This window comes from Periplaneta americana, chromosome 1, assembly GCF_040183065.1.
Source record: "Periplaneta americana isolate PAMFEO1 chromosome 1, P.americana_PAMFEO1_priV1, whole genome shotgun sequence".
Taxonomy (NCBI): Eukaryota; Metazoa; Arthropoda; class Insecta; order Blattodea; family Blattidae; genus Periplaneta; species Periplaneta americana.
The window spans coordinates 143,812,284-143,956,462 of record NC_091117.1 but is presented as its reverse complement, the minus strand read 5'-3'; the positions used below and the strand labels follow the sequence as shown (position 1 = coordinate 143,956,462).

Genomic DNA, 144,179 nt, shown 5'->3' with positions numbered 1-144,179 from the left:
TACTGTCAACTTATACTCCCATTTTTTCTCCAATATCTGTCGAATACAAAAAACCTGATCAATAGTCGATCTATTACGCCTAAAACCGCACTGATGATTCCCAATAAGTTCATCTACGTACGGAGTTAATCTTTTCAAAAGAATGTTGGACAAAATTTTGTACGATATCAACAAAAGTGATATTCCTCGAAAGTTACCGCAGTTATATTATACAATATTTTCGATTCTACAATAGCTCTATGAATATTAAACAGATTTTATCTCTGTATTCTGCCATTTGTTCAAGCACTTGTCTATCGCTCTAAGTGCACCATTACCTTTATTAAATACCACTTCATTTTGAGTCATCCATCTAATATTACACCTAAATATGTGAATCTAGAAACGCAAAGAATTGGGTCATTGTCCAGAAAACATTTCTCTTTCTTACTCATTACTCCGTTTTTACAAATTAGGATTTTCGTTTTTTTTCCGTTATTTTCAGGTCTCAAAATATGCACCTATAAATTTTGTAGTGCTCGGGAAAAGAGATACAAGTCAAAAATGTTAATTTTAGAAAAGAAAAAAAAACTGTCTTCACACTGGTTTACGTCGATTTGATTTTATTCTGTATGAATTATTGTAATGAGAGAAATACTTATGTCTCTTTTCCCAAGCGAGCAGATGTTCCGTAAGTTTTCAATAAATTAAAAAAAAATGTTTGTGGAAACTGACTTGTGCCACTTTTCCCAAGCACTGCAGATTTGTACTCTACAAAGTGAAATAAATGCAGTTTCCTCTGTTTTAACACAAAAAATAACACGTAAAATAATTTATACATTAACAACATAAATCAACGAACAAAAAATATTGATACAGTCCCATATTATGGCTGATTTTTTGTGTGTACATTCGGAGTTCAATACTTGGTTGAGAGTCCTTTGGATTTCAAGATGGCTTCCAAACGGCGTGGCATCGACTCGACTAACTTGGAGTTACTGAAGCAGAGATATGTCTCCATTCTCCTTCCAAAGCGTATTTCAGGTCTTGCTTGTTGGAAATTTGCCTTGAACGAATTCTTCTTTTCAGATGTTCCCATAAATTCGCAATGGGGTTAATGTCCGGAGACTGTGGGGACGTTTCCATGTACTTTGGTGTGTTCTTATTTTTTAAATCACGCTCGTAACTGCCGAGGTCATATCAGCGTCGCCGGTGTGCAGACATTTTGTCCCGCAGGAGTTCTTTTACATGCCAGTAAATGTACTGACATGAGCCTGTCACGTTTAAGCACACTTAAATGCCATCGACTTGGGCCGGGGTCGAACCCGCAACTTCGAGCACAGAAGGCCAGCGCAATACCGACTGCCCTACCCAGGCCGACTTGGTGTGTTATACAGAATCCATAAGTGCGTATTGAAAGCGGTATGCTTGTGGTCATTATCTTGCATAAATACAACATCTTGTCTAATCTCCATTTTCTCTGCAGATGTATGAATATTGGTCTTTAGTATGTTCATATACTGTTGGTGATCCATGACGCAGTCGATAAAATGCAAGGTCCCTACCCTAGAGGCACTCATGCACCCCCTTACCACTACAGAAGCACCACCATGTTTCACAGTGGGTTGGAGATTTTTGTATTGTAGCTTTGTATTCGTCCTCCAGACTTTTATTCTTCCATCTGGAGAAAAAACATTGACTTTAGATTCGTCAGTAAAAATGTCTTTGTTCCAAAATTCTTGGGTGGTGTTGATATATGTTTTAGCGAAGTGTAATCTCTTTCTGTTTTCTTCGCTTACAAAGCATTTTCTGCGGGCTGTTCTTCCACGCAGTTCATTAGCTCTTAGTTACGAATACTGCTAGCAGAAATACTAATATTCAAGTCCTTCTTCTTCTTCTTCTTCTTCTTCTTCTTCTTCTTATTATTATTATTATTATTATTATTATTATTATTATTATTGACACCACCTGCTAATTTCGGTGCACTGATTTCGGGATTTTGCTTTATTCTTCTCGTTAATACTCTCTCAATATATATATATATATATATATATATATATATATATATATATATATATATATGTGTGTGTGTGTGTGTGTGTGTGTGTGTGTGTGTGTGTGTGTGTGTGTATCCCGTTATGTAGGATGTCCTGATCTGTGGCTATTTTCCAACGATTTTCGTTCGCCGACTCTATCAATTATATGCTGAATGGTTGCTCTTGGTCTTCCAATTATTTTACTAATTTCATTTAGCGATTTACACTCATTATGCAAGCGAATAATTATCCCTCTCCCTTCTACTGTAGTCTCTCTTCCTTTGAGCCCTTTACACTGCACAGTAACGTACTCAAAGCCAGGCAGAATAACAACGCTATCAGAACCACCCACTCGACTGCACGTACACTTTCTATTGACTGAAACTTAAGTACTGTATCAATACATTTTGTTTCTGTGTTTCTGCCGATTCGGATTTTTATATTCTAAAACAAAATTTCTTTCAAGATTCCCTCGTTCCTATTTGAAGATTGAATCAAATGAAGAGTAATAGATTAGGCTTATATCCGTTTCATATTTTCACCAAATATCACGTACGTAGGTAATTAGTACACAATTTTTGTAACTTGCGTTAGGTGTATCAATACTTTCTACACTCACTGTAACTATTTGAGAATTACTTTTGGTACGGTAGTTAAGTAAAACACTTTGCGAAGTTTAAGTCATATTTCCTTCAATCTTCTTCTTCTTCTTCTTCTTCTTCTTCTTCTTGCATTGGACATCAGTCCGTTGCGACTCCAGATTGTGTTCATATTAGGTGTAATTCCTTTTTTTTTTTTGCCATTTTTTATCTATTGACAGTAGCTGTTAATTGCTAATTGTCTCGTTATTTCCTCTTTTACATTTATACAATATACACTAAAATAATCGGCAATTTTCAAGATTCGTCTTACGGAAGTGTCGGAATACTTGTGATGTCAAGTTGACTTTTGACTAGCGTAGTTATTTGTATCGGTGTTTGAGTTTCGTGGTTATTATTATAAGTGGGGTAGTGAGGTTTCATTCGACTTTATGGATGGGAATATAATAGTTGAGCCACCGGCGTGGCTCAGTCGGTTAAGGCGCTTGCCTGCCGATCTGAAGTTGTGCTCGGGAGCGGGTTCGATCCCCGCTTGGGCTAATTACCTGGTTGGTTTTTTCCGAGGTTTTCCCCATTCGTAAAGTGGAATGCCAGGTAATCTATGGCGAATCCTCGGCCTCATTTCGCCAAATACCATATCGCTATCACCAATCTCATCGACGCTAAATATCCTCGTAGTTGATACAGCGTCGTTAAATAACCAACTAAATATATATATAAAATAGTTGTTTTTTAATTAGCGTAGTTGTTTAGTCGGCCTTTTGACTTCGGTGGTTTTGTGTCGTGCGTATGGTTAGTGAAGGCGGCGAGGGATGTTTTCAGTTGATAGGTGACAGCGATTTTGAGTGTGTTTAACTTATGACTGCGCATATGTTAACGTAATTTCAGCTGGGATGGGTTCTATGCAATGTCGAGAACGAAATTGCTTTTTGTCGGGAATATAATTTATTACCCGTAGATATAAGTTACGACTGCGTTGAATGTGGAAATGTAAAAGTTGTGAAGTACAGTAATAAATTTAATTACCCTTTCCAGTTGCATTGTGTGCCTGCAGGAAAAAAATGTATAGTGTTTATACTAGTAATATAGTACGTGGTTTGAATGATGTAAGTTACCTGTTCATCAAAGTCTGTATTGATATACGTAGGCCTACTATTGGTTACATGGTTTCACGTTAGAAGTTGTTAGTTCAGAGATTGGTATTAGTGTGATTACTGTGTGTGATTATTATGGATTTTGTAGAGAAGTATGCTACGCTAATAATTCGAGAAGACGATCCGGAAATGCATACGCAAAACGTCGAACGTCTTTGAAATCTTTAAAAAGTGTGATAAGAGGGAAGGTCGTTCTGGCTCTCGGGACGAAATGTATTTTTTTTTCAATATATATATTTCCATTATTTGAAAGCACGTGGGTAAAAGACTCCCTCTGAAATGTTGCCAGTATTTTTGTCTGATATTTGAAGAATATATTCTGGTTACGGAAAAAATGGAATGGGTCCTATTGCTTACACTGGGTGTGAAAAGGTGTAAAAACAAATGCAGGTATAGGTTGCATTAAAACATTAAAAATACATTTAAGAAAAATTAATATGCAAATGTAACTAAGTATAATGTCGCCTAATTAATAATTGTACAGTAGTATCCTAACTAAAACTTTACATTTTTTTTTATAGAAGCTCTTGAGAAGTAGGCTATTCAGTTTTAATCCTTCAATAGCACCTTTTTTATGTTCTTAATATGAAAATATATGATATACAGTGAAATGTAAAAGTGCTTTGGATGTGTCAAAATCAGTGGCGGCTCGTGAACTTGTGGATTGGGAGAGCTGCAGTAGATTTCGGTACATACAAATTTCACTTCTTGATACCATCACTAATAAGTATAGGACAAAAATAAATGCACTACATATCGAAAAACCAAAACTTCCTGACTTAGTTGGGAGAAAAAATAAGGACAAATACTGAATCCCACAAAAATTCCCCAGTTTTCCAAATGTTACGGTTATACAATAAATTACATCCTCATCCTAATGTTGATATTTTCAATATGAATTTCTCTAGATACAGAATTATTTGTTATCATATTTTACAGAATATTGTTGTTAGTTAATTTGAAGCTACTTTCACACCTTATTTCAATTTATCTTTTTTTCTTTCTCTTATTTCTATATTGTTTCAGTTTTTAATAAGTGTATGTTTCCTCTTCCTTGTTTATGTTTTATAAATTAATTTGTTAGTCTTGAACATTGTAATTTGGCTTTGCCTATTATGTTCCTGACTTAGTTGGGAGAAAAAATACTGAATCCCACAAGAATTCGGCAGACACTCAACTTACAATCTACCAGTTCATTCTGAATTGTCTTAGAATAACCTTAAACATTGGCATGTTTGAGAGGCTCGTTTAGATTACTCACGAACTATAGCAACCCACGAAACACATCAGGGTTCTTCGAATCGTTTTTTCATCATGTCTCCTAAGGGGAAGTTCATATTGGCCACAAAATTTGATACAATATCTTTTTAAAAATAATTTAACGATTTTTTCTCACTTCTTCATTATGTTTGACAATGTTTGTTCTGTTCGTTTCACTTAATTGCACAGCAGTATGAGTTGCGTAACATAGCCAATGAAACAACATTTTTCAGGTGAGACTGCGAAGATTCGTGCATTTTATTTTTAGGGGCAAATGTCCTAAATCTGTCACACCACTTCTAGTCCATGCAGCATCACCACCGAAGAGGAGGCAAGGAAAACAAAATACAGATTTTTTTTTTGTTCACATCCACGTAACCACAAATGCTTAGCGTAAATTTCATTGTTATAGTTCCTTACACATATATGCACTACTGGGTGTTCATTTCAAAGTGTGTCATGACGTCACTGTTGTGAGTCAGCAATTTGAAGCGAGTTTCAGCTTTTATGTCAGAGAAGTTGCCTATATTCAAGGTGTTCAATCTGAACTTGAGAACGTGTACGGTATAACTTGAACGTCGTAGCAACAGATGGCGGTCTGTACGGTCTGTGTGCTACCATAACCTCTTTCGAACTGTGTTTTGCGTGGGTAAGTCGTACGCAGGGTATTTGTTATCATCGGTTGTGTACGGCAACATTCCATCAATATTCTCCGCAAGGCAAGTTGAGAAAAATAAAATTAATATTCTGTAATTCACACACACTCATGCTTGAAAATTTTCACTGGTTAAGTTACATAATGTGATATTTCCGTGCGTTACCATATCATGAAGGACGAATGGAACAGAGGAAAATTCTCTCCGGCACCAGGACTCGAACCCGGGTTTTCAGCTCTAAGTGTTGATGCCACACCTGATTCCAGTTCTGATGCCGGATCGAATCCCCTCACTTTAAGTTCTATCTCTCAGTTTTCCCTTTATGGCCTACCCTCATGTACTGTGTCACATAATAATTCACACGTTCACTAGACGGCAGTTCGGAAGGTGGGTGGCTGCTATTACATATGCGCCATAGCATTTCTGGCATGTGACGTCATAAGCTTGTACAGTAGATCCAATCGGAATCAGTCTATAACAAGTGCTTCCCTAGTTCGTTTGTTCACGTGTGAGTGTTTCAATACATTGAATAAGTAAAAATAATATTTACTGTGTGTAAGATAAATAAATGGAAGAAGAGACTGTAAGAAGACATGTATTGCACAGGCAGATGCGAAAAATATTGTTTAAGGTGTATAATTATTTTAAAAACTTTGACGAGCAGAACGCTGCCGGCCATCTTGATGCTGGCTGCAACGTTGCCAATGTGCCAGAAATGACTGCAGAAGCATGTGGTGTGGGATTGCGAACCGTGCAAAGAATATTGTTAGTGAATGAAGGAGGGTTTGTTTGGTGTCATGCGTACAGTAATCAACGGCTAAGTTCATTATTGTCTTTTGATAAATTAAATTCCCTCTGCGCTATTTGCATCGGACGTGCGTGTGAAGTACGATGTGGCAATGTTGTATGGTGCCTTCTACACTCTGTCTCTCTCGACGCAAACGCCAGCAGACTACCGCCTTCCAAATTGCCGTTGACTCTAGCTTGAGTTCTGACTTTATTGTGAAACGTTCGTTTAACGTTTTGTGCATTTGACAGTTCATATTTTTAATAGTAATAATAATAATAATAATAATAATAATAATAATAATAATACTCAAAATTTAAAACAACTATAATGTAAATTGTAAACAATTTTAATAATAACCTACCGTGACAAAATTATGCTTACATCACTGATCAGATAAATCCTTTTTTACTGTAGAATAGAACCATTATTGGAGATAATGGATACTGTATTTTTATATTTTATGCCAGGATTATAAGTCAGAGAAATTAATCTGTTATTTTAATGACAGCAGTAATCAATGCTAGGGTAGTGTTGTTGCACTCTTAAACTAACAGTAGACACGGATATCAAAGCTTTTTGAAGAGCATAGTGCATTAACATCTTGGAATAAAATGGGATGAAAATAAGAGGAGGAAAAACAACAAACCCTGTTTTAACTTCTCGAGCTTCTTGAGGATTTCCATTAGTTTTGTTTAAAAAGCATTTTTAAACTACATAAATTATATCAGGACAAGTGACACGATATTGCTATAATGAATGACTGAAGAAACCAAATTACTTGACAGCCTGTCCCTTACCGCAAAACGTCGAGCTTTGTGCCTATTGAAATAAATATCTGTAGCTACAAATATTGTTACTAACCTACAGCAGAAGATGATGATGATGATGATGATGATGATGATAATAATCTTTTTCCATGTTGCTCATCTCACTGTCACCCACCGTTAGTGTCTTCTCTTAAATTCATTAGGCCTATTATCCTCTACAGGATTTGATCCTCTCAAAATCCTCTTAGTGCAGAATTATTTATTATTGTTATTATTATTGTTGTTATTATTATTATTATTATTATTATTATTATTATTATTGTTATTATATCATTACCATGTCCTGTCGTACGACTAGCCTGCTGGTTTATTAACGGTCTTTTCGTATGTAACGGCTCTTTTAATATTCAGTCTTTTCATGTTAAGTCAGAAGCTGTCAAGAAAGACAAATAAATTAAAAATAATGGTTTGCTTGCGTGTTACATAGATGACGTGATGGAAGTGTGAATTTTTATTGGAAGTTTTATCGAACACACGATCATTCAATCATTAAAAAATTGTTGTATTGCGTAGTAACTTACTGTAATTTATACAGAGCGTTTAATATTTAAGAGATTAATTCAACAGTACGGTTACAACCAAATATAGGCCTATCCATTCTTAGAGCTCAATATCTTACTACAAAGGCAATTTTATTCGAGAAAAATAAAATGAGAACTTCTTGCAGTTCTTAGCACTACATTCAACTACCACGCATGTCACGGTAAAGCCACAGTCTAGTATATACAGTCACGAAGCTCAATACGTAGTAAATATGCATCCATAGATAGTTGCTAACCACTAAGATCGCTAATGTCGTCTCATTACAGGCAATGCAAAATAGTACCGTCACAGTCTATTGTTTCTAGCACCCTCAAAACTTAAGCTTCGTGACTGTATATAGTAGACTGTGGAGATATTCTGTGCTTGAACGTACATACGTTATGAAAACTTATTATACGAAAAGAAATCGTGTGGAAAAACAACTGAAAGAAGATAACATTGGTGACGCAATTAGACAAATCAGTGCAGTGGAGGTCATGAACGTGAATGATGTTTTTTTTACGGCGATGTGAACTCTATATAGCGCAAAATGGTCAACACTTTCAGCAGCTGCTGTCCTGAGGATGAGTACAAAACGCTATAATTAATATGACCTGTAATAATTAATGTTAAATACAACATATGATTAGTAAGTTTGCATGCAAGTTTTAACTCTATGAAGGGCCTTGAGTTTAAGGGCCCGGTTGCTCAAGCACCATGCCGTCCAGCAGCTGAAGAATAAACCGGTACTTATCGCTGGAACGCTCTGTAATATCGCGCGTTTAAAGAAAGTGGACCTGTTAACATGCCACTCATTGGTGCACGTAGGCGTGTTCTCCAAACCGAAGCTGTTAGCGCTGCATTGATAGCAAATCCCAAGAAGAGTCTTAAACGACAGTCCGCAGGCATGACGTGTTAACGTGATCTAAAACTCTGCCCCTACCGCATGAAACGTGTCATTGACATTTGCTCTCCATACCACAGCTGTGACAGAAAAAACACATGAACACTGTGTTCCAGCGGCATGGAGCCCCACTATCTTATTGAGTAAAAGAATTTCATGGTTGTCTGAATAAGATTTTACATGAACTTGTACAGTTGTGGTGGACGAATTATGTGACCTGCAAATTCTCAACTTTTGAAAAAAAAAAAAAAAAAAAAACAAAAAACAAAATACCGTGAGATGTAAGATCACACATGGAAGGGATTAACCTTACATTATGACTTGTGTTGCATTTACATCGGTGGGCTTGTTGAGTTTAATGTGATCAAAACATTCATCCTTCGGGAATTAATTAATAGATAGCTAAAAATAGTAACCGTTCTCATGTTACAGCGTTTTTATTTTGTATCTTACCAAACGAATCACCCGGTATTATGAACAGCATTATTTTGTACATCCTTGCAGTGTCTTCATGTCCTGACCGTCAGGTCACGAACCTGTGAAGCAAGCAGTGCGCGTTGGAGTCCCGGTCAGGACTAGGATTTAACAGTGGGGTTGACAAGGTTGCAGTCAGAGTTTTTTCTCAAAGTTCTCCTGTTTTCGTATGGTAGGCATAAGCATCATTCTGGCTGATTTCTATTTCATTATCGTAGTCATAATTTCTCTAAAACGTGTCTCAGTCAAACATACAAAAGAATCCGTATAGGCCAGTTTCTGTCAGATGCTTTTCCAATTCTCTTCGCGCTCGAGTAAGGAGATGTACTATCACCTTTATTTTTTAACTTTGCTCTAGAATATGCCATTAGGAAAGTCCAGGAAAACTAAAAGGGTTTTGTAATTGAACGGGTTACATCAACTGCTTGTCTATGCGGATGACGTGAATATGTTAGGAGAAAATCCACAAACTATTAGGGAAAACATGGGAATTTTACTTGAAGTAAGTAATGAGATAGGTTTGGAAGAAAATCCAGAAAAGAAAAAGTATATGATTATGTCTCGTGAGCAGAACATGGTAGGAAATTGAAATATATAAATTGGAAATTTGTCCTTTGAAGATGTGGCTTGGAGCAACAGTAACAAATATAAATCTCACTCGAGAAGAAATTAAATGGAGAAGAAATATGGTAAATGCCTGCTATTATTCGGTTGAGACGCTATTGTCATCTATTCTGCGTTCAAAGAAACTGAAAGTTAGAATTTACAAAACAGGTATATTACCAGTTGTTCTGTATGCTTGTGAAACTCTCATTTTGAGAAACGAACAGAGGTTAAGGACGTTCGAGAATAAGGTGCTTAGGAAAATATTTGGGGCTGATGAAGTTACACAATACAGAACTGCACGCATTGTATTCTTCACCTAACATAATTAGAAACATTAAATCTAGACGTTTAAGATGAGAGGATTATGTAGTACGTATGAGTGAATCCAGAAATGCATTTAAAGTGTTAGTTGGGAAATCAGAGAAGAAAAGACCTCTTGGGGATGTCGAGACGCAGATGGGAGAATAATATCAAAATGGATTTGAGGGAGGTGAAGTAATCTTGCTCAGGTTAGGGACTCATGTGAGGCTGGAAATGAACCTCCGGGTTTTCTAAAATCCATTTGCAAGTAAGTCATCATTACTCGGATTAGTGGATGGCGACGTGCAGAATGAACCGGTCTAGGGATATTGGGGATGCGTGTATGCAACCTGGATATGCAGTGACCCTTAGCACAGTCAACTTGTATGAGTGAAGCCGCTTTTCCACTATTGCAACTGCGCAGGAATAATGAGAGGCAAACAACAATTTGCACTTGAAACGTCGTTTCCATTTTTGCAACTGCGCAGGAATAACGAGAGGCAAACAATAGTTGCCAGTTAGGCAGATATGCGCAACTCGAGATGCAAGAATAAACTGTGTGCTCCCAATCCTTGGACAAGCATGCGCGGTTCTCCCGCTCTGGGACCGGGAGACATTGGCAACTATCTGCTTCTTCACCAGCTGATTTCAGATCTTCCGTAGGAGCTACTGTTTTCATTCCAAGCATTTGTATAGATTCGGTGCATTCGACTAGATTGTCGAGTATTTTTTCATAGGTTATCTGTGTGTGAGAGTGTGATGAACTGGTGTAATGGGAAAAGCGTAGAGTTGATGAAGAATACAGAATTATCCTGGTCTTTGGCGAGCCTCAGAATCGAATTATAATCACCGTCAGAAAAGGGGGGGATGCCCATAAATTTTTAAGCAGAAATGTATGAGCTGGGATTTACAAAAGCAGTCAACTATAAAATTAAAAGTTTAAATGCCACGTTCATAGGCTTCACGCAGGAGCGAAGAAAACCGAATTAATTAATTTATGCATCTTGATCACACAACTTTTAACACTATATCACTTGGAATATAAAGTATATATATATATATATATATATATATATATATATATATGCCTCCACGTGTTAAATAACTAAGTTACCTTGTTGATTAGTTTCAGAATGTGAGTTATCTTCAGAAGTGGGTGGTCTTTGTGCTTTCTGATTGCGTTTCCTGTAGGGGTGCGTTTGTGTAGTGTAATGTGGAGTCAAAAAGTGTGTATGTTCTGAAATTGAGTTATGTGTTCAGGATTTGATGCGGGTGTGTTTTTGTGTGTCTGTATATTTTGTATTGTTCTAGTGTGTTTAGTTTCTGTCTGGTTTTTCGGTTGGAGATGTAGAATTTCCATGTCTGTGTTTATGTTGCTGTAGGTGTGGTTGGCGTTTGTGATGTATTCTGCGTATGTGGAAGTGTTTTGTTATTTTATTATGGCTGTGATGTGTTCTTTGTAACGTGTTTGAAATGATCTGCCTGTCTGTCTATATGCACCTGCCTCATTGTTAATTTATTCACTTATTTACGTATTTATTTATTTAGTTATTCACTTAATTATTTATTCACGTATTTATTTTTTCATATAGGCCTACATATATTCCCTTATGTATTTATTTGATCACTTATTTATTTATTCACTTATTTAATCACTTAATTATTCACTAAATTATTTATTCATGCATTTATTCACTTACTCATTCGCTTGTTTATTTAGTCATTTATTTATTTAATGATTTATTTCTTTATTTATCCACTTATTCACTCAATTACTTATACACTCACTTATTCATTCACTTACATATTCACTCACTTATTCATTCACTTACATATTCACTCACTTATTAATTAATTAATTAATTCATTCATTCATTTCTAATTTCACTTGAAGCAAGTACAGAGATAGATTTGGAAGTAAATCTCGAAAACACCATTTGTATAAGATTATGTCTCGTGACCAGAACATTCTACGAAATAGAAATATAAAAATTGAAAATGTATCCTTCGAAAAGGTGAAAAAATTAAAATATCTTGGAGCAAGAGTGACAAATATAAATGACACTCGAGAGGAAATTAAACGCAGAATAAATATGGGGAATGTCAGAAATTATTCGATTGAGAAGCTTTTGTCATCCAGTCAGCTTCCAAAAAAGCTGACAGAATTAAAAAAAATAGTTATGTTACCGGTTGATCTGTATGGTTGTGAAACTTGGACCCTTACTTCGAGAGAGGAACAGAAATTAAGGGTGTTTGAATTGAATGGTTTCTCTCAGTGAATGGTTTCTTCCGAGGTTTTCCCCAGCCGTGGGACTGAAGCCGGATGGTCTATGGCGAGTCCTCGGCATCACTTCATATCACCCCTTTGATTTGATTACCTGGCTGGGATTTTCCGAGGTTTTCCCCAACCAAAAAGCAAATGCCGGGTAATCTTTTGGCTAATCCTCGGACCTCACCTCATCTCACTACATCTCGCCAAAATGTTATAAAAAATTGCACAAAATTGTAAAAATTGAGAAAATTACTAAATTGCAAAACTAAAAACTGTAAAATATTGTAAAAATTTGTAAAAAAATGTAATTGTAATATTGCAAAATTTTGACTTGTTCCACATCTTAAAGCTTCATTGCTCATGTAAGATTTATGGAATAAAATGAATGAATGAATGAATGAATGAATGAATGAATGAATGAATGAATGAATGAATGAATGAATGAATGATTGAATGAATGAATGAAATGAGAATAAGATGTGTTATGAAAATATTTGGGGCTAAGAGGGATGAAGTTACAGGAGAATGGAGGAAGTTACACAACGCAGAACTGCACGCATTGTATTCTTCGCCTGACAATTAAAAACATTAAATCCAGACGTTTGAGATGGGCAGGGCATGTGGCACGTATGGGCGAATCTAGAAATGCATGTAGAGGGAAAAAGACTTTTGGGGAGGCCGAGAATTAGATGGGAGGGTAATATTAAAATGGATTTGAGTGTGGTGAGATAAGGTTATAGAGACTGAATTAATCTTGCACAGGATAGAGATCGATGGCGGGCTTATGTGAAGGCGGTAATGAACCTACAGGTTTCTTAAATGCCATTTGGTTTATTTGCCTTCCTGTCCCTACCGTTACGTATTATACTCTGTCCCGATAATCCAATTAATCATAAATAATTTTAACCAGATAATTATTGGGCTCCTTCTGAAAAAAAAAGGAGCTTGAGTGCGGAAAAAAGACTTTTATTCTATTGTCTTATTTATTTTTGTTTATTGTTATGTTACACAATAAATTAATTTAGTAACATAATAATAATTTTAAAATCTTACTTTTACTTGAGTTTAGAGAGTCTTCACGATCGTTAGGAAAATTTCTTTTATAGCGTGAAATAGTAGTACGTGACAATTTGAAAGTGAATCTTAAATTTGGTACGCTGTCACTAGTGGCTGAATACCTTACACACATGGCCAGTGTGGTAACTGCTGAAACTTGGTAACTACTGAAACTGCTTCACGAATAAAAAAATCTTCCTGGTCCAATCAATTGTAATTTAATTTCAAAATCTGGTCTTGACATCCGCGTAATTAAAAAAAATGATATTTCGGCCAGCTCACTTTCTCAATCATGATTCTAGTTTCATCTCTTCCTTTGTGATATTTGCTTATCCAGGCGCAAATAGAGATGAGATTTGCGCAAGAAAATCTGCAGTTTTAACTGGCAACTGTTGTTTGCCTCTCATTATTCCTGCGCAGTTGCAATAGTGGAAATGTGGCTTGAAAATATGAGTTACCTTAATACTTAGTTTACAATGATATACGAGTACGTAGCGCCAGGGGTTCATGCTCCCCCTTCGCGTTGGTGAATGTTGATTATCTTGTACAATAAAATTATTAACTCCTTAACTTAGACTCCGGGGGATATTATAAGGGAATTAAATCAACGCGAATGATCTGAAGAGAATAGTCTTCAATCCCTACACACTAAACCCGAAACATTCTGTATGCGTGCTTCTGAAAATAATGTACATGGAAGGTGTGTGCTTAACGGAAGCAATTTGTCAAATTTCTCCTACGCAACTTTGCGTGTTTCTCATCGACGGAATATGTTGACCTAGATCCTGTAAGAGATAGATTGTGGTCTTCATGGTCGATGTATTTGCAGTCGTCTGTATAGAAATTGCTCCACAGCGAAACCGTTTTGTCCCATTGCATGACAACTTGACATAATGGTGGAAATATAAATGGATAAAAAAGAAGAAATAGAGGCAGATAAAAAACTGGCAGTTGTTTTAATACATCAAGTTATGTATCCATTCTCTCGATCTTTTCATATCGAACTATTCATTTCTTCTTGTGTGAAGGTTGATAAAACTCACTGTGGTGGACACACTTGAAAAATTACTTACTTTTAATTACTGACTGCTATATTTATACTTAACTTGGAATATTCTGCTGTCGGAGTCAATTACACTTTGATATTCATGTATAATTACCCATTTCCACGAACAATTCGTCCCCATAAAACTAACAGTTTAAATCTCCGAAGGAACACAACCAATGTAACAGGTACGTTAAAAAATTTGTTGCGGTGCGTCTTGTTTAATTGTAAGTTACATATTTGTTAGTAGATAAGTGGATGATTATGGCGATTATGATTTCTATTATTATCGATTTACTCTCAGATTTACTGTGAAAGTAAATAGGCATGGTGAACAACAGTCATGGTCAGTAGCTAATAGTTACTACGCGTGTTGAAAGGTACAAAGTAGTGCTGTTTATGATTAGGTTTTCTCCGGAGCGGTTGTTTGTGCGCTTTCAATCGGAGACCTCCGGTTACCTCCGATTGATGCCGCGCAGGTTGTGTGTGTGCTGTGGCACAGACATACACTTTCCGCTGAGCATTCCTTTAATCGGATCAGGTAGTGATTCGAGTCCGCTGACGTTCGCGTATCTTTTAAAATAAGTTGTAATTTGTTGTTTATTCTCTCTTTTATGTTAATCCCTCTCTCTTTCTTCGGCTCTTTTTTTCTTGTGTTGCTTAAAGTGCTACGTTAGCTGGCAGATTTTTTTCTAGTTTTGAAATTCATAGTATATGTGGAAAGGCGTATTAGTTTTATGTCATTGATCAAATTAATAACATTCAATCTAACTGCAAAACTAACGCAGAAGTAAAGCTTTTCAGTAGCTAATGTAAACATTTATACTTAAGTTCTCCTAGAAACTCTCGTTTAATCGCAAAAAGTGTTTGTCAATTATTATTATAATCGGTTTAGTTTAACGTAAAATATATTAAGGGAGCTTCAGAATGGAATAAAAGAAACTTCGGCTATCAATGGGATAAAGTTTACTGTCCAACATAATTTATTCAGATTCTTCACCGGACAGGATTGTGATTATTGTGTTAAAGGGTGTCAGTATTTGAACTGCCTCTTCTAAAACGCGCCACTCTTGCTCTGTAATAAAAATATAAGCGGATATAAACTTAAGGATAATTGTAATTATATTATTACCACATGTTTCTTTAGTTTCATTCAGAAACTCAATATTTTAAGCCAAACAGTAAAATATAACTCAAGTTGTCTAAACAGCAAAATATAGGCCTAACTCAAGTTGTCTAAACAGCAGAATATAACTCTAGTCGTCTTGTAAATATTTCATATGTTTTTTATTGCCTTGAAAGTTACGTTTTAGAGAAATTTCAAGACTTTTACCTATAGTGTGGGCCTTTGGGAACAAGAGCACTAAAACAATTTAAAAAGAAATCGTATCAAATGTTTTGCGTAATTGTTTTCATCAAGTTCGCGATTGTGCAATCGCTTCAAATGGTCTAACAAATTCGAAGTTCCACCACCCTTAGAGTAAATTCGCCCACGAAGTTTACAGTGTGCGACTTTGTTATTACCTTCAACTAAATTAAAGAATTTCCATGCGACGGATATCCGATTTCGTGCAATTTTATTCCACTCAACTACCGTCAGTCCGTACGCGCCGGTCGTCCTTGAGCTAACTGTCGCTTCGCTCCGAACCACCTCATCCCTCCGTATGTCCCCTGTTCCACCTACGGTAGTACCGGAGATCACCGGTGGAGAGCTTTATTCGTAATCTCCGATTCCTCCGCGGTAGTAGTCACTCCGATGAGCAGCACTGGTACAAAGTTGAAATGTCAAGCCAGGCCAAGATCTCTGGATCCTGAAGTAATTTCTATTGGTTATTGATTACTGCCGGACTGGACGAGATAATTTGTAAGCGATGCAGGCCAAGTAGACTTTTGTGCATCCGTTAGAATGAATTTCGTTCCGCTGGTGCCAGCGTTTTTGGCGTGTGTCCTAGAGTATAGTGCCCAGTTTGTGTGCATCTTGCTAGTGCAGCTGAGAATGGTACCACTTCCTATACACATCACATCAGCCATTTGTCAAACACAGTTGTCAAACTGACTGCTGCAAGGGTAAAACACTCGTACTTAACGTTCCCATTACTTATTTCACACGCCAAAAACGGTGACATACACTGCAAACCCAGCATTCTCAAATCTTTCCTATTTTCTCCCTTCCTTTTAGACTTCGCATATGATTCATATAGCCTATTTTAATGTCGTCTATCATCTGATATCTACTTCTGCCCCCAACTCTTCTCACGTTCACTATTCCTTCCAGTGCATCCTTCAGTAGGCAGTTTCTTCCTAGCTAGTGACCCAACAAATTCCTTTTTCTCTTCCTGATCAGTTTCAGCATCATTATTCTTCACCCACTCTTTCCACTTCTTATTGTGTCTGTCCACTTCACACGTTCAATTCTTCTCTATATCCACATTTCAAATGCTTCTAGTCGCTTCTCTTATGCTCTCGTTAAGTCGGTACCACCATCCGCCACACCACGTATTTCCCTCCAGCCAACAAATCCGAATACCATATCTGTGATGTTGATCTGCCGTACCTCAGGATAATCTGAGTCTTTTAAGTCGCTAGGGTGAGATCCGAAGCTGCGGTTCCTCTCTGCAGATTTATAAGTCGCCTAGAATTCACAACCACGGCCATCTAAAATCTTTGGGCAAACCACAAGAAACACCCGCTACGGCTATCGGACGATCCGATACCGAACAAACACAAGTAGATGCTCTTGTTTTTCGAAAAGAAGATGATAATGAAATGGAAATTGTGGATAGTGTTGATGGAATGAAGAGGTCAACCTCGAACGAGGAACGTCCGCCTCGCAATATTTACCAGAAATACAATTCCGCCATCTCCAGGATTTGAACTCGGATCCGTGCTCTATTAACTGACTGTCATGACTGCTTGCTGTCTTTAGGTGGTTACTTTTAGCATGGCTTCCCTCAAAACCAAAGTAAAGCTGTGAGTTCTGTTTCGTATGCTTACAGAACGTAAATAGACTACACTTTGTCCCAGATTACGAGACCTCTAGGCAAAATTAGTGACTAGTTACTTTTCGGACAGATGTTTCTACGTATGAATAAATTGATCTCTCGCCAGTACTTTTCAATAAGCTTATAAGTATTTGAATATGCACTTGAGAAATGGGAACAAGAAGTCAATGGAATTAAAATAAACCGAAATCATGATAAAAAAAAAACAATATTACTTGCAGATGATCAAGTAGTTATATCAAACAATGAAAATAGTTTACAATTAGCAACATAAAAACCTAATCTAATCTAATAAAATATTATGAAATGAAAATTTCAACCGAGTAATAAAAAACCATGACTTTTAAGGGACACGATCCAATAATGAGTAAAAGAGTAATGAATTGAACTAACCAGCTCATTTACATATTTATTTAGGAGGCTTACTATTCTATTAAAATAAAAATACGTACATAACAAAATGCAATACTTTTAAGAATAACAGGAATTATTAATACTAAAGCCCGGTCCAGCTTACTTGACGTTTCACTTGCACACTCTTTTAGTTGCAAGTACGAAGGAGCGTGTGAATCGTTGAACTGAGCGATTTTTAGAACTGAACGAAGACTCGACACTGAGTTGGAGACATTCAGTTCTGAAAATCGTTCAGTTTTACGGTCCACACGCCCCTTCTTACTTACAGTTTTTTGCATGTGCAAGTAAAATGTCAAGTAAACTGTTGCATCTGGACCAGGCTTTAACCAACAAAAATTTCAAAGGATATTCGAATAAAAAGGTATAGTACTTTCAGTCTTCTAGACTAGACGGCAATTCGGAAGGCGGATAGCTACTAGATGCGCCGTAGCCTGTATGGCATGTGACGTCACAAGCTTGAACAGGAGAACCAATCAAAATCAGTCAGTAACAAGTGCTTCTCGAGTTACTTTGTTCACGTGTTAGTGTTTTAAAACATCGAATAAGTAAAACTAACATATACTGTGTATGTGTAAGATAAAGAAATGGAAGGAGATACTATAAAAAGACAAGTACTGCACAGGCAGGCGCGGGAAATAATGTTTAAGGTGTATAATTATTTTAAAAACATTAACGAGCAGAATTCTGCCGGGCATAATGGTGCTGTCCGCAACGTTGCCAAGGCGCAGCAGACGACTGCAGAAGCATGTGGTGTGGGTTTGCGAACCGTGGAAAGAATTGTTAGTGAAGGAAACAAATCTTTTAATGTGAGCGGAACTGCCACGTTTCGTTCTCCTGGAAAACATCCTCGTCGTGAAAAACCAGTCTGTGAATTAGATGATTTTAATAAACGTGTGCTGCGACGTACAGTATTAGATATGTACCTTCGAGAATCCGACTCTGAAGAATCTGACGGGACTGATGGGAGAATCAGCGACTTCGATTAAAACCCGGTAGTGAATATTTATTAAATCCTACTTTATATAAAATGTGACCGAAATGTGACAATATATATATATATATATATATATATATATATATATATATATATATATATATATATATATATATATATAAAACATGGTACTCGTAGTAAGTTATTGTTTTAGGGTATTTAACTAGCTAAAACAATTTGCGCCTAGAAATAGACCTAAATAAAATTTCTACTTAAATAACGTATCATTTTTTCTAGTAATACAATGTATACATTTCGTATTAAAACTGTGTGATAACATAATAATAATAATAATAATAATAATAATAATAATAATAATAATAATAATAATATAATGATAATACCGCACAAAAAATCTTAAAATTTGGTATAAGCATTATTAATAGAACGTAAGATTTGATAATGTTCTGATAAAAGGTTTGTCATGCTTGCAGTAATCAACAGCTAAGGTCATTATTGTCTTTTTAAAATTGAAATTCTCTCCTCAGGTACTTGTATTGCGCGTGCGCGTGAAGTACGATGTGGCAATGCTGTACATTGCCTTTCTCTCACTATCTGTCTCTCTCGACGCAAACGCTAGCAGCCGACTGCCTTCCGAACTGTCGTCTAGTCTAATGTTAATGTACTCGTAAACTGTGTTAGCGAAGCATGAACAAAATCCAAGGATAAATCAAGAATTAGAATATCTGAAATGCAATTTACAAGAAAAACTGTACAATATACTTGGTCACATTGTAAGGGAAATGAAGATATTGTAAATTAATTAAAAGTCACCCTAGTTTGGTCTGCACGTGTGCAAAGGATGACACGAGAATGTCTCCCAAGAATAATGAAATATTCGTTTTATAACCTAGTGAAATAAGACGACAGAGAAGATCTCCAAAATGGCTATTAGTCATTTGAGACCGGAAAGTGTTAACTAGTGGTCCAAATCCATGTACAATGTTGATTAATCGCTTAAGACTGGATTTTTCTACAAGACATTTTGTGAAATCGAAAGGTTTTTAACGACCAAACCACGAAACAGGTTTTCAAAGATAAGAGCTGGCACAAAAGTGCAATACAATAGGCTGAAATGTATTCGGAGCCTAATAGCTGTCGAGCTCTTGGAACATAAAAGTGGTAGATAACAAATAAAGATGTAGCTATTGCAGCTGTTTTACATTGGATCTACTGCCACAATGTACAGTACGATTATTTAGTCCTGACAGTGACCGGCAATGTGCGCCTGGGTCAGGCGAGTCCATTTAGTTACGCCAAGGGTTCTTTGAACTAGTTAGTCGCTTACCTTCAGAGCGATCGGATTGCATGTGTGGGGTAGAGCGGTATGTTTAATACAGTTAAGCAGTACTGCATTCCTTTACTGACCGCTCGCCCTTATCTATACTCCGGAGCTCTCCCCGCTACTCCTAATACTTCCCTCTTTCGTGTCGTCGAGCTGCCAGGACTAAATAATCGGTCTGTACATTCATGCAAACATGCCATGTAAAAGCTGTTTGTTTCGTATCTCGAGAATGACTACTATCAATATCTAAAATTTGGAGATGAACCGGTACATGTAATAATTTTTGTAAGATACACCTCTTGTTGACGTAGGCCTAATTAATCATAAGACAGACTACGACTTTATTTACTTCATAAAAGACGTTTTACTTCTTATGATGATAATCTAGGTACTTATTAATATTTCTATGTATTCTGAGTTTCGTATAGAAATATTGCTTATACAGGTTATACGGGTTTAGTGTTATGCATTGAAGCGTGTGTTCTGTTCGTCTCTGTGTCTCTGTGGATAGCGTACGAGTTTCTAATCCAACGACCCGTGGTTGGATTCACGGCAGAGTGGATAGAAATAAATTATTATTATCCGTACCATGGAACTGAAGGTTTGTTCCTTGACTTATGATTGTTCTGTGATTTCTCCGCGGCTGTCGAGTGTTATGCCGATCCCACAGCCAGCTAGGGAGGCCCGCAATGTGAATATGTCCACTGTTAATCAAACGAAATCCCCTCTTCTATGCCGCAGTGAGTTGTAAAACGAAAGGGAGTTAAAACAAGGAAAGGAAAAAGAAAGAAGAAAAGAGAGAAAGAAAAGAAGAAAGAAAAATGTTCCGTGGCTCATTTGACGTTAGCTCGTACAGCTCAAAATACCTATATCCGAAATTGATTAGCTACAAGATTTTGCAACAAAAGGGTGATCCCGCAAGGTAATATTAACAGCTGATTTTTGGTGGTGTGCGCCAATTCCCTCCTAACATTTATATCTTTCGACATACAATTTAAACTCAAGGACAAACAAACACCCACGTCATACATACAAAGGAAAAATCCCTTGACAGAGACGGGAATCGAAGCCGAAAACCCCTGGTTAGGAGCCAGCGTCACTGACCACTAGAGTAGTAGTAGTAGACCAAGAGGCTGCTGAGACACGAAAGAGAGTGTAGCAAAAGTAAATTGTACTACTTAAATTATTAATAAAAACCAAAGAAGAAATAAAGGCAATCGTTATAAATACACAACATAAGTTATTAAAAGAAAACTTTCACCAATGAAACTCCAAACAGTGCATGAACACAAGAGAAATATCTACTAGTAAAGAGAAACACAAAAAGTATACAATATTAAAGTCTGACAATTCACAGATGTTTGTATTAACATCCTTACCTATATTGAAATCCACGTCCGATAATTTAGTGTACAACTTTACGTAAAATTACAAATTTTGACTTTAACATAAGGCAAATGTTTTATGTAATGACAATGAGGTTAACTTTTATATTAATATGGTATGTTTCAAATACAGAAAGTGGCATGCCGTCATCACAAATCAGCACGTTTTATGGAGATGATATTTCCGTCCACTGGTCCAGAGTGGTGCCCAAGTCTAAGAATAACCATCCTATCATTAAGGTAGGACATTCTTCTCCCGTCACTGGAAAGCAGAGCAATTCCTTCTACAGCGATATGAGACTTATCATGCTGACGATGAGGACGATTGGAATATTTCCGTATACCGTCAATGAAGCAGGTACTTCCTAATTTTTCATGTACATACAAGTATATTTTAACTTTTACACTTAGAGCCAAGTTTGAACTATATTTCTGTTTGAGCCTGCTTAACCGAGAGTTCGTTTAACCGAGAAGCTACTACAGTAGTGTGTTCTTAGTGAACTGCCTCGCTTTAGTTTTACTGCTCATCATTCATTCCTGTGATGTAAGCATCTCATTCATTTTTGTCCTATCCAACAAATAATTTTTGGTAGTATTCTGCCTCACTCTCCGACATTTTTGTTATTCTCTTGCTTACCTGATATTTGTCAATTTAAGTATTTCTATTACCTATTTTACAAAGGGCAGCCTGAAGATATACAAGAGGAGAAAGGTCAATATACGTTCCAACCATCCCTTATTATTAAGACAAATACCAACTTGATATCAGTGTCACAGGATTGATGTTTGATGCAAGAGGAACGATATTACTCGACCAAGGCGAGTGGATTCCTGCAAGCCGAGCCGTGGCGCTACTGCTCCTGCTTTCGTAATACTGTATCGCGATACTTCACATTACGCCAGCGGCTCCACTCTCCTTGGTCGAGTAATACCTATAGTTGCGTCGCTGTTATTTCCGGCGTGACTCGACCTCTTTGCTTACGCCTTAGGAAGTGAAGGCTCTATATAGGCCTAATGTCTAGGTTGGTAGTATCGTTCGCCATTTTTGTTCTTTCGTTGCCGAGCTACCAGACGAGGAATCTATTTGCCGCACCGTTAAACATTATCATGTCTTAGCTCCTATGATAATAAATCAAACGCACTGTACTTGAGCAAATAATTGAGCGGAAAATAACGTCCTCGTGTGCTTTCTGCGAACGCCAACGAAAGAGCCGAAATGGCTTGCGATTATATTAAATATTTATCGAGCCTTAGGAAGTGCATAACGTCATCAGCAGCGAATCACAAGACGCACACATTTTAATGTAGCCGATCTGTAACGTGATTGGCTGCCGGAAATAAGAGCGACTGGACTATAATTTCTCATATCAATTCTGTAAGAACCTAGGACTGCACAATTCTTTTCTAAATGATCTGGCTCTCCTCATAATCAAAGAGTCAGTCAAACTCTCACGGAATCACCTATATAGATTATAGATTATAACTCACTGTACTGAGAAGCCTGATGCGCTGTTATCATTTTCCTTGATTGTTTGTCACTCCTTTACTCTGTTAACTTTCATTGTCTGTCCCCTATTTTATTTTATATGCTTTATCTGGCAGCCTCTGATTAGAGGAAGCTCTGATAAATAAATGAAATAGTATCGGTCTCGTTTTAGACTCTGACGCCAGAATTAGACACACGATAAAATGATCTCGTCTATTCTACAGTGTATCTCTGAAATAAATGCAATATTTTTTGAGCGGTGTCAATGTGTTGGGACATTATCTTAACATTAGGAATATTGGGTCCCCAACGTTTCGTTATTGGTTATGGAACGCCAAAGATGGCATCGCTTCACCTGGAGATTAAGTAACTGGTGGTGCTGTGGTATATGATTTGGGAATATATATTTTTTAATTGTTTTATTGAACGATGCTCAAAACTGCCGAGGTTATATCAGCGTCACCGGTGCCGAAATTTTGTCCCGTATGAGTTCTTTTACATGCCAGTAAATCTACTGACATGAATCAGTCGCCGGGATCGAACCCGCAACCTCGGGCACAGAAGGCCAGCACTCTACCTACTGCGCCATCCAGACCGACTGGGAATAGAAAGAAACGGTAATTTCAGAGAGAAGAACTTAGGGTCCTCAGCGCGGGATGTAGTCATTCGCACAATGTCTATATAAGGGAGAAAACAATAGTGTTGAAAGTTTGCTTTTATTCTAACTGTATCACACGATAAATTTTTGAAGTCTATGCTATTGACTTTACTGCATAACGCCTGACTACGAACCGGTAAACATTGATAAGTATTTCAGTTGCTCGACCTCCGACTTCACTGTAAGTTGCAATTAGTGTCACAAGTTCTTCTCGATGTTTACGTGGTTGTGATATACAAGGGCCTTCATAATTATATCGTAGAGAAGAAAAGATTCAAATTATGACAGGTCGGGTTTCCTCGCTAGTCGAAACGGCCCACCATGGCCAATGCAGTGTGGAGGAAACCTCTTCTTACTCTGTAACTGGCGAGAGCAGGTGTCCCATCACGTTGAATTCACGTTCTTCTGCTGATATGAAGCGGAACATCAAGAAGTCCTGGCAATACCTTCCTCACAGGAAAAACGATATCAATATTGCTTTGTAGATTTCTGCGGTGAGTGCTCAAAACGTTCCAAAACCATAGCCGAGGACGCGACGCTTGTTGGTGTGCGAGGTCTCCCAGCTCTGCCCTCGTAAACATCGCACTCGTACAGTACTATGAGTCTCAAATTTGTCACAAATGCGTGCAATTGTTAATCGCGTTGGTGGTTCTGTTCTGTACTCACGTCTCCATTGCCTTTGAACTTCAACAACATTCTCGGTCAGTGGCGTCTCCTGCATATTTAAGAGGAGGAAAGAAGTTAACAGCTCAAAATGACACCGTCTTGAGAGAAACATGCTACAAATTGGCCTGCATGCATACATGTAAGACCAGGTAGTGTTAGGGTTGGTCTTCCCTTTTGTATAGCAATAATCTCTTTTTGTAAACTGAGTTTCCTAAATTGTCCAAAATATTATATGCTTTCACTTCCATTCGTTGTTGAATAATTGCACAAATTAACAATTACAAAGAAATTCACAAGTTCGCAGCATTTTTCACGCACACTACAGCATCACACGTGTTGGAAGAGACTAGCTACTAACACGTAACCGGAACCGTTTTACGGAAATGGGAATGAGAAATAATCTGTTAGGAAAGAGAGAACACTGCACCCACCCACGTGGTATGTGTTGCCACATGTACATTTTACAAGTTCAGTATTACATGCTTTTGAAGAATATCAGTTATAATAAAGTCATACTACCATTATTGTTCAAAGCTGCCAGTGGTCGATTATTTTTTATGTTAAAAATAATGTAGTTTGCAGTACTTTCAATTTCAAATATATTTGTAAAACACTGACAACTTGACTGTTGTCCTGTCTAGTAGACAATGAATAGAATTGAATTTCAGGGGCCAAAAAGATCTTCGATATTAACGTAGAACTACTTCCTCTTTGATTTATATAAATCCAACTTCAACTTTCAGATATCCTTGAAAGTTTCAAACAATGAATAGTAGCTTATATAAAGTGCAATGAATAATATATTTTGATTTATAATTTTAAGAAAGTTCATATGGTGTCTTTCATAACTTTGCGTTAAATCTGTTTTTATTGTGTCTCCTCTTAGATGTGTTATAGTCTGGTTGAATGCAGCATCGTTAGATGGCAACGGTAGCGAGCTTGCTGCAAGACCAGTCTGTTTCTATTTCCTGCCCATGCGCTGGTTCAGAGGAGGATCTCCTAACTCTGCTTCTTTCTCTGGCCGCTAGCGCGCTGTTGTCTATGTGTGTTAACTATAGTAAAGGAGGAATGGATGAATTTCTTCCACACAAACAATCTCGCATCCTTCTCACAGTTTTCTAGCAGCACATGAGTGCGCGTCGTTTAAAACTCGATCAACCGAGGTTTTCTTATAGCTGTGAACTTATCGAATCTTCCTCGAATTTCAAGGCATAAGTTATATTTCATTTGGTATTTACTTTCAAAAGAAGAAAAATGTGAGGAGGACTTTCCTTCCTTTCCTCCCGCGAGGAACTGCCACTGTTCTCGATTCTCCAATACCACTTCAGAATTTCTTTCCGCTGTTCGAACGACAATCTTGGCTCCATTTTGTTGTTGTTGATTGACCTGTCGTGCAGCAACGCTAGCATAACGTATGTGAGTCTCATCTGTTTATAGGACATCGTACTACACATTACTGTTGTTTTTCGTTCCAACTTTGAAATATAATGTATTAAATAGATATCTCCTGTCAAAGTGTGTATACATTTTTTCAGCACCCTCTGTATTTACAAGTAGGTAGGTATATGGGATCCGGGTGTTTTCGTCATAAATTTTTTGATATCCGGAATTTTCGTCATACATTACATTTTCGACACAGGCCTCGTCATACATTACATTTTCGACACAGGCCTCGTCACACATTACATTTTCGACACAGGCCTCATCGTCACACATTACATTTTCGACACAGGCCTCATCGTCACACATTACATTTTCGACACAGGCCTCATCGTCACACATTACATTTTCGACACAGGCCTCATCGTCACACATTACATTTTCAACACAGGCCTCATCGTCACACATTACATTTTCAACACAGGCCTCATCGTCACACATTACATTTTCGACACAGGCCTCATCGTCACACATTACATTTTCAACACAGGCCTCATCGTCACAAATTACATTTTCGACACAGGCCTCATCGTCACACATTACATTTTCAACACAGGCCTCATCGTCACACATTACATTTTCAACACAGGCCTCATCGTCACACATTACATTTTCGACACAGGCCTCATCGTCACACATTACATTTTCAACACAGGCCTCATCGTCACAAATTACATTTTCGACACAGGCCTCATCGTCACACATTACATTTTCAACACAGGCCTCATCGTCACAAATTACATTTTCGACACAGGCCTCATCGTCACACATTACATTTTCAACACAGGCCTCATCGTCACAAATTACATTTTCGACACAGGCCTCATCGTCACACATTACGTTTTCAACACTTACAATGTTAGTACTTCATGCATACAATTAAGACTATCTGAAGAATATCGCAGGGAAGAAAATGAACAATAGGAACACAGTTCCACTCCTTATTGACATTAGCTTTCGTTCCAGAGGACGATATTTTAGAAGCTTTTAATCTGCTGATAGAAAATGTAGATGATTTATTGTCTATAATCCTTAACTATGTTGAAGACAACTATATCAGAGGTCGTAGACGCGGTAAAGGACACCAACAATCAGTTTTCCCTCCAAATATTTGGAACTGTTATCAATGTACTCTTCACAATTTACCGAGAACAACTAATACTTACGAAGCATGGCATAGGATAATTAATATCTTGATGGGAAAACGACTTCCTTCATTTTTTTCATGTTTCTCAACAGCTACAGAATGAGGTAGCGGTAATTAATCGAGACATCGAAAGATTGCGGTCCGGTTTCTCACCCACCAAGAAGAGGAGAAACTATCAATACAGATGCCAGGATTTCTAGGATTGTGGAACGCTATGGGAATTATAAGAATAGTGAAGATATTCTCGGTTATCTGTTAGCGATTGGGCACAATACTGCTGGAAATTTTTAGTTGTAAAATTATAGGCCTACAGCCCACTCTGAAAGAATATAAATATTTATCTTTGACTATCTATATCTGTGTTGAATTTTTCCGTGACGAAAACCACTATTGTGACTATTTTGCAATGTGATTACTTGCCCAACGTGACCAAAACACATATACTATGAGTAAAACAATGTGTCTATTTATACCTGTGACGAAATGTATATAGTTTATTTAGGCTGTAGCAGATATTTAGGTGTATATTTGTCTCATATTCTTAGGATAGATCAGATTTGTTCTGATGAAAAAAGAAATCTACAAGTTTTGTGCTTACTCAGTTGTTTCATGAATTTATATCAGCATTAGTTACTATTGTGAGAATTATTACTTCAAAATTGATGAGATAATAATGATTAATATTGTGCCTAACTGGAAAACAACTACTTTTTAGGTCATTATTTAAATTATAAATATTTAGGTGTACATTTGCCGTAAATTCTTAGGAGATAAAAGAGAATAAGAATTTGTTTTTCCTAAACAGAAACGAAGACAAATGGAATTAATTTTAGCATTGCCACCTTATCTTGAAAAGAAAGCAAAATAAAAAAAAATTGAATAACTTGTGGTGGAAATATTATAAGATTTGCGACATGATTTAAGAACCTTTGTTGCATGATAGGTGTCTCTCGTCAAAATTAATGTTTGATTGTCGCCCAAAGTTGAATTTTGATGTCACAGGCAGAAAAGCATCGTTAAAGAATACAATACCAAATACCACGGATATTTATAATATACTGACTATTCTTAATGTTTTGTATTTTGTTGCACAGTGATGAATTATTGTATGTCACTAGGAGAAAAACTGATGTTAGTTATATATAAAAAATATATCGTGTACGCATACATGTAGTTGAACATCAATATAATATTCATACTACATAATTATGTACTCTTATTAAACGCTGTGTAATATACCGAGTAAGTTTATTTTCTCAAGTACTATTGATATATCTATACATATATACTAGTGGCTTGTGCAGCAAATGCTGCAAACTAAGTTCATTTGACGTTCAAATAAATTTTTTTTCAGATTTATTTTCAATGAAGAATACTAGACATTTTGAAAGATATTTGCTTCCGTAATAATGAAACATACTCCCTCTGAATGTTTTTTTTTATGCCAAATACTTTCTCTTGAACCTATACACCTTCAGGTTTTGAGTTTCAACGTGAAAACGCAAGTAACAATGTCAGGGCGATCAGTTGGGTTTTTCATGTGGGAGTAAAGCAATAGCTATTTCAGATCATTGTGGAGTCTAGGTGAAACTTAAAACAATGTCAGATTTGCTATGCTTTCGAACAATAGCATAGCATCTTGGTATAGCTGCTGCATGTAGACTTGAAATTTAGAGGGTAAAATCATTTTATCCTGCTAAGAGATCTTCCTGAAATGATCGGGAGACTACATAATTTTGTAGGGTTCTTATTTTATCAGTAAGTAATACCTTTTGGTCTTTCCTCAGGAACTCTAATTTTTGTGCTCTCTCGAGCCAATAGGCCTACTGAAGAGAATGACGCATATAAATATCTACAACACACCGCCATTAAATATATGAAAAAGACCCAACCTCACTTGATTAATAACTATAAAATATTTGATTTTTAATAATATTGTCTTACGTCAGTTTTGTAGTTATATAGTCTACTATATAGCCGCCACTCAGTAAATTATAGAAATGAAGAGCTAATTTAAGATATTCTCTATTCTCATCATCATCATCATCATCATCATCATCATCATCATCATCACCATCATCATCATCGGCGCTATAGCCCAATTTGAGCCTTGGCCTCCCTTAGAACTCTCTTCCATGCATCTCTGTCCCTGGCAACCAACCACCATCCTTTAATTCCCACTTTCTTTAGATCCTCTAACACTCCATCCATCCATCCATCGCAGTCTTGGTCGTCCTACACTCCTTTTTCCTTCAAATTTATTCCCCATAACTTACTTGGGTATCTCATGATCTGCCATCCTTTGCACATGTCCTGCCCATCTTAATCTTGTTATTTTAATGATTGTAACCACATCAGGGGACTTATATAGTTGGTAAAGTTCATTCTCTATTCTATAACCCCATAACGTTTCACTTTCATATCACCAATATAGCATTAATATGTATAATATTAATGAAAAGTAGTCACATCATGGCATTAACTATAATAATATTTCATTTCTAATGGTAATAATGTCATCAAACCACCTCAAATTTTGTAGATTTTAATATCCAATACAAATTCGGAAAATTACATACCGCAGAATCAGACCTGTAAATAATTTTAGTAAGTCTTGAAGTTTTAAATAACCAATTGAATTTGAGCTCTAAATACGTCCGCAATCCTGCAGGTCATGGCCTTCGTGTAATATCCTATTGTTCATTGTAGTGTGTGTTTTGTTTTATACTGATATCCAATTAGGCTTCAAAATGAGGGGTCATTTATTAAAATCCGTTAGCCATTTTCCCGTTATTTCCATTACCAGTTAAAAAAAAAAAAAAAAAAAAAATATATATATATATATATATACACACACACACACACACACACACACACACACACACACACACACACACACACACACACACACACACACACACACAGGATGCTTCATAAAGATTTACCGTCCCTTACGGAACTTATTTCGGAAGACATTCTAAGAAAAAAAGTCATATAAACATTTTTCCTAATCTCAGTATTTTCAGAATTACATTAATTTGAAGTTGTTTGTAAAATACAATTATTCTTGAGTTTTAAGGGTAAAAGAATATTAAAAATAAAGGATGAACTATTCAGGAGTATAATTTCTTTAATTAGCTAGTATTCTGAAGCTAAACATGTGTTGTGAATTCCATAGTTGCTTCGTACAGATTTTTTTTTTTTCGATTTTTAGCATCAAAATTACATTTTCTTACGCATTTATCACAACAATTGTTACAAATCACGCCACTCTTGTAAATTCTTTAAGACTGTACATTAGGATGCATAATTAAACTGTAAAGAATCAAGTTCCTAAAGTCGTTTGATTTTAACAATTTTTTGTGATAAGTGCGTAAGCATGGTGTCATTTTTAGTCAGAAATTGAAAAATAAAATCTGTACAAAACAATTAACAACACACTTTTAGCTTCAGAACATTAGTTAATTAAAGAAATGACATTTCTGAATAGTTCATTTTCTATTTGTAATATTTTCTTACCCGTAAAACTAGAGACAAAAAGTATTTTACTAACAACTTCAAATTAATGTAAATTTGAAAATATTGCGATTAGGACACATGTTTATGACATTTGCGCTCAGAATGTCTTCGGAAATCAGCTCCGTAAAGGACGGTAAATCCTTGTGAATCACCCTGTATATATCTAATTTGTAATCCGCCTCTGCACAGCTATTTTGCACTGGAGAGCTGACAGCAGTAATTTCGTGAGAAAGAGGCGATCTCTGCTGCTTGGCAGAAGGTTCAATTGCCCGGGGCTGGTTGACATGAAAATCAAGAGAATAGAACGCTTTATCTTTTCCACTCGTCGCCGTTTTCCTTAGCTGTTCTGTCCTGGAACCGACAGTTGAACCAATGCAGAAGAATTAAATTTTGAAGGTTTATCTTCCAAAGCACATATCTCACAAGAGGATAAACTAAATAGATTTCGCATAATGAATTGTTGAAATCGGGAACATTATTTTGATCTGTACAGTGTAATTATTATAATGACGCTTTATTTTCCTTGTGGAAGAAACGACGGTCGAATCGAGAGTTCAGCACTTGAGAGATGACAACGATAACGAACTTGAAGAGTTTAATAATAGAGAGATTACTGAGAAGTATGCAAAATATGACGAGATCTGTTGTGCACGCAGGTGAACTTCAGTTCCGGATTATGTCTGTAGCCACGGTGTATTCGTTCCTTGTACAAGCATCAATGTTTGTGATGGCGGGATGTATAGAGAAGGAAAGGATCCAGGAGGTCGCAGCATTCAGGGCTACTTACGTTGAACACCTTGTCGACACAGCAATTATCGTCGTACACCTACAGGTGTTCTTGGTTCCTGTCACTCATTGGCTGGAGATGAGAAAGATGATCAACTATGTCAACAGTTGGGGAGTTCTGCAGGTAACATAAATGTGCAAAAAAGTAATCAAACTTTGAAAGTTGAGACTTTCCATAAGTAATAATAATAATAATAATAATAATAATAATAATAATAATAATAATAATAATAAATAATATGATAAAATTAACAAGGAGCATCCTAAATTAAATGAAGCACGATCACTTACAATAACATTTAAAGTCAACTCACTCACTGCACTGGTAATACGACACATTTCACTAATACTATCCTGATTTCAATAACACTTCAAAAACATTTCGCTATTCAAATATTTTGCTCTACCACTAGAAACTATAGAACTTCACTGACACAAACACGCTTCACTGACACAACACACTTCTTCACTGATGCAGCACTTCAAATAACAAGACATCAATTATACCCTTTAAATAGTGTGCATAATATATTATCGTCTATTAGTAAAGTCCTGAAGCCTATTTTTAAATATATTTTTGGTTATTGGTAAAGCCTTTAGTAAGTCTGCAGGTAAAGCATTCCAGTCCCTGATAGTACGATTGAGATAAGAAAACTTTCCAGTGTCCGTCCTCTGTCTTCTTTCCCTCAGTTTATGTGAGTGGTCGTTCCTTAAAGAGTAATTTGGCGGCTGCAACCTATTTTTTATTTCTCTCCAGGCAGGCTCACCTCTGTATGTTTTGAATATTGCGCATAATCGAATTCGCGTTCTCCTGTCCGTGAGTGAAAGAACATCTGAACAAATGAGAAACGAAGGAGAGAAATTGGAAGTGTAATTAAGTAAATTAGATATTTAATGTGTTTCAATATTGTGGATTGGGAGTAGCATCAGGGGTACTATAATCTGTAGGAGTATTATAGATATAAATTTACAGAAAGATGCAATAAAAGATGGAATTTAGGAGTGAAGCGAAGAGAAAGAGATAAGTACTGTACGTAAATAAACAGAGGATAGAATAGTAGGGAAATAGTAAGTGATGTAAGTGTTGTAAAATAGAGAAAATGGAAATATAGAAAAATAATTTAGAAGAAAATACCTGAAAAGAATGATTAAGAGTAGGTACTTACGTAGATTTGAGAATAGCGGATAAAAATAATGGTAATTATTAAGGAAAGGAATATACAATATTTAAGAGAAAAGCGAGAAATGGAAGTCTATGTATGAGAGAGAGAGAATAAAAGCGGATAGATAGGGAAGGATATATAACAATTAAATTAAAGCAGAAGAATAGGAAGTAATCAGGAAATACTTGGCAAACGAATATATTGACATATATTAAAGGGATGATGGATCGAAAAGCAGAAAAGTAAAGGTCCGTCATAACTATGAATTGAAAGTGGGCAGACAAATAAATATCAAAATATCAAAGTGTCGTATGTCTATTAGTTTGAGCAGAAAAAATATTTAAGATAAAAAATAAGAAAATGAAATCATTATTTTAAAAGATCAATTTTTTTTCTTATAGCTTGTATTTCTTGATAAATCTGCGTCAGTTTCTTAGAAACCTTGTAACTTTATCATTTAAAAATTTAATTAAGAAAGCAAATTTAACATTGGCGGCATAGGGCATTTAATCTCCTCTTAAATAACCGAATAAGAAAACGTTCATTGATTTATTTTCAGATTGGGATCTCTGAAGGCAAATTATCGAGAATTAGACTACAGTTCGGACGACGTTTCTAGCTGCTGGAGAACGTTGCCAGTAGGTTGATCGAAGTCTAACACGCCTGTGTTGTTAATCACGGGATACATTTTTCTACTTTGTAAATTAAATGAATTCATTTTAGTGTTCCAAATTATAGAACAATAATATAGTTTTGAATACCGATAATGGAACTATTTGATAGTTTCTATTCAATATTGTGTTTGTTATAGGCAGTAGCGGCTGGTGGTCAAAATAATGAGTGTGCTACAATCTCTACATCGGCCTACTGTAGCACTAACATGTATTATCTTAATTTGAGACTCACCTAGTGACGAAATATGAAGTCCATCCGAGGTTTCTTCCTACTGCGGGACTTGTCAATTACCCTGGTGTTAAACCCCTCCATTTTGGACATCTTAATCTTTTCTATTGACAGTATTGCAAGAGCAGTGGGACGATCCTGGGACATAGTGTTCCTTAAAACGTTTTTATGCGTTTCAAGCAAGAAAAATATATTTCTGGATCAGCAGTGGTCATTGGTGTCGTAACCAAATATTTAACAACTTCCTAACCTCACAGAAATGATCCTGTACATTGTTGGAGACTATGTATTGTAACAATTGAACAGCCATCTATATTTCGGAAGTCGGGTCTTCCGTATAGGACTCCAAGTTGTGTATTTAACACACTTTTGCTCAGTAGGTCTACAGTGCAGCTGTTGACAGGAACTTCAAGTTCGCGTTCAGGAAAATTATGCGAAAAAGTTATTAAAAAATTTGCTGTTTAACAATTTTGTTGCGTCTACGTAGCTTAAAGACTGGAAACGGTGAGTAGCTTCCTGAATTATACTGTCACATACTTCCTTGGCTTCAGTTTTCTGGGATTCCATTTTCCGCCGCTTGCTGATTCAGGAGGAGGCGCAAATAAATAGGTAGATGGCAGCAGCAGTAGGACTCTTGAATTGCCAAATAGTAGATTGTAAATAGTTCCGAGTTCTTCCACAAACAAGCATTCTTTCGTGACGCTTTACTTTTACAATCTCCAAGCTGTGTCGTGCTGAAGCTGACTACAGCACTTTCTCGGGTAAAAATAGCCAATCACATCAGTGATTTCAGCTTCACACATGCGCATAATTGTCTACATTCTCATGTGGGGTTCTGAGGAGCAAAACGAGGCACCAAAGAACGAAGACTAAACACACTATAACGCGTCATGAACATAACCACGGGAAATTGTCAAATGACAGATCAAGTACTATGGTATTAGAAATACATTAATTGAGCAAAAATTATGTTTGTGCTGTAGCACTGTAGCACACAAGGACGGGCCGCCCCTGGTTATAGGCCTAGTATAAACATACTTCCATGTGCGAAAAGTGGAGGTCACTGGTCAAAAATGATCGTCCCTGCTGCATTCGCCAGTGAAGAAAGGTTGCCCTAAATGGAAAGCTGACAATGATACGAATGCTCCACTATGTACCCATTTGATGTGAGGCTGAAAAAGTAAAAAAAGAAGATATTCTAAAATAAATCTCGACAGTAATATGAAAAGTCCTTAATGAAAAGTGAGATATTTTAAAATCATTAGCGTCTTTTAGTTCTCTATAATTATTATTAGAAAAGAAAACTTTTTTGTTCCTAAAGATTGTACGATTGTTTCTGTTTTCATTTCTAGAGCGACTACAACAGACTTATCCAGAAGGAGCTGTCATTGAATCTGAAGCGCAGGGTGTTCGTGATGCTGGGGTTGATGGCACTGATGCTCATTGTGCTGGAAATTGACGGGTTTCTCGTTATACGAGGCCTTCAGAAGTGGTGGCATGGGATTCCATTTGGTTTCTCTGTCACTCTTTGCGTTATTCTGCCCTTCAATTGGACCTCTACTTGCAGGGCACTAGTGTTCACTGCGAAGGAAATCATGAACGATATGCAGACAGTAAGATGATTTTATCTATGAAGAAGACCTCTAGATTTCATTATACAGAAGCATGTTATCCTGATCTGAAAAGTCGTTTATATTCTGTTTGTAAAGTTATACTTAGATACTCCAAACAAATAGGCAACATGCATCACATCCATTCCACGTGTTGTTGTTCTGATTCAACTGGTTGAACTTACGAATAGTTCTGAAACGTCGAAAACGTAGGGTTGTCGATTGAGTACGGTGGATTTTAAAATTGTCTTGTAAGACCTTAGTTATGCGAACAAAGTGAACTGTTTGAGAAAAACAAACTTCAAAGTGTGTAATTTGATTATCTTGTTCACTCTTTTAAAGGAACCTGGGTGAAATATCTCACATTACAAGTTAAACACTTATGTAACCTTTAATGTAAGTTATGAATATCAAAATCAATGTTTCTTATTACTTTCGTATCTGTTCTTGAAGCTCTTTTATATTGCTCGGACGATTCTGGAAGACTCTGGACTTTGTAGTCCCATTCACTCAGATCTGGAGATGTTGCTGGCCAAGTGATGTCACCAAATCTTGAAATCAATCGATCAGGAAACATGGTTCTGAGGATAGTTAAGCCGTTTCTTGCAGTGCACACAGATGCACAATTCTGTTGGCAAGCAAATGGGAATATGCCGTAAATTTTTATCTTGTTTTGTCAGCAAATGAATGTAGCCATGGATTAAAAACAAGAAAGAAATGTAATCCTTGTCATTATTACAATCGGACTTCACTTAATATTTAAAAATATTTCTTTAGGGATAAATGAATGTTAACAACGAAGCAATACAAAATTATTCTTGGAAATTACTTCTACACAGGACTTTCAGTTGGAGAGCAGTATCGTTATGATGTTCATTGTGTAAATTAATTTCTGGGCAATTGGTCACAATTTCATCAACTTCCTCGATGAAACCTTCTCAGAGTTGTTAACAGGTAAATTCAGTACTATTTTCTTGGCCATGTGACAAAATATTAAGAACAAACATAGGTAATTAAAAAAAATAAATATTAAGTACGGGACTCAAACATTTGAAAGTACCACAGATTATTATTTAATCAATAAACTCGCCTGACTTTGGTTAGGCTCGGCAAATAAATCTATTACGTGTAAACACAAAAACAAGTCCTTGAAGTTCTCATTCAAAATCGAATACGGGGTAGACCTATATTCGATTTCCCCTTGTATATAGGAATGGACTCATTCATATTGTCATTTTGTTGAATATGCCATAAGTATTTCCATGGCAACCGAAGTCGAATGACGTCAGTGTTATTTCCGTTCTACAAAATCTTTTCATTTTTCTGTTAGTGTAGGTCAAATATAAACGTTACACGTAAAATAATGTTATGTGGTTATGGTTATAGCATATGGCGGAAATGCATTCTGGGGCAAGCGACAAACTGAACCAATACAGAAAACTATGGCTGAAGCTCAGTTACCAGACCCAAGGACTGGGCTACTGTTGTGGTATAACATATGGCGCACAGAATCTCGTGTTCTTCACCATACAGATCATCGGAGCCTACGCCTTTCTGTCCGAGATAGGTCACGGTCTCTTCATCACCAACACCATTTTCGCTTCGTCCACCATAGTGTTCGGCGGGCTCCTCTATTTCCAGTGCAATGCGGCCCACACGGCCACAGCAGAGGTAAGAAGTTTTAATCACCACACTTCCCGAAAGTCGACCTGGTTGTCGAGTCGGTATAGCGCTGGCCTTTTGTGCCCAAGGTTGCGGATTAGATCCCGAGCCAGGTCGATGGCTTTTAAGTGTGCTTAAATGCGACAGACTCATGTCAGTAGATTTACTGGCATATAAAAAACATCTTGCGGCGCTGGTATAACCTCTGCAGTTGCGAGCGTCGTTAAATAAAACATAACATTTAACACTTCCCGAACTCTACATTTAAGTCAAACAAATCATATTGCAATTTCATGACAATTTATTGTTTTTCAAAATATTTTAAAATCTCTCAAATTTTAACATATAAGTAACTATTTCAGTTAGTAATTATAAATGTTTCTGTTGCAGCCTTGACATAACTGTTGATGGGGATGCAATCCCCGAAACATGTATGATAAATAAAGAAGCTTCACAGACATAGTGCTCATACAACTGTTATGTATTTTCTTCAATTTTAATGTGTTTTATCAATTCATTTCATCTTGCAGCATGTTAGTATTCTCCTACACTGTCTTCCAGATCATGTTGACAATTAATAGATAGTTGACGACACTCTTCATGAAAAATTAAACAAAGAATTTTATTTGTGAAATGTGTAGTGGAATGTTTTGTTGAGAGAATTGCCAGCAACTTGAAAAAAGAATTACTTGTTTTTTTTCGATGTCATGCCTAGAATTATTCAATTGTGTTTGTAGTTGCCTTTTCGGTCCAACATAATTTGAGAATACGAAAGCTTTTAATAATCATAATTAATAATATCTATAAATTCCAGAATTAACATAATAAGACTTCAGCTAAACAAATGTAGCGCATCTAAAGCTGACGTCTTCATTCATAACAAGTGCAGCCATTGAGTTTTAATGCTAAGTATTTGTGTACAGGTTGGTGAAATTTTTCAAGAGAAGCTTGAAGAAATGGAAATGACATACCCGACAAGAAACAAGACTGCAAAAAATAACGTAAGTATATGTTTATATTTTACTTCATATTAAAATATGCTACTAAATTTTGACATGTCTTACTTTAGAATTAAAAGTTCTATACGTAGTTATTAATTTCGATTACAGATAAGACACTTCTTAGAAACAATTACATTGAACCCTCCGGTAATCAGCCTTTGTGGTTTTGTTGACGTCAACAGAAGCTTGCTTACTTCTGTAAGTACATGGTAACATAAAAATTCATGAGATTGAATTAACAGTAATAAATATAACGAGAAGATTCCTCCGAGTATTAGTTCTCTTACCTATTCGGAATATTTGAGTGTAAAGCTCTTCCATAACAACTCGGAACTCATGATGTGGAATCAGCAAGATGTTGGGTCCATACTAACATAGCACAGGATATGTATTGAAAACTGACAAACAACAATGTCCGTGTGCATGCCTGTCAAACTAGTGCACCGAAAGTGTGAGTAGTTGCTCTTTTTTATATCAACAAGCTCCATTACATGGAAGTAATACTACATGCTTTACATAAAATATTACAATAATTAGTTACATAATTTATGACATGAGAAGAAGATATTTACAATTTTAATTGAGATCTTGAAATTCTTATAGATATAGGTGCTGCCTAATTGTAGTTCTTCTATTTTAGGTTACCATCTTTGTTAGTATTATTTCTAATTTCAATTACTGTTACATTTTGCCAAATTCTATGGATTTTTGACAAATTTTCTGAAGCTTTTTAGGTATGTTTTTGTGAACTGATCAAATGGTGGAGGCCAGGTTTGGCCTGTGCGTATTACTATATATTAGCTCGTATAATTCTTCTTTCTTTTTCCAGTTGGGCACATCTTAGTATTATATGGTTGACTGTCTGTTCTTGTAGTCTGCAAGGACACGTTGGTGTTGGAATAATCTTGAACCCGTGAAGGTACGATCTTGTGAAGCCATGACCTGTCACAATAGAAGTAAATTCTGCTCCGACAGGTAAATTTATCTTCAATCTGTCTTTAATTGATGGGAAGAATGATTTCGTTATTGCGTCTTTAGTTGAGATAGTCCACTGCTCTTGCCATTTTCTTAAGGTCTTTTCTCTCTCTTCTGTTAGTATGATATCTCTCGGTATTTTATTATAAGCTATTTCCCCTTCATCTTCTATGGCGGCTTGTTTAGCAAGACGGTCAGCCATTTCGTTCCCCAGTATTCCGACATGGGCCTTCACCCACCTAAAGAGAACTGTCCATTGCTGTCTCTCCAGTTTGTTCAGTTCTTTCTTTGTATTTTCAATTATTGGATTATGTTTATTCTTGTTCTGTAAAGTGTCCAGTGTTACTTTGCTGTCTGTGTTAACTACTGCAATATTCTCTGTTTCTTCTGTTATTTCTACATTCTCAATATGTTGCAGTGCCTTCAAGATTGCTATTTGCTCTGCCTGGTTGTTAGAACATCCTTCATGCAGTTTGTATTTGGATCGGTGGATGATCATGTCGTTCTGGATTATAACCGCAGCAGTTCCAACTTTTCCTCAGATTTTACTTCCATCCGTGTATATATCTATTTTGTTAGCCATATCTTCTATAGGCGCTCTTATGAGTGGTTCTTCAGCTGGATGTGGCCAATGAATCACTTCCAGAGGTACATCATACTCGATGTTTTTGTGGGTGGCTCTATAAATTCTGACCTTTTCTTCTATGACTAGACGAATTGGAAGAACTCCTGCTAGTACGTACACATGAGGCGTCATATGAAAGTTTTGTGAATGCCTTCGCTATTTTTATGTTCATTAGTCTTTGAACACTTTGAATAGAGTTGCTTGTGTACCTGTGTGCGGTAGTGAAGGCAGTTCGTACGTCACAGCATTAGTACTCTGTGTTGTTTATTCTGGACGGCTGTGTTAACTGTGCAGCGGCGTTTAGATATTATGCAAGCCTTCCGACTGCTTTATGTACCTTGCATTGACTCAATGTAGATGTCGTTAAACAAAATAACCATATCAGCGGCTTTTCTTCAGCTGGTCAGTGATTAGATGTTGTCGTATCTATTATGTTTGAATATTAAAAACGCAGACCGTTCATGCGAACAGACTGGGTAGCAGAAGGAATGTGTTGCGAATGATTTTCAGTTTAATGTTCAACCATTATATTCATAAGCATATGTTTAACCGAAAACCATATGTGATTAAACGTGGTTAAACGTTTCCTTATACTGATCATTGTGCATTTTATTTTTGGGGAGTAATAATAATAGTAATAATAATAGTAATAATAATAATAATAATAATAATAATAGTAAATTTATTTATTTATTTAGTGATATTTATGTGCTGGACAACAGCCATTGGCCAATGAAAGTCCAGCACAGTGATAGAATTAATACATTAAAATGAACGACTATGGTACAATTAAATACTTGAGTTAACAACAAAATAAAGAACATAGATTACAATAAATAATTACAAGAATTAAAACTATAAAATATTAGAGAAAGGAATTGATTCATGCTACCATTTTGTGTATAAGGATTATGCAAATAATATTAGCAAAGACATTGCCGTATTCTAATACTTCTATACATTGAATGGATCGAAATCGCTTACATGTAAGTTAGCATGTTTAATACAACTGGAGACCGGCGAGGAAGATTTAGAATTTCTAATATAGAAGAGTTTATGATGTCTCATGTCCTTCATAGGAATACGAAGGCTGACACTGTTAAAGAAAGATTGACAATTAATGTCACCTTTAAGGACCTTACATGAGAATAAGTAATCGAGATCATGACGTCTGGCATACAGGCTTCGACATTTAAAGTGCTCGCATTTTTTATCATAATTATACCCGGAGTTATTAGGCAGGAATCTGTACGAACATAATGAAATAAATTTCCTTGGTATATTTTCCAGTTTTGCAGGATCAGAACTAGTAATAGAGTTCCAAACTACAGATGTATATTCGAGTATAATAATAATAATAATAATAATAATAATAATAATAATAATAATAATAATAACATTGTTGGTATAATGTATACCTGCAATACTGATCAAGCTGTGTAACATGAGACGTAGTTCCGATTTTTGTCACCACTGACATTCACTTACAATTTTATTAATTGTATAGGCCTACGTAACGAGTTGGAGGTCTTCTAATATATTTGTCTGTAATCTCTGCTGTGACCCTGCATCGTGCTGATAACACTGTCAGGGAGATCCATCATGTGAGAGAGTCTAGTGTTGGTTTATAGAAAGATCAACATAATATATAGATTATGATGTAGCTCCTGTAGGAAAGAAAGAGAGGAAAAAAATATACCTATTATTATGTATGTATAAGTTGTAGGTGAAGCCAGTGTTAGCAAAATAATGTATTTTTACAATAAAATTTATGCATAATGCTTTTCATTTCAGTATTTTGCTGCTACCGTGACATATTTGGTGGTTCTGTCACAATTCCAGATGAGTTCTTCCGAAGAGAAGAACGCTAGAAATGAAACTAATCGCCACTAAGTCATGAAAAAATTTACACAAATTCGTTCTAGATATTTCCGTCACACATGGGGAATGCTGTGCTTTTACATGAATGTACTTGTCAATATGTGAAACTTGTCATTTCTTGCACTGTAACATGATTATCATTCACAATATCCAACATAAACTGTCCAATATGCAAAAATGTCCAATGCAAAGAAGTGTCCACGTTTTTAAATAGTTCAGTATCACAATGGGTAAGTTATTAAAATGTCCCGAATAAGTATTACCAAAACGTCTAGGGCCCTATTCCACAAACGCATGGTATTCTGTAATACAAAGCGTTCGAGCCAAGATGTCTACTCACTACCGGTGGCTTATCTTATTGTAGTAGTTACTGGAAATGGTGACCTTCGGCATCCAAGCGTGCTTGACATCGCTTCAGCACATTCTCGGACACTTTCTGTAGTTCATTTTCACTTATGTGATGCACTACACGGGTTTTGTACGGTACTAACTTCAACAATGTAGTGGCATATTGAACTAACTTTTTGACACCCCTATTTCCTGGGCCAATTTGCTAATTTCTGAGGACTTCGTTCTAATCGAAAACCCATTTCATCTCATGTTTCCTCAGTTAAGACGACCCGTTTATTCACTCAACGCTTCTTATTTTGAACCGGATATGTCTCGTTAAATTTGTTTACAAGTCTGTATACTTTTAATATTAATTAATATTTAACATTAGAGGAGAAAAATTCGCTCCGGCGCCGGGGATCGAACCCGAGTCCTTGGTTCTACGTACCAAGCGCTCTCACCATAACAGATATATTCTGTAGGACCAAAAATAATAATCTTTAAGTAGAGTAGGTTATTTTACGACGCTTTATCAACATCTTAGGTTATTTAGCGTCTGAAAGAGATGACGGTGATCTTGCCGGTGAAATGAGTCCGGGATCCAGCACCGAAAGTTACCCAGCATTTGCTCACATTGGGTTGAGAGAAAACGCCGGAAAAAATCGCAACCAAGTAACTTGTCCCGACAGTGAATCGAACCCGGGCCACCTAGTTTCGCGGCCAGACGCGCTAACCGTTACTCCACAAGTGTGGACTCTTTAAGTAGATTCTTCTAGCAATAGTGCGTATTACTGTACAGGTTACTATGCATATTACTGTGGAATCCCGGCCACCAGTTGACTTAATATAAAATGTAAACATATTATGTCCAACTTGGAGTCAGGCCACAAAAGGAAAAACACTGGAGGAGAGGAGTTCGATCCGGTGCTGTGGATTGGACTTCGGCGTAGCTCAATGGTAAGAGCGCTTGGTACGTAGAACTAAGGACCCAGGTTCGATCCTCGGCGCCGCAGCGAATTTTTCTCTTCTAATATTAATTGTTACCATAGCAGATATATTCTGTAGGACTAATAATCTTTACGTAAAGTCTCTATACTGTTTTCTTATTTGGCACAGGACCATCGGGGAAATGACGTTTGAATTTACGGCAACACGTTCTCCACGTATATTTCACGAAAGTCTTGCATATCAAAAATGCATTGTTCTATACTGCACATCATAGCACAAACACGCACAACAGAGACACACTGAATACTGACTTGAGAGCCGAGGGAATCTGTCGTAACTAGGGTGATACATAACGCCGGAACTCGCATAATTCCCGCCCATTAACCTGTTTTCATGGTAGTGGGGGACATCTTGGCTCGAACGCTCTATATATTATAAGTGAATGAATGGTGTACAATAAAAGTGCACTTCGTTACTCCATACTTACAAATTATTATACATGTAAAATTGCTACTGTTCTGTTAATTTTAGTTCATATATATAAAGCAAGAGACTAGTGAAGTGCTTTTTGTGGAGTGTAGCAATGTATAAGACAGAAACATGGACGAAGTGAAGAGAAGCTACTATAGGTTAACAACTAGCAAAACTCCGTTGTAGGAGATTACTGAACCTTACCGCTGTGCTAGAGGCGGAGTCTGGAGTTTCCCTCCATTAATCTGAACCATTGTCGCTACTGATTGACAAGTCATTTGATGCATCACTGCTATTAGTACGCACTATTATTGGCTGGCAGTTAGGAAGGAGGAGGTGAATAATATATATTGTGTCACTCTTTAAGGTTGGCGCATGTGCAGACCAACGACGTTTTCTAAGTTGTCCCCCTATAGAAGCATTTTAAATTTGAATATGGAGAAGAATGGAGTGTGTGAAGTGGACAGATAGAATAAGAAACGAAGCTGTGTTAGAAAGAGTGGGTGAAGAAAGAATGATACTGGAACTGATCAGGAAAAGGAAAAGGAATTGGTTGGGTCACTGGGTGAGTAGAAACTGCCTGCTGAAGGATGCACTGGAAGGAATGGTGAAAGAGAGAAGAGTTGTATTGTATTGTATTGTATTGTATTGTATTTATTAACATTTCATGGTATTCATACATTGCTTTACAGCTAGAATATGGAACAAGTCAAAAAACTTAATACTATTATAAAGTCTTAATTTATAGTCACAGTCTAGATGAAATATATACAGAAGAGATATACAATATATACAGACTAGTACAACACATAGTTTTAGTATCAGTTCTGGGCAGCAGAAGATATCAGATGATAGACATTAAGATATAGACCAGAACTGGGGAAGAGAGGGGTGGAAACATGGAGAAAGAGTTCGTAGCTCCATCCACAAAGCCGGAACCTTCAATGACGTTTGTGTAACGTTAGATATACAGACTGTTCTCTCTTCTCCTCTCCCTCTACCGTACAATGACGCAAGAGTTGAAGGGAAAGGATGAGTTACGTGTTCTGAGTTATGACGCGTACTTCAATTGTACCAGAGTTCTGCATCCCTGGCGTAAACTAAGAGGAAGGCAGAAAATAGGAAAGACTCGAGAATGCTGAGTTTGCAGTGAAAGACCTGCACTTGGACAGAACACTATGAATGAATGATATACAGGCCTATAAATACATACATACATACATACATACAATTATACGGTTTTCTCTCCCAGAAGGAACCTAATATTCCTAATACAAGAGTGTTTTTAAACAATTTTATTAGTGTTACATCAATATATAGCTATGAGAAACAGTCGCTGTGAAAGTGATGGGAATGGCAATGAAAATAATGAAGTTTATAAAGGAAAAATAACTTTCCAATTTACAACAGAATTTGAGTATAATGAACAATTTGGGTTAAGCCCTATAGAGGTGGAAGAACAGAAGATTGCAGTTAGTGCAGTCTGTTGACTGAAATCGGTACTATTACAAATTCATATGACACCAAAACCTAGGGTTGACTTGAGAATAATATTTTCTGATATTATATTATCAAATATAAACTATAAACAGTGTTGTTACAAGGTCCCATACGACGTATGGGAAACTTCAATTTTATTTTTCAATGAATCATATGGAAAGAGAAAATTTTGCCCTTCCATACGGCGTATTGGTATCTACACTATGTACACTGACGTTCAAAGGTATCCGACCTACGATTTTATGATCGTGTAAGCGAACTTTCCAACCACGGGATAAGTGAGAACCATGTGTCCGTTTAGTGTCAGATCGAAGAGAGTTGAAAATAAAATTGGATTAAGGTGAACTTTATTAAGAGTTTGGAAATTTCGATAGAGTGATGGGAGTAATGTAACTACCAAATAAACTACCTCAACAAAAATATATCGACAGAATAATTAGCAATGTGATTGATGAGACATCGTTTCGCATTTATGAAGATTTAATTTAAAAAAAATTACAGACGTTATGCCACATGCAAATACGAAAGAAATGTTATGAATAGTAGTTGGTTTGACGCAGTAATATACATTTTCAAAATATGGCACATTTTAATAGATTCTGACATTACTAGCGAGGGGTGAAGCAATGTTTTCACTATTGATCGTTACGCAACGATGTGCCAGTAATCGGCTAGGCTAGACAGTTTCTAACCCGCCACACTACTATAATAAAATTAATTTAGCCGCCACGATGGTCTAGTGGCTAGAGCGCTGAACTTATAAACCTGTGGAGCCGGGTTCGAGCCCCGGTGTACCCCCCCCTCCCCGATTTATAACTTGTGTTAGGCAAGCCTGTGGTCCAGGTAACCGCGGATTTCTCCGGGAGCTCCGATTCCCCTGTGGCATCCTAAAAGAAACTCAATCTTCATCTAATCGCGGGTGTAGCGTAGACCAGCCTCTTCTGGCGCACCCTGGGGAACGACTCTTATCAGCCAGGAGCAGTCGGAGTCTAAAATCTTTTAAATGCACTCTACTTAGAAATGTTTTTATTAAACAGAACTAGACTCTTGCAGTAGTTCCTAAATAGTTTTGAGGGGTTAGGTACAGCTTACAGCAGTAAAATTTTTGGAAGTATTCAACATCTATTCTCCATTGCTGTATCTTGTACAATAATGAAGATTGATATATGTAAAACACTGGCCTTCTGATATATGAAAAGAATATTTTTAAGATTAAAAAATTATTTATTCTTTTTTTCAAAATTCAAAATGGTCGCAGTTTACTTTGCAGTGGTGAAGCGTTTCCCTCATAACTCATAAACTTGTTAACTTTTCCATATTCTTTCTCTTTTATTTTATTGCTGAAATTCATGTTTACAATATCATGCTCTTTCAAATATATTCATTGATAAGTAATATTTTTCTTATTTTGTGTTAGCAGAAAATAATGATATTTGACCATTTTTAAATGAATTTATTTTTTAACAGACAATCTATCCAAGATAGAGAAGTGATCTTGTATCATATTACGGATACGACATGCATAAATACAAACAAAAAATTTAATCACAGAATGTTTGATAGTTTTTAGTTATGTGGAAAACGCTTTATCACTGCACAGTGAACTGAATTTTGAAAAAAAAAATTTTAATAATTTTTTTAAATCGTAAAAATATATATATATTTTTTTTCATATAGCAGAAGGACTGTGTTTTATACATACCAATTCTCATTATTGTACAAGATACAGTAATGGAGGAAAAAATGTTGAATATTTCCAAAATTTTACTGCTGTAAGCTGTACATAACCCCTTAAATGACAAAGTTATTATTTCCCCCCCCCTCTCTCTCTTCTTCTTTTTTTCGTTTTTTTATTATCTTGATATATTACTTAATCGTTTGTATCTGTATGCTATATAGTACGATTTTTATATTCAACCTTTTATGTCTTGTAACACACGTGTTCTCCTATTAGTATATTAAATTATATCTTAAGTCGAATTTATCTCGAGTAGTTTATGTCTTATAAATTGAATACATTCCCCTTATGTTATGTAATTGATTTTGATTATATGTAATTTTCTACTTTATTTTATATTCTCCTTATATTATGTAACTGATCTTGACTATTTGTAATTTTCTACTATATCATTTTTATCCAATCTCTAAGGTATCTTCTTTTGTGTTGTTTTGTAATCTATCACATAATTTTGTATTTCATGTATATTATTGAAACCTGGTTGAGTGGAAAAGAAGGCCTTATGGCCTTAACTCTGCCAGGCAAAATAAAACTCTGCTACTACTACTACTACTACAACTAGGCTACTACTACTACTACTACAACTAGGCTACTACTACTACTACAACTAGGCTACTACTACTACTACTACCACCACCACCACCACCACCACCACTACTACTATTCTACTACTACTGCTACTAAATTGGTCTACATAATTGGCTTCATATGAGTGAATGACGTAAGTCAAGTACCCGCCATTAGTAAAAAAATGATAATTTCGCATTTAATGCGTACGGCCGTAGACTGGTGAGTAGACTCTAATAATAGCCTGACATTTCGCGAATGGAATCATTCGTTATCTCGTGAAACCTACTTGCGCGTGAGGGGAAGAAGAAAGTGGGCTGAAAAGTTTCCCTTCCGCTTCTACTTGTAGCTTGCTAGCTCATTTACCCCCACCATAAGGTTCTTACTCTGAGCTACGCATGCATTTGGTTCCACGATGTAATAAAACGATCCTAGACCTATATCATGTGGTGTTAAAACTAGCCTGGACGTAATATAAATCTATTAATTGTCTTAACATTTTACAATGTCATATGTGTGAAATAAACCTAGAAAATTTATTTGTTAGTTTTATTTAACCCTAACCACACAAATATCCTTCAGAAAATCTGAATGGAGAAGTTATGGTTGTAGCACTGGCTGTTCTATCGGCTAAAATCAGGGGGCAGGTTAGAACAGTTTATTTGGGCCATTTAATTAATCATACAAGAAAGGAAAAATGTGATCAAGTGTAATGTAAATTAAAGGTGAATGAACTAATTTTATCAAATATAAATTTACCTATTTAATAATGCAAGGCTTGAGGCGCTTTTAAAGAGTGAGATTTTTTCTTTAGAAAAGCAATTTGGGAAAATGTTACCAAAAATGTGTCTCATATTTATATTAAAAAATGGAATACGATCTTCTTGAAAGTCCGCTATTATTTCTCTTAATATTACGAGCACATTGGGCGCAATGTGTAAGCCTACCCAGACTCCTTTATTTTTAATACCACATAATATATAATCGTATTCTATTCGTCCTGGTTATACACATAGAGTTAGTATACTAACTTATACAGGGACATTATTTTATTTTTACTAACATTTTTAATATTAACCTGGCTATACCTTTGGATTAATCGTTCAGAGCCGGAAACACCGTTTGCTACCCCCCTTCCACGACTGGAGGTCGATGATACTGCCGTAAAATACAAACAAATCACTTTACTAAGTATAGGAGGGAAGAAAAGTAGTTCATCCATTTACGTAAACTAGGAGATCGTAATTTTGAGTTTGATCATTTTCATTAGGTTTTTGTTTAATGAAAATACAGTACAGTATTAACAATAAGTGTTTTTACTCAGTTATCCATGCGAACGTATTCATTATGCAGTGTATATTATACTGTCTACAGCACATTAGCGTACAATATAGAGAATGAAATTAAATTCAAAGAAATCATAAAATGGATATTTAAACACATTTTTGAAAATGGTGGCCGTTCATTTCGATACAGGCTTCAGTTATTTTGTGCATATTATCGCAGTATAGACTATTGCATCTAATTCCAATTACCAGTTTCGTCCTTCGTACTAGTAACTCATGTTAAAATAATTCTATACCTATTATATAAAAGAGTACCTTACGTACTGCAAATTCAATCTTCACCTCAGTCCGACCCGCACAGATAACATTACTCAGACATGCTATCTACGTCCGTCCAAGTGGTTAAGTCGCAGGATCGTAGAAAGGGGGGAAATCACGTGACAGTTAATTACTTTTATTTAAGTTATTTTAGACAGTTGCGGGTGAGGGAAATCGGAATGCGACGTAGGCAAACGGACGACAGTACCTGTGCGAAAATATAATTCAATATTGAAAGCTCTTTCGTCACTGGAAAACGCGAACATATTTATGGAACGTACTATACTCATTAACTCAATACTGTTTTTGTTTACTACGACCTTAAGGCGACTTTGACTGTATACGCTTGGTTCTGTGAGGAGAACAGTTGGAAGTTTAGTAGTAGAGGGGGTGGGAGTGAAGTAGCCTACATTAAAAAGCTCAGGTACAATAAAAATTGAAGTAAAAATAAAATGATGTCCCTGTACAATACACATTGATGAACACATCCCTTCATTGAACCAGTCGAAAGGACTCCGTCCGGACTGTATGCGATAATAGGGAAGTGAAGTTGTCGTATTCAGTTATCCTTTCTTATAACTTTATAAAATAGGCTGTTTTTTTATCTAAGTCTATCAAAAATTGTGTAGAGACTCGTTATGAAATTATCTGCAAATGCTTTCATTGAGAAAACTTGACATCTTATGAAATGAAGCTTGTGCTGCTGTAACATATGTCAATGTCTAGGTAAGTGGAGTACTAAAGTTTGGAAAGTCATTTCTTCCCTGGTTCTGCAAGTTAAAGACATGTCACATTACTTTGTATTCATACCCTACGTAGTTGCCGACACTTCAAATAGATTTATAATACAGAAGAACTAAAAAATAAGGTATTGGTAGCTAGCATCAGTTGCACAGGAACTGTCACGCGTTACCAAAGGCGTCATGACTTCAAATAAGAATAGTACACCGTTTCTTGGATTTATGAACGACTGCAATGAATATAATAACTGTAATAACCTATATTACTGTTATGCATTACATTACTTCTGTTGTAGTGAACCTTTTCAGTAATCTTAACTGCTGGCTTATACCACAAACTATAAAACTGTTACTGTAGAGGTTTCCACTATCTCACGAGGAATGGTCACGAGAACCATGAGGTATTTGTTAGTATTTGTACTGTTTTCCATGCAGTATGAAGACGCAATTGCATTACCGGTACCTGTAAATAGTAGTATAACAAAATTTATAATTGATATTAAAAAATCGATTTACATTCCATCTTGCTTCCACTTTATTTTGCCTTCAGACAACGAAGGTAAGTTGTGATAGATTTTACATGAAGTTTTTCCCGTTCTCAAAATATCTTCCTTTTTAAGTGGATATTTAAAAGTTTTCTCGGAATTTTTATCTTATTTACATGTCTTCTGTTTTATCGGCCTCCGAATGGCTGTTGTAACATTGGGAATGACTGCAAGAGAGATACACTAACTTTTCCTAACTAACCCGAATCACGTAAGTAATGTGGGTAGGCATTGGATACACACAGATTTCGTACCGTCTTGTAAGTTCATGAGTTCCGGATGAGGTAAGCAAATGCTGCGGAACGTACATACATAAATAAGACAGTTTTTTTTAGTGGGCTTTTTACGACGCTTTATCAACTGCTGTAGTTATCTAGCGTGTGAATGATTTAAAGATGGTAATGTCAACGAAATGAGTCCAGGGTTCAGCGCGGAAAATTACCCAGCATTTACTCTTAATGGGTTGAGGAAAAACCCCGGGAAAAACCTTAACCAGGTAACATGTCCCAACCAGGACTTGAACCCGGGCCCGCTCGGTTCACGGTCAGGCAGGCTAACCGTTACTCCACAGCGGTGGACAAGACAGTGGTGTAATCTGTTGAAGAATGTATGATCAGTAGTTTTGAATTTAAATTTTAAATTTTATGTTACCGTACATTATGAATATAAGTCTCATCCATGACGTAATAATGATATATTTATGGTTTCAATAAATCTGAACTCCTTTATTTTCACCAGAGATAAACACATATGGTTTCCGTGGTGTAGTGGTTATCACATCCGCCCAACACGCGGAAGGTCCCCGGTTCGATCCCGGGCGGAAACAATAATTTTTTTTCTTGTTCCATGTATATGCTTTTTTTCAATAATTTGAATAATTAATATGAAATTGTGATAGACGATCAAGTTTATACATGTTCAGGCGTTTAGTTTCGCTTTTCTGCTCTGAAATTTTACTCGTGTTTAAAAACTCGTGTGCTGGAACATGAGAAATGTTACAACAGGTTTGTGGGAAGTTTGGTGTACGCTACAGTAGGCCTAATACTCTTAGGTACAAAGGCGGGTTCACAATAAACCGGGAACGGAAACGACAACGAGAACGGAAGTAATGTTAAAATAAATGAAATTAAATGTGAGTATTCACAATAGTTAATTGGTTCACAATAAGCCAGGAACGTAAACGAGAACGAGAACGGAAATAATGTTAACATAAATGTATTTAAATGTGATTATTCACAATTAACTATTGTGAATGCTCACATTTAATTACATTTACTTTAACATTACTTCCATTCTCGTTGTTGTTGCAGTTCCCGGTTTATTGTGAACCAGCCATTACAAAACAATGTTCATAAAACCAAGGCCTCAATCACAGTTCTTACGTACTTAACCATTAACAGTGCTGCTACAAAATTGTGAAGGAATATAAGACAAATAACATTAAGAAAACTGTTAGAGATCCCGAATATTTCATTAGGTACTGCACATAGGCTACATTGGCTTTCCCCAATACGCAATACGGGAAACATGCCGTGCCAAGTCCAGGCCGTAAACTAATAGGAACGATCTTAAAGTACAGATACAGTAAGTACGTACAGACCGATTATTTAGTCCTGACAGCTCAGCGACGCGAAAGAGGGGAAGTAATAGGAGTAGTGGGGAGAGCTCCGGAGTAGAGATAAGGGCGAGCGATAGGTAAAGGAATGCAGTACAGCTTAACTGTACTAGAAACATACAGCTCTACCGCACGTATGACATCCGATTGCTGCGAAGACAAGCGAGTAACTAACCCATACACCCCTTGGCATAACTAAATGGACTCGCCTGACTCAGGCGCACATCTCCGGCGACTGTCAGGACTAAATAATCGTACTGTAGCTAAAAATCGTACGGCAAGTTAACATCGTGAAAAATCAAGGCCAACTATACAGAGAAGTTTGTGAAGTAATTATTACTTGCCTTTCATTCACTGATTTACTTTTTGTTCCTTTTTAATTTTTGTTGCAAGGGATAGCACAAATTTTTTCGTCCAGGGAAAATACTCGTCTTTATTCGCTGTTGAAACACATCATTCATTTCAATTTGATATTTTGCAACAACATAGTATACTAAGCTAGCCAAGTTTTGGCCGAGGGATATAAGTCATTACTAGGGAGCGGATTTTTATGTGCAAAAAAATTTAAATGTAATTATTTTTTATGTGCTAAAAAGTACGAAAATATTTGCTAAAAATTAAAAAATATTTTGTTTTAAATATGACAAAAACACCTTACTTAGCTTGAAAAAAAAATATATATATTACTAGGTACTCACCAACCACACTTGAGTGCTAGTAGTTGGCCGAGAATTGCAGTGAACAACATAGGTCATCTCCAAATTCTCCATCACAAATGCATACCGATTATCTCTGAACAACGACTTATACTGTGAAAACGATCTTTCCACATCAGACGTGCATATTTAAAGAGAGGAATGTCACAAACATAAACACCGTCAATTTCACCTACAGGCACACCCTCCAATACTTGAGCAAATTTACACATTTTTTTATATCCACTGTTTTTCCCAAACACATTCTGGAATTTGTCCCTTAGTACTTGTATTTCTGAACCTGGTAGCGAGTCTAGTTTAATTTCCACGGCACGAACCTCCCTGTTTCGGACAACAGCTTTTTGGATGTTTGGAGTTTTTTTTTATGGTGTCACACAAAAAGCTTAAATTTGCTAATAGAAAAGCCAAATCGTTTTTTAAACAACCATCTTTCAGTATATCTTGAAGGATATCGATTGACGAAGCTCGATAACAGGGAATCACAACAAGATGTAGGCCTATTGCCTTACTTGATGGGCATGAGCGAGAGGCGAGAGATTTGTTTAAATTAAATAATGTTTATACCCGAGCTCTTATCTGTTGTGTTTCACAAAAAAAGCGTGTAATGAAATCATCTTCAGCAACAATAAACATTCCTAATTACGTGTTGCAAGATCTCTCCTCCTTATCCATGTTAATTTATTCCCTAACAATAACACTGATATGCTGCCTAGCAGTTCTCAGAACTTGAGGCGATACTATTACGAAAATGGATACACTACACAGCACTTAGAAACACGAATCAACCAAGAATTCTTTAAAAAGATAACGTACTTCTGAGTGATATAATTGATTTAGTTTTAAAATACGGTATTTAAAAGTTCTTGCAAAAAATTATTTTAGTAAAAAATCTCCAAGATTTATGTATTTATAATACATTTCCTGAGAATATGTATTTACATATTTTTTTTTTGTGAAAATATGAGTTTTTATGTGAAATAAAATTCGGGTTTTAAACTTGAAACTTCATGTTCGGAATGTTTAACTTTGTTAATTGTGTTTTATCACACACAAAAAGAATATTTAATTACATAAGAATCCGCTCCTTAGTCACTTCATAGCCATCTTCACTGATCATCACTTGTTTCTCCTGTCCTTGGTTCAAGGCTCGACACGGCACGGACGCTAATGCTGGAACATTTGCTTACCTGCATTCTAGAACAGTGATTGTCAGCTGGGGGGCCCGTGGCCCTGAGGGTGTGAGGAACAGTTAATGGGGGGGGGTCGGTGAACAAAGTAATAATAATAATAATAATAATAATAATAATAATAATAATAATAATAATAATAATAATAATAATAATAATAATACCGCAAAACGGGGTGAGCTTGATTACTTTCAATCTTTAGAATATTATAACATTTTTTTATAATTTATTTACAAGAAATTCAATTCAGTCCATTATTTTTTTCTGTAAGGCCGGGTGCACACAGAATCAGACACGGCGCGACTCTTCGCGACGCGACGTTTTGCTTTATAGTGTCTCACAACTCGCTAAAACCGATCTGCTGGCTGTGCGATTTTGGAAAACTGGCCTAGGCTAGAAAATGGCGTCAATGAATGAGACTGTCTATATCAGAAATTGTATTGTATTTGGTTATTATTTCCTAAGGAGGCCTAAAAACCTATAGAATTGAAAGCATCTTTAAATTATGTTTATAACTACTTCACGACCCATAATAATAGAAGATATTATGTTAAATCGATAATAATAAGTGATTGTCTAGAGCACAGAAGTAGACCTAATACAAATTATTGTTATTAATTGTTATTCACCTGTTGCTTTCATCTCATTGGCAATTTTCTCACATATTTTTAGAAACCACATTTTTGTCGTGATATAGTTTCAGAGATTGTACAGAACGTATCTTTCCTGTACTAAAACAACTAATTTATACGCTTCGAGCTCCATTATGAATAATGTGCACTACACAACAATAGTATTTGCAGACAGTGGAAGCGCGCAATCGTTGACTTGGCTACTAACGCATGCGCTGTACACTGCAGCTATCAGACAGTCTCTGCTCGCGACCAAATTCAAGCAGTCATCCAATGTTGTATCCCCGTGTCTCCTCGCGACCGTCTCGTCGCGTCTGATTCTTTGTGCACCCCATCATAAGAAATCAATGGGAGACAAGTACCATCAGACAAAATGTTGCTTCGCGCCGCGCCGCGTCTGATTCTGTGTGCACCCGGCCTAACTGTAGTACATGTTCACCTGGTTTTTACTAAAATCGCTGAAAAAATACTTTTTATACAATAATCACCTTAGAATAAACACGGGTTCAATAATAAACTGTGTGATTTAGATTTTATGCCATAACCGTTTACACATTATTGTATGGTAAAAACATATCCAAGCTTGATACTGCATGAAGAACAACATTTTAAAATTTAACATACCTATAATTTTGTTACCTAGGTTTTGTTAATCTTGTTGACAAAGACAGCTTTCAATTACTGAAATCAGTGGAATCTATGCCAATTATGTCAACAAATATACGAAGTTGGAATGACACTGTGGTGCCAGTGAGACAAGAACATAAGTTTCTGTATATTCTCCTAGGTGCGCCCAATACTACACAACGCTTCATAGCAAAGGTAAGATTATTCCTAATGTATCTTAAACCTTTCACCGAAAATTTAATTTTCAATTATCTGTATACACGCCATTGAAGTATAAAGGAGACAGGTATTTGAGGGCTCCCATATTCGACATTACAAGATATTCTGGTCAGAAATAGTAGTTTATGTCCATTTATAATTTGGTTTTCATAAATTTTGCCCTACTGTCTCTTTGATGCTAAGTGGACCACGAAGCCATTCTAGGAAGTAGTTGTGCGTGGTCGAATTATTACCACAGTCTAGTATATACAGTCAAGAAGCTTGAGTTGTGAAGGCACTAGGAACAATAGACTGTGCCGGCACTATTTCGCATTGTTTGTGATGAGGCGATAGTAGCGATCCTAGTGGTTAGCAACTATCTATAGATGCATATTCTCTACGTATTGAGCTTCGTGACTGTATACACTAGACTGTGTTATTACCATGCTGACCGTTGTAATGGAGGTTCGCGGGTTCAAACCCGGCCGAGTGTGAAGGATTTTAGGGCAATAAAGTTCTTAGCACGGCTTTCACCGAGAGTGAAATAAAGCTGTGGATCCCATGTCGTACTCTTATCACACATAGAAATGGCTTGAATCAAGTAGAGGATTTGTTTATTTTACGACACTTTAAATACGCATTGGTTATGTAACGTCTGAGTGAAATGAAGGTGATAATGTTGGCGAAATGAGCCCAGGGTCAAGCGCCAAAAGTTACCCAACATTTGCTCTTGATTGGTTGAGGAAAAACTCCGGAAAAATCTCAATCAGGAAACTTGTCCTAAGCAGGATTTGAACCCGGGACCGCTAGTTTTACTGCTAGAGATGCTAACCGTTACTCCACAACATTATCGCTGAGAGGATTTCAGGGAAATTTGTCGTTAATTTCTCATTCAGATTGAATTTTGACGTTACTTAATCATTGAAATTGAAAAATGATTAATTAGAAAATAAGTTTTAGTAGAATTATTTTTATTAAGTTGTGTATTATTATTGCTACCTCTGCTGAAGATACTACTGTTATGTTATGACAAGATGTTGTTCCACACTCTATAACTGTATGAAAAATGATTATCTATTGTGGAATTCAGAGGAGATGAAAATGTAGATCCAATTCTATCGGAATAGTGATTAAAACAGTTAGTTTGCTGACTTATCAGAAATAATTACATTATTACAGTTTATGGAGTTGATCTCACTAACTTCAGCTGAGTCCACAATAGACCTAGTTTTAAGAGTTAATATTCTTTGAAGTCCGGTTGCGATTAAGACGTGAACTTTCTTCTCTAACTCGGTTTCACCAATGTAATGTATCCTTTCTGGTTTTGTGTGATACACTTAGGATTTGTATATTTATTCGAAAATGCGTTCGATGCAGATTCAAATCTCATTTGGACAGATTACCGTGTTGGTTCTTTCCGAGATTTTTCCAACTGCAAGGCGAATGTTAGGTATTGCCATGACGAATCCTTGGATTCATCTCGCCAAAGACTGACGAATCCTTTGATTCATCTCGCCAAATACTATCTCACTAAATCCACCACTAATGTGCACTTTTTGCACAGTGTAAGAATAATATGTGCATGTTTGCCTTCTGATCAGGCCTTGGGATCGATTCCTGCTTGACTTGATTACCTGGTTGATTCTCCCTCTCCCCCGAGGTTTTCGCCAACTGTAAGGCGAATGTCAGGTAATCTATAGCGAATCCTCGACCTCATCTAGCCAAATATAATTTCGCTATCACAAATTCCATCGACGCTAAATAACCTAATATGTACCTAATTGATACAACGTAGTTAAATAACAGAAAAAAATGTAATTCCTTCCAAATGACATTTATTAGGTAGGCCTACTTGTATTTATTTTATGCATATGTGCGTTAGACTGTGGTTATTTTATTAACTACGCAAAATGATGATAGTTTACGTCATTAAGTGACAACATTTATTTTTCCTAAGATGTCCGAACTCAGCTGTTTGGTGAAGAGAAGAATTCTCCTGTTTCTTGACTCTGCGACGTCTTTGGAGCAGTACTTCAGTGGTATTTACGTGAGGTTCGACTCTGAGCTGTTGGTGGCGCTGCTGTCGAATGGGTACTCGGCAGCATCCCTCAGTCTGGTGTATCGTACTGAACGCTACGCAGCCCTGCAATTCCATCGGATCGCAGACTGGAGTTACATTGCTGGCTTCACATGGCTTGGAGGTTCTTCCTGGAAGCCTAAGAATCTTCAAGGAATTCCTATTAAAGCAGCATTTATTCCTATAGTAAGTTTACTGTAAAGTCATTAAGTTACATTTTTAAGTGGTTATTACCTATTATTATTATTATTATTATTATTATTATTATTATTATTATTATTATTATTATTATTATTATTATTATTATTATTATTATTATTAAAAGGGAATACAAACTTTAAGATATTCTTAAAAATGTTTCCAAATTACAAGCCCGAGAATTATAGGTCTACTCTCTTATTTTGTACCAACATTTCAAAATATATTTGTCAGTTCAGTTCAAATGTCAGGAAAACTCTCAGCGTGACTTAACTTATCTGCCACACCGTTCATAACACTGGAGGAGAAAATTTGATAAAGCGTGTGGGTAAGAATTAACTGCAAGTATTTATTTAGTAGATTTATTTCTACTGGCAGAGTTAAGGCCATAAAACCTTCTCTTCCACTCAACCAGTACTAAAATAGTAGCAAATACAAAAATGCGAGAAATCAGGAACAATATACAATTAATAATAACAATAATAATAATAATAATAATAATAATAATAATAATAATAATGATAATAACAAAATGAAAAGTTTAGTTACATGTCTGTAGTGCTCGGGAAAAGTGGCACAAGTCAAAAATGTTAATTTCACGGGAGAAAGAAAAAAAAACTGTTTTCACACTGGTTTATGTCGATTTGATTTCCTTTTGTATGAATTATTGTAATGGGAGAAATACTTATGTCTCTTTTCCGAAGCGTGCAGATGTTCCGTAAGTTGTCAATAAATTAATAAAAAATGTTTGTGAAAACTGACTTATGCCACTTTTCCCAAGCATTGCAGATATAATTTTAAGAATTATAGTAATGTGAATCGAAGTAATTGTTAAAATACCAAAGAAAATTTATAGGCTATGTTAAAAATAAAAATAATATATTAGAAAAAATTATGTTTTAGGAAAGCTCACAGTCTAAGCAATCTGGCTGATAACCTGGTTTTGAAATTAGTAAATGTCTGACAGCCCGATAAGATATGAGGTAGGAAGTTCCAATGACAAGAAATGGAAACTGTGAATGATGGAAGGTATCGGAAAGTGTTACGATGAGGTATACTCGATGTGCCGGTGATCTGAGATCGAGTATTTAGGTTATGGTTTGAGCATAAATACACAAGACGAGACGACAGATATCTTGGGGTTGAGGTGCGCAGAATTTGAAGTAGAAGAGAAAGACGGTGTAAAGTTCTGCGATTTTGAACCGGAGCCAAGATAAAGATTCGAAAAATGGTGAAATATGATCATATCGTCGGACATTGCACACATATCTTATACACATACTATGAACACGTAGTTTGTTCGAGAGTTCGGTGCTCAAGTCAGTGAACAACACGTCACAATAGTCAAAGTGCGGCATTACTACTACGAAAGAAAGTAATGTTTACCATAGTAAAGAGTTTTAAGATACTTGTCAATAGGTTTTAATTCGTAAAAAAGTTATTATTATTATTGTTATTATTATTATTATTATTATTATTATTATTATTATTATTATTATTATTATTATTATTATTATGTGCTCTTTTTCCATTGAATGTAAAATACTTGGAGTTACGACATGCATGACCAGTTTTAATTGAGCAAGCATATATGTCTTTTAGTTCAGGGAGATTTTTTATTTCTAGTTTTCCTGTTTCGAGAATAGTTATTCGCGTTGAAGTATGGAGGCAATATTCACTGAGATATTGGCAGCGAAAGACTTGAGACTAACATATTTTGAAATTGTATTCGCTGCTCAAACCACTAGTAACTTCTTGAAAGTAATAATAATAATAATAATAATAATAATAGTAATAATAATAATAATAAAATATGTGTATATACAGGGTGTTTCCGGTCTAGTGTTACTAAATTTCAGGGATGATGGGGAAGGGCACATGTTACAATTTGAGATAAGGAATCCTGGTCCGGAAATGGCCGAGTCGAAAGTTATAAGCAAAAATAGTTGTGTGGAAATGAAATAATTTTATTCCTCTGTACACCTTATTTGTGTGTATTTATCTGTACATCTTGCATATACTGTATTCATCTGACGTTGTTTACGTTGTCTACCTATAGTATTCCGTTCAGTGCGCTGTCTGAGGGGTGGGAATAGAAAACTACACTGAAGCAATGCAGATAGCGTAATGTGTAACGGACATGGTTGGTCCTGATATGCACGTCTGTAGACAGCAGTGTATGTGTACAAGTTGCAGTGTCCAGTCGATCAGTCCTAGTGAAATGGAAGAGTACACGAGAGCGGAATATGCAGACCTGATTTTCGAATACGGATGTGCCAATGAGAACAGTAGACAAGCTCACAGATTGCATCGAGACAAGTACCCACGTAGGAGACATCCGGCCCATATCATCTTTTCACGACTGTTTCAAAGGTTAAGGGAAGGAGGGCATGTGGTGCCAAATTACAATTCCATTTCCACACAACTATTTTTGCTTATAACTTTCGACTCTGTCATTTCCGGACCAGGGTTCCTTATCTCAAATTGATGTGCCCTTCCCCATCATCCCTGAAAGTTTGTAACACCAGCTCGGAAACATCCTGTATGGTAGAATGATATTCAAACTGAATTTGTTTTTCCGTTACGGGTTGTATTAGCCCGCTACCGCTAACGGGCAATTACATATAGTATATTGCGGGTTGCATCGGCGCGCTCTCTCTAAGGAGCAAGATGCGCGTTGTGCTTTACAGATATGGCAATTGACATTTATTCCGAATAGGTGTCCACTTAAACATTCCACGTTAAAAATTGTACTAGTATAAAGCGATTGAAAACATGAAAATTGTCAGATTCCACTATTTTTTTCAAATAACTTATCTGTTAGGAGTACGAAGTCTTAAACACTTAGTAAATATGAATGACGTTAGGACTGTGCTCTATAAAATTTCGTTTCAGATTACTGACGCATCAAAGAAATGCAAGAAAAAAAATCCTGCCATTCCTCTTGGAACACATGGTTACGTGAAGTCTTCACTAGTTTAGAAATGGACATCTTGAAATCACGCAATGATTGTCACTGCTTTTGACTAGTCTGAACGCATATCAGCGCTCGTTGCTTCATGCTTTGCTTGGTATTTCCTCAAGTCTTGGTTTCTCTGAACCGACGCATGCTAGATGTGAGGCCCCCCTCGCACAAATTCGAACTACACGAGATTTAGTGAGTAGTTTCTATAGCTGAGAGATGCGAGATCCACAAGTAATGCATAATGTGTCATTAATTTAAACCAAACCAAGTTAATGTCCAATTTCATTATTTAAGTATGCCCTGGAGTACTGCGTAACTTCATACAGACCATTTCTATCACGGACGGTTTTAGTCTAGTGGAGAGTGTGCCTGCTTCCCATGCAGTCAGTAGCATGTTCGATCTGCTGTCATGCATTCCTTGGAATTGTTTCACTCTCTTTCTTTTTGCTTCTTTCTTTTGTTTTGTTTCATTCACAATCTTTACCGCACTACTTATTTAAGCTAAATTCTTTTTCCTGGCACTTGTTCTAGCTACTTAGGCCTATATTACACTATCAAATTTATGTATCACAGAAGTGTGATAAAATATATATGATAAAATCTTTTATAGTGTAATATAGCATATATGATCACATCTAGCTGTGACATAGTTCTGTGATAAAAGTTATGGTCATCATCATACCTTTGATAAAATCTGTGACTGAGAAGAAAGAAAATGGCGGACATTAAGTACAAATGGTTCGTGAAAACCACAAAACTTTCAATATCATATTATGAGTCGCATGAAATGTTTAATCAACCATTATTAAATACTTAGTATATATAGGAATTCACATCTTCACACTAAAGTTCTCTCAGTAGAGTTTGATGTATTCCTTTTGTATCTTTTCTCCCTACCCCAATCTCTAACCCAAATCTTCGGCTTAGAGTGTAAACCTGCTAACCTAAAGGAAATTTTGCAGGGGAAACAAAAAACTGAGTATATATTAACTCTGAAACTTCACCACCTGTACTTTGGATTTGGCCCTAAAGTTTCAGAGTTAATTTATACTCAGTTTTTTGTTTCTCCTGTAAAATTGTAATTTTATTAGTTAGCAGGTTTACACTCTAAGCCGACGAAATATATTTTTTCTTTGATTTCTTCTTTAGTACTCGTATTAATGCAATAACCATTACTGCATATTTTACAGTTACAATAAGCATAGAACTATTGTGGACCCATTATTAGAACTGTGATGAAAGATATGATAAAAGCTTTGACATAGTGTAATATAGTCAAAATCTTACATTTGATCATATATATTTGGTCAACAATTTTATCATATTCTGTGACACAGAAATTTGATTGTGTAATATAGGCCTTGGGTATCTCAGTTGGTAGAGCAGCTGGCTACGGACTGGAAGGTCCGGGGTTCGATCCCAAGTGGTGTCAGATTTTTTCTCGTTGCCAAACTTCCAGAACGGCCCCGAGGTTCACTCAGCCTCCTATAAAATTGAGTACCGGGTCTTTCCCGGGGGTAAAAGGCGGTCAGAGCGTGGTGCCGACCACACCATCTCATTCTAGTGTTGAGGTCATGGAAAGCATGGGGCTCTAACTCCATGCCCCCCAAGAGCCTTCATGGCATGTGACGGGGATATCTTTACCTTTTAATATACTGTAGGCCTTAGGGATGACATACAACGAAACAGAACGAATGTTATTACCTCAACTAGTAGTTCGCTTGTGAACCTGGTCGCTCGTTTTCTGACCATGCGCAGTGCCTCCTTTCTGGGACTTTGAAAATATCTATGCGCCTATGCGCCATCAATTGTTTCCAAGGCTGTACATCTTCCATAGCGGCCGATCTCCATACTGTTCATATTATTTGAAATAGTTTAGCCCCGTCTAATTTTTATCTTAATTTTTCAGCATGGTTACAGAGATTTGATTTATGTGAGCGAGAAAAATGTGTGGAGATTGACGGGATACGATGGAGAAATCATGTACGAGTTGCAGTACAGACTGAACTTCACGTAAGTTTGTTGGGAAACTTTGATTCTTTTAACCCCATTCTGTAAATATGTTATTACTAGGGCTCGGAAGTTGAGGAAAAGTACTTTTCTTTTCGAGTGTCCGAAGACGAGGCCTAAAGTAATAATGTTCATTTTGGATCATTGTAGGTCAGAAAATGGCGGGTTTTATTTGTACTTTTTTGTCTTTTTCGCGTTTTTTGGGTTATTGGTCCTTTTTTTTTTTAGTGTTTTTAGGTCTTATGACCATTTTTGCAACTTCAGCTTCTTTCGACTATATTTTTATTGACATTTTTACAATTCAAGAATCCATCATGAGATCTTACTTGCTTAAAGTACGCACCAATGACATCCGTTGATGTGGAGAGAAGTTTCTCGATGTTTCGCAACGTGCTGTCAGAAAACCGACGATCCTTTACACCTAAGAACCTGGAGATGACTATTGTGATCTACTGCAATGCTAACTGAGATAGGTTTCCGAAGTCCAATTTCTATAACCCTAGTATGGTTAAGCCAAATATGAGACTAGTTATAGGCCTACTAATTTCAATTTCATTGTAGGTGGCAAAAATCGTTCATTCTAAATTATCCAAATACTCATTTTAACAAACACGGAATTTTTTTAATCATGTTAATCTAAAAAATATACAGTATAATGTCTGAAAGAAGAAGCGTTTCATTCGTATAATTTTTTTTTTCTGTACTGTATGCTGCATACCATCAGAATTTTGTATTTTTGAAACATTATATTCATTAAATATGTAATTGAATCTGAAATTATTAATTAATTTGGATCACCTTTTTATGTCCCTTTTTCCAGTCTTTAGGTTCTTTTTAGGATATATTTAGGTGTTATAAAGGTCTTTTTAGGCAATTTTTAGTTCAACTTCCAAGCCTTAGTTATTACACTTCCCAGGTTGGAGTCAACATCTGAGGAGTAACGGTTAGCGCGTCTGGCCGCGAAACTAGGTGGCCCGGGTTCGATTTCCGATCGGAGCAAGTTACCTGGTTGAAGTTTTTTCCTGATTTTCCATCAACCCAATATGAACAAATGCTGGGTAACTATCGGCGCTGGACTCCGGACTCATTTCACCGGCATTATCACCTTCATCTCATTCAGACGCCAAATAATCTAAGATGTTGATAAAGCGTCGTAAAATAACCTACTAAAAACCTAGGTTGGAAACTGTTATTTTGGATTTTTCAATATTACTGCACTTTCAATACAAGCTGAGAGGACAGCAGCAGAGATGACTGTGAGGTATGGAATTCAAGTAACACTATATGGATGCCGAGACATAGACGTACCTATTTAATACGAGGAATGGGTGGCAGATTGACCAAGGATTAAAGGTTCTGAGCGTCTTGCTTTGTTTATCATATAGATCTGTTAGACAGGCTATTAAGGATTGTGTTAGAAAAAAGAGTACCGAAGAACAATGACAGGTATTCAAAAAGTTCTAATTCAAGAAAATGAGAGCAAGTCCTCCAAAACTGCTCAACTAAGGATAAAATACACAAATTTACTTTCTGGTCCGCAAGCTAGTAACTATATGGTGAAAGGTCACATTTTTGTAAATATGAAATTTTCTATAGGGTAATTCCGGGTTAGATGGCCATAGTTTTTTTAATCACTTAGAACAGGGTAACCGATTGGTAAATAAATACGAAACAAATCAAATACGTTCCTTCTATGTTATATTTCTCCACTACAGTGCCTCAGGGCGCATAGAATTCACTGATGTAATAAAAAAAATACGTTTGAAATATAATAGGTCACTGGCCATCTCACCCAACGTATGTGGGTGAGATGGCCATAGGATATAGGGATAGATGGCCACCATAATTTTTAAGTAAATTCATAACATTTTTTGTAAAAGAATGAGGTTTTATGCACTGGACACATAAATATAGAGTCTAAGTGCATAATTATGATTGTCTGAAACTTTTCAACAACTTTATTTTTTGTTTTTTCCTCTTTTAGTGAATTTTCCTTAAAACAACACAGAAATAAATTGAAACGCTTATGAACACATTATAATAATAATCCGAGGCACGACAGCCCATGAAGGACCATGATCGACCAGCCGGCTGCTGGCCTCACGTCCACATGTCGAAGCAGAGGTGAACGATCATCCAACCAAATGGCTGTATCTTGTGATTAGCCGAATGATCCCCCCCAGCCGTTACAGCAGGCTTTCTTAACCGGATTTCGCTACCTATCGCAGTTACCCAAGTGCATCACGATACTGGGTGGGCACCGGTCCCATATACTGGCTCAAATTTCATGAGATAATTTCTTCCCCCATGAGGACTCGAACCAGCGCGAATTCCGTAACGCGAGTCCTAGGCAGGATGCCTTAGACCACGACGCGGGACCTTAGGAACATGTTAATGAAACAAAATCCTGAAAGGTCAAAGTAACAGTATCTTTTCCAGTTGGTTTCCGGGATAGGAAGCGTTGTCTCACAAGCAAACATTCTGATGGGAGCAAATAAAAGGGTTATTATTTTCTTCCGCCATATTAATAATGTCAAAAGAAGTGCTTATACAAATTTTGGCCACTCGACCGTAATTACGAGTCCATCCAAAAAGTGATTTTACCTGGGGCCGTTTACAGAAAAAAACACAATTACATGGAAAGATTTATTGAAACAGATACAGCAATTGTTGCGCTAATTGTCAACGTATCTCCCACTGGAATTGAGACATTTGTCATACCATGGGATCAATTTTTGTGCCATTGTGTCGTAGAAGTCAGCTTCCTGGGATCGAAACCAGCGTTGGACAGCCGCCTGCACCCCTCTATCGATCCCATGATATGACAATTGTCTCATTCCGGTGTGGAATGTGTTGAAAAAATAGCTCAACAATTGCTTTGTCTGTTCAACAAATTTTTAAAATTAAATTGTGTTTTCTTTCTGTTAACGACCCCTGGCGAACTTTTTTTACGGCCCTCGTAATTGCGGTCAAGTGGCCAAAATTTTTCTAAGCACTTCTTTTGACGTTATTAACATGGTGAAAAAAATAACTTTTTTATCTGCTCCCATCAGAATGCTTGCTTGTCAGCCAGTCAGAGAATATTGACAAGTTCTTCAGCAAAAATGTAAGCGAGACTATAGACATCCGTCCCTGTAAGGGAAAATCCATGTTTCTGCATATTTAATATGGCGAACAAACCTACATCCATTGTCATTGCCTATGTGTCACTTGGTCCCATTGCACCCTTTGTAGAATTGTCTGTTTTAACTCTACTTTCCAGGGCTTTTCTTGGAATATGAAATGTAATGAAGGCTTGACGTACAGAAGTGCCATATTTAATGGCTTCAAAAGCACGGTATAAGTCATCTTCATTCCAAAGACACGTTTGCTGACGGGCTTTGCTTTATATTTTATCGGAATCTAGAAATAACGATACTTTTAACATAATAATATTCCTCAATTGTAGGCCATCTGTCCCGGAAAAATGCTGGCCATCTCTCCTTTTTTAACGGGAGAGATGACCATACCGCGTAATAAAAACTGGCAGCAGTGAAGAGAAAAAATACAGTTAAGATAGAATGTTTAAAGATGCCTTACCTCTTTAATAATGTTTCCAGCAAATTTCCTCACAAAATGCAGTATTTCTCTATTGTTATTTCAGAAGGTGAAAAATTATTGCTTGCTCACAGACTCACGAACGGCTACAAAACGCGGAAATAATAACCTTCCGTTTTCGCAGGTGCAACAATCACTTCGTTTAATTAACATCTGGCGGCAAACCGATTTTCATTCGAAACAGATGATTAGAATAAAAATAAGAGCGGTTGGTCGTCTCACCCGCATGGCTATCTCCCCCGGAATTACCCTACCCTTTTCGCTGTAAGAAAAGTCCTAATGTAAACACAAATACGTGACTGTCATACCCGTGATTGGCTCCCAGTCGAAACACTCACACGACGCAGAAAATATAGTTCCGTATTTGGAAATCATAACCTTGTATTATTTTAAAATAAAAATTGAATTCTAGTTATTAAGTACGATGAAACATATAACTTCACTCGTATGTAAAACGCTATGTAAAAGAAAAGCTACTTTTATATTTTGTTATTTACGTTATAAGCGAATGAATACTAAGAGTAATGCCAAGGTAATCCATTCTTGTAATATGCTGGCGTCACTTGAGCCTGTTCTCGTAAGCACATGTTAGAATGGCTACTGCACACTCAATGTGTGTGGTTACTAAAGGAGAATGGAAAACTCTCAAAAGCGGAGAGAAAGTAATACTGTAGTTTTGAATGTATATAGTAAGTTAAGTGAGTTGAATTGATTAATTATAAAGTAAGAATTTCCTAAGCAAACCAATGCGTTGTAGTGAGGTTAGGTCTACTTTGATGAGTGAAAGAAAATGTTTAATATGAAACAGAATGTGGGATATCTTACTGAGAATCTCTGGCGCCAAACTGCGGCCAATCAAACCTCACTTCACTCACATGCCATTGTTTACTGTAGGATTATTCTTACAACGAAAAGATTATAGGTTTACTTAACTGCTATTTGTACAGAGATTAAAATGTTTGTGTAAATTTATAGAAGATTTAGTTTTAGATAAGAAATTGTGTAAATTCCTAAAAACGGGCATTTAAACTATTAGAAATTCTTCGTTACAAATTATTTATAACTGATAGTACTTCTTACATATTAGGGCTATATTTTGTGTGATTCCTGCTGGTTGTATAGTTCAGTACGTGACCGTAATATATCTTAGTATGTGGCAGAAGTACAAAGCATCTAATTTATTTCATAGCTATTTTTTCCGTAGCCATTGAAATTAAAATCTCATCAGTGTATATTTAACAGAACCTCCGTGCTGACTTACAGTGCAGGACCAAAGTGATCACTGGCAATTCCAGTACAAGCGAAAAGTATAGGAATTTACCTACCATTTTTTTTTTCGAGTTTACACTATTTTTGCTGAAATGACGCGAAGAACTTAGCAATTTATGTTACTTAGAAAAAAAATTATAGGAATTTGGAAGACTCATTTGTAGAAATTTATCACTTTCTTAGGATTTACGGAACCAAATTTATAAAGCGAAGTTGATTCTTCTGTAGTGTTTAGTAAATACTGTTGAATACATAGACTTTTTTTTAGTGGGAACCCCCCTCTTCGTAATATAACTTAAATAAGTTATTTACGTATTTTATAATGTACATAAAATAACAGAAGTAAATGGATTCCATTTGTTCGGTTATTGTAAGTTTTCAAATAAAATTCTGTGCTTTCCATATTGTACTTTCGTTTAACTTTATTTAATTAAGATGTCAAACATGAAACAATGTGCATCTTCATTTTATTTAATATTGCATATTTCGAGATGTGTTTATTTATTTTCCCAAGTCAATAGATATGATGAGCATGTAATTATATTATTCTACACCTGAGGCGCTAGAAGTATTCAGCCAACAGGTTGTCATAGCTCTGAGTTTCCATACTGTATTGATTAATATTTATACTGTGGTAGTGCTCTGAAAGCAAACAGATAAGCTAACTTAAGATCAACGTTTTCAGTTCAGGTAAATTCTGCTAGTGTAGATACAGAGTTGTGACGTAGGCTAAGTGTGACGTATGCCAAGCGCGCATAGTGGTTCCAGTATCTGTACATTTTGTCAGTATTTTAAAATGGGGACAGAGACGTACTGGTAACAAAATTCAGTTTCTCATTATCAACATTTAATTAAAGAAACCAAAACGAGGCAGTGATGAGAGCATATTCCTCTGAATTAAAATACCCTGCAGACTGGCGTAGGCCTACACTGCCGGAAACATAAAAATGATTTGGTTTCCACCGTCAGTCTGTGAAACGTCCGTCCGTACACGCTAACTCTACTGTAACCGTCTCCACTAGAATTGCAAATTCGAATTAAAAAAATAAACCGCTATGAAACAGTTCAGAAGCCGCTAAACTGCTATATTGTAAATATAATATGAGATTATTCTGCCCTGTGAGTGCAAAAAAATCGCTTAATTCCTATATTAGCAATATACATTTCATAAATTTTACCCGCTAAACTAACATAAAACACGCGAAATCTAGCGGGAAAATCGCTGAATTGGGAACACTGGTCTCCACTTAACTCAATGTATAAGCCTGGATTACATTATACGAGTATAACAGATTGCCCATTCCTATGTTAAAATCGGTAGCACTTTGAAGAGAACAACCGCCAGGATCGCCACCCGTCTGCTGTAAACGAACACGACATGGCAGTACAGTCGCTAATGCAATCCAAATGGGAGTCATGACGTGACTCTTTATGTGACAACTAGATGGCAGCATAGTAAACCTGACAAAAGTTGTTACCGTCAAAACCTATAAGGCCGAACAATCTATATGATCTAGGATATAAGGTTATTCATTATTTCTTGAAAGCAAATGCAAGCATACATCATATCTCGTAGTAAGAATCTTGTGATGGGGTAAGTGAGCTAGTTAGCTGCAAGTGGAAGCATAGCAAGGAACAGGAACTTTCCATTACACTTCCTTTTTTCCCTTAGGCTATGCGCAAATAGGTTCCACGAGATAACGAATGGCCTATATTTAGTATATGGTTGTCGATAGTGTATGTCAATCGACCAAATATTGATGCAGTGTAACCACAGCCCTAGTCATAGGCCCTTCAGTCAAGTAGTAACACAGAAGTTACATTTTAGTTTGCTGACTTTACTTGGTACAAGTGAATCTTTTTCTTCTTTTAGGACTACCTTCTCCATACCGGAAGACAGACAATACGGAATTCCGAAAGAGAATGGCACCTGGAATGGAATGGTCCAAAAGGTCGCTACAAACCAAGTAACCATTGGAATCGGCCCATTTGATTATACAGATGATCGTCTGGATGTGGTCAGCTATCTTCCACCGATTTGGAATTACAAGTAAGTCTATGCTTTTGGTAACCAGAGTCGTGTTTTCTTGTAGATGGTGTAATTTTTAATTAAGCGATGCCACAGTTAAGAAGTACAGAGCCCACCGCTGGTATTTGTGCGTCATAATATGTGCTCTTATTTCGTAATTATACATTGTAATATAATTTTTAAATTATGGTTTATTTAACGACGCTCACAACTGCCGAGATTGTATTAGCGTCGAAGATGTGCCGGAATTTTGTCCCACAGGAGTTTTTTACATGCTAGCAAATCTACTGACGTGAGGCTGTCGCATTTAAGCACACTTAAATGCCAACGACCTTGGCCGGGATCGAACCCGCAACCTCGAGCACAGAAAGCCAGCATTGTAGTATACAGTGAGTGTAGAAAGTATTGATAGACTTAACAATATTACAGACAGAAGTAATTAATATAATTAGTTATTCACTATAGACTATACAGTAACAAAAGTATGCACCTGATATGATATAATATAATATATATTCATCTACCATATATCTGTAAGATAGACCTGTTACAATTCTATATTACCGAAGATCTGCCTTACTTTACAATTTTAATCACCTATGCCAAGTCTCACAACTAAAAAAAAATAAACAAAAAGAAACACACACACACACACACACACACACACACACACACACACACACACTACAAGATCAATCTAATACACCATTACTTTTAACTTTCTCTTCGCATTTCATCTTCACTATCATTAAAAATTTGCCTAATTTATTTAACTCTCTTATATTAGTTATATTACAGTTTTCTTATATGCTACATATCTATTCATACTCAAAAATTTATTATTTATCCACTTTTTCCATGTATTGTTTGTTTCTTAACATTATAATATATATATTATTTATTCTGCATTTAATTTCCTCCCGAGTGTCGTTTATGTTTGTTACTGTTGCTCCAAGATATTTGATTTTTTCGCCCTCTTTGAAGGATAAATGTCCAATTTTTATGTTCCCTTTTCGTACAATATTCTGGTCACGAGACATAATCATATACTTTGTCTTTTCGGTATTTACTTCCAAACTTATCTCTTTACTTGCTTCAAGTAAAATTCCCATGTTTTCCCTAATCGTTTGTGAATTTTCTCCTAACATATTCACGTCATTCGCATTGACAAGAAGCTGATGTAACCCGTTCAATTCCAAACCCTGGCTGTTATCCTGAACTTTCCTAATGGGATATTCTAGAGCGAAGTTAAAAAGTAAAGGTGATATTGCATCTCCTTGCTTTAGCCCGCAGTGAACTGGAAAAGCATCAGATAGAATTTGGCCTATACGGACTCTGCTGTAAGTTTGACTGAGATACATTTTAATTAATCGAACTAGTTTCTTGGGAATACCAAATTCAATATGATTATTATATAAAACTTCCCTCTTAACCAAATCATATGCCTGTTTTAAATCTATGAATAACTGTACCCTTATACTCCAATTTTTTCTCCAATATCTGTCGAATACAAAAAACCTGGTGAATAGTCGATCTATTACGCCTAAAACCTCGCTGATGATCCCAAATAATTTCATCTACGTAGGGAGTTAATCTTCTCAAAAGAATGTTGAACAACATTTTGTACGACGTCAACAAAGTGATAATCCTCGAAAGTTACAACAGTTATATTATACAATATTTTCGATTCTACAATAGCTCTATGGATATTAAACAGGTTTTATCTCTACATTCTGCCATTTGTTCAAACACTTGTCTATCGCTGTAAGTGCACCATTACCTTTATTAAATGCCACTTCATTTTGAGTCATCCATTTACCCTTCCCATCTAATATAACACCTAAATATGTGAATCTAGAAATGCAATCATTTGGGTCATTGTTCAGAAGCCATTTCTGTCTCTTACTCATTTTACTCTCGTTTTTACAAATTAGGATTTTCGTTTTTTTTCCGTTTATTTTCAGGTCTCAAAATATGCACCTATAAATTGTACTCTACAAAGTGTAATAAACGCAGTTTCCTTTGTTTTAACAAAAAATAACACGTAAAATAATTTATATATTAACAGCATAAATCAACGAACAAAAAATATTGATACAGTCTCATATTCTGGCTGGAGTTTGGAGCCCTTTGGATTTCAAGATGGCTTCCAAACGGCGTGGCATCGACTCGACTAACTTTGAGGTTACAAGAGCAGGAATATGTCTTCATTCTCCTTCCAAAGCTTATTTCAGGTCTTGCTTGTTGGAAGTTTGCCTTGAACGCATTCTTCTTTTCAGATATTCCCATAAATTCGCAATGGGGTAATGTCCGGAGACTGTGGGGGCTTTTCCATGTACTTTTGTATGCTTTTATTTTTTTAATTATGGTTTATTTAACGACGCCCACATCTGCCGAGGTCAAGTTGACTTTTCACTAGCGTAGTTATTTGTCTCGTTGTTTGAGTTTCGTGGTTAATTAGAGTAGTTGTTTAGTCCGCCTTTTGACTTCGGTGGTTTTGCGTTGTGTATGTGGGTAGTGAAGGCGGTGAGGGTCGTTATCAGTTTATACTATAAACTTTATAGGTGACAGCGATTTTGAGTGCGTTTAAGTTATGGCTGCGGGTATGTTAACGTGGTTTCAGCTGGGATGGGTTCTGTGTAGTATCGATAACGAAATTGCATTTTGTCGGGAATATAATTTATTACCCGTAGATAGAAGTTATGATTGTGTTGAATGTGGAGCGAAGGCTGAAGTAAAAGTTGTGAAGTAATGTAAGAAATTTAATTACCCCTTTCAGTTGCATTGTCTGTAGGAAGAAATATGTACAGAGCGTTCGCCTACGGATGGGGCCAGGAAAGCGGCATGTGCTGATACGCCGCTTTGTGCGCGCAGTTGTTGAGACACGTCGACAATCAAGGTCGACAAGTTATCAGTTGTGAGTCAGCTGTTGCAGTGTTTTTATGTACAGTGCAGTTTCTTGATACAGTTGCTTCAATATTCAGCGTGTGTGTAAAATTTGTTAACAATGCAAAACGCAAAATTCACGCTTGAACATAGAGTTTTTATGTATGATGCATATGTGAAAACAGTCATGCAGAGAGGTGCGTAAGTAATTTGAAATGAAATATCCGGGTGCTCCAATAGTGCATAGAGAAACTGTTAGACGTCTTGTTAACAAATTAAGAACAACGTGGTCGCTAAATGCTACAATTCATAAGCGAAAACGAAGAGTACTGACGGAAGAAAAAATTGATGAAATCATTGCATTATTTACACGCTCTACTAATAAATCTCTAAGACGTGTTTCACAGGAAGTTAGTGTTTCAAAAACATCAGTCTTTACTGCTGCTAAACTTTTAAAATTAAAACCCTACAGAGTGAGTATCGTGCATGAATTACGACCTAGAGACGATGAAAAACGAGTTCAGTTTTGTAATTGGATTTTATAAAGTATTGTGGACGATATTGTGGATCCTCATTTGATCATTTTTTCTGATGAGGCGTGGTTTCATTTACGAGGTCATGTTGCCTCACAGAACAATAGGTACTGGAGTACAAAGACTCCCCACTTCATTCATGAGGTTCCATTGCATGATGAAAAGAGTGACGTTTGGTGAAGCGAATTATTGGGCCCATTTTCTTTCAAGATACAGCAAATGCACAAAGATATCGCACTCTAATACTAGCGTTATCCCTTAAAGCTTGATTTTCATAATACACGTCACTGTTCGTTAACAAAAAACCACAATTTAAGTCACACAGAGTTAGTGTGCATTCAATGTTGGTTGCTTGACGGTTGTCAGCCCACTTTGAGGTCTGTGGATATAGAGGGAAAAATTGGATCGGTGTCTGGTAGAGTTCCCGGGTAGCTTAGTTGGGAGAGCTTTGGTACGTTAAACCAAAGGTCCCGGGTTCGATACCCGGCCCCGGAACAATTTTTCCCTCGAAATTATTCAAATCAACTTCACAGGGAGTTATACCTGAAAGCTTGATTTCCATAATACACGTAACTGTTCGTTAACAGAAAACCACAATTTAAGTCACACAGAGTTAGTGTGCACTCAATGTTGGTTGCTTGACGGTTGTCAGCCCACTTTGAGATCTGTGGATATAGAGGGGAAAAATTGGATCGGTGTCTGGTAGAGTTCCCGAGTAGATCAGTTGGGAGAGCGTTGGTACGTTAAACCAAAGGTCCCGGGTTCGATATCCGGCCTCGGAACAATTTTTCCCTCGAAATTATTCATAGTTAAGCATTGCCTCTGATATGAAGTATAGCAATTATAGTAACTAATCTAAAAAAAATAGATCTAGCTACAGAATAGCTAAGATGGCAAACTCAATTGGTTCTTCGGGCCATGGCAGTGTTACAATCATACTTCTATATGTAACGGTAGCTTTCTTCTCGTCCGCATAGCGTTCTACATGTTGTTAAAACCATTTGCGCATGTGCAAAGAATGACCACGCTATTTTCTGTGCCCTGGCCGACGCTTTCCCTCTCTTCTTCTCGCCTCGCATCCATCACATCACACCGCTCTCCACGCACTTGAAACTTGAGTTATCTGTGCGCATGTGCAAAGGATGGGCACTAGAACTACGGTGCCCGAGAGCTGAAATCATTCACATTTCACAGTATGTTTATACCTCTTAAGTCATTACGTTTTGAGCAGATAATTTTAAACAAAATTGCTTTATTTTTTGTGGGAAAATAAAACGAATGTGGAGGGGGACACATGCCCATGTCCCCCTTAATGCGAGCCGCCACTGGGCGAATATAACAAGAGAGATTAGGAAAATTACCGAAGACGAACTTATTCGTGTGAATGATAATTTTATTAAAAGATGCCAGGAACGTGTGGATTCAGATGTACATTACTTCCAACATCGCCTATAATAAGGTTAGTACTACCACAGTCTAGTATATACAGTCAAGAAGCTCAATACGTAGTAAATATGCGTTGCTGACCACTAGGATCGCTAATATCGCCTCATTACAGACAATGCGAAATACTACCGGCACAGTCTTTTGTTCCTAGCACCCTCACAACTTAAGCTTCGTGACTGTATATACTAGACTGTGGTACGGTACTACGTAGAAAATTTCTCGTGTACATGCTATTAGTATAGAAAGCGGAAGCTTACTGATAGACGATTACCGCAAGCGACACCGCAGGCAGCTGCTTTCCTGGCCCCACTCATAGGCGAACGCTCTGTAGGCCTACTATTGGTTACATGGTTTCACGTTAGAAGTTGTTAGTTCAGAGATTGGTATTAGTGTGATTACTGTGTGTGGTTATTACGGATTTTGTAGAGAGGTAAGCTACGATAATAATTCGAGAAGACGATCCGGAAGTGCATACACAAAACGTCGAACGTCTTTGGAAATCTTTAAAAAGTGTGATTAAGAGGGAAGGTCGTTCTGGCTCTCGTGACGAAATGTATTTTTTTTTTCAGTATATATATTTCCATAACGTGTTAAAAGACTCCCTCTGAAATGTTGCCAGTATTTTTGTCTGGTATTTGAAGAGTATATTCTGGTTACGGAAAAAAATGGAATGGGTCCTATTGCTTACACTGGGTGTGATACAGTAATTGAAGGTAAATATTGCAATTTTGCAAATAATTTATGTAATATTCAGTTACCGTTATGATGTCATTACAGATTTCCGGTTGTGTAACGGATCTCGGAAATTACCAAATAATCTTATTCTTTGTAACATTTTACGTTTTATGTAATATGTCAGTATTTTATCTTGGACTGCTTTGCTTCCTTGTCCAACAGGGTGACGGTGTACATAAGGCAACCAGATATTGTGATGAGTACATTACAACAAATTTTGTCGCCATTTTCTCTTGAAGTGTGGCTGGTGATAATGACGATTGTGGTCTCCCTCATTGCTAGCCTGGCGTCGATCTGGCGCCTCTACAGCACACACTTCTCCACCCGCGACGACAATGCTTTCAATATTCAAGAGTACACAACGCATGTGCTGGGGATCTTCTTGCTGCAAGGTACAATCTTTTCTAACGTTATCGTTTGGTTGAGTAGACTATAAACTCTATCCGGTAGGTCGAATAGAACAGTCTGAATCGGTTCAGTCGGTCTGATTCAGTTCAGTCGGTCCAGTGAGTTGGACATCCTCGTGAGATGATGAGCCTAGTCAGTCTGGCAACTGAGAAGGTATCACCAACGAAATCGGTGTTAAATTTTTGTGGTGAATGGGACTATAGTAGGGAAGATTTAGTTTCTTCCTAAAATCATTCCACTAGAAGTGCAATATTATGTTAATATTTCGTCATCTCCGTATAGTCTCTGAAATTTAAAATGATAAGTAGTTAAATAATGCTCCTTTTATAACACTGTTTGAACATTAAAATCCTGAAATTCAAAATGTGTAGTTACGTATCATTGTTATTTGTACTAAATGTGAAATGCATGACTGCGATATTCCATCGCACTAGAAAATGCACTCACTTCATATGGATATACTCTCTCCATTAGTCTACCTTTCAATAGCTTTACAAAAGACTACGAGCAATGTCAGGCCATTCTCAAGACGGTTCGCAGTGTAGAAATTGCACTGAGATTGAAACTTTACCGCACGTCTTGGGATCCTGCCAGCATTCCATGCTTCTTCGTAATACTCGCCATCATACTGCATGGGAGATTCTTGCAAAAGGTCTATCACAATTCTTTGAAGTCCACTGCTATAAATGGTAGTACACGACGTGTCGATATAATTGCTATTGATAGAGAATATGATAATGTTGTAATTTTTATCAAATGGTTCGGTTTGAGATTAATATTGATCAACCTCAACAAGTAAACATAGAAAAGGAATATATTTATGAGCCAGTTCGTGAATACTGTAAGGGGCTAGGTACAGCTTACAGCAGTAAAATTTTGGAAATATTCAACGTTTTTTCCTTCATTACTGTATCTTGTACAATGATAAAAATCAGTATGTTTAAAACACTGTCCTTCTGCTATATGAAAAAAAAAAAACTTTTACGTTTAAAAAATATTTACAATTTTTTTTTAATTCAGTTCACTGTGCAGTGATGAAGCGTTTCCCACATAACTCAAAAACTATCTGTGATGAATTTTTTGTGTGTATTTATGCATGTCATATCTACAATATAATGCAAGATCACTTCTCTACCTTTCATAGATTGTCTGATAAAAAATTTATTTATTTAAAAATGGTCAAGTATCGTATTTTCTTCTAGCACAAAAAATATATTATTTATTAAGGAATGTAGTTGAAAGAGGATGATATTGTAAATATGAGTTTCAGCAATAAAATAAAAGAGAGAGAACATGAAAAGTTAAGTTTATGAGTTATGAGGGAAACGCTTCATCACTGCACAGTAAACTGCCATCATTTTGAATTTTGAAAAAATATATGAACAATTTTTCTTAAATCGTAAAAATATATATTTTTTTTCGTATAAAAGAAGGACAGTGTTTTACACATACCAATTTTCATTATTGTACAAGATACAGTAATGGAAGAAAAAAACGTTGAATATTTCCAAAAATTTTACTGTTGTAAGCTGTATCTAACCCCTTAAGAAAAAGTATAAAATTAATGGTGATATTAAAATGATAGGTTTGTTCTTGATAGTTAATAGTCTATTTTCAACACACTTGAATTCTGAGTGTGTATACTAAATTTGAGCTTTTACCATAATTTGTTTTTGAGATTTATGCACTATATCCGAATTTAAGAATATGTTTCAGCACGATGCGTTCGCGTACATGTCGAATTATATAAAAATAAAATTTTATATCTCGCATATAAGTGAATATCCTTATAGAACGGAGAAACTGCACAACTTGAGCTAGGAAAAGAATTAAACGAATATCTATGACGTAGATATTAATTGAAGGGTTCAGAGCCATAGTGGGCCAAGCGCCATTTATTAAAAACGGAGAAAGCAAGGGTTAAAGTTAAGTGAATACCATAGTTTAATGAAGATTGACATATCATTTAGTTTTAATGTGTGTATACTTTATATTACTTGCTATTTGTTTCCATTAAATTATGGTAATAACTTCATTTTAACCGGTTTTAGTAAATGGTGCTTGGCCCACTATGATTCTGAACGCTTCAATTACAGTAAATATTTCTGTTGTCTGTGAACTAAAACGTTTTTTCTTCGATACAGTATACCATGAAAAATTAGAGCAGTTAAAATGTAGCAGTTTCAATAAAATATGATTTTAAAATAGAATTCGCGGCTTATTATCATAAACAAATGTAATCATGTTAAATTTTAAAGTTCTGTTTCTTTGATAAATTGGTTATGTCTGTATTGAACAACATGAAACTGAAATTTCACTCTCCACACAGGCCACGGTGCGACTCTGCGAATTTTGTCATGGCGCCTGGTGTACTTTGTGATGTACTTCTTGTCGACTGTCCTATTCATTGCATACTCGGCCAAGTTCATCTCCAATCTGAGCGTGCGCAGACCTTCATTGCCTTTCACAGATTTTGAAGGACTTCTGGAAGACGGTAGCTACAAGATCAGACTTCTGGCTGGCAACGTGTATGGGAAATACTTGCAGGTTCGTACTGATTATGGTGATGATGATTATGATGATAATGATGATGATGATGATGGTGGTGGTGATAGAAGGGAGGGAAAAGGGAAGAAAAACAATTAAGAGAGACGCGATATGGGAACGGAATATGGGGCTGTGAAGAAGAATCTATGTGAACTCCAAACCTTTTAGCCACTTGTCTCACTTCGTTTTTAACTGTTCCTTTGAAGAAGTCTGAGGAAATTTTGAAGGGAAAAAGCCGAAAATGGACGTAACCAGTTAGTTACTATATATGGGAGAGGACTGTTGCAAGCACGACCAGTATCACAACATAATCACTGTATATGTCAAAACCCTAGGCAAAGCGATTGGTGAGATGTAGCGTCGTCGCTATCCTCGTTAGACAGGAGATCCTAGCTCTTGGACTGAGCGATTGAAGCTCGAGCAAGCTCGCCATGAAGTACGTAAAGCGACACGCGGAAACGAAGGCCCGGTTTCTGAAGGATTTAGTAAAGAAAATTCCTATGTATGCCTACATATATACATAATGAGTAAAATTATATATCACCACCATCAACGCAAACTATAATTGTCTTAACATTATTTCAGTGTAATATTATTTTATCTACAAAATCGTTAGCTTGGTAGTTCAAGAAATGTTTTTGATTTATTTTGTTGTGGTAATAAATGAACCAAATTTTCTGTATATTTAGTTGATGTGTGGTAGTCTCTTATCGGTTTTATTTAGAATTTACTTACTTATTCCGATCCTCTTCTACCTTTCGGTGTCGAGGTTTTGCAAAGAGCTCGTCATTGTTTGCGATCTACTGCAATCTTTTTAGCTCGTTCTAAGGATACTTCTTCCCTTGATAAGATTCTTCTACACTATTGTTCCAGGTCTTTCTTGGTCTCCCTCTCGGTCTCTTTCTTTCCAACCCACTAGCTCTGGCTTCCCAGTGTCTCCAAACCATCTAAGCTGTACTTCTACTTCGTGTTGGAGGGATTTAACATTTAGATACATCTTTATTGTTCGATTCCTAATTTTGTCTTTACTTGTTTTCCCAATTACTCTTCGTAAGTACTTCATTTCCATAGTTTGTACAGTTCTCTTGACTATTCCCCCCAGTACCCAAGATTCACTTCCATATAGAAGTGTTGGGATATAGATTGATTTGTATAAAGCCATTTTTGTTCTTTCACTTTTTTACCTAAAACCACCTCTGTTCATTGCATAATAGAGGTTATAAGTATCTCTTATTCTGGTATTAAGTTCTTCATCAATTCTTCCATCACTATTAATCTTAACATCTAAGTACTTAAATTCCTTTACTTTTTCTAAATTTTTACCCTCCATAGTTACTATACAAGCTTTATCCTCTCTCCGTATTCTCATGACTTTAATCTTCTCTTTATTTATTACCATGCCTCTACTAATTAAGCTAAAATTTATTGTTTCTGTATTTATGTGTAAATTTACTTGTGAATTAGCAAACAGTACTACGTCATCTGCATGAAGCAGTTCATATATTTTAATACGTTTTAATTTGCAATTACCTAGGTCATATTTCCTCACTTCAGATTTTATACTCTTTAAAACATCATCCATTAAAATTATAAAGAGATATGGTAATAATATATCCCCTTGTCTTACTCCTGCTGTAATTCTGAATTCTTCAGATTTAGTATTACATGTCATGACATAGCACCTGCAGATTTTATAAAAACTTTGTATTTGTTTAATTAAATGCATATTCACATTATATTTCTGTAGGGTACTCCATACAATTTTCCATGGGATCTGTCAAAGTCAATGAAGCATGTATGTATAGTTCTTATTTAGAATTTCATCATGCTTTTATTCATTCTTAACAAGTCAACTTCAATTAAATAAATATTTTAAGATTAGCATCATATTACATATGGCTCAGTATAAACGTCTAGGAAATTATACTGAGTTGTAAAACGTTTCAGTACTTTTTCCTTGTCTCATATTTTAAGCTTTAAAAAAAATGTTTTAATGATAATTGTATAAGTCGAAAGACAACGTTTTGGCAGATAAGCAAGAAAATTCCTATTATAATCACTTTATATAATTCAGTGTTTCTTCCTCGTTTTATTCGGGATTAATTAATAATGAGTAAGAACTGGATTTGGCTACTGAAATTTCTCGCTAATCTCGTTTATGAATTTATAAAAAATATTCCTATGTAGAAGTATTCACAAGGTATTAGTATTCTGAAGTCTTAGCTTGTTAATTTTATTTAACTGAAATTTTAAATATTAAAGAAAGCTTAGGTCATCAGTATAGGAATTAGAGGACATTGAGGAAGATTTGCAAACGGATGACAGTTTAGTTTGTGTTACTGTTATCCTAGTTCGTATATACCCAAATTGCTCGGCCTTGCAGGCTTTGACGGGAACAACTTTTGTCAGGTTTACTATGCTGCCATCTAGTTGTGACATCAGGAATCACATCATAACTCCAATTTGAATTGCATTAGCGACTGTATTGTCATCTCGTGTTCGTTTACGGCAGATGGGTGGCGATCCTGGGGGTTGTTCTCTTCAAAGCACTGCCGATTTTATCATAGGGATAAGCAATCTCTTATATATATGATCTAGGCTGTTATACAGGACCTTTAGAAACACTTTATTCGTTTTATTTTAAAATTGTATAGGCCTACCCGATGTTGTAGCTATTAAGAAGCCAAAAGGTTCACCGCTGTGGAATAACGGTTAGCCTGCCTGACCGTGAAACGAGCGAGCCCAGGTTCAAATCCTTGTTGGGACAAGTTACCTAGTACCTAGTTGAGTTTTTTGGGGGAATTTTCCCTCAGCCCATTAAGAGCAAATGCTGAGTAACTTTCGACGCTGGACTCAGAACTCATTTTTCTGACATCACGTTCATATCATTCAGACGCTAGATAACCACAGATGTTGCTAAAGCGTCGTAAAATAACCATTTAAAAAGCCAAAAATTGCAATGGAATTATAGAAAGTTCTTGCAAGTATCTTCTCAACTTTTCATTCATTCATTCATTCATTCATTCATTCATTCATTCATTCATTCATTCATTCATTCATTCATTCTTTCGTTCGTTCGTTCGTTCGTTCGTTCGTTCGTTCGTTCGTTCGTTCGTTCGTTCGTTCGTTCGTTCGTTCGTTCGTTCGTTCGTTCGTTCGTTCGTTCGTTCGTTCGTTCGCTCGTTCGTTCATTCATATTTTTAGGCCCGAGGGAAGATCTTTCACTGCAAACCCAACATTCTCCAATATTCCTCATCTTCCTCCTTCCTCTTAGGCTCTGCCTTCAATCCATATCTCTTAATGTTGTCTATCGTCTGATGTCTTCTTCTGTCCCGAACTTTTCTCCAGTTCAACATTCCTTTCAGTAGTGCACCATTCAGTAGGCAGTTTCTTCTTAGCTAGTAATCCAACCAGTTTCTTATTTTCCTGATCAGTAAGGTTCGGATAAAGGGGCTGTATCACGATAGGCATCCTTGGTCCGTGCGTTTTGTTTACAAACTTTAACTAGTTGTCGCGTGTTAGCTAGTGAAAGGCTGAAACCCTAGATCATATATACCCAGATTGCTCGGCGTTATAGGCTTTGACAGTAACAACGGTCAGGTTTACTATGCTGCCACCTAGTTGTTAAAGATAAGGAGTCACGTCATAACTCCCATTTGAATTGCATTAGCGACTATACTGCCATCTCGTGTTCGTTTACGGCGGACGGGTGGCGATCCTGGTGGTTGTTCTCTTCAAAGTGCTACCGATTTTAACATAGGGATGACCAATCTGTTATATACGAATATGTGACCTGTGCTAAAACTCTACCTGCTGAGAAGAGCGCTCCCCACCCCCTACCTAAAACATCAGTGAATTTACAGTACAGCCGATAGGAACTGAATATACGTCGTCACTACTGTCGGCTGGGGGACACGCGATAACTAGTTAAAGTTTGTAAAGAAAATGCACGGACCAAGGATGCCTATCCTGATGCAGCTACTTTATCTGAACCTTACTTATCGGTTTTTGCATAATACGATTATGATTTATTATTGTATGATCCAATAGCAGTGTCATAATTTAAAATTTTAGTTGATTCATTTTCCTTATCTGACATTAAGACTAAGCAATTTTGACTCGCACTGTGTAGGAGTCGAAGGAGAGCACACTGAGGCAGATCTACAAGCAAATGATCGCTCCGCATGTGCGGGACACAGGCGGGGAGCCGTTAGATAACATCCAGTCCCTGTGCTCCACTCCGAAGACTGGTTACATCACGACGGACAGGATGGTGCGCATCATATCTGGCAAGATGGCCTGCACGGTGCTGGGACTGCGGGATTCCTACTTTCCGATTACAGCATCTCTTATCATCAGCAAGGACAGCCCTTTCAGGAGGCTTTTCAGCAATCAGTAAGTAGGATGGTATTACTGTGTTCTGTAATGAAACAACTTGATTTATGTCCACTTACAGAGGATGAACTTCCTAGAATTTCTCATCAGAGCTTATGAGTGGTGAGCTGTGTGGATAAAAACTAGTGATGGGCAGAATCGAATAATTTTAAGATTGGAATAATCTGTTCTCGAATAATATTAAGAATCGAATAATCTGTTCTCGAATAATATTAAGAATCGAATAATTTTAAGAATCGAATAATCTGTTCTCGAGTAATATTAAGAATCGAATATCGAATAATATTAGGAATCGAATAATTTTAAGAATTGAATAATCTGTTCTCGAATAATATTAAGAATCTAATAATTTTAAGACTCGAATAATCTGTTCTCGAATAATATTAAGAATCGAATAATCTGTTCTCGAATAATATTAAGAATCGAATAATTTTAAGAGTCTAATAATTTATTCTCGAATAATATTAAAAATCGAATAATTTATTCGAATAAAAGTTCTGGAATACTTTTATCATTCGAATAGCGATTTGATTACTTACCGGCAGGTCTCGGTTCTCTTATCCAATATCCAGCATGGCAGCGATATCGATAGCAGTGACAGTAGTGTATTGTGAAAGCACAGGAGTTTTTATATTTTTTTTGTTCTAATCATGTGCTGTAGCTATCTGCAACTTCCGATAAAGATGTTGATTCCTGTGTTCCGTAATTACACGAGAGAAAGAAAGAGGAGAAAGGAGAGACACAGAGAGACAATTTGGAGCAAATCTTTATTGCACGCAACTACCGCAAGGTTAGCCGAATGTATAGTGAGGGTCACATAAGAACAATTCCTAAACAGCAAATATTGCCGTCTTGTCAGTGTTGCCAACTGTACTAGATATCACACGATCCTACGTACTAAATGAATTATTTACTTACCGTACTTTATGTTGGAAGGTTATTCTAAATAATTCAATAATTCTTAACATATTTTCGTAGGCAAACTATACAGGAAAGGGATCAACATGTCAAGTACTTTGTCTGGCAATACGAAATTAATTGGTTTGACTAAACGATTGATTCACGATACCTAACCTAAAAGTGTATTTTGTTTGACCACATAAAATTATTAGTAGGCCTACTATCTCCGAAAACTTACCTGACTATAGTCTTGAATTATAACTACAACGCAACGCATAAAATAACTATTATGTATTAATATTAATACTGGCTATTTTCATAGGCGACGGGCACTTAGTTGGATGTAGTTAGTACTACCAACTTTGTAAATTTAGAGTTAAATGTTAGTGATTTTTAGTGATTTTCGTATATTAGTTGTAGGATTTTATAGTAGGTGTCGCCGTGATGTTTTTTTTTTTAATTTGATTGGTTATACAGTAGAGTTGTGGTATTGGTTGTAGTTGTGAGTTGTAGTTGGTTTGATGGGGTTTGATGTTAGAGGTTGTACGTTGTATGTTGCGTCTGATGGCCGAAGGATTTGAAACTCTGTCTTTTTATGTATGATATTTTTAAGAGATGTGTTAATATAGAAAAGAGTGTAAAGTTTTGTATTGATTTCGGTTTAATTCCGTCGTTCAAGAATAAGAATTGTGTGGATTGTGGTGAAGAAAACTCTGTGTGGTTTCGAAGAATGATCTGGTGAATTTCCCTTAAAGAATAAGATGTCATAAGTGTTCTAAAAGAACTTCATTTGGTGTGAATACGTGGTTCAGTTTTGCGAAATTGAATGTACGTCAAAGTATTGGTTTAATTCTTTGTTGGTTGCATGGTTTAACTCTAGAAGCTGCTGCGTCTGAAATCGGCACGAATATTAATTCTGTGTTAGATTATTATTGCTTTTGTAGGGAAGTCGCTTGTGTAATTAGTGTTAATAATTCTATTCCTATTGGTGGATTTTGAAAAATTGTGGAGATTGATGAATCTCACATTGTAACTCGTAAATTCAATAGAGGACGTTTAACACGTAGTGAAAAGCGTCAGATATGGGTTTTTGGAGGAATCGAGAGAGAGAGAGAGAGAGTAGGAAGTTTTTCATCACAAGAGTAGGTAATCGAGATAAAGATACTTTGATTCCACTGATAAAATCTTTCATTTTGCCAGGGACGAAGATAGTAAGTGATGGTTGGAAGGCTTACAGAGAACTAATGAAGGAGGTTATGTGCACGAGGTTGTAAATCATTCGTTAGAATTTGTGAGAGAATATGATAGGAGTGTACATACTCAAAATGTTGAAAGATTGTGGAACTCATTGAAGAGCAGTATTAAACGAGAAGGTAGACCTGGTTGTAAGGACGAAATGTACATTTTTCAATTTATTTATGTAAATTCTCTGAAGGCTCGTGGATATACCACTCCTAATGCTATTTTGCCAGTGTTTTTACGGGACATTGGAAAAGTTTATCCTGGATATGGGAAGACTGGTTTGAAGCCTGTATCATATACTGGGAGTGAAATGAGTGTTGTTGAAGACATCAGTGACGATTGAATTTTCTTTGGTTAGGTAAGTAATGACTGTGTTTATAATTTTTTTCTTCGATTTTAGATTGTTTGGTGTAATTTAAAGGTTCATTTTGGTACAATTTCTTTTGGTAGTTTTCGTTCGCCAGCTTGGATTTTGTCCGTCTTGATTTTAAATTGTTTGGTGTAATTTTAAGGTTCGTAGTTGGCAATATGTTTTGGTAGTTTTCGTCCGCCATCTTGGATTTTGCCCGTCTTCTATGAAATTACCAATGAGTTTGTAATACTTACTAGAGACACGTATCCGTGAGTGGCAGGCAAGAAAAATGTCACAAATTGAATCGACTAGCATCCGCCATTAAAGGGAGTGTTTGCGGCGCGAAATTCGAAAACAGTACCACAATACATTGATGTAGCCTGGTGATAGACAATGTTTTAAACATCTTTTACAAAGGATGAGTCGTGATGAAATAAACATGAATGGCAGAGGAGCGCTATATTTATTAAAGTATTATAATGATTCATCTTTGGCGATATTCTAAAAAATAAATAAAATCTCCATATGTTGTACGCTCGGGATAAGTATGTGAAATATTGAATAATGGCAATGTCAACATTAATTTTCAATATTACTATAATTTTTTAAGGACATAATAATGGATATTTACTATAATATTTAAAATGGTCTATATTTCAGTCCTTTCATGCAAAGGAAGAGGAAGGTATATGGTGCTTAGAAAATATTTAGTGGTGAAATATGAGATCATAAAAATTCTGGAAACTGATTAAAAATATAATGAGAATAAATGTTATCATAAAACAATCTATTCATTGTGTAGTTGATGACCACCAAGTTAGAGGTCAGTACAGACTTTTTAATACAATTAGTAGCGGTAATAGTAGGCCTAGTAGTAGTGGTAATAGTAGGCCTAGTAGTAATGGTAATAATAGGCCTAGTAGTAGTGGTAATAATAGACCTAGTAGTAGTGGTAATAATAGGTCTTGTAGTAGTGGTAATAGGCCTAGTAGTAATGGTAATAGGAGGGCTAGTTTTGGTAGTATTAGTAGGCCTAGTAGCAATGGTAATAGACCTAGTAGTAATGGTAATAGGAGAGCTAATTTTGGTAGTATTAGTAGGCCTAGTAGTAGTGGTAATAGTAGGCCTAGTAGTAGTGTTAATAGTAGGCCTAGTAGTAGTGTTAATAGTAGGCCTAGTAGTAGTGGTAATAGTAGACCTAGTAGTAGTGGTAATAATAGGTCTAGCAGTAGCAGTAATAATAGACCTAGTAGTGGTGGTAATAATAGGCCTAGTAGTAGTGATAATAGTAGGCGTAGTAGTAATGGTAATAGTAGGCGTAGTAGTAATGGTAATAGTAGGCGTAGTAGTAATGGTAATAGTAGGCGTAGTAGTAATGGTAATAGTAGGCCTATTAGTAGTGGTAATAGTAGGCCTAGTAGTAGTGGTAATAGTAGGCCTAGTAGTAGTGGTAATAGTAGGCCTAGTAGTAGTGGTAATAGTAGGCCTAGTAGTAGTGGTAATAGTAGGCCTAGTAGTAGTGGTAATAGTAGGCCTAGTAGTAGTGGTAATAGTAGGCCTAGTAGTAGTGGTAATAGTAGGCCTAGTAGTAGTGGTAATAGTAGGCCTAGTAGTAGTGGTAATAGTAGGCCTAGTAGTAGTGGTAATAGTAGGCCTAGTAGTAGTGGTAATAGTAGGCCTAGTAGTAGTGGTAATAGTAGGCCTAGTAGTAGTGGTGGTAGTAGTAGTAGTAGGCCTAGTAGTAGTGGTGGTAGTAGTAGTAGTAGGCCTAGTAGTAGTGGTGGTAGTAGTAGTAGTAGGCCTAGTAGTAGTGGTGGTAGTAGTAGTAGGCCTAGTAGTAGTGGTGGTAGTAGTAGTAGGCCTAGTAGTAGTGGTGATAGTAGTAGTAGGCCTAGTAGTAGTGGCAATAGTAGGCCTAGTAGTAGTGGCAATAGTAGGCCTAGTAGTAGTGGCAATAGTAGGCCTAGTAGTAGTGGCAATAGCAGGGCTAGTAGTAGTGGCAATAGCAGGGCTAGTAGTAGTGGCAATAGCAGGCCTAGTAGTAGTGGCAATAGCAGGCCTAGTATTAGTGGTAGTGGGCCTAGTAGTAGTGGCAATAGTAGGCCTAGTAGTAGTGGTAATAGTAGACCTAGTAGTAGTGGTAATAGTAGGCCTAGTATTAGTGGTAATAGTAGGCCTAGTATTAGTGGTAGTGGGCCTAGTTTTGTGGTAATAGTAGGCCTAGTAGTAGTGGTAATAATAGGCATAGTATTAGTGGTAGTAGTAGGCTTAATTTTTGTGGTAATAGTAGGCTTAATTTTTGTGGTAATAGTAGGCCTAGTAGTAGTGGTAATAGTAGACCTAGTAGTAGTGGTAATAGTAGGCCTAGTATTAGTGGTAATAGTAGGCCTAGTATTAGTGGTAGTGGGCCTAGTTTTGTGGTAATAGTAGGCATAGTATTAGTGGTAGTAGTAGGCTTAATTTTTGTGGTAATAGTAGGCTTAATTTTTGTGGTAATAGTAGGCCTAGTAGTAGTGGTAATAGTAGACCTAGTAGTAGTGGTAATAGTAGGCCTAGTATTAGTGGTAATAGTAGGCCTAGTAGTAGTGGTAATAATAGGCATAGTATTAGTGGTAGTAGTAGGCTTAATTTTTGTGGTAATAGTAGGCTTAATTTTTGTGGTAATAGTAGGCCTAGTAGTAGTGGTAATAGTAGACCTAGTAGTAGTGGTAATAGTAGGCCTAGTATTAGTGGTAATAGTAGGCCTAGTATTAGTGGTAGTGGGCCTAGTTTTGTGGTAATAGTAGGCATAGTATTAGTGGTAGTAGTAGGCTTAATTTTTGTGGTAATAGTAGGCCTAGTAGTAGTGGTATTAGTAGGCCTAGTATTAGTGGTAGTGGGCCTAGTTTTGTGGTAATAGTAGGCCTAGTAGTAGTGGTAATAATAGGCATAGTATTAGTGGTAGTAGTAGGCTTAATTTTTGTGGTAATAGTAGGCCTAGTAGTAGTGGTATTAGTAGGCCTAGTAGCAGTGAGACCTAGTCAGTGTAGTGGTAATAATAGAACTAGTAGTAGTGGTAATAGTAGGCCTAGTAGTAGTGGTCATAGTGGACCGAGTAGCAGTGGTAATAATAGGCCTAACTATACCATCAGCTATATTTTCACTAATTTCTTTGCATTTAATACAACCAGAAACTAGAAGTACATGCTGTACAAAACGGAAATTATATGATTAATTAATCTATTGTGAAACAAAACGGTTTTAGACAGATGTAGTCTGCGGATTTTCTTATGCACTCTGCTATTATAATCCACTGTAATGTGATGGCATCTAACCCTTACATACATTGTTGAAATCAACCTTATAAACCTAATTAATGTGTTTCTGGAAAAACTTTATCCAAGAAATATTCCGACATTCTGTAAACAGAAGCAAAGGAGGAACTGCATTTGGATCATTCTTCCAAATATTAAGATATGCATGCTTTCCTGAGCATCCTACAATAGTAGCTATGTTCGAACAAATATTTGCGGCGCAGTATTTCACCATTTTCTTATTATTTCCCTTCAAGTGTACTTATATTTATTCGTACTCCTCAATAAGCATGAACTGCTTGCACTCCCGCCAAGCATCAACTCCCTTTAATGGCGGCCGAACAGCGGTTCAATTTTGTACACGAAACTAGCGCCGTTGGTGTCTCTAGTTATATATTACAAACTCTTTGGAAATTACCTAATACTGATATTAATTAATAATTAGTATGTTCAGATTTCATTAGCTTCCAGTAACCGGCTCAGAAATCTAGTACAATTTTAATTTTATTGAACTCCAGTACCGACAAATATTGCCTGTACCATCTATAGTATTTGTCAATATCGAAATTCAAAACAAGTTGGCAAAAGAAAATTCAACCTGCAAACTATAAAATCACCACAATGCACTAGCTTATGTAGTAATGGGGGGAAAAACTATTAGGTTTCACCCTTAGGGTATGAAATAAGCCGACCCGGACTACACACGGCAGGCAGGCAGGCAGGCAGGCAGGCAGGCAGGCAGGCAGGCAGGCAGACAGACAGACAGACAGACAGACAGACAGACAGACAGACAGACAGACAGACAGACAGACAGACACACACACACACACACACACACACATTCGTTCCGTAATATTCATAAATTTTCTTTATAGCATAGAATAAAGAACATGTCAAATTCTTACATTTAACATACAAAAATGCAAATATGAAATATGTACAGAATTAATACCTTAACAATAACATATTATACAATACAATGAGTTTTACTATTTAATATTATTAAAATATTTACACAGTAGTGTGAAATGTCAAGAACTCATCTACAGAATAGAAAGTGTGAGATATTAATTAATTTTTTAGTTTTACCTTAAATAATGCAGGGTTTTGGTTATGATTCTTAATGTCTTCAGGAAGACTTGAAAATTTTTATCGCCATGTAACATAATCCCCTTTGATAACATGATAAATGTGATGATGTGATATAAAAATCTTTTTTTTGCTATTTCTTCTATGTATGGCTGAATTAGTTGGAAAATTTTCTTTATTGCATAAGAGGAAATTTATTAAAGAGTGTATGTACTGATATGTTAAGGTCAGAATCTCTTATTTTTTAAAAAATGATTTACATGATTCTCTAGCCTTTGCTCCAACTATTATTCTAATGGCTCATTTTTGTAAAAAGAATATATTTTTACTATCTGCAGAATTTCCACAAAATATTATTCCGTAGGACATAATGGAATGAAAATAGGCGAAATACATTGTCTTTAAGATACTGCTGTTTATAAATTGTTGTAACTACCTAATTGCGAAGCATGCTGAGCTAAGTTTGGGAATTATAATTTAATGTGTTATTAATATGCAAACCAAGAAATTTGGTTGATGAGCAATCGGTGTTCTCGAGAACTTCATTCTCTATACAGTTTCTTTCAGTTCTTATTCTTCACTTCTCGGAGCATCTACCATCTGAGTAAAGTATTCGAATACTTGTTCACAATTCAAGATATATCTCGAGAACTTACAAGAATCGAATAATTCGTATTTTTTTATTCGAATATTCCCATCACTAATAAAAACATGTTGTTGATTAGCAAGGCGCATTAACTTCAGTGCTTTGTTACTTGAACGTCAGCAGACGTGTCGATCTACTGGTGGCAAGATTTACCACAGACCACTATAGTGATTCGGTAGAGTTTCAAAATGTAAATGTTTTCCATTTAAATCAATGTTTTGTGAGTGACAACATGTAAGAAGACTCATAAAATATGAAATTTCCATTTTTAAGATGATAGACAAGAATTAATTGTGACTTGATTAACAGAATTTTATCTTAATGTGAGCGGATAATGACCTTTCGATTTTGATTGGAAGTCTCTAATTCAGTTTTAATGTCCTTTGAAAAGGTCGTTACAGTGTAACTCGGCCTTTGTTAATACAGAGAAATAAACTCACTGCTTAATATAAGCTACTATTTTTAACACACTTCCTTCACTGTGACACCAGCTGATGGACATTGGTGTCACAGAATCCTCGTGACCTGCAGGTGAAGCAATGTTTAACAGCATTTTACACTGCTTCGTCCGAATGAAATGCAGTTCCCTTCGGACTTTTTTTTTTTTCAGTTCTCCAACATAAGGAGACTAAATGAGAAAGTCTAGGCTAGGAGTTGTTATCTCAGTGCACTATGGTGCAGGCACAGTTTGCTCGCTAGCTCAGTTCTATCCCTTAGACATCAACTGTGCAGCAGGAGTTGGGGGGGAGGAATCACGTGATGGCAGTGGTGTCCGTTCAACCCTTTTAATCAGTCTCTAATAGTTATAATAAAAAAAACACGGAAGATGCATGTACTTAATTTATTTTAAGGGGAACTGTGTAATAAGTAAATCACTTTTCAGTTTAAGACAAGAAACAAGTTATATTTTTCCGTTATGTATTGTAACAATTTTGAAATTAAATATATTTTTTTCTTTAATACTAAAGTAATTGAGAACTTACAGACCTTTAAAGCATTTTCACTGTTACAAAATATTAAACAAATCGAATCCATTAGTGATATTTAAATCATATCATTCTATTCCTTTGTTCAAGTGTCGTCAATAAAATAAAATGAATTGCAAATCAAGGCTTTCAGGTATAACTCCCTGTAAAGTTGATTTGAATAATTTCGAGGGAAAAATTGTTCCCGGACCAGGTATCGAACCCGGGACCTTTGGTTTAACGTACCAACGCTCTACCAACTGAGCTACCCGGGAACTATACCAGACACCGATCAAATTTTTCCCTCTATATCCACAGACCTCAAAGTGGGCTGACAACCGTCAAGCAACCAACGTTGAGTGCACACTAACTCTGTGTGACTTAAATTGTGGTTTCCTGTTAACGAACAGTGACGTGTATTATGCAAATCAAGCTTTCAGGTAAGCTTTCCCTGTAAAATTGATTTGAATAATTTCGAGGGAAAAATTGTTCCCGGACCAGGTATCGAACCCGGGACCTTTGGTTTAACGTACCAACGCTCTACCAACTGAGCTGTCCATTTTTTATCTGACACTATATATCACAAAATAAATTATTTGTTATTATGTATAACATATGAAACATATCATAGTTTCTGTTATAAAACTGAAGTAGGTCTAAATTATTTTATTTGTAAATAACAAATGATGAAAATTATTTTCGTTGATCATTAGCATTGGGTTTCCTAGATTTCAATTATTCCTAGATTAACTGTTCATTGTTAGGTGTCAATGATCGTGTAGAACACAATCGAAGAAGACATTGTAAATTATGGTCAGAAAGTTGGCTTCTGTGTTGAGATACGTTGGCTTGGCTCGACACGCTGCACACTATTACCTCCTCAGCCAGCGTCTCGGCGCTCCGAACTAATATGCAGACCAGTTTGTAAGAAAAGTGTGGTAGTGTGTTCCCAGCGAAACCCTTGTCGAGCAGTCGTGGAGTAAAATCACTCTTCTTGTGAAAAGGCCTGAGCCCTTCGTCTTGATGTTTCGTGTAATATGACCGAGAGATTTTGTATAGCGCTGGACACTGATTGTCTATGCTCCAAATACCTTGATAATGAAAAAATCGATAATACCATTTTCCCAGAATTTCTTTACTACTTGAGCTTTTTAGGGCGAGGTGTTCCGGTGTCTTTGCTGTCCATCTACACCAGAGGAAGTGTGGCTCAAAATGATGACACCAGAACTCATAACATGTCTCTCTTATATTTGAATTATATTTGAAAACAGTTCAAATCGAAATAGAATAAAATCGCACACTTCGCTTTTATTGCGCGAAAAGCGTCGGCCCAAAGCCGTAGACTCCATTACCTGAAATTCGATGACCAAAAATCAATACGTATTAAGAATATGGCAAGAAAGGAAAGATCTTTGAAGACAACAGTATTTACATAAAATATCTGGCAGTGAAGTTAAATGAAAATCTTCTTTCATTTTTCTGAAATCCTCGTAACAGCATTCTATTCTCGAAAGAAAGCCTCTATTCGGAGTTTTGTGTCAATCTTAATTTATTTGTGATTACCTGTAACGAGGATGGCGGTAAGACTTGTTTCATAAAAGAATTAAATCATTCATGAAAACCCTTAGCGACATTGATGAGCAGGGAACGGATTTATATGGACTAAAAATATATGAAATATGTAAATATATATGTAGTTATTTTTACCAAAATATGGAATTAAATATGGATTTTTACCAAAATATGGAATTAAATATGGACTTAAAATTATAAAAAAATGACTATGTACGTTAAATATTGGTACATTTTAATCAAACTAAACAAAAAATATAATGGACGTACCTTATCTTCCAATGTAGTTTCAACAAAACACAATTTTTATTGTCTGTTACCATAACAATAGGTTACAAACATTTCTTTCAAGTGCTGAAAAGTGAATCTTCTTCTATTGTCTCTGAGGATAGATTTATACTGACTAAAAGAGCGTTCGACGTCACAAGAAGTAACTGGTACATAATTCAATTTCACAATGTCTGCTGGGGATAAGTCCAAGTTAATCTTCACTGTTGATTCACCACTCATCACAGCAACAACCTTTTGTAGTTCTTCATATCCAGGGTTTTTTGAAAGTACAGTGTCCACCTTAGCTCTTACTGCATCTGCAACTTTACCTCTACCACGATTCAGTTGTTCCACAGTACTATTTATAATTTCAAAACTTTCAGATAGTGAAAGGTGCCTATTTTGGAGACTTTTGAGCGTTTTTATGATGCATGAAAATGTATGCTGAATGTGAGCTAAGTCATTCTTCACACTTATGTCACAGGTAACTGTTTTCGCAGTATCAATTGAGACTGCATCTTCAGAGTCCAATGCAAGGAGAACATTGTTAATAGAGTCTATATGTTCGGCATAATATTCAACTGCTTCTAGCCATGTACCCCATCTAGTTAAAATTGGCTTTGGTGGCAATGGAATTTCAGGGTACATTTCTTTCAACACGTTAACTCTACTGGGAGCTTTGAGAAATACTTTTTTCACTGATGAAATCAACAAATCTACTTTAGGGAAATTGTCTCTGACCACTTCTGCCACACGATGAAATGCATGCGCCACACAAGTAAAATGAGTCAATTTAGGATATACAACAGATAATGCTTGTCCAGCTTTGACCATATAAGGGGCAGCATCGCTAATAAAGAATAACACATTATCGTACATAATACCCTTTGGCCACAGGATACCCATAGCTTCGTTGAACAGTTTAACTATAGTTTTGTTATTGCACTTTTCTAGAACATCACAATGTAAAAGAATTCGTTCAGAATATTGTTCACTTAACAAACCGATAACTACATTACCAACAAGTCTACCTTCTTTGTCGGGAGTCTCATCAATGGAAACCCAAATTGAACTATCTTTAATTTCATCTCTTATCTTCTGTATTGTCTCATCGTAGATGGATGGAGCATACGTCTTCCTAAGTGTTGACTCATCCGGGATTGTATGTTGAGTATATTTTTCAAGGAATTCCCTGAAGACCTTATTCTTTAGTTTGTAGAGAGGAATATCAGCAGAGATGAGAGAACGGCACAGGTCGATGTTAAACTCAGATCTTACATTCGATGTTGTTGGTTGTGTTAAAAACAATTGTCTCTGCTTGGAATTTAGTTGTTTGTTGGCCTGATGTTTACTAGTTGTAATGTGTTGTTGCACCAGGAACTTTTGTGTAGATGATACTGCACACTGACACAAATTACAAAATAATATTTTATTGTCAGTTGATAAACCATCTTCTTTAAATTGTGAAATGTAACTTGTTAGTTTTGATTTTAAATTGACTGAATGACGTACTTTTGGCATATTTACCGTCTTTATAGTATGATTTACAAAACTGAACCTATGTGTACTCTGACTGGCATTTAACTGTTGAGCTGCACAACTGAAGTCTGTTAAAAATTTTAAATTAAATTAATACAGTTTTGTAACTTACTTTCCCATTGTTGATAGGACTGCTAATTTTCAAATAACTCTGATGTTAAAGGGATTACTGAACATGTGTTTAAATCTCTATTGTTGAAATGTATTTTTAAAAGTTAATGGAATTTTGTTTTGTTTTATTGTTAAACCTAATATAATATGGACTGTTTTATATGAAATATGGAAAATATATGGAAATTAACGAAAATATGTACTAAACTCTAAAATATGGAAAAATATGGAAAATAAAAGTAGGATTTTTCAACCCTACACATTGTGAAACATAAAGATAATGCAAAATATAAATTATATTAGCTTTATAAGTAAATATGTATTTACATATAAATCCTTTCCCTGTTGATGAGTATTGTTTCATGCTGGTCGAGTCTTAACGAAGGAGGAAGTAAAGCATAAGTCATTTTATGTAAGTTTCCAGAATAGAGTGAGTGAATGACATGCAGTCGTTTGAGAGGGAAATAAAGGTTGGCTCTGAAAAAGTTTCATATATTTCATTTTCGGATAAAAATGATAAACTAGAATACATTTTGAACCATTCCCTAAGTTCATCGTCAGTTTCGCTGTAAGTTTTTTTTATAGGTATCCTTGATTTTGGCGGAACTATGACTGTGCCAGGAAAATCGATAGCCCTGAATTTATGCGTCTGGAAAAGTTTTGCGTATTGCGATATATGCAACATTTTCGAAATCTACATTCTCAGAATGGGATGTTATGTTAATTCTTTTTATTATGTAGGGTATTCAAAAGTCAGTTCAAACATTAAACCTCTATAAATATTATATTATTTGAGATAGGAAACAAAAAAACAAAAACATCACAGTGTTGGGCACATAACGAGATTTACAAAACATTGGGAAGATGTCCACCGTTCTTTTGTTCAACGTACAGCATTCTGTCTGCGACACCATGCACAGCATTTTGCAGATAATGTCTTGGAATATTGGCAATTTCTTGCGAGATGGCATCTTTTAGTTGCAGTAGGGTTTTTTTGGATGTGTCAGGAAGTCTCGTTCTTTAAGGTAACCCCACAACCAAAAGTCGGCCGGATTGAAATCTGGAGATCGCGGAGGCCACATTGTTGGAAATTGTATGCGGTTTTGTCCTGTTGAAAGTGTGCGGTTTTGGGGTAATATTCTTTAAATGTGTGCGGTTTGGCCTAGACCTATGCAGATTGTTCAATAGGTTATGAGGTTCGGAAAAAAATATTGAAATAGTTGAAACAAGAAAAGAATATACGTCCTCCACATTGTAATTTATTTCTCTGTTTCGTTTCAGAATTCAAGCATTAAGACGAACTGGAATTTTAAAACGAATGAACGACAACACGTTTCCTATTAAAATGACAGAAGTGATTAAAGAACCGCCATCGAGTGTGGCCTTAGACACTGTTGCAATTTTCTTTTCTATTTTAGGAACAGGCATTCTTATTTCTATGCTTATATTTGCAGCTGAAGTTGCATTTCAGAAACGATATGGGAATAATCAACGTCTACACTAGGAGAAAGAAAACTGAATATTATTTTTATATTAGAGCAGTGTTCACTGACCAAATACATGAGAAATTGACACTAATAATTGCACATTCAGTTATTTCACACAGATTGAAAATAATGGAAGATAAGATTGTGTGTTTGTTGTTCTTTATCCTAAGCTAAGGCTAAAATGGAATTTTGTTAGCTATAAAACCAATAGAATCTAGTTCGATTCCCCACATCGAAGTGGATTTTGTCTCTCATCCATAGAACCGAGTGTTTGTTTTATATTTATTCTGTGTTTTACGGAGTGGTTGTCTTGCACCATGCTAACCACAGTGTTTTGGAGTTGTGCTGTTTTCTAACCGTTCAGTGTTCTTTCAAAACAAGAATATTACAAATTAACGGCAAATTGAAGGGATTGTTCACAAATACAATGAATATAAAAGCAACAATGTGAAACAATATCTGAGGGCACTTTCATGTATTATTGTGACCACTGTGCAGAAAAGAATTAGAAAATAAATTCCGTTATAGATTATTGTAAATTTAGCCTCTATTTCATTGTTTAATTATTAATTTACGTTTAACCCTCTACTGCATAGTGTTGCCTCAAAGCAACACACTACTTTTTATTTTTTTTTATTTCTTCTGTGTGATGTTTATATGCATTCTGTTGCTCTGAGGCAACGCTCTGAAGTTAGCAACGAAGACAGAGTCGAAGAAAAATTATGAAGTTGGTATCTCTGAGTGTATGACGCCATTAAAACAACTGACCATACTGTGGCTTTGTGATGAGCAGTTACGTGTGTTTTGAACGATAATTACTGGTGTAAAGCTTACATATTGCTGGATATAAAATTATATCTCAATCAGGTGAGTTCTATTTAACACTTTTTAATGCATATATGGTTAGTTATATGATTATATTAGATATTATGACTAAAAAAGGTTTGTGTATTCAAAGCAACACTGTTCTGTAGACAGCATGGCTGTGTTGCTTCTATGAAATGACATTTCATTATTATCTGCACAGAATTATTTTACGTAATATAGAGAGATTCAGAATTATGTATCTATTTACAATTATTGCATAATGATGATGATGATGATGATAATAATAATTTGAGATGAGTCAGACCCAACCATCCGAGGTCAACAAAGAAAAACAACAAATTTATGAGCCTACTATTCCGTATTTTCGAGAAAAATATCAGATGGAAGGCACCTGGGAAGTACATGGTTTAATGATCGGAGCGAGGGGCACCATCCCACGATCAACTGTAAACACTATCAAAACATTTGGAATCCATGACATCATTCCAAAAATAATTACTTCAACCATTAAAGGGTCTGTGGCAATTCTGAAAAATCATTTATACGGAATATCATAATACCCCCCACCCTTTTCTATTCGTTAGTGTGTGATTGTTACAAATATATGTACAAATTTATTATTTCTTAAACTTAAGCTCCTAGTTCACATTTAAATTTGGCTCATCTATCTTACTGTAATCATTACTATTCTTATATGTGTGTTATTCTGTGTTTTTGGCAACCCAGGATGCCTGGGCAGACTATTTCTTGAAATAAATTTTATATAATAATAATAATAATAATAATAATAATAATAATAATAATAATAATAATAAATTCTTACGTTACAATTAGGGCGAAGCGTGTAATGACTTGTACATTTTATTCGTTTTAGGCCTACAATGTCGGTGCCCACATCCACATTTTATGGAAAAAGAGTAACAATCAGAACACTACCTGAAGACAGTGATGATTCTGTTCTAGCAAGTGAAAGTGATGATGAAGTGCCAGTGAGAAGAGAAAATATTGTTATTCCTGAAACTGACAGCGAAAATGAATCAAGTACTCTCGTTCCTTCAATAAGTGCCTCTGCCAGTGGAAAAAGGAAGCGTGATTGTGAAAGGAGAGGCTCTTTCCCACCAGTTATTGACAATGAAAATTAAAGTAATGACGAAGAAGATTCAGGTGGCAGTATAAAATGGCATGACAAGGATAATTGTATTATGCAGGAGTCACAATGGGCTGGTTCTTTATTGACGTCAGAGTTACTATTCACACCACTTGATTATTTTAGAATGTTTGTTGGAACAGAGCTGCTGGAAACTATTGTACAAGAGTCAAATAATTATGCAATCCAACAAAATCCCAACAAACCTCTAAATCTGACGGTGGAAGAATTAGAGAAATGGCTTGGAATGATTCTCACCATGTCCATTATCAAACTTCCAGCTACTAGATTATATTGGAGCAGAAATTTTCGAGTTTCAATCATTGCTGAGACAATGCCTTGTAATAGGTTTGAAACTATAAAAAGAAATCTGCATTTCTGCAACAATCTGGCACCAGGAAGCAACACAGCTGCTGATCCACTATACAAGGTGCGAAGCATCCTAGATCACATTATAAAGAATTGCAATGTTTTACCCAAATGTGAAAAGTACAGTGTGGATGAACAAATTATACCTTTCAAAGCGAGAAGTAGATTGAAAATGTACAATCAAAAGAAACCGAAGAAATGGGGGTACAAAATGTTCATAATATGTGATGTGAAGGGAGTTGTATACAATTTTGAATTGTATTCTGGGAAGACAGTCCATCCAGAAGAACTGCCCAATGTTGGAGCAAGTGGAAATGTAGTGTTGCGTTTAGCTAGCATCTTGCCTTCTGGAGAGAACTACAAAGTGTACTTTGACAATTGGTTTTGTTCTGTAGCCCTACAAGCTGCTCTAGCACAACAGAAGATATGGAGTCTTGGGACAGTTAGGCAGAATAGACTGAAGGGCTGTGATCATCCATCTGATACAGTCATGAAAAGAAAGGGAAGAGGAGCCATAAGTGAAAAGAGGTGTGACTTTGAGAACGTGACTTATTCAAGTGACAAATGGTTTGATAACAGATGCGTGACATTGCTAAGCAATTTTGTTGGGGCAGAACCTGTAAGGAAAGTGAAACGTTACGACAGACGCCAGAGAAAGTATACAGAATTTTCATGTCCAAATTCAGTAGTAACATACAACAAATTCATGGGAGGTGTCGATTTGGTCGACTCTATGATGACACTATACCGTACTACGATTCGATCGAAGAAATACTATCTTAGGATATTTTTTCACCTTTATGGACTTGATGTGCGTGAATGCTTGGTTCCTATATGGCCGAGATGCTACTCAAGAAGATCGTATTTCGTTTCTAGACTTCAAAACTTCTGTTGCACAAGGGCTTTTGAAGGCTAGCAAGACTTCCACTCCACAATCAAACAAAATTGGACGCCCAAAAAACTCTTCCCTCGAAAGCCAGTATAACGAGAAATGTAAGAAAGGGCCAGCAGCTTCCATTCCCATAAGTGACGTTCGTTTGGACCAAAATGGACATTTTCCAGTGTTCCAGGAAAAGAAAAGACTATGTAAGAAACCAAATTGCAAGGGTACACCAAAAATAAAGTGCATGAAGTGTAACCTCCATTTGTGTTTCACGCCTGGTTCCAACTGCTTCTTGGACTTTCACACCGTTCCGTAACTGCCATTCCCACAAGTGAAGTGCATTTGAACCAAAACTAGACATTTTCCAATGTTTCAGGAACAGAAATGACAATGTAAGAAATGCAAGTTTACACCAAAAAGTAAAATGCATGAAGCGTAACTTCCATATATTTTGTTCTTCATGCCTGGTTCAAAGTATTCCTTGGGCTTTCACACCGTTTCCTAGTATATACAAATCATCTCTATGTATTTTATTGTTTTTATTTACATCTGTATGTTTCTCTGTAAAATATAATCGCACACTGCGTTTGTCATGTCATGTACAGTGGAGATAGTCTTCCAGTGCACAGTGTTGCCTTCAGGCAACAAACCTAAATTATAATATTATTGATTAGTTTGGTGTTGTTTTACAAAATAAATGAGTTCCATGTGTTTGTATATCCTTCTATTATATGCCACATTTTTTTCAAGATGTTACTTGAGAAAAAAACTCAGGCAGTAGAGGGTTAATAAATTGTTCTGGACATGCATTTTTTTTTCAGCTACTTGTATATCACTACCGTTTGGAACCAGTTTTGTTCACCGTTTTGATTGCATACATAATGTCCTAAATAGAGTAATTTAGGTTTGTCTCGTTAACTTTCTATAAATTCAAAATCCATCCAAATGATATGAAATGATTTACGATGTGGCTGATATCTATGTCTGTCTGTGTGTTGTCTATCTCTATGTGTGACTGTGTCTGTGTGTTTGTCTACCTAGTTATCTGCTCGCCCGTCCACCTACTTGTCTATCTACCTACCTACTTGCCTGTCTATCTAAACAGCAGACGTAGAGCATCAAGTGATTAAGCTATAGACATAATCAAAATAAACATATAATATATAAAGAGCTAAAACGAGGAGTGTTGAATCAAAAAGAGCTCAGTCCATCTGCAGAACAAATGCTGTTTGAAACGGATTCACGCTATTTCTATAGCAATAAACAGACCTGTGAAATCTGTTTCTTCCAGAAAGCGCTCCTTCAGGCTATGTTATTGCTACAGAAATAGAATAAATCCATTTAAAACGACATTTATTCTGCGAATGAACTGAGCTCATTTTGATTTGACACTCCTCAATTTAATATATTTACAGGTTATTCAAAGAATTAATTGACATTATAAAATATAAGGGTTGGATAAAAAGTTATGGCAACACTGCTGGCACATGACGATGGTGCGTTCGAGAGCTACCAACTGTGTGGACATGAACAAGGACTGTTAGATGAGTTAGTGCAGCCAGCGACGACAGTACCCTGTCAATCTAGAGCAGTGTGTAGAACGTTGACATTCATAGGGATAGTGTGGCGCTCTAAGACCATGTTTACAAAACTAGAGCAAAGTTCCTGGATGAAAATTGAAATGTTTTCAGGGACTGCGTGAAGCATGTGGCGATGCAGCGTTGCTATATCGCACAGTGGCATAATGAGTTAAAGCGTTCCGGGAAGGCCTTGTTGGACCAGTACCAAAGGGAAGGTGACTACTTTCTTGGACGAATCGTCGCTATGGACGAAACCTGGACTCGCTCGTATGAACCAAAATTGAAACGCCAATCAAATGAATGGAAGCATCCCGGTTCTCCTCGCCCAAAGAAAGTGCGCCCTACACAAAGTGCTGTGAAGGAGATGTTCATTGTAGCCTATGACATTGATGGGGTAATACTGCACCACGCTGTACTTCCAAGGCAGACGGTAAACGCGGACTACTACTGCAGGTTCCTGCAGCACCACCTTCGTCCAGCGCTCAGGAGAAAACGACGATACTTGGTGGTACAGAACCCCATCATTCTTCATGACAATGCAAGGAGTCGCACCGTTGCTGCTGTCAAGGACCTCCTGCGCCTCTGGCAATGGGAGATTCTGGAACATTCACCCTACTCACCCGATAAGAGTCCATGCGATTACGATCTCTTCGTCAAAGTGAAAGAACCACTGCGAGTGACCCGGTACAATACCAGAGATGAACTTCTCTGTGCTATAGGACGGTCAATATGGAACATCAACAAAGATGGAAGCGCTGATTATGTATGCCGCCTTCCAAAAAGTTAGAAAAAGTTGATAAATAAGGGGGACGACTATATTGAAAGTACGTAAATGTTGTACCCCTGTGAATAAAGTCTTGTCAGAAATATCGAACTGTTACCATTACTTTTTATCCAACCTTTTGTAGATTCAAAATTAGCCATCGCTTAATGAGATATTAAAAAAAAACATTGTTATTAGCTGTATAAGCCTCTTGTGGAAGCTTATTGCACTTTAATAAAGCAATTGAATTGTATGTACGTTTGGGCCTAGTTAGCCTAAGAATGGGTCAAGCAATTGGAAATTCATATTGTTATATTGATGTGTATCAGCCAATTTATTGCATTCACAAAGATTTAGTTTAACCTTCATAAGTCATTTAAATATGAGTTTATTAATTACAGTTAGAATTTATTTTTTAATAAAAAGAGATCGACATTTTGCATCATAACGTGAACCAGTCAAAATACGAATAGCTTTTTTCTGTATACCAAGAACTTTATGAACACCACTGCTGTTTCCTCAAAGAGTGACACTGTAAGTTAAAATACTATTGAACATTGCATAATGATTATTTTGAAATATTTTTTTAGGTAATAGATTTTAAGTTCCTTAATAGATAAATAGTACTGGAGAGCCTAGAACAAACAACATCAATCTTAGACTCCCACGCGAATTTGGAATCCAACACCATTTCTAAAAGTGTAACATTATGTTGAAAATTATCATTAAGATTTTCTTTTAATGAAAATAAACTCTCTTCAGCTTTTGCAGTGTTGAGTTACGAACCATTTACTTGAAACCATTTAGAAGGTTCATCTGTAGATTCGGACATAAGTCTACTTAAAATTTCATGTCCTTTCCAGAAGAATAAAGGATTGTATCTTCAGAAAATATTAACTACTTAACACTAGTAGGATGACATAAATCTCCCACCTAGAAGGAAGGTAAAGTCAAAATGACTCGAATGTTTCAATTTATTGTTCAAGGCTTCTTAAACCAAAATTATTTGTGCCTTTTATGTCACAACTTATAAAATATTATTTCGGTGATCATGTTGATGATTATAATGATTATAACATTGGCATAATCCACAATTAAATGTTTATTAATAATTTTTACTACAAGCTTCAAATTTGTCTAAGAATTACTTGAAAAAAGCTGAATTTTAGAACTATTATGAATTATATAGCGTACATTATTGTCAACAATGATGTCAATAAAGAATAAACAGTGCAAAACAATAGCGGTACCGGTAATGATAAGAACCATGTTATTATATGAAATTACAAACATACAATACCAAACATTCTCTGTACCTACTAAGAATTCAAACTCTATTTTCTATTATCACAATTGTTGCATACAACCCTTTTGACAGAACAATTTCCGCATGCATAACAGGTCGTAAATATTGAAACTGGCAGTGTTTCCGCTTCAAAGATCCACTGGTCTAACCTTGGTTTCTTGACACTGAAAATCCCGAGTTTTGCTTTTCCTGTATTCTAATAAACGATTAATAAACTTTTTGCGACTTACATGATTTTCGATTACTGACTTTAAAAAAATCCAGAAGTTTATTTCTGCAAGATCGAATAAACTATAGAGGTAAGAATACCTGCATGAGAGTTGATCTAAAACATCGGCCCTCAACTTTGTTCTTGTTATAATGTACAGTACTGTTTCTGGTTTCTTCTTCTTTTCTTCCTCAATAGAAACATCAGGATGCATAATACTCAAAATAATTAGAACATTTTCGTTTCTTTTGTATTTGTAATCTTTCAGTGTGTGATTAAATTGTCTTTTGTAGATATTGGTATCAAATTTCTCTCTATTTTTAAGTTTGTCCTACCATTTTTCTGCACTTTCTTATTTTTTTGTGAAATTGGTGCACTTTTCTCAGAAAGTATTGCACCCACAAGGCTGAAATTAATATACCATATCAATATGATAGCATTTTACACAGTAGGTTAAAAAAATGAAGATTATTTCTATCTTTAGCAAAATAATAATAATAATAATAATAATAATAATAATAATAATTTGCAGTCATACTTAATGCAAAAAAATGTTGTCAATTAATTCTTTTACTAACAGCTCAATGGATTTTTAAATTTATTTAACCTGTTGTATACATCAAGATATGCTACATATGTCCTATTTCTTCTACATTTATATCTTTTATAACTTCTGAGAAAAGTGTACACAAAATTGAGGAATTCAACATTGCAAGATATGAAAGTATAGTCTACCCTTAATAGCTTAATCTATTGTACTGTAATTTTTTTTGTTCAAATTATTGTAATCAGTAATAAAAAATTTTAAGTGAAAAAAAAAAAATATATATATATATATATATATATATATATATATATATATATATTTATATTGTTTCGAAAATCGCCCGAAAGTGAACAAAATATTATGCTTTTGGTTAGTCGTACTTTTAGGAATCATATCCGGCAAGGAATACAGTACTCTATGTTTCTTTCCACTCCATGTAATATTAATAAGAAATTAAAAATTTGATGGAAGATGGAAAAGGAGAGAACCAACACCTAGTCTTTTGCGCTGTGAGTGAATATGGAACTATCGGGAATCGGATGTGAGAGCAATTACATAGCATGCAGTTGCCAGGAAACTGATGAATTATTCCTAAACAGAACAGTTTGAAATTATAATTTCAATAATTTAATTTCCTTTTTGTTTACAATAGGTTTACTAACTCATAAAAACACTTGAGGCTTATTATTCAATAAAATATTATCATTAACTACAATTATTTATTTATATTATTTTATTGTCCATGCAATATTTAAAGAAAGACTGCTGACTGGTATCTTAACAACATTGACAAATAGAAACCAAGAATAATATATTAGTGGCTGACATTTTTTGTGAAATAGAATTGAAGCGTCGGCTGTAACAACGTTATAAGTTACATTTGGTAAAATTTACAGGAGCTGCAAAAATGTGTACATGTACAACGTTGTTCTTATAGGGTAGCAAACTTTTGAGTGAACAAATTTCACGTACTGCATTGATGGACAGTTGCAAGCCAAAGAGTATAGCAAGGTAACATGATATACAACATTATTACACGGAAACACGCCGAATGAAAATTTTGTAACTTACAACATTGTTCCAGCCGACGCTTCAATTACTGACAAGTTCTTAGCTAATGATTCTTGAAGAAAGAATAACAAAAGTAGAATGAGTGCCACTGACTCTCTTCCTTATCAATAGTGACCCGAGCGTTATGTTAAAAAAAAGAAAACATCATTATGCGAAATAAAATGACAAAACATGGAAGTAGCTTATGAACAATAATGTAACAATTCATAAAACTGTAGAGATAGATATGGTACGAATAAATTTACAGTATTTCTTGCTGTTTACATTGTGTATTGGAAGTAAAAGAAATATAAACTTACTAAGAGGCACAAATTTTTAACGTTTCAGCATAATGCTGACGGTGCGATATTAGTACAGAGAATGAAGGTGTACAATTTTCCCTATACAGCCTAATAAAATAAACTTCATTTATATAATAAAATTCAACAGTTAAAACTAAAATATTGACTTTCTGGGAAAAATTACTAGTGAAGTCAAAAATTATATTTGATGGAATAAACATAAACTATCTAAACCTCGAATCAAATACAAGTAGGTTAATAACACAAAACGAGATATTTATGGAGTTACCAAATTTCATGGTGGGTTGCAAGAACACATTTATTCCTTCGTTAGTCGCTAACGGACCAATAAGTTCGAAAGACGCGTTGCAAGAAACATCTTTAATGTTATTGGTCCTTTAAAGGATTCACTAACTTAGAGATCTGATTTTCCTCCTATAATAATATTTATTCCTCCGTTGGACATTTACGTACATTTTGTGTATTGGCGAGTAGTTTATATATTTTGATTCATCGTAATGTTACCTGTATGAGATTCAGGCATGCGATATTTTGTATAATAGGCCTATAACATACACGATATTAAAATAATATTGCACATCGATGGCTAAAAAGTGATACCTCGTATCTGTATATTTACAGGTAAATAAAAAAAACTGTTTCAGAAATCATTTTCTCAAAATATACAAACTTTTTATATATGTTTATGCTTTAGAAGATCTTCTATTCGAGAACAATATACGGTATTAGTATACTGTCTAATTTTGTGAACACAATAATAATGTAGTTAATCTAAATAATAATAATAATAATAATAATAATAATAATAATAATAATAATAATAATAATAATAATGTAGTTAAATTAAATTACCATTTTTATAGTTAGAGGTATCTCTTCTTAGCCATCGATATAAGGTAATTTGATTACTTATTTATTCATTAATTCTTCGAATAGCGAAGTTATTATTTATTTCTTTATTACAGACTCTAGTTCGTCTAACGAGAAGGTTGTTGTATCATAGTCTAGTATATACAGTCACGAAGCTCAATACATAGGGAATATGCAGCCATAGATAGTTGCTAACCAGTAGGATCGCTACTATCGCCTGATCACAGACAATGCGAAATAGTACCGGCACAGTCTATTGTTCCTAGTACCCTCAACAACTCAAGCTTCGTGACTGTATATACTAGACTGTGGTTATATGCTATGTAGTCTGTCTTTTTATTTTCTATAAAATCAATGCACTCGTACGCTATTTCTAAAACATAACAAATAGGCATATTTATCTTTCTGACTGAAACTTCTGTTCCTTATTTCTTTCCGGTTTGTATTAATCTATATTTATTACAAATTTTGACAACAAATAAAACAATATCTTACATCCGTCCAGCAGCAGAGTTCACTTATTATTCATTCATGTCCTATTGCGTCACTTGTGCAATCCAAAGATGCTTGGTTAACTTCCAATAACTAGTGGTCCGTTAAATTTCTCTTCTGCAACCCGACAATGCACTAACTTTAAAGGTCCACTAACTTATGGAGGAATACATTATTTTAGGTCTGTTTTCTTGCAACCCAGTGTGATACCATCCATCGAACCTTTGAAAAATAAAGAAAGAGAGCAAATTAACCCATGAAAGAGTAGCGTCTAAATTTTCATACGAAAAATGTGTAATATTTAATTGGTATTTTCGCCCCGTATTGTTTATTTTTTTAACTTACAGATGTTGATTTATTATGTTTAAACATTCCACCATTTGATTATAACAGTGTCTTCCGCGTGAGTTTGTGCAAAATGGCTGCCAAAGCCTATAAACAAGATGATGTCTCAGAAAAATTACCAATATCGTGCTGTCGGTAAGTTTATTGTTTAGTTTTTCTTTTACACATTTGTTGCAGATTTATTGATTGTTGATTCATAAAGCGTATTGATGTAGCTACATCTGTACAACAAATGACTTTTGTATTTATGCTACTTGTAACCTTCAAAACAGAATGTGAATGTGTGTCGAAAAATTCATACGTTAGGCTTTCATAGTATCAAGTAATGAATATTCCTTCCAGGACATGCAATCTTACTGTTGAAGAAATTCTAACAACTTTAGAAGAAAAAGAATTCAGAAGGCAGAGACTATTGACTTGGTTATTCTTCCTCCTAACAATGAAAATGACACGGACATAGATGAAATTCCTGAAGAAGATCTAGAAGTAAATGTAAACGATCCTCATTTTCTTGGACCTGGTGTCTTGGGTCGTGGCGCAGAAGTTCGGATCGTTACTCATGAAAAGGAAAAAAATTAGTTTGAACTTAATTCTTCGTCCACTGCTGCACCACTAGAAAAGACAGCCATTACAACACCTGAAGCCCCATCAGCCAGTGCAACAAAAAGGAAATCTTCTGATGGTGTTGCTTATTTGAAGAAAGAAAAGAGAGTTATGGGGAAGCATTGGGATAGTATAATTTTAAAACCAGAGACAGCCGAAGACACCAAATTCAAAATAAAATATTCAAGTGATAATCCCCCGGAAATTTTTGAAACCATTGTTGGGAATGGCATGCAGCCTTTGCAAGTCTTTCAGCTTTTCTGGAAACCAGAGTTCTTAAGTCATATCTGCAAAGAAAGCAAAAAATATGCACAGTACAAATATGGAGACAACAGTTACACTGTTGATATTGACGAAATGTATAAGATGCTAGGCATTTTATTGCTCTCAGGGTATGCTAAATTGTCAAATAGAAAAATGTATTGGGAAACACAGAGTGACGTCAACAATCCTGCTGTATCTAATTGCATGTCAAGAGACAGATTTTTGTCTATATTGAAGTACATGCATTTCAGTGATAATTGTGAAAATGCAAATGCTGGGAATATCCACAAAATACAGCCTTTGCTTAGGTACATCAGTAAGCAGTGTGAGGAATGTGCTAAACCCTTGCCTTCTGTTTATTCCTTTGATGAGGCCATGGGACCATATTACGGACGACACCGTCTAAAACAGTTTATCAGAGGAAAACCTATCAGATTTGGGTTCAAGTTCTGGTGTCTGAATACACCCAATGGATACTGTGTCCGTTTCAAACTGTACGAAGGCCGCGAAGAAAGAGATCCAAGCTTGACTCTGGGGAGTTCTATTACGAAACAAATGATCGAAGGATTTGTGCCACCTCGAAGTCAGTGTTTATTGACAATTATTTCAATTCGATTCCACTACTGGAAGATATGACTAGGAAAGAAATCAATGTGACTGGTACAATAAGGGCAGCTAGGACTCAAAAAGCACCGCTAAAGGATTTTAAGAAATATGCCAGGGGTTCCTTTTATTCTGTACGAGATCCAGCCAGCAACATCACTCTCGTGCGTTGGAATGACAACAGTCAAGTAACCATGGCTACCAATAAAACTGACAGTCTTGTTACAGGACTCACCAAGTGTTCATCTTCCAAAATCAGAGTAAACATACCTCAGCCGAGTTTGGTCAATGAGTACAACGCAGGTATGGGAGGTGTGGACTTATTTGACCAATTCAGGGGTGTCTACCTTATTGGTATCCGGTCTAAACATGGTATTGACCTGTTGTGCGATTCTGTCTTAACGCTGCTGTAGTAAATGGATGGCTTTTGTACAGGCATGTGGAACGCGGGATACCTTTACTTGAATTTTTGAGAAGAATAACTATACCCTTGCTTGCAGCACCAACAGTATCATGACCCAGAATTGTGAATCCTCACCGTAGTTCTGGTGTCCTTTCTGAAGTACGCTTTGATGGTAAAGAACACTGGCCAGGTCAAAGTCCTACTCAAAGAAGATGTACACGCTGCCACAAAGCTGTAACACATATTTGCACAAAACGCAACGTTGCCTTACACATTGAATGCTTCATGCTCTACCACACTGTCATGAGTATGTTGACTCTCATGTATTTACTCTAGAGAATGTCAGTTTAGTTGTAGCATTTTTCTAGAAAGTGTGTGATATGAAAATATATTGAATAATTATTATTTTCTAATATTATAAACATAATTACAGTTATTTTTAATGGCATGTAGATTACAGTACGTTACACCAAAAATATAGATTTTGTATCATCGTTGATACATAACTTACATATGTCAATAAATGTAGTAAAAAAGTTTAAATAAAATTAAAGTTACTTGTATAATGTTATGTCAAATTTAGTAAAATACGGAAAAAGGTAGAGGGATATGCATCAACTGATTACAAATTACGAAAATCTTTTAAATTGACACATTATTGTGTATTTAATAAAATGGCAAAATGTAATACCTACTTCAAAGTCTCTGTATGTATCTTCAAGAACCTAGCGTATGAAAATTTAGACGTCTCTGAAAGTATTCCTCAGAGCCTAGCGTATGAAAATTTAGACGCCATTTAGGACATAAATTATCAAATTTTTAGTACATAAGTGTGTTAATTATTTAAACAGGATAAACATAAATCAGATTTATTAATTTTTATTATAAATTACATATGCAGTCTCTGAGGGGTTAACGGAAGTTTTATAAAACAATGGATGTATCGCAAGAAGTAAACGGTCTGCGTGACTGTATTGTGGAAGACGCCGAGACAATCCGAAATTCTCCGATAGATGTACTGACTCGGGATTCAATGCGACGGCAAGTTGACGCATGTATCCGTGCTAAAGGAGGACATTTTGAGCACCTACTATTAGATACTTACAAAAAACATATCAGCTTCTACGTCGTACAATGTAAACAAAGTTGCAGAAAGAAAGCTCTAACAAGGAAATATGGTAATGTTTCCAGGCCCATGTTCTTGTAACTTATCATGGTCTGGCTGGAAGGATTTTTCCTCGAAGTTTTGATGTACCTTTTAATTACATCCTGCTTATGTTCTTTTTGTGAAATAGTTCACATAAACATATTTTTTTTCAGCAATTTTATTCTTACACGTTTCTTTTCTTTTTTTTTTTTTTTTAGAATATTACAGGCAAATAAAATTCGAAAATAAGTTTTAACTCTAGTGGTACTATGACGAAGAAAAAGTTAATGAAAAAAGAATATTTTATTTAATGACATTTCAGAACTACATGTTTTGTTATGAGGCGTTACATAGTAATTGGTACGTAATGTGAATTTATTAGAATAACATAGCAGGAGAAATCAACATTAAAGGAAAATAAATCTACGTTAGCAACATCTTAGAAAATCAAATCTGTGGAATTTACCTACTACCGAACTCCAGTTATTCTTGCGAAGATTCCTTAGCTGTTTATTCTGTCCGGAAACGGAATTATCAAGATCTACAGCTTGAAAATAATCCCCGCTATAACACATTGTTGCAATTTATCGGCGATCTCACCAACACAAGAAAAGTAAAACGTGTCTAAAAAAATAAACGAGGTTTTTAATTTGCTGGGAAAATTTTTCATTTTGATGTTTTCAACTATTTTTTGACCTTCATTTGTTTAACAATACTACGTCATAAACATAGATCGATGGAATGGATCTCAACGAGCAATAAATGTTACAGCTTTTTATTAAAATGGTGATAGTGAGGTCCCTGCTCGAAGGGAATATCGGCATTTTTTAATATCGGAAGAAATTGTCCTGTTCCAACGAAACATGCAATCATTTTTTTGTTTAGTCAATTGTCCGAAGACAGATCTGAACCTCAAAACTGATACCAATAAGGCAACTAGGCCAGGAGATACTGGGGTAGGGTAATCAGTTCCTTTCCCCCTAATTGCCTGTTACTTTTATTTTAATGTGGTGCAAAATTTTGAGGCTACAGGAAGTGCTTTGAAGAAGAAACCTACAGAAAGACCTTGGAGTATTCGAAAACAGGAATCAATACACAGAGTGCGAAATGTAGTTATATAAAGCCCAAAATGCTCTGCGAGACAAATTTCCTCAGTAATGCAGATCTCAAGAGTTAGTGTCCATAGAATCTCCATTTATGCCCACTGGGTCGTTAACGACTCAGTGATTATAATTTGTATAAAATATCCCGGTGGTGTTATATTGTGACTTCTGTAAATTAGGTTGGTAACTGAAAGTGTTGTCTTGAGTTATAAACATGTGTGTTTGATTAGTGCTGCACCATTCTCACATTTTATTTGAAACTATCTCTCAGCTTGCGTAATTGACTAGAATTCTGCAGCACATAGCTAATAATTTCTATTTGTTGGCATGGAGTGTGGCTCATTGTCGAGCTTCTGAATACGAATCTATAACATCAAAATGTAAGTAATACAATATATCCTGATAGTATTGTAACAGTTATAATAATATAGCAACAATGACAATAGTTTTTAGAGTGGGTTGTTAACGACCCAGTGGGAAAATGAGAGGTACCATTTTGTCGCTTAGTAATATTTCTGTTTATATGATTCTTTTTCGTTATAGTTTATTTTTGTTTTGATATACTAAGAAGGGACTGAAAACTCATGAAATACTGTCTGAACTTGAAGCAACAGACACGAGGAGCAATCCTGGAGAAATTGATGTTTATATTCCACCACCTGTACATGGAGAAAGCGATGGGGATTCTGGAAATGAGGAGTGTAATAATCCAGACTGCTTGACGAGGACATTGTTTGAAGCAGAAGCTGAGGTAAGGTTTTCAAATGAAACAAGAGATGATGAAAATGATTCCCCTGAGTCTACTTTGGAGGCTACGGTATTGTTGGAAGTAGAAGCTGAGTTAGAGGCTACAACTAAAACAAGAGATGATAAAAACTATAATCCAAGATCTGTACTGAATACAAAATATATTCCGCAGTGGAAGAATGGTCAGACCCCCTAATTTTCCACCAGATTATAATCCTGTCCAGTCGAGTCATCCATTATCACTTTCTAAAGACAGTCATCCAGCTGAATATTTTGACAATTGTTTCAAATGAGTTTGGCGTGCACCCTATAGGAACAGCAGATCGGTACTCAGCCAAATAAAAGAAGAGGATATCCATTACACAATCCACCCCATCAAGAAATACAATAGTTTTATGGGAGATGTTGATCAGATGGATCAAAACATAGCAGCATACAGAATTGGAATAAGAGGGGAAAAATGGTATGTTCCAATTCTTTTGTGGATGTTTGATGTCGCCATGAATAATGCATGGTTAACAGCAAGGTCAAAAGGAATTTCCTTGGATAATTTGTCCTTCAGACGTACAACTGTAATCGCTATGATGCAGAATTATGGAACACCAGTATCTTCACCAGCGGCCCAGAAAGCATCTGAATGTGGGAAATATGGTCGCAGGTCCAGCACGTCGCAATGCTGGACACTTGCTGGCGGTTGGTCAGCTACGTCGCTGATGCGCTGTCTGCAAAAACAAGACTACTAAAGGCTGTTCCAAACCTTCATGCCCGACTCCGCTTCATGACAAGTGCGTCAGAGAGTTTCATACATAACATGGTAATTATGTATTTGGGTAATATTGAGTCATTTATATTTTACTATACGTATTTTTATGACTAAACTTTATGTGAATATGTACTTGTGCACTGTAAAATTATAAATATTACATGTAAGGCATCAATAATATGTTGATTCAATAACACAAAGAAATAATATTCACAATTATTGTCGTGACATGTAGTAATTTAGATATAAATAAAAAGAAAGAAAAAATGTATATCAGATTTTCCCACTGGGTCGTTAACGACCCACCCTGAAAAAGGGCCTAAATGTAAAAATTCATCTGTGTTCGCTCATTTACAATTAAAAATGTATAAAAACGAAAACTATATGTGACATTCACAACATTTTGACAAAAATAAAGTTACGGGCATAAATGGATTAAATATTTAAAGTTGCAACCATACGTAATGCATATTGTTCAGGAGTTAAAAGTAGGCAATTTTCAACAAAGAATGGATTTCAATGTGCAGCTGTTGGCCAAAATGAATGAAGATAAAGCTTTCTTGCGTTCGTTATGGATGTCTGATGACCTTAGCGGTTTTGTTAACAAACAGAACTGCCATGCATTACTGATCTAGAGGAAATCTTCGTCAACTTCATGAACGGCCGTTACACAGCCAGAAAGTCACAGTGTGTTGCGCGATCTCTCCAGGGGGGTAATCGGCTGATATTTTTTCTAAGATAACCAAGATCGAACAACCAATCTCATTCAGCGAGAATTTATATGCAAGCAATGCTCCCAATTTTTCACAACCGCATTATCTCCAGGAATGGTGGTATTGATTGATCTTCTAGGTTCCCTGACATAATTGTGTGTGATTATTTTCTGTGGGGTACCTGAACAAAGAGCAAGTCGGTCACACACCATTGAAGAGCTCAAGAATAACATCTGTATTCAAATCGAATCTATCCCTATTGCGATGTTGGAACGTGTGATGATTGGTCTCCAACACAGGCTCTCTGAGTGTGAACATCGTCATAATTTTCAGAACTTGAATGTGATTGATGTTGTTACACAAATGGCTATATGTATTTTTGTTTCCTTTGTTAGCAACGTATTTATTTTAGGAAAACCCGTTTATTTGAGACTCATGCCACAAATACGGAATTAAAATTTGGAGCGAGTCTTGGAGTTCACCTGTATGTAGGCAACAATTTTACATGACTGTCCACAAGTAGCGTATAAACAGGGGGGGGGGTGTCTCTTGTTTATTGCACATGCGCAGTGTGTTGTAAGCGAAATTTATACAATAAGGGAGCCTCAAATTTTATTTCCGTACCTGTACATTGAGACGTGATTATTATTTTGTGATGTAGTGTACGTGAAAGAAAAAGCATATATTTGTACGTTTGTTGCGTGACATGGCATTGATTTAATTTCTTTCAATACAACAAACTCGCATTAACGAAGTTTATTTGACCATTTTCCTCCCTGCAATTAAGTAGTTTAATGTTTTGTTTGGAGTCTACATTCACTTTTTACTTCTGAATAGAGAAAAATATGATCTGTTGTAATACAGTGGAGGTTCTACAGTGTGTGTCATTTTGGTTGGGTAATTTGCATTTTCCAGTGATATATGTTGATGTTTCACCGTTATTCTAAAGAAAATCAATTCTATAAGAAACGTAACAGAACCAAGTACGTAACCAAATAACAGCAACGCAAATGGCGTCTGGAAATGTAGCATAGCCAAAGGTATATAATCGTCCACCAAATCTTCTAGAGTAACAGCTTCATGTATTTCAAGACGAGTCTTAGTGACATCATTCATAAACTTTTGTGGAAAGCCTCCCTCCACTAGTCGGGAGATGATCTTATTAAAGCTCTCAAGAATAGGAGAACCTTTTTGGAATAGCATAACAAGCGGGAACTGGAACATATCCTTCGAGAAGGGATGGATGGAAGTTGTTTGATTTTTGAAATCGTTTACAAGAGCGTATGAGAAACTGGCTCTTGTCGTTAATGTCGAAGCATTTCCCTTGTCAATTATATATGTCAGGCAATCAATGGGATTCATGCAATAATGTTTTGGTTGAAGAGTTTTTAATAATTCCTCGTCAAAAAATTGTTCAAAGAATTGTTCGTAAGAGAAGACATATTTTGAAACTTTCAGTGCAGGAATATCATCAATTTGATATTTACGTCCAGGATCTGTAAGAAAGCTTGTGAGGAATGCTTGAATTACAGTATTCATAGAGATAGAATACATTAACCACGAAAGAAAAAATAACCGAAGAGGTTGGTTGCGAGGCAGTCTTGCAAGGGAGATTCCCATGATGGTAGCCCAGGAGTCACAGAAGCTGTTCACAAAGTTCTCATAACTTTCCGAACTTCCACCAAATATCTTATGCATTCCTCTAGCAAAGAAACGCATCAAAGCAGCAGCTATTGGAATAGCTATGAAACAACATAGCCAGGCCGCAGGTTCAAAGATCCTGAATAAACTTAACCACCGGGGATAAAGGGAAGATTTTTGAACAAACCATGTCAATTTATCAACGTAATAACAATGACTGTCTTCGAACATGAGGTGATCAATTAAATTATTAACCCATTTGTCAACAACCATGTCTGTTCTGTTGTAAGCAAGATCCCCGCAAAGACCAATCCATGTTCCGTTTCCGAGTCGAAATCCCCAAGGATGAGGATCAAGTTTTTGGCGCAGTGCAATTGAAAGATTTAATACTGTGATAATTTCTTGAAGCATTCGGATATCTAATCCATCGACAGTGGAAAAATTGAGGGAATACTCCTTGAATCCTTTAAATATAACAAATGGCGGGACATGTCCTGTTGCAATCCTCAAGGGACATCCTTTCATATTATTTGGAATCTTTTGTGGAAAGAGATTAACGTTGCTACGGAATCGTTCTCTCGTAGAACTCTCACATGAATCTAAAACGATGATATCATTAATGTGTCCACAATTACCTGAAGGTTTTGTATAAGGGAACCACGTGTAGATGTCCACTGGAAATTTATCGCTGTCTCTCTCTTTGATTGATTTAAATAATAGTACTACATTCACAACTTTATATCCCCACAATTCATTGAATACGTATTTGGCTACGTTTCTAAAATTTGTGTCAGTATCACTTGTAACCACTACTACAAACTGAGCCCTAGGATTCCACGCTGCTAGACATTGCAGTCTCTCCATTTGCTCTGTAACTTGACCGGCACCCATAACAAGCAAGTAACTACCGTGTTTGTCACCGTTTGTATTATCCCAGTCTAAAGGATCACATTTCACTTTTCCTGCAGTTGAACGTGATACAACTATTAACCATCGACGTGTTTGATGTAGAAGTTCCAGAAGGTTTGTGCCAAAGTCAATGTCCTTATATTTTTTCAAGTTTCTTTCTTGTTGGCTGGAGGTTCGATGTTCTTCAGAGGCTGAATAGACCATGGTTCTCCCAAATATATGTTTCTTGGCGATGGATAATATGCAGTCCAGCATAAGTTGATCGTGGTAGATGATTTTAGAATTGAGAACAGCTACTTGTGTGCAAACTACGATGCTTAAAATTGAAGCCAGAACCAGGAAACCTCTCTGCAAATAAAAAAAGTTGTTGGTGAAATACTTTTAAAGAATGTTTGAAAGCTGATCTTATTTAATATTTCGTAGTTTTAATTTCATTCTATTCCCTTTCTCGCTTACTTTCCCTATCCATCACTTCTCCCTTCCACCCTCTCTTCCTTTTCTCTCATTCTCTCCCTTCTATCCTCCTTCCTCTTCTTTCTTTTGTTTCTGGTTTATATTAAACGCTTAACGGCGTATGATGCGTACGATGCGTATTGTATGTTAAGTAAAACTGGGAATTTACAGTTCGGTGCTGTTATTACTTTGATTTTAAAAATATTATTTCAAGTGGTTTATAAAGTTCTAAGGATTTTAGTACACACCTCAATTTCACAATTTCTGAGCAATATAGTTCGAGTAAAGTAAAATGGATGCATAAAATTAATTGCCATACTTTCATGAACTTACTTACTGGCTTTTAAGGAACCCGGAGGTTCATTGTTGCCCTCACATAAGCCCGCCATCGGTCCCTATCCTGAGCAAGTTTAATCCAGTCTCTACCATCATCCCACCTTCCTCAAATACATTTTAATATTATCTTCCCATCTACGTCTCGGCCTCCCCCAAGGTCTTTTTCCCTTCGGCCTCCCAACTAACACTGTATATGCATTTCTGGATTCACACATACGTGCCACGTGCCCTGTCCATCTCAAACGTCTGGATTTAATGTTCCTAATTATGTCAGGTGAAGAATACAATGCGTGCAGTTCTGTTGTGTAACTTTTTCCATTCTCCTGTAACTTCATCCCTCTTAACCCCAAATATTTTCCTAAACAGCTTATTCTCAAACACCCTTAACTTATGTTCCTCTCTGAAAGTGACAGTCATAGTTTCACAACCATACAGAACAACCGGTAATATAACTGTTTTATAAATTCTAACTTTAAGATATTTTGGCAGTAGACTGGATGATAAAAGCTTCTCAACTGAATAATAACAGGCATTTCCCATATTTATTCTGTGTTTAATTTCCTCCCGAGTATAATTTATATTTGTTACTGTTGCTCCCAGGTATTTGAATTTTTCCACCTCTTCAAAGGATAAATTTCCAATTTTTATATTTCCATTTCGTACAATATTCTGGTCACGAGACATAATAATATACTTTGTCTTTTCGGAAATTTACTTCCAAACCTATCTCTTTACTTGCTTCAAGTAAAATTTCCGAATTTCCCCTAATCTTTCGTGGATTTTCTCCTAATATATTCTCGTCATCCTCATAGACAAGCAGTTGATGTAACGTGTTCAATTCCAAACCCTCTCTGTTATCCTGGACTTTCCTAATGACATAGTCTAGAGCAAAATTAAAAAGTAAAGGTGATAGTGCATCTCCTTGCTTTAGCCCACAGTGAATTGGAAACTCATCTGACAGAAATTGACATATACGGACTCTGCTGTACGTTTCACTGAGACACATTTTAATTAATCGAACTAGTTTCTCGGGAATACAAAATTCAATAAGAATATCATATAAAACTTCTCTCTTAACCGAGTCATATGCCTTTTTGGAATCTATGAATAACTTATGCACTGTACCCTTATACTCCCATTTTTTCTCCATTATCTGTCGAATAAAAAATATCTGATCAATAGTTGATCTATTACTCCTAAAACCACACTGATGATCCCCAATGGCTCATTTATGATCTGTTCTAGACGGCGTAACTACCTGAAACTTTTGAAATACATTCTCTAAAGCAGAAATTATTGTTACTAAGAAAAATGATAAACGTGACTTTTGGTCGGAAATTGCGAATTTTCATCTGTCTCCCTCCTTAACTTGCCGTAACTGGCAAACCAGTAAAGATTTTGAGTAGCGGCCACTTTTAAAAGTAATTTCCATTCTTTCTAAACATTTCTCTCGCTTTGACGTCCTATCCAAAAAAGTTTGTCGCTATCATGTTACATCTATTTTGGACGGTTCATTTCGAAGTTAATACTTTTTTTTCTTACTTTTCAAAAAAGGATTTTGATTTGGATTTTTTGTATTCTTTCCTTAGACATTTATCTATGAATCCTAATAGTTACAGCGTCGTCGTGTGCTTTCTGCGAACGCCAATGAAAGAACGAAAATGGCGGGCGATTATATTTAGTATTTATTGAGCCTTAGGAAGTGCATAACGTCATCAGTAGCGAATGACAAGACGCGCACGTTTAAATGTAGTCCATCTGCGATGTGATTGGCTGCCGGAAATAAGAGCGACGCGACTATTGCAGACCGAGCGAGTTGGCGCAGACTGTAGCGTTTGTGACTCCTATTTGGAAGGTCCCGGGTTCAAGGCCCCCTGGCCGACTAATCTGACTGGGATTTTTTATGGTTCCCTCAGTCACAAAGGCAAATGCGGGACTGGAAATATACATACTATGATTCATCACCGCCTCAGTGACCAATATCATGAACATTAATCAAAATCTGAAGTCAGTTACATGAACACAAGCCATCTACAACACACAACAGAAAACAGGAACTCAATAATAGTAACTACGGCCTAGTGGTATACCCACAGATCCTAACAGGCGAAATGACCACAGACGTTAAAGGGTGTATAAAGGAAACATATATTATATATTATATAATTATATATACATATATTTTTATGTAGTTGAAAAGGAACTTCAAGGAATAAGTTAGAGTTTCAATTATCACTTCATTTCCTCCTAATAATTTCTGCAGTTTAAAATACAAAATAAATAAAACATAATTTCACTTCTATTATCATCTGTGAAAAATATCTCTCGTTAAAAGTGGTGTTAGAAAAATAATATTCTTAATGGAGGTTTTAAAATACATCTTCGTTATGTACGGATTGAACATTGGATACTTACAATAATTACAGGAGAGAAATATGTACCGGCGATATTGTACATACTAGTATGTTGAGTTCGTACCTTATTTCTGCCACGATAACCTATTAACTAACATTCGATCTCAGACATTCCTCTCACATCAGAAGTTCAAATATTGTCGTATTGTCTATCATTATAACCTGAATTCGTAATGCGGTTACAAGAACCTGTTATGTAATTTAGATTTACAGGATAACTGATACAAAAAAAAAAAAAACATAACACAGTAGACCTTCAGGCGCCTGAATGTTTACCTCCATGGGATGGTATCACAAGAACTGACTGACCATTACACTAATAAATATTTATACTAACTATTACACTTGTATTACGTCATACCACTTTTGACTAATAACACGGTACGAAAGGACGTCTTTCAACCAATCATGGCTGCTTCTCGCACAATTTTACCACTTCCCTAGAATTTGTTTGTTTTTTCATTTCCCTAGTATTTGTTTGTTTGCTAGCCAACATTTCAAACTCCAAATTCTTTGCGGTACTATAAAACATGCTTTGCGATCGTCATTTGTTTCCCGCATAGATAGTCGACTGAAATTGGCGGCTCCGTTCTAACGTGTTGGTGAAGGGAACATTAGTGAAATAGAATTTTAGTAAGTCAATTTATATCTATTTTATTGTGTTAGAGTACTTTATTTCTTCTGATCTTTATATACTTTCTTCGGTTTTATCACCTCCCTAGCATTTGTTTCTTTGTTCGCCAACCTTTCAAAGTGCAGACTCTTCACGGTACTATAAAACATGCTTTGCGATCGTTATTTGTTTACCGCATAGACAGTCAACTGAAAATGGCGGCTCCGTTCAAACGTTTGGTGAAGCTAACATTAGTAGAATAGAATTGTAATAAGTCAATTAATATTTAACTGTATTAGAGTACTTCATTTCTTCTAAACTTTATATATTTCTTCTAATCATGTAATAGTCGATTAAATCCCACTCGAGTTTTGATTTTCTCTAGATAAATCAAAACCTCTAGTGAGATTACTGTTGATAAAAAATTAAAGTGTTACTCTGGATAGATACTTATTATTTTCAATTTATTTTATAATGTAAGAACTGGTTAAATTTTCTGTTAAACTTGCCACGAAATTCCGTAAAGTTGTTAATAAAATAGTGAAAATAGTGATTTTATATTAATTAAATAAGTCAGTATCTTGAACTACTTTGTTGCAATACCTATATTTAAAAAATAATATGAAAGAATTAATAAGATAATAAGAGTAAAGGGTGAACCAATGACGAAGTAAAGAAAGTGAAAAAAAAAATACATAAGTCATTGCCAGTTTCTTTGTTACATTTTTAAGTGGGTACATACGTCTTCGAGGGTGAAAATTTATTTTTCACTTTTCTTATATTAATTTAATATGAACTTATAGCTTTATGTCTGTAGAAGAAATTTTTAGATTTCTATATATAAAATTGGCCAAGTTATGCATTATTATACTCTCCCATGCAAACAAAAGAGTAGTCAGCAATCTCCGTCACTCATTTCCTAAAGGGTACCTTTAAGGATAGAAAAATTGATTTTATCGGTATCTAAACTGGTTCTTATTTCACCGTCATTAGCACCTAAACAATGGTAGCTTTATTCATAACGGTGAATTAAAAAATTTTAACTCAAAACAGTGAATTAATTTTTATAAGTCACTCTCTCCGGGACAACCAACACATTAGCAACAATAAAATTCATACATTCATTCATTTATAACTTCTTCACAAAGAACACATTACAAAGAAAATACTTACAATTTAAAATTTAATTTATATACCATACTGTATAGAAATTTATAGTACAGCAGAGTAAACAGGTATGCGCTCGTGGAAATTATCACTCTCGGCTCCGCCTCGGGCGCCAAACTTTCAACTCGCGGATAAAAATTAATTTTCCTTTCCTTAAAAAATCAATTAAAAATTATTGTTTATTGTTCAGGAAGCTAATATAAAATTTCAATTACTGTAATATTTGTGTTTTTCTTTTTCTATTTTTACTTTTTGCTTTTTGTTAGTAAATTAAATATTTGCTTTAAAATGATGTGGAATGCCCCCTGCAGGAGTATATACTCTTTCTGGGAGTGTTAGAGTAATTTGTTTATATGTTTTAATTATATCAATAAAAATATTTTTATTATACTAAAATTACTGTTCAATTTTTCTTATGATATAATTTAATATGAATTTTGGCTTTAAATCTATAGAATAAATAATTGTAAGTCTCTTCTCCAAAGGAAAATTCCCCGAGATCCGAGATTCGAACCCGGTGTTGATGATTTTATTTCGGATTGACGATGTCAAGTCGGTTCGGGAATATTGGTGTCGATGATGATTACGATGTCGATGTTGATGTTGATATGATGATTGTGACGGTGCCAGAGATGATGAAGTTGTGAAATTAATAAGTAACACACGTTTTGGGATCCTGTTCTCACGGTGATTTATTAAAGAGTACGCGTCATCATAACATTCGCTTCATTATAGCTGCAGCACTAAGAGATAATGACTTTAAGGGTCGATTCTAAAACGAGGTCTAGACCACGGCCACGACCATGGCTTTAAACCTCGTTTGGATTTATAAAACGAGGTCTTTTTCATTTTTCTGAGCAATGGCTCAAAACCATTGTCTGAAGCGGAGAACACGGCTGGGATAGGTTTAAAATCTCGGCTTCATGTGTACATGATGGAGGTAGGTGATCAGCTGGGTGATTATAGAAGGAAAATTTGTGTCTACGGGTATTAAATCCCCGGATTAGAGTTATGAGAGAGTGATGTAACTATATAAGGACGATAATTTCAGGCGAATATTTCGATTTTCGAAGGAATCAACGCAAAATTTAGCAAGAATGCTAAATAATAATCTGCAACGAAATGCAAGAGGCGGCAGGTTGACAATTTTTTACACGTTCTTGTTGCTTTGAGGGAAGTAAGATATAATATTTTATATTAATTACATCTTTATGCCTATAAAACGATATGATTTAATTTTTAGTCTTTATAGTAGTTTTGGACATTTTATTTAATACTCGAAAATGACGTGAGCCTACAGGAATATGAAGCAAATATGATTTTGTTTTTTTATTTTAAGTTTTATGCTGCTTTCAACGTAGTAGGCCTATAACATATGAAATAGAACCATACTACATTTTAGTTTCAATTGAAATTCTAATCCAGTTGATATTTAGGTTATTCATTCCTTAAAACCGGGTTTTCAGGTAGTTAATGTTAGTAGTAGTTATGAACAAATGATAACAATATAAACGTTCGATTTGTGCTAATTATTTGGGAAATATCATTCTGGTACCTAAAACTCCGATCCCTATTAAATACTAAGTAATGCTAATATTTTAACGCACATATATCTGTAAATTAGTAGATATAACAATACCTTAGCTGAGAACAAAAGAATGTGACTTACTGCAATTCAATAAAAATATTAATCCCGATGTTCATTTCTTTCTAATATCGACGTTTACAGGAATAAAAATCGATTCTTAGCTGCGTTGCCATATACAAAACCACGAACCTCGGTTTCTTCTCAAGCTGCGTCTCCACTTCGTTTTAGAAATCGCATAAGGAATCAGACCTCGATCACGGATTAAAAGCCAGGGTTTGGAACTACAATTTCGTCCGTGTTTTAGAAATCGACCCTGATTTCGAAGAAGTCCACGGTCTAGCAGAAAATGGAAGCCACAGAAGAATCGATATAATTGCCTTTAAATACAAAAGCAAAGGTTACATTATCGACCCAACCATTAGGATTCAAAGACATCAGTCCCAGGCTTTAGAAGTCCATTAAGAAAAGCAGAGCATTTATACACCTACAATTTCAAATTATAAGAAAAATACCAACTCGACGATATAGAGGTAGTGGGCCTACTCATTGGCGCTAGAGGAAAAATTCCAGGCTTTCTAGCAAAATTTTGGAAAAATCTTTCCCTCCAAACATATATTTTAAAAGAAATAACTATTGCTACTATCAGGGGTTCTTTACAAATTTAAAAAAAACCATTACTATTATTTACTTACTTACTTACTTACTTACTTACTTATTGGCTTTTAAGGAACCCAGAGGTTCCTATCCTGAGTAAGATTAAACCAGTCTCTATCATCATATCCCACCTCCCTCAAATCCATTTTAATATTATCTTCCCATCTACGTCTCGGCCTCCCCAAAGGTCTTTTTTCCTCCGGCCCCCAACTAACACTCTATATGCATTTCTGGATTCGTCCATACGTACTACATGCCCTGCCCATCTCAAACGTCTGGATTTAATGTTCCTAATTATGTCAGGTGAAGAATACAATACGTGCAGTTCTGCGTTTTGTACCTTTCTCCATTCTCCTGTAACTTCATCCCTCTTAGCCCCAAATATTTTCCTAAGCACCTTATCCTCAAACACCCTTAATCCCTGTTCCTCTCTCAAAGTGAGAGTCCATGTTTCATAACCATACAGAACAATTGATAATATAACTGTTTTATAAATTCTAACTTTTTCGACAGCAGATTGGATAATAAAAGTTTCTCAACCGAATAATAACAGGCATTTCCCATATTTATTCTGTGTTTAATTACCTCCCGAGTATTATTTATATTTGTTACTGTTGCTCCCAGGTATTTGGACTTCTCCACCTCTTCAAAAGATAAATTTCCAATTTTTATATTTCCATTTTGTACAATATTCTCGTCACGACACATAATCATATACTTTGTCTTTTCGGGATTTACTTCCAAACCTATCACTTTACTTGCTTCCAGTAAAATTCCCGTGTATTCCTAATCATTTGTGGATTTTCTCCTAACATATTCACGTCATCCGCAAAGACAAGCAGCTGATGTAACCCATTCAATTCCAAACCCTTTCTGTTATCCTGGATTTTCCTAATGTCATACTCTAGAGCAAAGTTAAAAAGTAAAGGTTATAGTGCATCTCCTTGCTTTAGCCCACAGTGAATTGGAAACGCATCTGACAGAAACTGACCTATACGATCTCTGCTGTACACTGAGACACATTTTAATTAATCGAACTAGTTTCTTGGGAATACCAAATTCAATAAGAATATCATATAAAACTTCTCTCTTAACCGAGTCATATACCTTTTTGAAATCTATGAATAACTAATGCACTGTACCCTTATACTCCCATTGTTTCTTCATTATCTGTCGAATACAAAATATCTGGCCAATAGTTGATTTATTACGCCTAAAACCACACTGATGATCCCCAATAATTTCATCTACATATGGAGTTAATCTTCTCAAAAGAATATTGGACAAAATTTTGTACGACGTCAAGAAAAGTGATAGGCCTATTCCTCGAAAGTTACTACAGTTAGTCTTGTCCCCCTTCTTAAAGATAGGTACGATTATGGACTCCTTCCATTGTTCTAGTACAATTTCCTTTTCCCAAATAGCAAGTACAAGGTTATAAATTTCATTAAATAATGCGCTTCCACCCTCTTGTATTAATTCTGTTGGAATTTGATCGATACCCGTAGACTTTTAATTTTTCAGATTTTCTATCGCAATTTCGACTTCAGAAAGTGTGGGTTCGGGTATAAATGGATCAGCAGTTTGTATTTCAATTTCGATTTCTATTTGGCCTATGTATATTATTAGTAGTTGTCCAAAATAGTTTTTCCATCTGCTATTATTTACCTCAATTATTATTGAATTTACAGGATTTTTCGTTGTTGTAAACTTTAATTGTCTTTAACTGAACATTGTATTAATTAATGCATTAAACAAATTTATTATTATCTGGTATGCTTTGTCTACGGGAAACCTAAAAATTTGAGGAAGAAAAAAATAAAATATCAACATACATACCTTCTACGAATAATAAAGAGAATACACTTTTGTTTCTTGCCTTTATACCACGCGCGTTGGATCCAAGTACTCTTCCCTCGGACCGAAAATATTATAGCTTAAAAACTGCGTAACCATTGACTTTTCATACTGCACATGATGTAATAATGTAATAATTATTAAGATAACTGTGCTGAAAATATTAGTGAGGGCATTAAAAACTTATCTGAATAAAATAGCAACAAATTAACATGTTTGCCGTTTAAAAAATACAACAGTTTGAAAATTCGTTACATATTTAGATGTCAACATCGAAAAGATGATGCTGAAATGAAAAAATATTACGCACAATATGAGTAACAATTAAATGTGTTCTTACATTGCAATGCCAAGTTAATGTCATTGTAAATGAAAGTGTTTGAGTTTTCTTCTCGTGCTATTCACTTTGTTTCCTGCTGACCTACTGCATAAATAGCACGTAATGGGTTTGTACTGCGTAACCCGGTTGCATTCTTAATGAGAGGTTTGTATAATGTCGTGTGTTCATACATTTGAATAATACATAACGTAAAATCTGTTACTATGACAATTCTGAAAACAACAGGCCGAGCAAGATTTAGCGATTTAGGACCCCTTCAGAACTAGTTCGATTAATTAAAATGTGCCTCAGTGAAACGTACAGCAGAGTTCGTATAGGTCAGTTTCTGTCAGATGGGTTTCCAATTCACTGTGGGCTAAAGCAAGGAGATGCACTATCACCTTTACTTTTTAATTTTGCTCAAGAGTATGCCATTAGGAAAATGCAGGATAACAGAGAGGGTTTGGAATTGAACGGGTTACTTCAGCTGCTTGTCTATGCGGATGACGCGAATATGTTAGGAGAAAATCCACAAACGATTAGGAATACACGGGAATTTTACTGGAAGCAAGTAAAGAGATAGGTTTGGAAGTAAATCCCGAAAAGACAAAGTATATGATTATTTCACGTGACGAGAATATTGTACGAAATGGAAATATAAAAACTGGAAATTTATCTTTTGAAGAGGTGGAGAAGTTCAAATATCTTGGAGCAACAGTAGCAAATATAATTGATGCTCGGAAGGTAATTAAACACAGAATAAATATGGGAAATGCCTGTTAATATTCGGTTGAAAAGCTTTTATCATCCAGTCTGCTGTCAAAAAATCTGAAAGTTATAATTTATAAAACAGTTATATTACAGGTTGTTCTTTATGGTTGTGAAACATGGACTCTCACTTTGAGAGAGGAACATAGGTTAAGGGTGTTTGAGAATAAGGTGCTTAGAAAAATATTTGGGGCTAAGAGGGATGAAGTTACAGGAGAATGGAGAAAGTTACATAACACAGAACTGCACGCATTGTATTCTTCACCTGACATAATTAGGAACATTAAATCCAGACGTTTGAGATGGGCAGGGCATGTAGCACGTATGGGCGAATCCAGAAATGCATATAGAGTTTTAATTGGGAGGCCGGAGGGAAAAAGACCTTTGGGGAGGCCGAGACGTAGATGGGAAGATAATATTAAAATGGATTTGAGGGAGGTGGGATATGATGATAGAGAATGAATTAATTTTGGTCAGGATAGGGACGGCAATGAACCTCCAGGTTCCTTAAAAGCCAGTAAGTAAGTAAGGTAAGTAAGTAAGTAAGTAAGTAGGTAAGTAAGTAAGGGCTCCTTCAGACGAGGCCACTTAGCAGCGCCACTAGTGGCTTGTTAGTGGTGCTGCAAACGTGCATTTGTGACACTGCGAACGTGCATTTGAAACACTGCTTAATACACAACATTTTTTTAGAGAATTTTTTAGTCTTCCAGTGAACATGGATATAGAGGAAGATATATTTTTAGTAACTTCGCTCATGCAGAGAAAGAATAGACGTAAAAATAGAAGAAAATTCTGGGTCCTGGCATTGGTTTTGGAAAGACAGAAAGGAGGACTATTTCGCACTTTGTTTGATGATATACATCAGGACAATAAAAGGTTTTTTTTCCGTATTGCCGCATGTTTTACAACAAAGAAGAAAGATTTTTATTTGAAGCAAAAATTATATACAGTACCAGTAACTAAGATTTTACAATTTTATTGTAATACTCGTATATGAATATTCTTCAAAATTCGAATTTGATTATCAATCTCGCATTCAAATACATATTATAAATCATTGTACAAATATAATATAACTGGGTCACACCCGAAAAAGCAAGATGCTTGTGGTCGGGTGTGATCAATAATGAAAACTGGATAGGAAAAAAAAAATAATAATCACAGCTGTGATTAAAGTGTTAACTGTAATTACACATAAAATTTAAAAAGAATAAGAAACAAAAAACAAACAGTACATAGCTTTGACATAAACATTCTAAGTTAAGAATACAACATTGTAAAAGTGACAAAAAAAATAAAGGATGAGAATTTAAATGATTATAATTTTAAAAACAGTTGATTCACTTGTTTTTTGAATACTGTATTGTTTAATAATTTTAGTTTAGGATTCCTTTTTATAAAATCATTATATAATCTTGGACCGTGCTTCAGTCCTACATTTTGGTTCAATGAAGGGGAGCGAAATATTGTATCTTTTTGTGTTGTGGCCATGATCGGATGATATAAATTTAGCTTGATATTTATGGTAGTGATTCAAAATAGTATACACATAAATTTGCTTGATATTTAAAACATTAAATTCTTTATATATGTGATGACTTGAATGATCAAGTTATCTTCTTAAACATATTTTAATAATTCTTTTATGTAGTAATATTAATGGCGGATGGTACTATGTCATAATTCACCCCATCCTAAAATTCCATACTGTATTATAGACTGAACTAGGGCTAAAAATATTGTTCTCAATAGTTTTACTGGCAAAGCGGCGCAGTTGAGCAAATTTGTACAGAGTTTTACGTAATTTAAGACATAAGTAGTTAATATGAGAATTCGATCATTTCAAGAGCTTCTAGCAGAAATTAAGAATAAAATTCGAAAAAATAATTAAAAAACCACCATGGAAAAACAGGATGTATACTGTCGTGGGGTGTAAGCAAATGGTGATCCAACAGCGACACTGACGCACTACTCACGCGCGCCATTAAAATAGTGGCCTCACGTGAAACCTACCATTTAATTCCTAATATCGCAACGGGAAGCGCCACTTTTAGTGACCGCCATTGGCGAATCCAACCACTCAGACCTTCTGCAGCGCAACTATTCTATGACTGTGGCTGCGTGTGAAGAACCCCACCCCATTTATATCCATTATTCACAAGTGGCAGAGCATCAGCAGCGCTTCTAAAAGTGGCTTCGTCTGAAGGAGTTCTTATAAACGTAGTTTCAGTAGTGAAACCAGAATTTATAATATCTATAAGTTGCCTTGGTAGCTAAGTTGGGAGAGTTCTGGCTTGCGATAACAACGGACTCGAGTTCAGAAAGTCAAGGTTGTGAACATTTTTATGAGTTTCTCCCCTTTCTCTCATCATGCCACCAAAACTCTCCACAAATCACCTTCAATTTGCATATCAGTCCGAAAATTAGGGTATCTCCTTTGTTTACGTGACGCTGAATCGTCCGTCATCCATTTTGGGTTTTCCTCGCCGTTTGTCCAGAGCTTGGTAGATGACAGTGGCGATAGATTTTAGACGACTCATAAGCCCCATTCGTTTTTTCATCCAGCTGAGGGGGATATAATGACTCATATGGAAGTTTGATGCACGGAAGACTACCACCAGAAATATGTAGTCCACACCTGTGGAGTAACGGTCAGCGCGTCTGGCAGCGAAACCAGGTGGCCCGGGTTCGAATCCCGGTCGGATCAAGTTACCTGGTTGAGGTTTTTTCCGGGGTTATCCCTCAACCCAATACGAGCAAATGCTGGGTAATTTTCGGTGCTGGACCCCGGACTCATCTCACCGGCATTATCACTTTCATTTCATTCAGACGCTAAATAACCTAGATGTTGATACAGCGTCGTAAAATAACCCAATAAAATGAAATATGATGTAGGATTTAAAGCTTGGAGAAGAATGCGTGTTGTGGCGGATGGTGGGTCCGGTTTAACAGTCAACAAAGTTGACGTAATTCATTCTATCACGGATGCACAATAAGCCCAATTTGTGCTGAAGTGCTTAGGGATACTACATGTCCTGTCCCATAAGCACTTATAACCTCTGTGAGATCTATAGGCAAATTGTGTTTCTTCGAAATGTGTTTTAGGATTTTATACGTAGCTTTAAAAATTATATACAGGATTTTAAATGTTCTGTTATCAAAAAAGATGTCATAAAATCATACTGCTATTCTCAAAGCTCTTTATTAGTGAGGCAAATATTAAAACCTATAATTTATATTTGACACTTTCATAAGAAAATGAAAACATTTTGAAGTTCATAAGAATTCAAATTTCTTTCTACAAAATTTTGTAGAATACGAAGGACTGTGATTACGTTACGAAAAGTTTTCCTTAATACGCCTAAAGGCGCATGGGGGGCATGGAGGTAAAGCTCCATGTTGTCATGACGTGACACTAAAATGGGGAGGTGTGGTCTCTCTCATTCAATGCACGTTTGCTTTTGCGTGTGAATTTCAAGCGCTATTCGAGTATATTAATGACTGTTGCGTGTTGCGGCGTTCTAAATGATAACGATTAATGCGTCCATTTTTTTCCCCCACTGCTGTATGACAGATCAGAGAACTAATGTTCAAGATCATACGAATTAGAATGATATGGTGACTCATGATTGGTAGTGGGACGTTTATTTGTATGTAGGCCTATAAACAAAAATAAATGGGAAATTGTACAAGGTACATTCGGCTTAAACACGTTTTCATGGTGACAATGCGGTACAAGTGTCAGGTGTACCGAAATTTTGCATATTCATGATTCAAATTACTGTTTATCTTCCCACGCCTTTAGAACAAACCTAGCCTTGTTATGTAGATATTTTTTTCTATTTAGATTTAGATAATGATGTAACTCGCGAAACTTCAAAATACACGAACTTGTCGAAAAATTTTACACGTGTCTATGATGTATAGGAGATTGGAAAATACTTGTAAATTGAAATGTGTGGTAGCTCAGTGACATGTCTGAATAAGAAATTAAACTTAACTGTATCCAAGTTCCATTTATTAGGGTACTTATTCATTTTTTATTATTTATTATTTCACACGATATTAATTATCTTCCACTATCTCTGTCGTAATATTTTGCCCAATATTTTGTCTTATTATTTTGACGATTTACGCTTATAACAACCATTTAATAATAGGCCTATACTTCGTTCCATAATGTGTGACAGGCGACGTAAACATTGTAAGCAGAGAAAGAGAGAAGGATAATTGCTACTCAATCAATGACAGAGGTCAAATTCCAGGCTTACAGTATCGATGATCAAAACAAATTGGGGAACCGAATTATACCTCTATGGAGGAAGCAGAGAAGGCAGACTGGGCTTAACCTGGTTTCGTCTAGGAGCTTGGAGGGCACTTTAAATCGTCAACGAAGAGAGGGAGAGAATATGTCCTCTTTGCGGTAGAGGCGAGATATCACATCATATTTTATCGGAGTGTGGAGCCACAGAAGCTCTGAGGAAACGATTCCTGCCAGAGTCCTCCATTACATTTAGCAGGGGGCACTTGGAAACATTATATTAAATAACGCAAAATTCTGTGAGAGTGTGGGAAAATTTATGACAAAAGTTCGACAGCTGAGGGTGGAACTGGCCGACGAAATAAGGGGAAGAGCTATTTATTAGTGTTGCAATGAATAGTAATAACACTGAGCGGATAAAGTAATATTAAGGGATAATGATCTTTTTGTATTTATTGTATGTTTCTGTATTTGCTTGTTTTTTTATTGCGTGTGTATATGTTTTTTATGTCTTACCTTTATATTTATTATCTGGATTATTTATTGCAGTTTCAATAAGGAATTGAATTGATTTATATATATATATATAAGTTTCACTGTGTTTTTTTTTCTCTTTCACATCTTACATTTATTTTATTTTTATTATTTTTGTGAAATTTGGTATGAAGTTAGATCAGTTGTAATTGTGATAATTAATGATAACAGTAGTAATAACAACAATTATTGTCGTTTTTCTAATTTTATTATTGATAGTATTAATTTTGCTTTTTTTTGAAAATGCAAACTGTGCATAGTTATAGCACGAATGACCGTACAGGCTCGTGCGAAGGATCTTGTGTATATGAGTTTGTATAATTGTATATCAATAAATGCACTTAATTAATTAATGAATCTTGAAGTTGGGTGGAGGTAGAACGCTTTAGACCGCCGAATTTTAAGATAAGTCTGGAATGTGACCTTTGCTATTGGTTGACTAGCAATTATCCTTCTCCATTCATCTGCCGGAAATGTTTACGTCGCCTGTCAGACGTTATAGAATGCAGTATAAATATGATAGGCCTATTCTAACCGATCTATCCAAAACAACAACAATCATGATGTAATACAAACAGTCTCCAATTTCACGACATTGCATGGCTGTGCTTCTGAGCAATCCGCTTTTTGTGGTGCATTTGTTAGCAGTCAACTGTTTGACTGGTTAAAGTCAGAATGCAAACTTATAAAGCGATTTATTTCGTAGCCATGCCTCAACACGGGCAGTGCAATAGTGAACAGGTGATCGCTTTGATCGAGAATGGGAATATTTTAAATTCAGCTGCATCTTGTCGCTATGGAATTGCAGCTCGCACCAGTCGACGTTGTAGTATAGGATATTCGGGATTTCTATACTTTAACGAGAGTAGGGATTGTGGTGTGTTTCAACTCAAAGTGCTGGTAGACCTGGCTCGGGAAAATACATTCCCCAACTCCACCCAACTGAAACGCATGAGTAATTTTCCCGGGTATTTGAAAACTGAGAGGAAATTTGAAGGACGCTGGCCTCTGATGTAGAAGCGCGTGTGGACTAACTAGGTTAGGACAGTGGAAAATTATTTCGGATGTTAGAGGCAACAATAAATGTTAAGTTCTACGTGTGAAAATCAAAGTATTTATTCATTATTCGTTTGGTAATTCTCCAGGTTCATCACCACATGGTAGCAACTCTCTGAAAAAGGCTAGGTCCTCTCTGTTGCATCACTCAGGGCCGAAGTGTTTTGACATGTTTAACATCACTCACTTACTTTTTGGATTCATAGGTTCGCCTAGATCTTTACCTGCTAGGATCATGGTTTTAAGTCCCTTTCCTCTTTTTACTATAGGCTTTGAGACTCCCAGATCTGTGCAATAGGTAGTGTTGGTAGTTTCATCAGGAACAAGATCATTTCCAATTTTGCTTCGAGTAATTATGAACCTTTTTGCAGTTGAAAACTTGAAATGCCACTGCTATTGTTTCTAAATGTTGTTGTCGTTTATATTAACACTCAAGGAGTTAAGTAGTTTCGTGGAAAAAAAATAGCAGCCTGACATGTTGGAAGATGGGACTTAAGAAGTTTTGAAATCTTTTTGTTAAAATTGGATTTACAGAGTTTTAATGGCCGTATAAAATATGTACTTCAGTAGTTCTAGAACAGGAAGCATTATTCACATGGATTTTTCAGAAGGAATTAAACAGTTCTGGAGCATACTATTTTGCAGTTAAACGATGAAAGCTGTGAACAATAATATGGCGGAAAAAATCATTCTCTTATAAATATGGACTTAATGAGTTTTTGAATTGGATGACTCAATTATTGGTAACGTAAGAGAGAAATGAATGGTTGAGAATTGTGTGAGTAGTACGAAAAAGTATATATTTCATCTTCATGACATTAATTTGTTATTGAGCTTCTTATGCCAAGTCAATTAGATTTTCAGCCAAAATTGAGCAACATGTAATATAGCATGTCTGTAGTTTTATCAGTTTTTTTGGTATTTACTGTACAGCATTTTTTCAGAGAAATTTCGACATACTATGTTGAAATGACTTGTAATTAATTTGTAGCAGATAAATTGATTAAAACCACAGTAACTTCTTTCGGATTCCAATTACTATTATTGTTATCATTAGAGCTGAGATTCCTTTAACCAAAACATTGAAAATAGGTTAGTGGTGTCTAGACTATAGCTGCAGTCTGACGTATAGAGTTACTAGCGTACACTCGAACTAGAATACGATATCAAAGGATGTCGTCTCGTGAATGTTTGTTTTCCTTACTCAGGCACATGAACATTTAATTTGTTACGAGCACAAGCGCTAGTCAGAACGTAGTCTTACGTTGTTCAGAAATACGCCGAAAATAAGAAAACACAACATGCAATAATACTGGTAAACGAATTTGGCTGTGAGTACTTTTGTGTGAAAGGGTGTAATATATTTTGTAAAATATGTACTGTGGAAATAAGAGCGGAAAAAAGACATTTCATTCTATCACACTGCAATTCAAGGAGACACAGTGAACATATGAAAATTTATGTTAAAACACGAGAAGAAGAATTCCTGTCCACCTCACGGAGTAAAAGTACCCAACAAGAGTTTTATGGACATGTGTAAAATGTTGGTAAGTGACAATATTTCCCAATTTCAAAATTGAAAATTTGACTTTTAAAGATTTCATGGAGAAACACACAGGTAGGAAACTTCCATGTCAATCAACTCTTCGCAAAATTTATGTGCATCATGTTATGAAACAGTTTCCGATAACATTAGGAGCGTGTACTGGTACTTGTTATGCATAGAAGCAGGCCTATATTTTATTTATGTATGCTAAATTGTAATGACTAGTTTTTGTTATTCATAGAAGTGTATTGTATTTATGTACTTTATTTAATTATTTTTGAAAGTGATATGAAGTTCACTGTGTTAAATTCCAGTGCAAATGTTGCTAAATAATGAAAACATTAGTACACATGGAAACTGTTTCACTGACCTGCTAGAAGATTTTTCACCCGATTGTACCTGTAAACACTCGAGCGCTGCTTCCGAATGAGATCGTAAAGGTATTCTCTGTCTCTTTCTTTCCTCTAAAGACATAGTCACTGCGTCGTTTACAGTACCGCGCAGTTTAAAGAAATCCCAGCACTGGTTATCATAATTTTTGTTGTTTTCGCGATTATTAACATAACGATTTCTTTTCTATAGTAATGATCATGAGTATGACTGTGTTGATGTTGGTAATTATCAGGCTTCGGCCTAGGGACACAGAGTAACCAGTATGATGTTTAGAGTACACGGAGTATAAATGACGTCATGACCCGTGTGCAGTCACCCGACTGCAACAGCAGAGGTGGGTCCGTAATGTGCATTACCGTTGTGTGTATTGCTGCTTGGCTGCGGTACGTGTAACAGGCTTCGGCGTAGGGACACCTGATTGAAGGTTACAACTCACGTTAATACTTTAATGGTAGACATTTATTGTCTGCACTAGGAATGTACTGTATATACTGCATCTGTACAGGGTGAAATATATTTTGTGCCGTACTGTGACGAACTGTTTACATGTTGAGACACGAAGTAACGGCGCGCTACATCTCCCGCTCCACTCGACCAACACAACACTATGACCGTGCGTTCTGAACTTCATGCGTTTCTGTGCCCAAGACCGAAGCCTGTAATTATGTGTTGTCATAAAAACGTTAACTAGAAAATGAAATATTTTTGTTAAATTATTCATAATTAAGTAATTAATACATTTTTTTATTGTAGACTGTATTTGGAACAGTCGCTTTAATTGACCGAAAGGAGAACAGGGAAAGGGAGAAAGACGATGATCGTGTAATAATAGATTCCTGGCTATTTTTATTATTTTTTTTTCACTCATACGCAGTTCTGATGTGTAGATTTAACTCGAACCCGTGTCGACTTGTGCAGCCACTATGAAGTACGTGACCAATGCTGAAGCATACTGAAACAGAGAGTTTTCTTTAATATCATGTTAATATTACTGTATCATCAATAATTAAATACAATCTCTTGAATTTCAAATCAATTGAAGGATTATATGTTACGAAACGAATATATATATATATATATATATATATATATATATATTACGTGAGGTGGTTCTTTCCAAAACTTGCCTTGTCTATTTTTTAAAAATGAGTTAGTAGAATCCTGGCATTTGTGGATATTTTTAATTTAAATAAATTTGGTTCTTACAAATGAATTATTGGAATTGATAAAAGAAATTGTAATCAAAATTGACAGAGTAATATTCATAACAGGCCTACATTTGAACTTTACAAAATTTGAAAGTTTTAAATGAACTAGTTCAGAAAATTACTTTTTAAGCCCAGTTATATGTTCAAAAGACATATTTTTTAATGTAAAATAGGGCTCGTCTAATAGGAGATGCTGATGGAAGTGACAGACATTTCGTAATAAAAATATTTAAGTGTTTGGAACAACTGGATAATACGCACTGTAGACCAACGTCTGTAGTCGACGTTGCTCGCTGGCCACTAGTCACCGGGCCGTACCGAGCCGTGTCAAACAAAAGACAATCGAAATGGTGGTAGTAAAATTCACGACTCTCTTGTTAAATAATTCACTCCATTAGTCAAGTGCAAGGTTTATGCAGTGCAACGGCGATGTTTAGAATGCACCAAAAGAAAATTCAGAAGTAGTAAGATCTTAAAGTAGATTATCAACGAAATAAAGGGGAGGAAAGATGTATTTCAGCAAATGAAGAAAAGTAAATTTCCTGTTAATGTTCGCCAAAGCGTTAAATACGTAATTATGACCGCGTTGTCGTTTTATTTTTGATCTTGAAAAAATACCTCGTCTTTTACGAAGAAAACTTTTAGCGGCCATGAAATTAGTTACCGCTATCATCATATTATTGTTTATCAATATTATGAAACAAGAACTGTCATAAGAGCCATGACCAACAGGATCATCTTGGCTGTCTGCGCATGCGCGGACTTGGTTAATAAAAATCTAAACTAACCAAACTTAACTTTCATATATGCAAGATGTGTAACCGAAGCAAAAAGAGATCTTCTTGATTTGATCTGGAATGTACACACGAAAATAAATTCAGGTAAGAATCACGCTGCCACTGCATGAGAGGTCCGCACATGCGCTACAATAAAACTGTTCCTGTCGCGAGCCTCTCATCTAAGACACGTAATCTACTCGCAATATTTACGCAACTACATTTTGTCGCTAACAGTGGTGCTACCTCTCGGTAATGTTCAGAACGAATGAAGTAGAGAGAAAAAAAAAAAAAGAAACAAATTTTTCCTTCTAACGACGCCACAGACCAACGTCATGTCCTTATGTTGGCGACATTGTGTATTTAGTTCAATTTGGTCGTAACCGTAACGGCACGGTTCAAAACTACCGTAGCAAATTCTCCAGTTTAGCGAAGTTTTTTCATAAATTCATAAATTTGTTTTTAATGATCGATATTCTTGATATATAGAAAAAATGAAATTATTTCTTACGAAACAATTTGTAATAAATGAGGTTGGAAAGATCAATTGGTAAAACAACTGGCTATGGGCTGAAAGATCCTGGTCTTCATCCCAGGTGGTAGTAGGATTATTCTCATTCCCAAAACGTCCAAATAGGTCCTAGGGTTCACTCAGCCTCCTGACAAATTTGATACCGAATCTTTCCTGAGGGTAAAAAGCGGTCGGAGCGATGAGCCGACCACACAGTCTCATTGTAGTGCCGAGGTTAAATCGAGGAGCTCTACCTTCGTGCTTCCCATACACATTTTGGCTTTAAGTTAGTGTAGGCATATAGTATTGGAGCTAGAGTGTTCGTCTCTCCGTGCTACATCCCTGGCGGAAAACATAAATAAAAATATATATGAATAGTGCTGAAGAAATATGACATTGTTAGGAAACAGACATTACACTTACGGCTGTAATCAAACTTCTGTTAATGTTTGTGAATCCGTACAGTGATATTTCAGAGGGGTTCATTGAAATAGTCTGTAGGAAAGACTCGACCTGAAACATAGTTAAAAAAATTAATGAAATATTTCTCATAGGGAATTGTGGACAAATATTCGTACGAACTGATAAGCTGCTGCAACAGTAGGGGAGAGTTGGTCAAAACGGGATACTTAACACGGAAAATTGTATATTTTCTGTTGAAATGATAGGAAACAATTCAATTTTTACTTATGAATCCACTATTCTATGTACTTTCATAATACATTTTGATTTTCACTTCTAATGATATAGCTAAAGTGGTAAAACAATTTTCTTGGAAAGTGCGCAAGTATCCCGTTTTGGCCGACTAGTTGGGTAAAACAGGATACTTATTTAAAATAAAGCAAATATTGTTAAGGAACTTAAAAAAATGTGTGTTTTTATTATAATGCATAATAAACACACCAAAATATATTTTGCATCACCTGTCAACCAGACCTTCAATAAAAGATAAAAATAAGGAAAGCTAAGGAATGAAAATGTATTTATTTTTTAACAATTATTGTTGACAAAAATAACAGTTGTTGACAAAATTATAGCAATGGTGTGGATGGCCAAATGGAAATTGAGTATAGGCTGGAGTACCAAATCTCTATCCTAGCAACTTCAATAGAGAGTAGTGCTTCCTCTTGCATTGATAATGCTTGGACTCTTCGTGGCATACTGTCTACCACCACATTTATCAACTGTTGATCCATTCTGTCCCATTCTTCAACAGCAACTCTGCATAAGTCTTCGAGATTGCGTGAGGGGTCAGGGAGCGCAAGAATGGCTCTCTTTACTTGAACCCAGACATGCTCAATTGGATTCATGTCTGGAGAACATGCGGGCCATTCAAACCTGGCAATTCCTTCAAGATTATGAAAGTCATTGATAACAGCCACACGATGGATTCTGGAATTATCGTCCATAAACATGAATCCTTTTACGAAGTGCTGATTAAACGGTGCCTATATGGCTTGAAGAATGTTGTCCCTATACTGTGGAGCCCTCAGCATTCCTTGGATCGACACCAATTTTGTCCGCCACCGCAAAACATCACTACCCCACTACCTTACTGCATTTGATTGTAGGGGTGTCTGAGTCGTGCAACATTACCTGATTCTCTCCACACACGTTGTCGATGATTATCTGGCACGAGGCATATTGGGCATTCGTCCGTGAATACAACTTTGTGCCAGTTTTGTACAGTCCATTGGTGATAATTTCTTGCCCAGGTATAACGTGCCTAGGTGTAAGAGTTGGGCCTTGCCATGGACGTCTGGAGCACAGTCTGCTATCATGTAATCGGTTTCATACAGTTTGATTGGATACGCGTCTCCCTGTCGCAGTTTGAAAGTCATTTTTAATCATGCCAGCAGTATTCTCAGCGTTTCTCGTGGCAATAATTCGCAGATATCGATAATCACATTCTGTTGTTGCCCGTGGACGATCACTACGAGGCAGGTCGTCGACAATACCTGGGTTTCGGAAGCGATTCCAGGTTCGTACCACATCATTCTGGTTCAATCCTAAGCTGCTCGCTACTTGCTTTATAACAGTCCTTCCTGACATGGAGAAACAATCCTCACACGGTTGAAGTTCGTAATTGACCGCTTTGCTATTGTTCAACCTCTTTAGAATGAAATAAAACTGTTTTATCCTGGGTTATTCGCTGAGAGATGAGATTTTTTGCACTTCTGTTTATATCTGTTTACTTTTTCAGTCGGTTTCTAGGGTAGACTTCTACTGTTTCTCAACATTGTTTACGTTTTTTAGACAGTTAAAAGGATAGCTTTCAAATGTTTTATGGATATTTCTTGAAGTAAATACCACTTCTACAGGTGATGCAAAACTTTTTTTGATATATTAGTAGTACTAAAATAGGTATGTGGGCTTAAATGAAGAATATGAAATTATTATACGTAAGGTCTATCCTGTTTGTTGACATTGATTCATAGTCATATTGCAGAATTTTTCATTTACAAAAGTTACAGTAGAATTATTCGCAGTCTTCCGATTCTATACTACTGCACGCCTGATGAGCCCATTCTTGGCAATGAGTACACTTATTTCATCATCACTCTTCAGATTTTGAATTAGAGAATTCGTCGTTGTCTTCATCCTCTTCTTCCTAACCACTGTCATTGTTGGTTGTCATAGCGAGAACATATTTAATTCAGAATTTAAAGTGAAATCCCACATATGCAATGCAAGTTGGATAAAACGGGATACTATCCCGTTTTGCCAAACCATAGGGTATCCTGTTTTGTCCGACTAGGAGTTGTAAAGAAAAACATGGCGTCACAACAAAACGGTAAAAGTTACAGGGGTTTTCCTTACTATGAATTAAAGACTAATAATGTTTTATTTATATAAGAGACTTACCTCTTCAACTCTGCAAATTTAATCCCAGAATGTGCCAATTAAAATCAGTCGGAACAATTTAGTTACGCAGCTGATTTTTAAATTTTCTCTACACAACAAAAATTAACGTGTTCGTTCTGTATGTGAGCACTGCATAATGTCCCCTTCTAGTCTAAGAACAAAGTCCTCGCATCATTCGGTAAGTTGCAGCACTTTCCAACGAAATAAGTCGGGTATCCCGTTTTATCATACCATCCTGTTTTATCCAACTCTCCCCTAATAAAATTTCAAGTTTTAAGTTTATGTTTATTTGTATATATATATATATATATATATATACATATATTTATACATATAGTTGTTGTTAAGACATCACTCATGCAATACAGATATCACAGAAAAAGATTGAAAATGTAGGCTACACATGAAGACTTCCGCGTCACATTTTAAATTTTCAGTCCAAAGGGTGTTGGTCCTTAGAAATACTTTATAAACAATGAATTAATACCATAAAGAGGCGCAAAGGCCTATTATAAGGTATGATTATAATGGTGGCGACTATGTAGTTTTTCTATTTGAATTGTGTTCGTTTACTTTATCCTTTATTTTGTATAATTTAATTTGCTCTCTGTTTTTTTGGGTTTGTTTTATATGTCCCTCTGTTTTGGCTTCTTTTGTTTCTCCTTGTTTAGTTTAATCTGTTCTTATCAATTTATTTCTCTCATCTCTTTTGACGTAGAATACGTTTTTCCCCGCATAAAGTATGGATACCTGCTCCGGGATCCGTGTTGAAAGAAAAAATACAACATTTAAGATGTTACATTAACAAAATTCACAGTCGAATGCTAATGTTATTAGTAGTTAAGCCATGAAACAACGCAGTTTGTATCACCATGCTCAATGACACCACCTTCCCCGCTACGGGCATGGAGACGCCACTTGGAAGCACAAGTATTACGTCATATTCCATGTAAACTTTGAAAGCTGTTTTCTTGCACTCTTTTTCAGCACATTTCGTCAAGTTAAAAGTATCAAGGCTCTTACAATTTTGATGCTAGGAACATGACATTTTTACTTAATGTTCTATATATAAATTAATGAATGAATAAATAGATGGATGGATGGATGGATGGATACCATGATTAAGAAAACATAGTATCATTTTTTGATAAACTAAATACTTTCGAAATTATAAAAAAATTGTGTACAAAAATTTAAATGTTTAAGTTGTATATATTTTTTAAATTTGTTCTCCATTTATAGATGTAAATTAAACATTCTGAATACTTAATTATTTCCTAACCATAACAGAGATGATGTCAAAAAATAATCATGCATAAAACTTAAATGTAATAAGAGAAGATAGATTTTGAAAATATGCATTTCATTTTAATTTGAATAACTCAAAACCATTCATCTGCTCATAATGAAACTTAATATGCAAGAATATTTGTAGGAGGATGATGAAATGTACAAAATGTGAAGTCTCTATCCTAAACATTGTAGGAAATTTCACCCATCACTCCCGTAAATTCTTCTTGAATTTTGTTCCCTCTTTAACCCTCCTAACTCTTGTGTTGTCTAATTATGCTTTACCGTGTGGTACATGTTAAATGTTTATGGACGTCGCACAATAGTTTGTCACAATTCTGGGCGCCCAAAAACAGTTTTTGGACGTCGCTGTAACTTAAGTGCAGTACACTAAAATAAATATCAATTAAGAGAATTTTGATAATCCGACAATAGAACCTCAGTAACGCTAAGGTGATGTGGGATCGTTGCAAATTAAATAAAATTTTCGGCACGTTATACAGATTCCGGATTACGATAATGAAAGAAATGGTGGTGGATTACAGTAGAAAACGGAGATACGTGCATATAATTTCACTCGTGCTAGTCAATCTTCCCTCACTATGTAATATGGATTGATGGCGTGCTTGTTTTAATGTATTGACACGATGAAATCAGTATTTTACATATTCATACAAATTTAAGATCGAAAAGCTTGTGACACTATTTGTACATGAAGTTTCGGTGAAATTTCGATTTGGATTTTATATGGCTTAATAGCTTACAAGTGAAGAATGAAATACACACCTCTTTCACGACTTCAGGACTCTGCTGCCAAAACCTGATCAGCTGCAGTGCTTCCTGGAACGGGGCTCTCGTCTGTAAAATTTCCCCGATAGCAAAGTTATCAAGAAGTTTGTTGGGGGGAATAATAATAATAATAATAATAATAATAATAATAATAATAATAATAATAATAATAATAATAATCCTTAGGCTTAAGGAGAAGGAATGGCAAAAAAGAAATAATAGACCCTATATATAATAAGGTAAAGTACCCAAATAAGAGACACTTTTTTAACTGCTTATAAGTGAGGATGGGAATAGACATTTTTAATCTGAATGAGTGGAATCCGTACAACATTTCGTCTATTTTTAGAATTGACAATACAAATTTTAGTCAGTTCTTATTATTACTTTAAATTATAAAAAGAAGTAAAACTGAGAAATAATGACATTTTGGAAAGGGGTTCCAAATAAGAGATACGTGCGTTATTTAAGTTTATTTTTGAACATGGACAAACTTATCATCATTTGGCTGAAAATTGAAGCAATATATAACATTGTGAACTCATGTACATACTCTAATAAATTCAGAAACATTTTAAAATTGGAGGGGTCAATGCAACAGTAGTCTAACTCCTCTCAACAGAAACTCTGTTTTTTATTTGGCATTTTTCCAAGTGAAATTAAGATAGTTTACGAAAAGAACACAAAGTCGGTCAAATCGGACATGAATGTACTAATATTATTTCGGCTACATTAATAAAGTTAATATTTTGCTAGAGAAAAAAATGATAGAATATTAAACTTCGGTCTCCATATTTTAATTTTAAGTTGATTGCACTTATTTTGCCGTTCCCTTTAATTGACACAATTCTTATTTCGGTGTATTGAGCAAGTTGGACAAATAACATGTTGTTCATCAGTGCTGCAGTCTTCGTGCGCCCAACGATGACATTTTGAACACTGAATCTATTCCCCCCCCCCGGGCCCTGGTGTCCTCTGAATAAAATCCAGTGCAAGACAAGCACTCTCCATCATCATAATTTTCTCCATATTTCGAGTCACTAGAGTGAATTAATTGCATTTGCACATCGGATTCTTCATCACTGGACGAACTCTTGGACTGAGTTTTTCTGCGGTTTTTGTTACTTTTCGAACAACTTCTTACCAGCTCCATCTTTTCTTTTGTTTTTCCTAATCTAAACTCTCCCTCATTTGTTTTTGATATTATGATAGCTCCTTTTCCTGCCCTGGATGACTTTACATGCGACTACCCATGGGTTGAAGCTTGCGGCTCTTGAGGTGGTTGCTGCTGCTGCTGCTTCTGTAACTGTGGTATAACCAAAGTCACCGTTTCTGACGCGTGAAATAAGTAATGGGAACGTTGAGAGCGAATAACTTATCTTTGCCGCAATCTGTGGGCATGAAAGCTGACAACTGCGATTGGTGGATTGCTGACATCACATCTGTTTAGCAGGTGGACCATTCTCAGCCGAATTGGCAACAGATGCCACTGACTGGTCAATGTACTCAAGGACACAGCCCAGAAACGCAAAGTGCGAGTAACTTGCCTTTGACGCAGTCAGTGGGCAATAAGACTGACAACTGTGATTGGCAGATTGTTTACATGACGTGTTGGGTGTTACCGTTCTCAGCTTCACTGGCAACAAGTGTTCACTGACTGTCTTTTTACTCAAGAACACGCGCCACAAACGCTGGCACTGGCTGTAGTGGGGATATTTACACAGGTCCAACGAAATTTTCGAAATCAGGTATCACAATTAAATTTAATAGTTTCAATAATTACACAAGATTTTTATTTGAAATGTAGGCCTATAGAGAATATTTTACGAATTACGCGCTTATGTTTTGATCTTGTAAGGTAAATATTGTTGGACTAGCCAATTTTAATTGATTTTAGCTATTGATATTATTGTCATCTCATTCAATAATCAATTGTAGTTATTACTAATGATAATCATTTCAATTAGTAATTTTTGTAATAAATAATTGAGGGCAATGGATAATTAATGATTGATTTAATTCGTAATTAATTTTACATAATAGTTGAATTAATCTTTCATTGGTTCTTATGTAGTTGCTGGCAGACAAACTGACACGACTAGAAGCATTAACGCTTTTCGTAAACTCTCAAAGGTGAGCATCATAATAATACCAAATAAGGGTTCTAAATAAGAGATACTATCTCTTAATAGGACCCCTAGGTATCTCTTATTAGGGAACGGAGTAAATGAAAATGAAATTGCTACCCAAGGTCATAAATTATTATCTTCCTTATTAGCAATCTATCTTTTTATATGCAACATTTTGCCAGAAATTTTATAAAATTAATACTAAATTTGTTGTAGCTTACATTAACTGCTGTTCACTTCCTCAACAAAAGCCACTAAAAAGTTGAAAGTGTGAAAAATTACTTTGCTTGCTCTCAGCTTCGTTGCTTACTTTCAACTGAGGTTAGACAAAGAACACGATGTCTTAGAAGCACAAACATTGATTTACCGTAGTTGTCGAGAGATGGCAAATTATGCCGGAGAAGTTAACAATGTGTCTCTTATGAGGGCCCTGTCTCTTATTTGGGTACTTTACCTTATATAATTCCTTTTTTTCCATTCCTTGTCCTTAGGCATACAGATTCCGTCATCGTTAAAATTAGTTCGACTTCACATGAAATATCACAGGAGAAACCTAGAGTTCTTGCCATTAGAGGAAATAATCCAGTTCCAAGTAAGATATGCCGTGGTAATAAATTACTAAAAGAGTTAAATCATTTATTTACTTCGGTTGTCCCTTACTTACACAAATTATGTAAACATTCCACACAAACCTGTAACATTTATAAAAACTTTAGGCAAAATAAATTCTTGTACACTTAAATCAAGTTTCTATAATTATCAATCTTCATGACTTATCAAAAATATACAAACACAAAACAGTTACATAGTATAACTGTTTTAAATATATTTATACAACATTTGTTATGAATTTATTACAAGTACGAACGTTTTCGCTCTCTTGGGGCATCATCAGGCGGTACATAACAATATCAAATATTTTAAAATATCAAATGTAATATGTTACATGTTTTGTGAAAATGTGTGCATAAATGCAATGAAGGCTGGATATAATACTTTAAATTGTGTTAAAATTACTGTGCTGTGTATAACAACCATTGGATTCTAAAATTGTCGATAAACATGGTGAATTAAAATAAGTTAAAATCCCTAATGTTGTATTGATGCGAACACAATTGTTTTACAAATACCATAAATTACGGGTATTAATATCTGTACACGTGAAGCCAATCTATCATATTACTGAATGTAAAGTCCAACTTTCCGACATGATCAAATATTGATATTACTGTAAAATTTACACACAGAAAGCCAGCACTCTATCGACTGCGCCACCCAGGCCGACCATAAAAGTAATGTAGTTAATCTAAGTAATAATATAGTTAAACTAAAATTAAATGACCATTTTCACAAATGCGAGGTACTATCAATTGTAAGCCATCGATAGGCCTATATCTTATATTTTTACTCTGGAATATACAGTCTTAGTGTTTTTCAGTTTTTGGCTGTTGAAGTAAAAGTTCCTTCAGAAAGTTTTAAGTTAAGTGTATAGCTAATAAAAACATTATTATTGATGTTATAATAATAATAATAATAATAATAATAATAATAATAATAATAATAATAATAATAATAATTTATTGCCTATAAATCAAACTGAATCGCTCACCTGCTGTGAGATGGCGTGCGTTTCATTGCAGATCACGAACAGGTTGAAAGCACCAGTTGCACCCGCGAAGCCTAGGAAAGCTAAGCGGATGGGTTCCTGATTTCCTCTGAGAATGCCGAAGAGGCAGCCGTATAGTGAAATAGTAATGCAGAACAGGATAATCGTGAGGAACATTACCATTATCTTTCCCATTATGAAAACTGCGGAGAGAGAATGAGAGTTAAATGTTTCATCACATGTTCAGTCATCACTACAGGGTTATAGCCCTTAATATTATGAATAATATAGCATAATTCATACCATCACTTGATAATTATAAAGGATAAAGTAATAAATAGAAAAAGAGAAGAAAATGAAAAATCTATATCACTTTGC

The 144,179-nt window shown here is 35.8% G+C and overlaps 2 protein-coding genes and 1 non-coding gene across 3 annotated transcripts; all 3 read left to right on the top strand.

Moving 5' to 3' along the window:
* Positions 1-31,107: 31,107 nt before the first annotated feature.
* Positions 31,108-37,814, top strand: LOC138692096 (gustatory and odorant receptor 24-like). The gene is made up of 5 exons (XM_069815473.1): positions 31,108-31,386; positions 34,681-34,941; positions 36,325-36,609; positions 37,524-37,601; positions 37,710-37,814. Exons 1-5 carry the CDS (start codon positions 31,108-31,110, stop codon positions 37,812-37,814), a joined length of 1,008 nt encoding a protein of 335 aa, XP_069671574.1.
* Positions 37,815-50,278: 12,464 nt separating this feature from the next.
* Positions 50,279-50,351, top strand: TRNAV-AAC (transfer RNA valine (anticodon AAC)). Its single transcript has one exon. It is a non-coding gene; the product is annotated as a tRNA-Val (tRNA).
* A 6,106-nt stretch (positions 50,352-56,457) lies between these two features.
* On the top strand, positions 56,458-95,558 carry LOC138691581 (glutamate receptor-like). Its single transcript, XM_069814116.1, has 7 exons — positions 56,458-56,763; positions 61,650-61,753; positions 68,490-68,666; positions 74,408-74,637; positions 76,983-77,200; positions 81,333-81,595; positions 94,856-95,558. Exons 1-7 carry the CDS (start codon positions 56,458-56,460, stop codon positions 95,076-95,078), a joined length of 1,521 nt encoding a protein of 506 aa, XP_069670217.1. The 3' UTR covers positions 95,079-95,558.
* The last annotated feature ends 48,621 nt before the right edge of the window (positions 95,559-144,179 follow it).

Bases quoted from the DNA above. Each gene is read 5' to 3' on its own strand.
- LOC138691581 (XM_069814116.1), top strand. From the start codon at position 56,458: ATGTCCGAACTCAGCTGTTTGGTGAAGAGAAGAATTCTCCTGTTTCTT. The intron at 56,764-61,649 runs GTAAGTTTACTG...TTAATTTTTCAG, and splicing joins AAGCAGCATTTATTCCTATA to CATGGTTACAGAGATTTGAT. The intron at 77,201-81,332 runs GTTCGTACTGAT...CGCACTGTGTAG, and splicing joins TGTATGGGAAATACTTGCAG to GAGTCGAAGGAGAGCACACT.
- LOC138692096 (XM_069815473.1), top strand. From the start codon at position 31,108: ATGACGAGATCTGTTGTGCACGCAGGTGAACTTCAGTTCCGGATTATG. The intron at 31,387-34,680 runs GTAACATAAATG...TTTCATTTCTAG, and splicing joins ACAGTTGGGGAGTTCTGCAG to AGCGACTACAACAGACTTAT. The intron at 36,610-37,523 runs GTAAGAAGTTTT...ATTTGTGTACAG, and splicing joins CCCACACGGCCACAGCAGAG to GTTGGTGAAATTTTTCAAGA.